This window comes from Leuresthes tenuis, unplaced genomic scaffold (genome assembly GCF_036924035.1).
Source record: "Leuresthes tenuis unplaced genomic scaffold, fLeuTen1.0.hap1 SCAF_22, whole genome shotgun sequence".
Taxonomy (NCBI): Eukaryota; Metazoa; Chordata; class Actinopteri; order Atheriniformes; family Atherinopsidae; genus Leuresthes; species Leuresthes tenuis.
This window is the reverse complement of record NW_027325376.1, coordinates 19,934,180-20,078,358: the sequence shown is the minus strand read 5'-3', so window position 1 is coordinate 20,078,358 and position 144,179 is coordinate 19,934,180. Positions and strand designations below refer to the sequence as shown.

General features: G+C 40.1%; 1 protein-coding gene across 1 annotated transcript; it reads left to right on the top strand.

Moving 5' to 3' along the window:
• Positions 1-30,677: 30,677 nt before the first annotated feature.
• On the top strand, positions 30,678-143,156 carry ablim2 (actin binding LIM protein family, member 2). The gene is made up of 20 exons (XM_072376984.1): positions 30,678-30,758; positions 51,954-52,121; positions 79,180-79,363; positions 87,175-87,287; positions 87,523-87,649; positions 88,148-88,241; positions 98,842-98,929; positions 99,950-100,008; positions 104,772-104,849; positions 104,993-105,136; positions 107,512-107,629; positions 113,722-113,829; positions 116,050-116,103; positions 119,489-119,526; positions 119,724-119,832; positions 119,917-119,975; positions 121,241-121,301; positions 135,736-135,743; positions 135,846-135,926; positions 141,135-143,156. The coding sequence occupies exons 1-20, from the start codon at positions 30,743-30,745 to the stop codon at positions 141,246-141,248; spliced, it is 1,821 nt and encodes a 606-aa protein (XP_072233085.1). The 5' UTR covers positions 30,678-30,742; the 3' UTR covers positions 141,249-143,156.
• Positions 143,157-144,179: the final 1,023 nt, after the last annotated feature.

The following is a 144,179-nucleotide window of genomic DNA, read 5'->3' as shown; positions in this document are numbered from 1 at the left end:
CCCAAATAAAATAAATTGGCCCAACAGAATTGCTTAATGCTGAAAAAAAGCCTTTTAATCACATGGAAATACTTTCCATGATTTAATTAAGGTCATTCAAAGAATACAGTTTGAGTGTTAACACTTTAAGGTTTGCAGTGAATAGTTACTGTAAGTTTCAACAAAGTCTACAGACTACTTGGTGTCAAGGGTAGAAAGAAACATAAGACGGTAGATATTGCCATAAAATTGTATTTTCCAAATTAGTCAATGACTAACAATGCACTGGTAGGAACACAAATGGAATGTTTTACACAAGCAACAACACAAAAATTGTTTCTGACAAACTGGACTCTACGTAAATGAATGTGAAGTGCATTCCCTGTCTTAAACATACATGGGCACTTTGTGTGTGGGCATGGGTAGTGTTGCCTAGTAGCTCAAATCTACCAGATAGAGATACATTACACTCCTTCAAACTCCACATCTCCTCACCTAAAGACATTCACTTTCCACAACAGAGAAAGAGTTCAATTCAATTCAATTTTATTTATATAGCGCCAGATTACAACAATTGTCATCTCAAGGCACTTAAGTAATATAGTCCAATTCAAGCCAATTGGAATTCAATTCATTGTAATCATAATCCAATTCATTCATATAGAGCCAATTCAAAAAATAATATCCTAGCTAAGGAGCTAAGGAGTCTTCAGTCCAATCTCCCGTCCTGAGCGTGCCTGCGGCGACTGTGGAAAGGAACGACTCCCTTTTAACAGGAAGAAACCTCTGGCAGAACCAGACTCAGGAAGGGTGGCCATCCGCCTCGACCAGCTGGGGTTTGAGAAGACAGAAAATAGGGAAAAGAGGGGGGAAAAACACCATAACGCTATTCAAAGGATACCTGTTGGAACAGGGAAACACAAGTTAATAACCACAATAATGTCACATGTACATAATATCATTTGAGAAAGTAAACAGGGGGAAAAAGAGCAAAGTGAGGAAAGGTGTGACAGATGAGGTCCCCCAGCTGTCTAAGCCTATAGCAGCTTAACTATGGGATGTTTCAGGATTACCAGAGCCAGCCCTAAGCTTTATAAGCTTAGGGCCTATAAGCTTTATCAAAAAGGAAAGTTTTAAGCCGAATTTTAAAAGTGGAAAGGGTGTCTGCTTCCCGGACATTTACTGGCAGCTTATTCCACAAGAGAGGGGCCTGATAACTGAAGGCTCTACCTCCCATTCTATTTTTAGAAACTCTGGGAACAATAAGTAAACCTGCAGTTTGGGAGTGAAGTGCTCTGTTAGGAAAAAATCTTACAATGAGATCTTTAAGATATGATGGAGCTCGGTCATTAAGAGCTTTATATGTGAGGAGAAGAATCTTAAATTCTATTCTGAATTTAACAGGGAGCCAATGAAGAGAAGCTAAAACTGGAGAAACATGATCTCTCCTGTTAGTTCTCATCAGAACTCTGGCTGCAGCATTTTGGATCAGCTGGAGGCTTTTCAGAGAATATGTGGGACAGCCCAATAATAAGGAATTACAGTTGTCCAATCTTGAAGTAACAAATGCATGAACTAGTTTCTCTGCATCACCCTGAGACAGATTGTTCCTGATTTTAGCAATATTACAAAGGTGAAAGAAGGCAGTCCTAGAAACCAGTTTTATATGTGCGTCAAATGATAAATTCTGGTCAAAAATAACTCCAAGGTTCCTCACTGTAGAACTAGAAGCCAAGGAAATACCATCTAGAGTAACTATATAACTAGACAATTTCTCCCTGAAGCGCTCAGGTCCAAAGAGAACAACTTCAGTTTTGTCTGAATTTACAAGCAGACAGTTCTGAGTCATCCAGGTCTTTATGTCTTTAAGACAGGCTTGTAGTCTGACCAACCTATTGGTTTAATCTGGTTTCATAGACAGGTACAGCTGAGTATCATCAGCATAACAATGGAAATGTATGCCATACTGTCTAATAATGTTACCTAATGGAGGCATGTATAAAGTAAAAAGAATCGGTCCAAACACCGAACCCTGAGGAACTCCATGAATTACTCCAATGTGTGAGGAAGATTCTTCATTTACAAGAACAAACTGGAATCTATCAGATAAATATGACTTAAACCAGCCTAATGCAGTTCCTTTAATCCCAATAATATGTTCAAGTCTCTGTAACAGAATGCTATGATCGATTTTATCAAATGCAGCACTGAGATCCAACAGGACAAGCACAGAAACAAGTCTGCTATCAGAGGCTAAGAGGAGATCATTGGTAGCTTTCACCAGTGCTGTTTCTGTGCTATGATGCACTCTGAATCCTGACTGAAACTCTTCAAATAGATTATTTCTATGTAAATGATCACAAAGTTGAACTGCAACTATTTTTTCAAGAACTTTAGACAAAAAAGGGAGATTGGATTTAGGTAGATAATTAGCCAACACTTCTGAATCTAGAGTAGGTTTTTTAAGTAAAGGTTTAATTACAGCAACCTTAAAAGTCTGAGGTACATATCCTGTCAACAAAGACCGATTGATCAAATCCAATATGGAAGTATTGATTAAGGGGAAAACCTCCTTGAACAGTCTGGTTGGGATTGGGTCTAACATACAAGTTGATGGTTTAGAAGAGACTATTGCTGTTGGTAGCTCAGAAAGATCAACTGGGCAGAAGCCGTCTAAATACAAATCAGGTTTGAAAGATACTTCTAAAGCTGCTCTACTTGATGATACATCAGTGATAATAGTGGGAAGGATTCCATTAATCTTCTCTCTGATAGAAACAATTTTATTGATGAAGAATCTCATGAAATCATCACTGCTGAGAGTTAAAGGAATACATGGCTCAACAGAGCTCGGACTCTTTGTCAGCCTGGCAACAGTGCTGAAAAGAAACCTGGGATTATTCTTATTCTCTTCTATCAATAATGAATAATAAGCAGTTCTAGCTTTACAAAGTGCTTTCTTATACGTTATTAAACTATCTTTCCAGACTAATTGAGACTCTTCTAAATTAGAGGAACGCCACTGTGTCTCCAGCTTTCTTGCAGTCTGCTTTAACGCACGCAGCTGTGAATTATACCAAAGAGCCAACCTCTTCTGACTGATTACCTTCCTTTTCAGAGGGGCAACATTGTCCAGTGTTGAAGCTATAGTGCTGTCAACAAGAGAGTCAAGTTCTACTGGAGTAAAATTTAGGTAGCCGTCCTCTGTCATATCGGCACATGGCAGTGAAGAAAAGGATGATGAAATCAACTCTTTAAATCTGGTTACAGCATTCTCTGACAGACCCCTTCTATATGTAAAATTCTTCTCAGAAACCGTATAGTCAAGTAATGTAAATTCAAAAGTTATTAAAAAATGGTCAGACAAGACAGGGTTATGAGGGAACACTGTTAACTGTTCACTCTCAATGCCATGAGTCAGCACAAGGTCAAGGGTATGATTAAGGCAGTGAGTAGGTCTGTGAACACTTGAGAAAATCCAATAGAGTCTAATATAGAATAAAAGTTAATATTTAGGCTGTCATTTTCAATCTACATGGATATTAAAGTCACCCACTACAATGACTTTATATGTACTCAGCACTAACTGTGATAAAAACTCTGAGAATTCAGATAGAAACTCAGAATAAGGGCCAGGTGGACAATACACAACAACAAACACAAGAGATTTTTGTGATTTCCACTTTGGGTGGGAAAAACTAATCTTGGGTCTAGGACTGATTAGTAACCCTGATCTGAAGATAGCTGCCACTCCTGTTTCTGTTTCTTTTACTTTGCTTTCTCACATAAGACACAAAATCAATGTCAAACATTTATAAGTTAACCACGCCTCCGCAGATAATCAGTTCATTGAGAACTGCTGGGACCGCTGGAGAGGTGAGCACCTGAATAGCTGCAACACACTCCCGGCCGATGAGAGTCTAATTGTATATATATTATTATGTGTAGCCTAATTGGGAAAACACGGGCAGAAGCTTAGTAACCTTGATAGTTTTTTTTTTTTTTCGTTTTTATGTTCCACATTGGAACAAGCTCTCTGAAAACCATAAGCCTGCTGCAACTCACAGTTTCCTTAAATCAGGGATAAAGACTTTTCTGTTTGCTGCTGCCTTTGATTAAATCAAATCTGAGCCTTCTTCTCACGCTGCACTGTGTGGTGTATAAGGGATGGTCGCCTTAAAACAGTTGATGTGTAGATGGTACAGGAAGAACTCTGCTGACACAGACTTGGTCGAACACCGAGGTATTTTATCGGTCACCAGGTCCGTATCAGAATTACAGATAGATGCATCAAATCTAGAGAGATCCTTGAAACCAAAAAGTCTGTGTCATCTCTCCCTCACTGGGGGTTCTTTTCTTCTTATATTGGGTAAAACCTTTCCCTATGGGGTTGAGCCTGGGTGGGCTCAATAGTTGGGCTGAAAGATATATGTATATCTATATATCCCTGGTGTGGCTGTCCTGGACATTCTTAACTGTGGGAATTTAGCACGGGGTTTTTCTCAAGATGTTCATGTTTACCATTCTTCATCTCCTGTTTAGACACACCAAACACACGAACCGGATGCCCTCCTGAACCTCTGTTAAGTGTCAGACACTACATATTTTCCCCCTTCTGGACTACTTAGAGTCCCGAATGTCATGATCTGACCTGGTTTGGAGGTGTGTTGTGAGTTTCAGGCTGGGTGAGCAGGTTTCCTTGGTTACCTGGGCAGAGTCTGGTGGCTGCCTGCTGACACACCTGTGGCGCATCTACCAACATCAAGAGCCCTTCTTAAGGAACAGCAGGAGCATCAGTCTTCGCCAGATCGTTTTGCCATCTCTGTGGTAACTCGGCCAGCTCAGTTCCGAGTATTTTGCTCTGAGGTATTTATTGTTAACCTTGTCTTGTCTCCTCGTCTCAGTCCCAGTTCTGCCTCGTCCTCCCGAGTCTTACGGATTTCCTGGTTCTCTTCGCATTCTTCGTGTCTCTCGGCCTTCTGGATCTGTCTCACCTCTTGCCTGCTCACCCACCGCTACTCTGGATTACACCCTCCAGCCAGTCAGTTGCCAGCTCTCCCTCCTGCCGCTGCTTCCTCAGATCAGAGTAAGACAACCTCACCATACTGTTCGGGACTGTCTTCCACTTGGACTTTTCCTACTCATTTAACCTGTCGTCACTCAGTGCTCCAGCTGCCCCGGACCATTGTGATCCCTGTTTTCTCCAGCGTTTCCCCAGGACACAAATTCAGCACCTTTTCTAGCCTCCCTTTTGTGCATAATAAAATCTCTCTGAATCCGAATCTGCTGTTGAGTCCTATCTGTGTTTTGGCAGTCACCCTGTGACACCGAAAAAAGAGTATCACCAATATATGTCTTATCAAATGATTAACCCCTATCCGTGGTCCTGTGCCAACAAAATATTAATTTTTCATCACCTAGAGCTAAACCTCCTGATTATATATAAATCCTCAATTTTAAAGTCCACTAATTAACTAACATCCTATTTATGGCCCTATGTGAACATTATTTTAACTATTTTAGACTAGGTAAGCTAAATCTATAGAATAATTAGACCAAATTCAGCTACAGTAAAACCAGCCTCCAGGTCTCCTTCCGGCCACACAGCTCATTACTCTCCTAACATGGCTAAACATCCATGTTCCTCTCACCTATGAATCCTGTGTGATCCTGTCGGGAACCTGCAGGTCATATTACCATATATTGTAACTTAACAGCTCCCCTCACTATGTAATTGTAACCCGATGTGTCCAAACTCTGCTGCCAGAGTCCAAATAACTGCACATGTATCTGCTATTTAATAATCCCCTTTTTATTTCTATATCAGTGTGTATGTGCCATGTGTATGTCTTACCCGCAAACTCCATACTCGCTATTTCCCCTCTTATGTCTGAAACTCCAATACAGAGTTGGGACACCTCGGTGTCCGGCAACGCCACTGCAATAGTAAATCATTCAGCAAACCAGCGGATTAAGAATTCAGGAAATATACTAAAGTAATGGCAGCTCAAATTAAGCTAAATCCAAGATAAGAACAAACCCTCATACAATGAAACAATAGAACGTATGCAATTTTAACAGGACTAAATACTTTCAAAAATAAGTAATCAAAATATATGCAACAATGTCATGCTTAGAATAGAGGAAGCCTAACTAAAACATGTATGAGACAAAGCTTTTCTCTATTTCAGCTGGACAGCTGCACAAAAGATACAAGTCGAAAAATAACTGATTGATGTTGAAATAAGACCTTCCAATAAGTCGTAGTAACAGAGTGGACCACGGCCAAAATAACAAACAAAACAGGTCTATCTTGTATATGGGCAACTTTCCTAACCAAAAGAATGCTAACCAAAAATACAATCATCTTACCTCCCTAAGATTACATAAACAGGAGAAAACAGGGTTAACAAAAAATGGCAGTCCACTCCTACTGCACGATGTTTATGAGAATGCTGTTAAGCTTTGACCTTTTTTATGAGTACTGTTCATCTCTGTGTTGAAATGCTCTGCAGCTCACTTTCCCACTTTTACAATTCAATTTAAGGTTCCAATTACGCTGGCATATCCATTCCATTTTACCCTTTTAAAATAATTTTCCACCTATTTTCATTCTGCTTGAAATCTTTGTTATTTTTAACCCTTTTGCTTTTCTGTGCTGACACTTCTGCCATTTATTGTTTAACTGAGAATCAGAATTGTTTTCTGCCTTTTCCAATCAGCTTCAAATCGTTTCACTTGTTTCGTTTTATCTTTGAATTCCTTCTACCGAGACTTCAGCAACAGGTTTTTAATTTAACCTTTTCTTTTCTTTTAGCATGGTCAGCTATCCCATTTCAACTTCATCGGCATTCTCACTGCTGTTTCGCAGGAACAGCTTCTCTAGTTTAAACTGCAACTTCAAACCTATACACCATCAGCCGCCAATCGGCCGGTTTGGATCATGATCCTAACTAAAACAATATATTCAAAGTGGATACATGTCAATGATATCATCCTCTGCTCGCCATTCCTTTGTGTCTTTATCACTTATTCTCTTAATTTATATAATCATCTGCTCTGTCTTTTTGCTGCTCAAGATCAGATGATTCTCTGCCTGTTTCTTCACCAATGCTAACAATACCTGATGGCACCACATCCTTCTCCTCCAAGCTTGGTGATTGAGTAGATTGTATCGTGATACTCCCAAAAATATCAGTACTGTTTGAAGTAATGGTCATTGTTGTCACAGTTCCCAGAAATGTTTTAATCGTAGAAGATTCTATGTTCGCCCCCTCACTTGAGGCTTTGGCCCTCACTGAAGTGATAACTTGTGTAGTACCTGCTTTTGATATATTTGTTTGCTCTGTTGTTCCCCATCTGGATGTGGGGGTTAGTGGCGGAGATGATGTTGAGATGTTTAATGGTGGTATTTCTTTAAAAAGTCCCAGCTCTGTATCAGAGCTTACGACTAACAACACCATTTCAACTTTGGTTTCAACTCTAACCACCCAGGTTGGGAGTCACAATATATTCGCTTATAGAGACTATAAAGACTGGAGTCTCCTTCCTGTTTCACTCTCCTAACCTCATTAAGTAGTACATAATTGGCCAGGGAGGAGGTTTGAGAAATCTATCAGTCTTCTGTAGGTGTCTTTCCACTGCACTCGAAGAAGTCTGTCAAGATTCCATACTGTGCACTGGCATGGAAGCCTAACTGACTTACCCAGGGTTACTTCAACTCTGATTCTCGTAACGCTTGGGCTTGGTTTTTTGGGAACTGACCTTGGTCTCCTTGGCACAACTGGCTCTCTTGTCCTTCTCAAAGTGTCGTCGTCGAGTCTTTGGTGGATCGCCTTCCGGAGGGAAGGCCACCGTTGTTCCTGACACGTGTTGCAAATCGATGACACTGAATCGTCTTCTCTCTTCATTGACTGGTAACTTCTGGCTGGCATCATCAGGAACATGTACACTAGCATCATAAGTGTTTGCTGCATCATTAGCCTCTTCTTCGGGATCTTGATCTTGTACATTCTTTCGTGTCTCTAATCTGTCAGTCTTCTCTCTTGATCCACCGGAGTCTTCGTCCTTCTGTTCTCTAATTTGGATTTCTTCTTCTGTTGGTGCCTAGACACAGTGTGACAAGTGATACCCCGTGGGCGATCCTTTAACTTGGACTGCTGTCCCTGTGCTGTGAACAACTTCAAATGGTCTTTCACGGCGTTCGTTAAACCACTTTCTCCTAAACACCTTCACAAGCACTTTGTCCCTGATTTTCATTTTGCTCTAAAATGCTGTTCTGCATGTCTAAACCAATCCATTAAATTAGATAACTTGGCAGTATGGTGATATATCATGTGCTTGGTCACAAAGCTGCTCATCTGTGGTAAACAGCTCTTCAGAAAGGCATTCTTCAATTGATTTCACTAATTTTGTGTATACTTCTACACTGGAGATTTCCAACAAAACTACACTTCTTTTCCCATCTCTCTAAGTATTCAATATTATCTGGATCCTGTTAAAACATGTATTTTCCCATCTTATTCCCTGTTTGCTTTAAAAGAAGTATTCCCCATTTTCTATCCTTTCAGTAGCCAACCAGTTTGTGTGAAGTCCCCTCGAGCAACTGGTCCGATCAGTGGAATACTGCTTTTGTTGTCACTCCGTCTTTTGTTTCACTGAGACACTACTGAATAACTACAACCCGAAACAGTTTATACACATAACAACACAAACAATCAACCAATTATTCATTGCAATTTCTCCTCTATTTTTAACGTACACACAGTTATTTATTCCTGTAGTCTTCTCACCGACTATGGACTGATTATTTTTTTTTAACTTCACTGTTTTGCAGATCCGAATTAAATATTACACATTGACATTGAACTTTAGTGGATGAGCAGGTCTTCGATGCATTCAGCGGCCTATATGTGAGCGTCTATGTGTAAGCTGATCGTCTCTGCCTTTATCAGCAGCAAGCAAATCTTCATTGCACATGCATATGAAACTAGTAAAACAATTCTAATGCGTTAGCTAAACCTTCTATGTCAGGAGTGTCCATCATGATGCTGGGAACAGAACCTCTTCCCAGAATAGTTCAACCTTCATTACTCAAGTTTTTGCTCATAACTCCGCAATGAGCACATTTCCAAAATATCAGGCCTCTACCTGTATACAAGGATTATATGTTGAATTAATGTTTAATATTTCTTATATTTCTTGATATCGTTCTGGGTGTATGTGGCCTAAATCCAATCTCTGTGTGGCGATATTACTTAAAACTAATTTAACTCTGCCTCTGATCATTTAAAAGAGGTGTGTACAAATATCAATCTTTCTCAGGTAATTACTGATCCTAGAAGACCGAACCTAAAATCTCCTTCAAAGTCATCCCTGATTGGCTCAATCTTAACAAATCAAAGGTGGAAAATCTCTGGCTCCACAGTATTTGAACTTGGTGTTAGTGATCATTGCCAATAGCCTGTATCAGAACTGCAAAAATGTAAAAATTAGGATATCCAGACAGAACCTGAAACATCTCAATGATCTGTTGAATAATTGTACTCATGACACTGTTAAAATCCCAGATGAAGATCTAACTCTTGACCATTTTTGTAAATCTTTTAATTCCATAGTTGATAAACACGCCCCTTTTAAAAAGTATAAAACCCAGAACAGGTCTAGTCCCTGGCTTTCGGCAGAACTATCTTCTTTATTTAAAAAATAAATAAACCTTGGATGCTAGCTAGGCATATGAGGGACCCGGGTCATTGTCTTTTAGGCAGCTTAGAAATAAATGTACAGCAGAAATAAGAAAGGCCAAGTCTGATCATTATCTAAATTTGATTCCCAGAGCTTACTCAAATCTAACAAAATTCTGGAGGGCAGTAAACTCTATTAACCGTAAATCTTTTGCTTCACTTCCTACTGCTCCTGTTTTTAATTTGACTTCTATGTTTTCGCAGTCTATCTTTGTCACTTCTGTTAAGCTTATTGTATGTTCTTAATGTTGTGTCTTAATTGTGTCTTCAGATGTTTTTGTGGGTTTTTTTGTCTTTTTTTTGTGTCTTAGCTATATTGTAAATGTGGTTGTTTCCTCAATATATCTCAGAGTTTGAATAAAGGTTATAAGTAGTGTGGTACCTGCTATGCCAAGGGGACTATGGTGGTACTCTGTCCTGCATCATCTTTTTTTCTGTTAATCCATGCTTCATACCATATAATTGGGACTGCTATAATAAAAGTAATAATTAACAATACACTGCTGATTACTCTTAACCTGCAAAATCCTGGTAATCTGAATGGATGCTGTAGCGTACTCGTGATGACCAGTAAAAGGGGGGGAGACCCAAAGAAACCCTTTTTCTTTGATCTGTTAGGAGTGGTTTCAAAATAACAAACCCCCTAATTTACAATCATGAGAAACAGAGTGAAAAAACATTCTAAACAAGGACCTTCCACCAATCTACAAGCGTCCGCTTGGGGACTCGCTCATCCAAATTCTGGGGATTCTGCTCAAAGTAAAGTCCACCCTTGTCTACCTCTCAAGGAACCTCGGCTGTGGTTTGGTAATAAATAGGGCCGAGTTAAAATAACCAAGTTTTCATTCACGCAGTAAGTGAGAGAATTCCCCTTTGTAGTCAGACTTTTGCCTCAGAGAACGATGGTGGGTAACTGATCTTCCCCTTCTTCTGAAGGTCGTGGCCTTACTAGTTTACAGTGTGATAAGTGAATCCAGGAACCTGAACCAGCTTTTTTTTTCCTTTTTCATTATTACTTTGATGAGGATCCAGTGTCCGGGTTTTACTGTCTTCAGAGACTCCTCCACAGGTTCACCTGGAACAGACTATACAGAAGATATCTCTCTGCTTGCTAACATTTGTATTCTGATAAGGTTTCTTCTCTTTTTTTTTCATCGTGTCTGTTTAATGGTTTTAACCATCTTCCATACATTATCTCAAATGAAGTTAATCTTGCACTAGTTGGAGTAATATGCATGTTTAGGATGGTAAACAGTAACTCAATTTTTCCCATTTCTTCCATGATTTTCTTCAGTCTTGACTTAATTATTCCATTGTGTCTTTCCACCCATCCTGCTGACTGTGGATGATATGCACAGTGGTTTCTAAGGTCTATTTGAATTATTTGCAATCAGGCAGATGACATTGTTTACAAAGTTTGTCCAATTATCATCTTTTCAGGAATTCCAAATCTAAGAATTATTTCTTTTATCAGTGCTTTTGCTACTGAGAGTGCATCTGCTTCCGCACATGGAAATACTTCATTACTTCATACCCATTTGGTAAAAACCTCTATTATCACTCAGCAAAATCGTTTCCCTTTAACATTAATTTATTTCAATGAAATCTACACAATAATGAAATCCATACAAATGTGTTGAAAAGGGTACACTAGTTTAGGGAATTATCCTCGTTTTGGTCTTAGATTGCCCTGTGGATTATGCTTTGCACATATTTGACTTGTTAGACAAAAATGTATTCATTTATTTATCATTGTTTTTTTAGTTATTAGTAAAACCATATGTTGTAAAAAAACTTTCATTATTGCTACCATCCTTCCTGTTGAGACATGACAAAGTCCATGGCTCAGTACTGCAACATACTTCAACAGTCTGACTGTGCATTGTAAATGGCACCTTTATTCTGCCATATCCGTCTTCTGTTTGTGGAGCTGTTTTTTTTTGTGTATCACATAACACTTGATGGTTTATTTCAATGTGAGGTTCTTCCTCCCTCTTTTTTTAATTTATTTTTTATTCTTTTAACTTATTCTTCTGTTCCTCTATTACTGTTTGAGACAGAGTCAGTGTTTTTGTATGTGCAGCCCATTTATAAATTGCAATTTTAGCTGGCAATTGAATAATATCTAATAATGCTAAAATCAAGTCTTTATGATTTATAAATTTACCTGTGCATGTAAACATACCTTCTTTTGCATTGCTGTGCAAACACATGTACAGTTGGGAGCACATACTGACTGTTAGTGTAAATGTTAACAACCTTTTCGTCCTTTAATTTACAAGCTTCAGTTAAAGCTGCCAATTTCAGCTGCTTGAGCAGAGTAATTTTTTGGTAGTGGTCTTTTTAAGAGAACTTCAGCTTCTGTTACTAAAGCAAATCCTGTAGCATTTGTGCCATCAGGGTTTTCCTGCTTGACCTGTCAAGTTATTTCTGCGTTTTCATTCATTAAGTCTGGTCTTGGTAAAACACTGATTTCTGACATGCCATCATGAGGCTCTCTATCTGTGGGGCAGCAGCAGTGTGGATAAGTGAAACACATCTCTCTGCAACAAGTTGTGGCAGTGAAAGGAGAACAGTTATGCAGGAGAGATGCCTGGAAGGAGGCAGATTAAATATTCTGTTAAGTAACAATATCACAGCCACTGCATGAGATACCTTAAGTGTTAATGGGTGAAATAACACTATAATTGTTGATGCCTGCACTGCCAATGTATCAGGGTTTCTGGCTATTGATTTAAAAATACGATCTTGTCACTTTTTCCCCCCTTCAGTGGAACTGGCCCCTGATTTCAGCAATGCAGCTGGGGGTCTTTCGTTAGGAGTCCTTGACTCCCCCGTGCACGGTTTTAGCTCCGGAAAAATGTTGAGATGCGGTTTGAAGGAATCAGTTGTTAAGAAAATTCTCCCAATGAGACTCAGAGTTGCTGGAGTCAGTTAACACAAAGATTTACTCTTACTTGCAGTAAGCGCAAGAATGTCTGTGCGTGTGTGTGTCTGAGTGTATGTTTATATGTTTAAAGAACTTGTGGATAAATCACACTGGCCTGTTTATTCAGCAGGTTTAAAATCTGATGGGTTCAGTCAGTCATTTATCTGTTTGGAACTTGGGCGTAGAACTCGGGCGTAGCCCCTCTATCTGTTTGGACTCTCATATACATTCAGTTAACCATAAAAAACAAGAACAAAATTTTTTAACCCCTTATATTCATGAAACAGACTACAAGGTACAGTTATTTCCATCCTAGAAAATAAGATTAGAAATAAGAGTAATCCCCACCATCCTATCAATGCTAGATATTCGAACAATCTAAATCTTTTTTAATTGTTCAATGAAGCCCTTTGCTGCTCTGTTAGCTGATCTTAAACCAAGTTTTGCTCTTGAACCAAGCTTTTAAAACTGTTCACCTTTTTCTTTTCTCAGTTAGTATTCACTTTAAAGCCAATGAAAAGAAAAAAAAATAAATGAATGTCTATCAACAAATGTAGGATCTAAACTCCTAAAGTGATTCCTCTAAAATCATTTCCTTTCTCAACTTATGAATGTGTGTGTAAGCAGCCAAAATGCCTTTTTCTCTCTTTTCTCCACAATCTGCACTGTGAGCACACACACCAAATCAGAAACACTTTTCCCCTCTCTTTTCTACATTGTGTACTGTGGGGACACACACCCTTTTTTTTTTAGTTGGTGTGTCAGGGTGTTGTCCCACTTATTAGATTATGCTTAAGATAGGTCACTGTGACTTTAACTGTCAATAGCGTGCATCTACGCTTAAAACTTCAACAAGTCTTTATTTCAAAATCTTGAACTTGTACTCGTTTACCGAAGCTGCTTCCAGCTCCATAGGCCTAATACAGATTCCCTTGGATCTCAGCTCAGCCCCTATGTACACTGACTGATATTACATGACGTAACCTGTAAACACCACAATTTATATTGCAGGGGTTTGAGACATTTTGATACGACCCAGGTCACTGTGACTTTAGCTCTCACTATAAACCAGCATGCACATCTGCCATGCTCAGAAACTTCAACTCTGCATTTTACTATTACTCAGTAAACCTTAGAACAGCAACTCACAGTTCTGTTAACTTATTCTTCATTAACTTAAATTCCTTAAAAACAACACAATACCTCAAAGCCCCTGACTCATACCACATGGCAGACGACCGTCTGGACAGGTAATTTTAGCCTGCCCAATTGTAAAACAGAATTCACCAAAACTCCTCCAGTAAGGCTCCTGCTCTCATGAGCAGATGGGAAAAACTCACCCTTTTGATTAGCTGGCCTCAGAGAACACAGGCCCCACTGGAAGGTCAGGCAAAATCGAATAGCAGAGCATAAACTTCTCAGTTTGTGACGCCAAGTTTGTGGTGTATAAGGGATGGTTGCCTTCAAACAGCCGATGTGTAGTTGGTACAGGAAGAACTCTGCTGACACAGACTTAGTCGAACACCGAGGTATTTTATTGGTCACCAGGTCCGTATCAGAATTACAGATAGATGCATCAAATCTGGAGAGATCCTTGAAACCAAAAAGTCTGTGTCATCTCTCCCTCACTGGGGGTTCTTTTCCCCTTATATTGGGTAAAACTTTTCCCTATGGGGTTGAGCCTGGGTGGGCTCAATAGTTGGGCTGAAAGATATATGTATATCTATATATCCCTGGTGTGGCTGTCCTGGACATTCTTAACTGTGGGAATTAAGCATGGGGTGTTTATACAACTGTAACTTTTATTCTGTTCTATCTGCCTTGTTTAGTTTTTATATCTGTCTTTTTATAACCCTAACCCCGCGCACAGGGGTGGCAGGGGTTACGGTTGTCCCCCTTTTGGCCCAATTGTTCAAAAACGCATGCTAAAGTGCCGTTTTGGGAGCCAAAACATGTGCTAAATTGCCCTCAAGTGCCCTCTTAGGTGCCAAAACGTCTGCTTAAGTGCCCCCTTGGGAGCCAAAACGTGTGGTAAACTGCCCTCAAGTGTCCTCTTGGAAGCCAGAACACGTGCTAAAGTGCCCTCTTGGGAGACAAAATGTGTGCTATAATTGCCCTCTATAGTGGTGAGGATGCTCTATACATGCCCTTTTTTTTCTTTCCGCCCCCGTCCTTCAAAAAGTCTGTGCATGTCGCTGTCTGTCTCCTATCCCATACACTTAATTGTAGGTACATTAATGTGATTGTCTTTTTATGATGCCTATTGCTTTTACTTGCTGTATATTTTATGTAACTTTGAATTGCCTTGTTGTTGAAATGTACTGTACAAATAAACTTGTCTTGCCTAGTGAGCTTTACCATAATTTATTCAGTCAAATATTTTATTTAAAAAAGGCTGATATTGAAGTAAATACAGTAGGCTTCAGACCTGATATGACGAGAGAAGTGCCTGACTGCTAAGAACTGCATGCCCATCACGGTGCACAACTAACCAAAAGAAAAAAAAAAAAACTGTTTTAAGGTTACTAAGTTTCTGCCCGTGTCTTCCCAATTAGGCTACATCTAATAATATATATACAATTAGACTCTCGACGGCTGGGAGTGTGTTGCAGCTATTCAGATGCACAAACCTAACGCAACTCTCCAGCGGTCCCAGCAGTTCTCAATGAACTGATTATCTGTGGCGGCGTGGTTAACTTAGGCGTGTCATTGATTTTGTGTCTTACCTGAGAAAGCATAGTAAACGACACAGAAACAGAACTCTTTCTCTGTCCTCATTGGACAAATGAATCATGTCATGCAAAAGCCTATATGTCTGCATCTCCTATTGGATAGATTTTACCTTCATCTACTGGATGAAAATTGTACTACATAAATTTGATAAAAAAATCAATTAATAAATTAAAAACAATGTACCTGATATTCCCTGTACCCTCCAAAATGACAGAAACACACTATAAAGTTATGAATAACATTTATCCCTCGAAGGAATTGCTTAGATTACGATTATGATGTAACTTTTGGTATGATTCTGGGGAAACAAAATTGATGAACTCTGTTGCAATGTGATCCTATGCTTAGCAACAAGAATAGAACACCGAAATAATCTCCCAAATATGAAATCTCTAAAACTTGTAACAACAATAAAGGTGCAAAATTTATATGATATCTTAAAGAATTTCCCTACTGAATTGGATAGATAAAATCAGGCTGAATTCCCCCTTATCGAAGCTGTTTATTTTATTTTACACTAGATTATTTACTTATTTATTTAATTTATTTTTCTTCTTTTCATTGTGTCTAATTATTATTTATTTTATTCAGTCTGCTCTGGCACTTTATGTTGATGCATTTTGAGATATGTTGCTTTAATAAAAAAAAAAACAAGAGCAACTACAGACGTGTTCATGTACATGGAATGGTGCCCACGCTACAAATCAACTTCCGGTCGCAAAGCATCAGAATATGCGAATGCACGTGTGTTAACGCGTATCAACAGTAACAGACAGACGTGCGCCTGCCGCTTCATACGTACACAGCTTCTAGTTATGTGTGAAATACAATCTGCACATAACAACGCATGCAAGCACTCATAACAAAATAATCATGCGTGCACACACACGTTCCTATATATCTCTATGGTTGTTTTGACATTGATATCACCTCATACAGACACACACTCATCGGGGACACACCATCACGTATGAAACTTGTTACCGCAAAATAAATGACACAAAGAGCTCCGCGTTTTCCTCTCCGGTGCGAGGCTTCAAACACGTGACCACTGGACACAAGCGAATTGACCGGACCTCGGCGCACCACACATTCGCGTCACTTCAACTGCCACTTTTAATAATTTCCTTCTTCTTTTCCAACTTTAACAGTTTCCTCATTCCCTTTAGCTTTATTTGCTGCAGCTTAAGCAAACCTACACACTGAAGACGTGTCAGACGGCAGCCTGACCGGCTGCTGTCCCAGCAGTGTCATAATTATGCGGCGGTGGTAGATGTTCAAAAAGTACAGATAAGAGTGTTGGTCCAGAATCTTAACGGTATCCTGGTACTGACCCAAGTAGGTACCGGGACCAAAAAATACTGGTCCTCGGTTTACATCCCTCGCTAAGATCCAAAAGAAAGTAAAGAACTTCTTTCCCACCAGCAGCTCAACTGTGTGATTAGCTGGCGGGCGGCTGGCCTGCTTGCACTGTGACAGCTGGGCAGCAAACAAACACAAATGCTCACTTGTAAAATACACTAAACAATGTGCACACAATTCCACTGCAAACCACACTTCCCGGCAATTAACCTCAATTGTTATTCCTCAGAGTTTTCCAATTTGTAATCATCAACACCGCCATGATAGTGAAGAGGCACATGGTGACATCGGCTATTTGGTCTAATAACAAAAAATAACAAACAATCATTGTGACCAAATATCGCTGAAAATTATGGACTAACTGCTGATGACATTTATGCATAGTATTTTGTTTGAATTTAGATGGACGATAGTGGATTTCTGCTTACCTTTTGCATGCCAAAGGACTATGAAGATCTTCCCAAGTCTCCTTGCGATGTTGCTTTGCTTTTCCCGCCTACCTGTAGAAACTCAATTGCCTTACTTTCTGGCAACGTGAATGAATCTAATGAATGCTTAGTTGTTTGATTTCATGCAAACCCAACATGATTTAAGCATGTTCACCTTTGAAACATGAAATTATAGCTTACATAACACATTACACATTAGTTAAGGTAACAGCCAACCAGTTTCCTTTTTTTGAGTGTGGAAAAAAAAACAATTAAAAAAAATAGCCTTGGTAAGGAAGCCAACAGATTGCACAGAAATTTCTCTTTGATCCAATCCCCTGTCGTGAGTGTGCATGAAGCGACTGTGGAAAGAAAAAAACTCCCTTTTAACAGGAAGATACCTTTGGCAGAAGTAGACTAAGGAAGGGTGGCCATTTGCCTTGACCAGCTGGGGTTTGAGAGGACAGAAAGGGGGTCCACAGTGGAGTTGGGAGGCAGGTAGCTACGGCAGGTAGGTGAGGCTGGAGGCTGGTGCCGTGTGCATGAAATTCGAAGTCTTGGAAGCCAGAGCAAGGGAAACGACAGACAGGATGACTGGAGACACAAGGAGGCAGGGTAAGCAATGTTCGTAAGTGAAGCAAGAGATCTTTTCACAAGGAAAACACAGGTGAGCGCTGGAACCACAGTGTGAAGTGAGACAATCTCGCAAAGTTTGGTTGCTTCTGCAGGTCCTTAAGAGGAAGCCTCGATGAGTGCAGATGAAGGACAGGTGTGTAAGCAGGAGCTGACCAGACTCTGTCCCAAACTTCCTGGAACCCTTCTCCACCTCACCTAGGGCTCAGAAACCAAAACAAACACCACAGCAAAAAGGATCGTGACAGAATTTGACAGGGAGCCATTTAAGACGAACTAAACCTGGAGAAATATGATAATAAGTGCCTTGAAATTACATCTGTTGTGATTTGGTGCCATATAAATTAAATTAATTGAATCTCTCCTGCTAGTTCTCATCAGAACTCTGGCTGCAGCAATTTGGATCAGCTGGAGGCTTTTCAGAGAATTTTCTGGCAGCTCAACAACAAAGAATAACAGTAGCCCAATCTTGAAGTGCTGAAAAAAAACCTGGAATTGTTCTCTTCTATCAATGATGAATAGTAAGCAGTTCTAACTTTACAAAGAGCTTTCTTATATATTATTAGACTGTCTTTACAGACTAATTGAGACTAATTGGTGTTCCTCTAATTGAGACTCAAAATTAGTGGAACACCATATTCTTTCCAACTTTCTTACAGTCTGCTTTAAAGCAAGCAGCTGTGAATTATACCTGGGAGCCAGCTTCTTCTGACTGATGGCCCTCTTTTTCAGAGGGGCATTGTCTGAGCCCATGTTGTTTGCTGGACACCACCTAAACAGCCAGAAGTTGAAGTATGACATGGCTCAACATGTCATTGCTGGTCAGATTTGGCAGGGACCCAGAGAAAACTACAGAGTCTGGGATTATCTACACTAGGTGGCTCCACAGTGGTTACAGGGGAATGGCTAGCTGCTGGGTGGTTTTCAAAGGTGCAGAGAAGAGATTACAGTTGGAATAATCTTGCCTCCAAAACTATAAAAAGACCATATTTGTTATATGTACCGTTATTGTAAAGGAGGCAGAGGAGTAACTAAACATATGACACGCGGAACAAGAGAGGGTAGAAGATGGAGGAAGAGAGCTGGTAGCCATGCTAAGCTAGAGAACTGGACACACCACTAGAAGAGTAAAACATGTCAAAATACCAAAGAGAAGAAAGAACTTTCAAAGAACACCAACAAGATTACAGGAAGTGATGTAATATGTCTTACCACGAAACATCACCACATCCAACACTTCCAACCAGTTGGAGCCAACCAGTCCAAGGCTTCATTGAATCTCTGTGCAAAAGAATATATATTGTATACATACATGCATATATATGCTATATCATCCCCCAGTGGGGGGAATTAAAAATGAGTCAAGTAGCTCAAAAATCTTTCTTTTTTTAAAAAGAAAATATTTACAATGATTGTATATGAGAACAATGACAACAATAATAATAATTATAAATGAATACGTAAATAAATAGATTTGAGAAAAACATAAAAGTCAGCAATCACTGTTTAAAAGCCTTGTGGTTGTAGGGACAAAAGACCTGAACCTCTTAGTCCTGTAGCACAGTGAGATGAGCCTCTCACTGCAGCTGCTCCCCTGTCCTGTCAGGATGCTGTGGAGAGGATGTTTATTGTTCTCCAAAACAGAATATAATTTCCTCCTCATCCGTTGTTCCACCACAGCACTGAAAGGGTCTAGATTTAGTAGCTGCCTACAACAGAACCAGCCTTTTTCACCAGTTTGTCCAGGCACCCACAGTTTTTGTCTGTAGTGCAATTCCCCCAGCAAACAACAGCATAGAACAGTGCACTCTCAATGATAATTTGGTAAAACATGCACATCATGTCACTGCAGACATTGAAGGATCTGAGCCGTCTCAGTAAGAAGAGATAGCTCTGCCCCCTCCTGTACACTGCTTCTATGTTGGCAGACTACTCCAGTTTATTATCCAGTATCACCCCCAGGTATTTGTATGTCTGAACAGTCTCTATCTCCCCTCCATCAATGCACTGACTGATATGGAGTTTTAGATCTCCTGAAGTCCACCACCAGCTCTTGGTAGTGTTCAGGAGCAAACAGTTCTTTTCGGTCCAGTCATTGAAGGACTCCACAAGGTCCCTGTTCTCCTTATCCTGTCCAACCCGCACACATGTCATGACAGCCATATCATCAGAATACTTCTGTATGTGCTAGGACTCAGAATTGTACCTGAAGTCTGATGTGTACAGGGTGAAAAGAAAATTTGCCAAAACAGTACCCTGTGGAGGCCCAGTACTGCATTCCAGTGTTCCAGAAACACATATCCCCATCCTGATATACTGTGGTCTGACAGTCACATAGTCTATAATGCACAATGTCAGGGAGGGGGCCGCACCTATACCTAGAAGTTTGTCTTTCAGTATGGGAAGCCGTATGGTGTTGAAGGCACTGGAGAAGTCATCTCATGCGATGAACAAGGAGTCTCTCCAAGGTCTTCATGATATGAGATGTCAAAGCCACCAGTCATTCAGCTTCACCGGTTGCCCTAATATTAGACAAGAAGTTTTCCACAGCACTGGGACTTTTTCCATCTTAAGGCTCATGCAGGTGCAGTGAAAGCTGCTAAAACCAACTATTTTTCAAACCTTGTCACTTATAATTTAAATAGGCCCAGCTTTTTGTTTCATGTTTGGGATTCTCTTGTAAACCCTTGCAATACTGATCCAATTGTGCCGACACCTGCTCTCTGTAATGACTTTCTAAACTTTTTTGCCCAGAAAATCTCTGCTCTGCGGGCAGCTCTGCCTGCTGGTGCTCCTCACCCTGCTCTTGAGCCCCCTATGCGCTCTGCTGTTTTTAATCAGTTTGAGCCAATGTCACTGTCAGAGTTGTCTGATATTGTAAATAAGCTTCAGCCTACTAATTGCCCGACAGACAGTGTCCCCTCTCGCCTTTTCAAAGAGGTTTTTAATTCCACTGGCTCTTTTATTCTTTTGTTTGTCCATGCCTGTTTTAGCTTCCAGTGCTTTCCAACTCTTCTTAAACATGCTATAGTGCAGCCGTTTATCAAAAAGTCGAACCTAGATCCCTCTGTCCTTTCCCATTTTCAGTCCATCTCCAAACCACCATTTTTAGAAATGGAGAGAAATTGTATTTTTGAGAAATTTCAGTCTGAATTTCAGAAACTTCAGGCCCCACCACAGTACTAAATCTGCGTTTCTGAGAGTTCTTAATGATTTTATTTTAATTGTTGACTCAGGATTTACTGCTAAGTTAGTGACCCTAGATTTGACTGAAGCATTTGAAACTGTTGATCACAGGACCCTGTTGTCACGCCTGGATCAGTAGGCCGATATCAGGGGTGCAGCCCTTAAGCTGCTCCAGTCCTACTTAACCAATAGGAGCTTCTCTGTAAAGTTGGGCGAATTCTCCTCCAGTATGTCTCCTCTCACCTGTGGGGTCCCACAGGGATCTATTTTAGGTCCATTGCTATTTTCTTTATATGTGCTATCCTTGGGCTCAGTTTTCTGTAGGCACAATATGTCATTTCACTGTTATGCAGATGACATACAGATTTACCTCCCCTTACGTACAAACTGCAAAGACTCACCCTTGGTGTAACTTCGGACATTGATCTTAATCTAAAAAGACAAATTGGCTTGGTGATTAAAAGTTCCTTTCACCGGCTTCGGCTCTTGGCAAAAGTGAAGCCATTTTGATGACTTGGAAAGAGTCATTCATGTGTTCATTTTCTCTCGGCTTGACTATTGCAACTTTTTATACATTGGTCTTGATCGGTGCTCCCTCCATCGCCTGCAGATAGTTTATTTATAGAGCACAATTCGTACACAAGGCAATTCAAAGAAGAAGCGGGACCACATCACTCCTGTTCTGGTCTCCTTGCACTTGCTTCCCGTTTTATTGTTTGTTTTTAACATTTCAAGTGGTATGGCCCCTCAGTATCTTGCAGAACTACTTCAAGTTCACAATCCAGTCGGAGCCCTCAGATCATCAAATGAGCTGCTGCTTGAGGTCCCAAGATCCAGGCTTAAAACTAAAGGCGAACGAGCGTTCTCCTTGGCTGCTCCAAAGCTATGGAATAGCTTGCCACTTCATATCAGACATGTATCGTTGGAGTAATTTAAGTCGTCATTAAAAACAAATTTTTTCTCCTTGTCCTTTGGTCCTCTTGGTCCTGCTGTGAGCCAGACTTGATCATTCCTGGTGATTCCTGTATTGTGTTATGTGTGACGGTTTTGCATACTGTTGTATTTATTTGACTGTTCTTGTTTTATGGTACTTTTATTCTTATTTTATAATATTTATTATTTATTATTATTTTATTGATATTTGTGTAAAGCACTTTGGTATACTTCGGTTTTTTAAATGTGCTATATAATTAAATGTGACTTTGACCTTGACCTTGACCTCATATTGAAGATCCTCTGAAGAGGGACAGATAGTTGACCAGCACAGTCCCTCAGAAGCCTTAGACAGACTCCATCTGGGCCTGCAGCCCTCCCCAACTGAAGTCTCTTGAGCTCAGCTTCAACCTCCTAGACACCGAGGTTGTAGCAGAGGGATATATATATATGTATATATGTATACATGAATATATATGTATATATATATATATACAAAATATTTAGCATGGGGGAAGTCCATCCTTTCTCTCTCATTGTCTCTTTCAGACCATCCCCTATCCCCCCACAGGAACTTAGTACAGCATGTGCAGGATGACAGATTGAGCTGACCACAGAATACTGCATCGTGCACAAATCTAACCTAACCCCTGCAAAATGCTCTGCAGGAAGGAGGGAGAAAGGTTTAGAGGAAAGAGGGATCTCAGTGTGACCGTGAAGTCTTTTAAACTAAATTTATGTCAATGCAGATATCTGTCTCATTCCTTTTCAGTGGTTTATCTTGGCCAAGCTCTGAAAGGCAGCACAGGCTGAGCTGTTTCTTTCTCAGTTTTCTTGCATTGTTACTGCATTTGATCTCTACCAGATGCTGCCTTTTTTAGATTTTGTTTCAGGGCCTTGCCAGACATGATCCTCGAGTGAGCTTTGCAGCTAGTTTTTGCAAGATTATTGCAAAACAAAGCTAAACCAAGAATGCTATTGACTGAACTCAGAGAGAGGCATCTAGACATTGCTTTTTTACTTAATCCAAAGGCTGCGAAAATTATATTTGACATTTTGCTACTCTGAAATGTTATCACTTGGCCACTTTTCTGTTCTTGCATCTTTATTTTGGCTTAATTGAAAGACACAGCTCTCTGCTTTGGTCCCGATTTTGAGTGTGTTGTGCATGCTCTGGTGTTGAATGATTTGCTATGCAGATCTGTTTCTTGTGTCTTTTATTCACTCACAAACACACATACACAGAATCACCTGGTGCCTGCTGCTGAGTCACATGTCACAATCCACCGGTAAAGCATCCTACCATTTACTTAGCATTTCCTTTGGTTAATGTTCCAGTGATGATCCGTCACAACTTTGGACAACAGAGAATAAAAGAAAAGAGATAATGACGATATGTGCGGAAAAAAAGAGGAGCAGTGTGATGATAAAGTAAGACTATGCTGTATGTCCAGTCCAGAATTATTTCTTTGCTCACTGAGAGTCATCTTATTACAAAGTCCTGTGTTACATCCTTTATGTTTTGAAGGGTTACATGCTGCCATTCCGACATCTCGCCATTCCGACATTGGCCTCCAATTGTCGGAATGGGTGTTGTCACCCGTTTTGAAGCTTTGAATGCAGCTTGTGCTATGCCAGATTCAAGGGACATTCTTTGTTTGTTGACCAATCCTCAAATGTTAACAGCTGATGGTCAGGAGGATAATGAGAATACTAATCTACAGCCTGGCGTGAGATGTAATAAGGATTAGGCCCCAAAGCTAACATGCAAATGAGATGTTCAGCATATACATTGTACAATCTTAGCATGTTAGCATACTAGCATTTGCTAATTTGCAGTGGTTACATGCTGCCATTCCGACATCGGCCTCCAATTGTCGGAATGGCGACACTTAATTTTTTATTAAACGTCCCGCCATTCCGACACTTTTTTCCTCCTATGGTCGGAATAGCGGTATGTTTTTTTTTTTTTTTTAACATACCGCCATTCCGACAGTTCCTTTTAATAGCCTATGTTTTACCCAAAACATTTTACACTAATGAAGGCTGATATGCCGGCGCGCGTATTTGCGCCGGCATATCAGCCTCGCAAACAAACTTTAATAATCTATTATCAAAATCCCCTGAAATGTCAAATATAAAAATACAGATATTAATGTAACTCTGGCGAGACCGAAACTGATTAAGCAGAAATACAGTGTCAGTGAGCTGTCACAGCAGACAGCTGGAGCAGAGCTCTCCACGGAGCCCATGCATCTTTTGCTCGCTGTCATCATATGCAAAAGTAATAATTGCAATTACAGATATCACGGCTACTGCACAGGACACAGTTGCGAGCACTCTGCCTTGCCTTGCCAATAGGAGAGGAGAGAAATGACAGCATAGAACGTATAAAACACAACAAAATGCAGTAAAAACGTTTATTCATGTAATTCAAGTGATTTATGAGTACTCGCTCCAATTATGGGAAGCGCGGATGGGCTTTGCGCATTTGGCACAAACACACAGCCGTTGCGCAAGGCTTTATACAGCCTGTTGATATCTTAAGGACCTAACTGGTCACACCTGGGAGTAAATGTCATGTAGAGATTGTTTTTACATGACATTACAGCTGAACATATAGCTTTCATCCACAAACCAACGTGGGAGAGCCCGAAGACGCATGTGCCAGACGCACATAGGCATGCGTAAAACCAATTTTGACCACTTCATGCTGCGTATTTGCTTTCTTTTAGTCAACTTTCGTTTCTTTTGGATTCTTGTGCGTGTTATGGAGCCGTTTCGGTCCATATTTGTAAGCCTTTTTTTCCTGGATTAAATTTTCGGAAGTTGAAACAAGTGGCATTGGAGTGTGTGATTGAAAACCACCGCGGTCTGCTTCTCCTCCTCCAGTTGCCGAGACTTTGTGTCTTTAATAACGCTTATCTGTAAACATGTGTTAAACATATAAATTGCATGAACAGAAAGAAGGGACTCGCCTGTTGAGTAACGCACATTTCCTTAAACTGAAAGCCTTGTCGGAATGGTGGGACGTTTGAATGTCGGAATAGCGGGATGTCGGAATGGTGGGATGTCGGAATGGTGGGACGTTTGCATGTCGGAATGGTGGGATGTCGGAATGGTGGGATGTCGGAATGGCGGGATGTCGGAATAGCGGGATGTCGGAATGGCGGTATTTCGGAATGGGTGTTGCCACCCATTTGCGGTACAGCTGAGGGTCATTGAAAGGCTATTGGTTTAGTAACTATGGGGTCATAAAGCAAAGTAACCTTAAATTGACGGAACATGGTGTGAAGCAAGAGTGAATTCATCTTCTGACAAGTATTAATATATATGTGGTGTTATTAGCTTATATTGAAGTAGAAGTACTATATTGCCAAAAGTATTTATTCACCCAATCCAAATGATTAAATTCAGGTGTTCCAATCACATCCATGACCAGAGTTGTATAAATTCAAGCACCTAGGCATGCAGACTGCTTCTACAAACATTTGTGAAAGAATGGGTTGCTCTTGGGTGCTCAGTGAATTACAGCAACTCAGCCATGTAGTGCTAGGCCACATAAAAATGACAGAGCAGGGTCAGCGGACCCACTGGACTCAATGGAGACGCATTGTCTGGACAGATTGTCACACTTCTCCATCTGGCAATCTGATGGACGAGTCTGGGTTTGGCGGTTGCCAGGAGAACAGTAATTGTCTGATTGTCTGGTGTGGGTTTTTTTTTTCAGGAGCTGGGCTTGGCCCCTTAGTTCCAGTGAAATGGATTCTGAATGCCTCCGCATACATTTTTCGGACAATTTCAAGCTATCAAATTTGGTGAAACAGTTTGGGGATATCCCCTTCTTGTTCCAACATGACCGCACATCAGTGCACAAAGCAAAGTTAATAAAGTCATCGATAAGTTCGGAAGAACTTGAATGGCCCACACAGAGTCCTGACCTAAACCCAACAGAACACCTTTGGGATGTATTAGAGTGAAGACTGCGAACCAGGCCATCTCGTTCAATATCAGTGTCTGACCTCACAAATGTGCTTCTGGAAGAATAGTCAAAAATTTCCATAAACACTCCTGAACCTTGTGGAAAGCTTGTCCAGAGGAGTTGAAGCTGTTATAGCTGCAAAGGGTGGCCCAACATCATATGAAACCCTATGGATTAAGAATGGGATGTCACTTAAGTTCATATGTGTGTAAAGGTAGATGAGCGAATACTTTTGGTAATATGTGTGGATCAAATTCAGTTAATTCACTTGTTGTTGTCATTTTTCAAATGTTAACTTGTTTACTTGATAAAAAGTCCAGAATTCACAGTGTCAGTCAAGTGCTTTGTATGTAAACCATGAATAGCTTCAGCATATATGATGAAAAACTATGTGGTAGATATAGAAATGTGTGCTAGTTCTGGGAGACCAGATGATAAGTGAAGGTCTCAATAAAGTTCTGGGGATTTTTATGCTGAGTAAGCAGTGTATTGTAGCAAATCTCAGGACAACGCATTCAAGAGTTTTTTAGATATTTCAGTCTGTGCCAGAGTAGTGGACCAACTAATTCTTATTCCTGTACATCGAACAACACCACTAGCATATCTTAAAAAGAAAGTCACATAGGAAGACCAAACATAAGAACAGTTATGATGATTCTGGCACAGTTCCCCCTCAGGTCAGCTGGTTCAGTCACACTTTCATTGCCTGGCTCAGGGCCTAATGAGTCTGGGTGGTTACTTAATCACTATGGAAGTGGTCATTGTTCTGTTGGGGGCTTGAACATGGAGGACGTCCAATAATATTACCCTTAACCGAAGGTGACACTTGACCAGCTGAATGAAGAATGGAATGATTGTTTACCTATACTTTTCATACAGTATTCTCTCACATAATGCAACCATATGTAGTATTCTTTGGCCATTGAAACTATCATGAAATGTCCAATTAGTATGTTTAGTCACCCTTACATATTATATTACATATAAAGCAACCGTTTTTCCTCATTTAAAAAGTATCTGAAGTAAAAACAGAATCCAAATACCAAGAAGCACACTGAAGCTTCATATGAAATCACCTCGAAGATAAATCGGAAAACTAGACCAGTTTCAATAGAACTCCACACAGCTGTACTGTATGTGTATAATGACTTCAGAGTAACACAAGTCTTGTTTGTAAAACAAAATGTTACTGCCACGTTACATATTTTCTAACAATGAAGGGATCTTATCTCTAAATGAAATAAGTCTGTTCTGTTGGCTATCTGCACTAGTTGAGAGTCACCGACTATGTTTGTTTCTGCTTGAAAGTAAGCTAATGAAAACGGTTTGATAGTCAGGAAATTAAACAAAAGGAAAAACTGGTATAGGTAATAAAAGTTAGGTCTTTCTCAACTTTAGTATTACTCAGTGTTCCAATTTCCAATGAAATCCATCTTCAGCCTTGCTAAAAAACAGTTTTCTAAATGTTTTAGTCATGGACCATGAGGACAGAGGACACAGGTGCAGGCTCTTTTCGAAGCAAGAGTGTTTTTTCACTAAATAAGTCGAGGATCTCCAAACAGAGCAATGCAAGGGGCTATGAAATTCCTGAGGCACTCTCTTCAATAACTAAGTTTGAGGATGGTGCAGCTATGAAAATGATCAAAACAAAAACTCTCTCCACTCCAGGATGAAAACAGAAAAGGCTATGAACGATTACAAATGAACTCTCACGCTCTCTGAGGCGGACTGAAACAAAAAACGCTCACCCGATAAACGGGGCACAATCAAGATTAAACAGAAATTGCTCCACGAAGGGAGGTTCTATAAAACTTAACGATTAACACTAAGAACTCCTTTAATGGAGGCACAACAGGATCACTGAAAATCAAAACACAAAATCACTCCACTAGCGGAGGAACTATGAAACTTTAAACAATTACACAATGAAACGCTTCTCTAACGGAGGTATCTATGAAATAGTTACAAATCAAAATCACTCCAAAAACGGAGGAACAAAACAGACTATGAAAATTTAGGATGCTAGAGTGAGGAATGTGCCAAGTTGCAACACACTGGCACAAGACAAGGGAGAGGCAGACTATTTGAATACACGAGGAGCCATGGGGAACAGGTGGAAACACTTTGGAATCAGGGAAGACAATCAGACGCTTGACACAAGAGGAAGGGCAAGGTACCTGAAATGAGAGGGGCAGTTAGTATTTCAAAATAAAACAGGAAATGATGAGACAAGACATGAATCAAAACACAAAACGTGACAGTTTTTGATGATATACACATTACATTACAATACATTATGTCAACAAATCATATTTGTATCCTGCTTAATGCCAATCTTTTTCATCTGTATGTTATACTCCTTCTCTCTGTGCTCAAATTTGCTTTCTATTAATACAGCTAAATTCTCAAGAAAGTTCCTGTTATTAAAATTTTTTTGTTTTTTCCATTGTTCAACTGTTAAACAACTTTGAAATGTGACTGTAGATTGGCCATTTGATACTACATGTTTACTATAAATGTATTTTGTGGGCACTGCTCCACTGCAGAGATAATGCGGCTGCTTTTTCTCCTGCTTGCTGAGTAAAGTGGAAAAGTGACTAAATCTAAATGCTCTTTCAGTTAGCTGTAGCTAATCTAGCTAAATATTGGGTAACATAATACACTGCTAAAAAAATAAGGGGAACACCTAAACCTAAACAACACAATGTAACTTGAAGTCAATCACACTTGTCCAGTACCAAAACCTGTCCAGTTAGGAAGCAACACTGATTGTGAATCAATTTCACCTGCTGTTGTGCAAATGGAACAGATAAAAGGTGGAAATGAGAGGCAATTGGCAAGACACCCCTATAAAGGAGTCGTTCTGCAGATGGTGACCACAGATCATTTCTCTGTTTTCATCCTTTCTGGCTGATGTTTTGGTCACTTTTACATTTTGTCAGTGCTCTCACCGCTTGAGGTAGCATGAGGCGGTGTCTACAACCCACAGAAGTTGCTCACGTAGTGCAACTCATCCAAGGTGGCACATCAATGTGAGCTGTGGCAAGAAGGTTTACTGTTTCTCTCAGCACAGTGTCCAGAGCATGGGGGAGATTTCAGGAGACAGGCCAGTACACCAGGAGACGTGGAGGGGGCTGTAGAAGGGCAACAACCCAGCAGCAGGACTGCTACCTCCTCCTTTGTGCAAGGAGGAACAGGAAGAGCACTGCCAGAGCACTGCAAAATGACCTCCAGCAGGCCATTAATATGCATGTTTCTGCTCAAACTGTCAGAAGCAGACTCCATGAGGATGAGGGCCCAACATCCACAAGTGGGACTTGTGCTTACAGCCCAACATTGGCGATTGGCATTTGCCAGAGAACACCAAGATTGGCAGATCCGCCCTTGGTGCCCTGTGCTCTTCACAGATGAGAGCTTGTTCACACTAAGCACATGTGACAGACGTCACAGAGTCTGGAGATGCCGTGGAGAACATTCTGCTCCCTGCAACATCCTCCAGCATGACCGGTTTGGCGGTGGGTCAGTAATGGCGTGAGAAAGCATTTTTTGGAGGGCCGTACAGCCTTCCATGTGCTTGCGATGCCATGGTACCCTGACTGCCATTAGGTACCGGGATGAGATCCTCAGACCCATTGTGAGACCATATACTGGTGCATGGTACCCTGACTGCCATTAGGTACCGGGATGAGATCCTCAGACCCATTGTGAGACCATATACTGGTGCAGTGGGCCCTGGGTTCCTTCTGATGCATGACAATTCTAGGTCTCATGTGGCTGAAGTGTGTCAGCAGTTACTGCATGATGAAGGCATTGATGCTATGGACTGGCCTGGCCGTTCCCCAGACCTGAATCCAATTGAGCACATCATGTCTTGTTCCATCTACCAACACAGTTGCACCACAGATTGTCCAGGAGTTGATTTATGCTTTAATCCAGGTCTGGGAGGAGATCCCTCAGGAGAACATCCACTGCCTCACCAGGAGCATGCCCAGGTGTTGTAGGGAGGTCATACAGGCATGTGGAGGCCACACACTACTGAGCCTCATTTTGATTTCCACTGAAGTTGGATCAGCCTTTAATGTGATTTTCCACTTTTATTTTGTATGATTGAGTATGAGTATGATTCCAAATCCAGACCTCTATGGGATAATGATTTTGATTTACATTGATCATTTTTATGTCATTTTGTTCTCAACACATTCCACAATGTAATGAATAATGATTTTCACCTGGAATATTTCATTCATTGAGATCTCGGAACTGTTATTTTAGTGTTCCCTTTATTTTTTTTGAGCAGTCGTAATTAGGGTGATGCAGTACTTACCAAGTAGTAAGTACTGCATCTTAGTACCTGTACTTTGTGCAATGACAATAAAGTTGAATCTAATCTAATCTACAGCTTGATGATTTTAAAATGGTAATGAAAGTAAAATTAGATTAACACAAAAGAATGAGCTATGTAACATTTTAATCTTTAAACCAAGCAAGTAAGTGTCAAACACACTGAAAACCACTTAGGTTATCACGGAGCTGTCAAGGTTGAGCGTGGTGTAGATCTGTGACACACCCACTGACAGATTACCAGGAGGAGGTGTCATTCTCTTTGAGCTCCACATGCTTCTATTTATAAAAGATTGTTGCAATAACTCAGAGAGGTGGGAAAGAGAGAGAGACATAGGGGGACATATGACCTGCAGCTCATTCCAGAGATAGTAATGGAAAGAGTGCTCACTCTGTGCTCTGTACTCTGAGAAGATTTCTGGGACACTGTCTGTAATTCTTATCATCCAAGGACACAACAATATATCTTATTAGGTCTGACAACTGAACAAAAATGCCAGAGGAAAAAGGTAATAATGTTTTTTAATAAGCTTCCATTAACTGTTTATGATGTGTTCACCTGCAAGGACAGAAGATAGTTTGCAGCAAAATGTTTCTATATAATTTTTCTTCTTCATCACTCATATTGCTATACATAGAAATTAATTTACATAACTCAGAAAAAGACAAAAGACAAAAGTTTGTGTGTTTTTCTGTATAAATTGTACTTCAGCTACAGTTTAACAGACCCCCTGTTATGTAATCCCTGACTGAAGCTTAGGGCACTTTTTGTGTGAATGTGAACGGGAACAACAAGGTTGTGGTAGAAAGCTGGGTGCTTACACTGTAGGTTGATATGCAACAACAGTGTTTCCTTGGTCCTCTGCCTGAACACTGAAAGCTCAGCCATTTTGGCTGCTTATGCGGGATGATGGCCAGTTGCTAATACATAATCATGATATGATATCCTTATAGTTATTCCCAGTGTCACGAGTATTGCATAACAAAGTGACCTTTTAAAACTAGTACTGTGACTCTTTTGATTGTTACAGCATGTGCTGTACAAGCCTGTACTTCCCATAATATCTCCTTGGTGAGTGCAAAAAGCTTCCTAAACGTACCAAATTGTCAAAACAAATATGATTTCTCAATAAGACTGTTTATTATCATGTTTAATGTCGCTGGATTTTGATTGACTTTAAAAATATGCTCTACAGCAGAGTATAGTATCCTAAACAAGCCTTCACTATTTGAATTGAAGCACTTTTCACCACTGACCTCTAACCAGTGGGCTTTGAAAAGAAACCTTACTGCTCATCCTCATAGACAAACCATAAATATTTCATTATCTTCTCCTCTGTTTTGTTTTCAGCACTTGTAAGCCTCCTTCTTTGTGTTGCTTTCTAAACACAGGAAGATAACTTTGTTTTGTGTAGAGCAGGGAGGTGTGTACACTACTATCTCAATGCAACAAAGCTTGTTAAGTTTCTTGGTAAGGAGACACAGGTAACACACCCACACTTACTCACTGCCATGTGCTTCGACACGCAAGCATTCATAAAGTATTGGGACATCCAGGGAAGATGCTACAAGCTGTACCATATTAGTATTTAACCTTAATCCAATCAAATATAAATTTTGCATGTTGCTCTGCGTTGAATGCACAGGCTTATACATGTGTATGAAAGCTACAAACTTAGCCAATAAGCTAACACAGCAGTTCAGACTGCCCCTGCCAAGGAGAGTGTATCCTGGGTGTGTGATGTAATGGCTGGCTGGTTGTCAGCCGTCACAACGACGCCCAGCGCTATTCCAAACCTGCCAGTAAACAAACTATCTATGTGTCTATCTATCTATCTATCTGTTTGCCTTTATCACACATGGCTACATATCATATTAAAGGATTATTCATTTCATTATTAGAGGATTATTATTTATAAATAAAGCACTTTTTCATGTGCTTGAGAGAATGTGTGTGGGTGTCTTAAGTGATGACCCACCTTTGAAGAAATCATGGTCTGAAAATATTTAATTCATTGAGACATTCGAATTTGCAGGCTGAAAACAGGCTGTTTGAATCACACTGCTGTTGTATTCTCTCTCTGAGGTGCTAAACTGGCTTGTCATATTATGGCAGTGTTTTGCACAAGCTCTGCTCAATCAGCTGACACAACGCTTTCTACAGAGAGCCTCTATTAAGTCTTGCTGTTTCCCTGTTTGTTGAAATACGCAGCCTGCAAAACTTATGCCACTCCAGCCCCTCACCGACTTTTTACAACAACTCTTTAATTCCTGCTTGCACTGCCCTTTGTGTAGTCCCTAATCAGCTCTCTTGCTTTTCAGGACAGCAGAGCATCCTACACCACACATTTACAAAGACAAAGTTTTCTGCAGCATCCTACTGGGGCTGTTCTTCCCTAAACTGTTGCTGTAAAGCCAAAAAGCACAATATTACTGATTATCATTGAAAAGATTTCTTTTCATTTAAACTTAGGTGTCTGTACCTAAAACAAATTATATTTAAGCATTGTGGGCATAAAAGATAATGTTGGATCCTGTCTGAGGTTTAAATCAGCATGAATCTGTTAACAAGCAGGTATCACATCAGGAAGTTTCTAATATTTCCAATAAACTGATTGGACCTTGTTCCATTTTCTTTTTCTGAGGTAAACACATGGAACTGTTCTGATAGAGCCAGCTGCACCAACACGTGGGACCAATCTCCCATCATGAGTATGCATGAGGTGACTGAGAAACAACTCATTTTTAACATGAAGAAGCCTCTGGCAGAACCAGATTTAGGAAGGGTGGCCATCCGCCTCGACGAGCTGAGGCTTGAGTGGACAGAAAAGGGGACAACAAACACCCTAACATCAAAGGATACCTGTTGAGACAGGGAAACACAAGTTAATGACAACAATAATGCCCAACATACATAATGTCAATTAAGCCTAATCTTAAAGTTAGAGAGGGCGCCTGCTTCCCAGACATATATAGGCAGCTGGTTGCACAGGAGAGGGGCCTGATAACTGAAGGCTCTCCCTCCCAATCGACTTTTAGAAACTCTGGGAACCACAAGTAAACTTGCAGTTTGAGAGCAAAGTGCTCTGTTGGGAAAATATTTTACAATGAGATCTTTAAGATATGATGGAGCTTGGTCATTAAGAGCTTTATATATGAGGAGAAGAATCTTAAATTCTATTTAGAATTTTTAAATTTCACTCTCCTCCTCTTAGTCTCCTGTTAATTGATGTCAGAATCGAACTTTTTGATTAAACAAAGTATTTTGTATCCAAAAAAGAAAAACAAATATTTTCAAATCTTTCAAATCAGTAGAAAAGTCAGTGAATTATGATGATTTTAATTGTGAATGGATCTCCACAGACGTGAGAGGGAGAAGTGGTTACTCTGTTTTAACTATGAGCTGATGGAGCAAACAAAGTGCTGATTAAGGTCCGATTATAATTTTTTGTTATATATTAATGTTTGCAAAGTAGCTTCTTCCTCATGCTCTGAAGGAGAGCTGCTGCATTTTAAGCTGCATTCACTGAACAGGGGTATTGCAATCAGAACAAATCAAAGAAAATGGCACAAGACGTTAGGTTTCTGAATCTCAAGGTTTGTGAATCTTGATTTCTGCAATATTTTTTTTATTCCACAAAAATGCAGGTTACTATGCATACATGAAATATTTAATTTCTACTTGTATGTAAATACTTAATTTACATTGTGAAGCAATTTTCAAAACTTTAAACCAAGCTTAGCTTTAAACCAAGGCAAACAGATCCTAGATGAGGGACCAGACAAAGAACAGCTGGCAGATCGGGGTGGTGGTCCCCCTCTTTAAAAAGGGGGACCGGAGGGTGTGTTCCAACTATAGGGGTATCACATTCCTCAGCCTCCCTGGTAAGGTCTATTCGGGGGTACTAGAGAGGAGGATCCGTCGGATAGTCTAGCCTCGGATTCAGGAGGTGCAGTGTGGCTTTTGTCCTGGCCGTGGACCAGCTCTATACCCTCGGCAGGATCCTGGAGGGAGTTCGCATGGGAGTTCGACCAACCAGTCTACATGTGTTTTGTGGACTTGGAGAAAGCGTTCGACCGTGTCTCTCGTGGAGTTCTGTGGGGGGTGATCCGGGAATATGGAGTGCCGGACCCCTCGATAGGGGCGTTTGTATGACTGGTGTCAGAGTTTGGTCCGCATTGCCGGCAGTAAGTCGGAAATGTTTCCAGTGAGGGTTGGACTCCGTCAGGGCTGCCCTTTGTCACCGATTCTGTTCCTAACTTTTATGGACAGAATTTCTAGGCGGAGCCAGGGCGTTGAGGGTGTCTGATTTAGCGAACACAGAATCGGGTCTCTGCTTTTTGCGGATGATGTGGTTCTGTCGTCAGGGCGTGACCTTCAGCTGTCACTGGAGCGATTCGCAGCCGAGTGTGAAGCGGCTGGGATGAGAATCAGCGCCTCCAAATATGAGACTATGGTTCTCAGCCGGAAGAGGGTGGAATGCTCTCTCCGGGTCGGGAATGAGATCCTTCCCCAAGTGGAGGAGTTCAAGTATCTCGGGGTCTTGTTCACGAGTGAGGGACGAATGGAACGTGAAATTGACGGGCGGATCGGTGCGGCGTCTGCAGTGTTGCGGGCTCTGCACCGACCTGTCGTTGTGAAGAAGGAGCTGAACCAGAAGGCGAAGCTATCTTTTTACTGGTCAATCTACGTTCCCATCCTCACCTATGGTCACGAGTTGTGGGTAGTGACCGAAAGAACGAGATCTCGAATACAAGCGGCCGAAATGGGTTTCCTCCGCAGGGGGGGGTTTCCTCCGACTGAGGGGAAGCTCAGTCATCTGGGAGGGGCTCGGAGTGGAACCGCTGCTCCTCCGCATTGAGAGGAGTCAGATGAGGTGGCTCGGGTATCTGGTTAGGATGCCCCCTGGACGCCTCCCTGGTGAGGTGTTCCGGGCACATCCCACTAGGAGGAGACCCCGGGGAAGACCCAGGACACGTTGAAGATGGCCTGGGAACACCTTGGGGTCCCCCCGGAAGAGCTGGAGGAAGTGGGACAGGGACGTCTGGGTTTCTCTGTTAAAGCTGCTGCCCCTGCGACCCGACCCTCGGATAAGCGGCAGATGATGGATGGATGGATGGAAACTGGAATCTGTCAGATAAATATGACTTAAACCAGCCTAATGCAGTTCCTTTAATCCCAATAACATATTCAAGTCTCTGTAACAGAGTGCTGTGATTGATCGTATCAAATGCAGCACCGAGATCCAACAGGACAAGCACAGAAACAAGTCCGCTATCAGAGGCTAAGAGGAGATCATTGGTAACTTTCACCAGTGCTGTTTCTGTGCTATGATGCACTAATCAAACAGATTATTTATGTGTAAATGATCACAAAGTTGAGCTGCAACTATTTTTTCAAGAACTTTAGACAAAAAAGGGAGATTGGATATAGGTTGATAATTAGCCAACACTTTTGAATCAAGAGTAGGTTTTTTTAAGTAAAGGTTTAATTACAGCAACCTTAAAAGTCTGAGGTATATATCCTGTCAACAAAGACAGATTGATCAAAACCAATATGGAAGTGTCAATTAAGGGGAAAACCTCTTTGACCAGTATGGTTGGGATTGGGTCTAAAATACAAGTTTATGGTTTAGAAGAGACTATTGCTGTTGTTAGCTCAGAGAGATCAACTGGGTAGAAGCCATCTAAATACAAATAAGGTTCTAAAGATACTTCTACAGCTGCCCTACTTGATGATACATCAGTGATAATAGTGGGAAGGGTTCCATTAATCTTCTCTCTGATAGAAACAATTTTATTGATAAAGAATCTCATGAAATCATCACTACTGAGAGTTAAAGGAATACATGGCTCAACAGAGCTCGGACTCTTTGTCAGCCTGGCAACAGTGCTGAAAAGAAACCTGGGATTATTCTTATTCTCTTCTATCTTCAATGGTGAATAATAAGCAATTTTAGCTTTATGAAGGGCTTTCTTATACATTATCAAACTATCTTTCCAGACTAATTGAGACTCTTCTAAATTAGAGGAACGCCACTGTCTCTCCAGCTTTCTTCCAATCAAATATCTTGTCTTACTGTTTTAAGGCCTCCGAGGGATATTGAGGGGAGCCATAGATTGTATTTGATGGGTGCTGGAGATGTAGGAGGGTGTGCAGACAGGTAGGTAGTTTAGTTATCCATAGGAAGAATTTCGTTGACACTAATTTGCATGAAGGAGACTGGTAAGGAGCAGAGGAGAATAAGCCCCTTCTTGACCACCAGCAACACACTAAAAGGCATAGAAGAAAATTGGTGAGCACGAGAGGAAACATTACTTTGAGAAAAGTCATGAAGAGACCTGATTACCATGAAAACACTGTATTATTGAATATCAAATATTAAGTATTTAAATATTGCACAGTATGTGGATAGAAGACGTCCGGGGGTTGAGGGGGTCTGACTGAGAAATCAGTGCATGTGTGAGTTCAGAGTGGTTATGGCTTACGGGAAGAAGCTGTTCTTCAGTCTGTTCATCTTTGTTCTCCTCCCTGAGGGCAACAGGTCAAACAGATCAAAGCTAGGGTGGGTCTTTTGTGATGGTTTTTGCTCCGCTGAGGCAGCGAGAGGTGTAAATGTCCATCAGGGAGGGAAGAGGGCAACCAATGATCCTCTGCGCTGTCTTCACTGCTCTCTGAAGCCTCTCCCTGTCTGCCTTGGTGCAGCTGCCATACCATACTGTGATACAGCACGTTAGCAGGCTCTCAATGGATGAGTGGTAGAAGGTCAGCAGCAGGTTTGAGTCCAGATTGTGCTTCCCGGGGACTCTCAGGGAGTGTAGCCAACAGAGTTGTTAAGACCAACAACAATAGCAAGACCGCAAGAGGGCTCATATCTATCGCTGTGGTAGATATGAGCGGCGACTTAAAAATCGCCAGTAGCCTAATATGTTTGTGAATTTGTGACAATTCCAACAGGGACGGCTAATGTTAGCTCATGACAAAGGCTAACATAACCATCTCACATTCAGCGTAAGTAAGAGTCAAAACGTTATTAGGTTATTACCTGTCTCCTAGAACGTAATCGCCGTCCACTCAAAACCTGTCGATCAACACAAATGTATTGGATCTGCCATTTTCTGATCCCAGTGATGCACCATAAAGCCAGAAGCAGCAGCTGTACAAATGCGAAGTCATCCATTATAGTTGTTGTTGTTGTTGTTGCTGCTTCTTCTTCTTCTTCGATGCTTGCGCTAAGGTGTATGCAAACGCAGTGACATAACTGATGTATAGAGTGACGTAATGACGTGGCTCCCCTTAGCTATGGAAAAGCAAACGGATTCTCAGCTGGTTCGCAATTTGAACGAGTTGTGAACCAGCACAAGCCCCAAACCAGCCCTGATTTGGTGGAAAACGGGTAACAGAACATCTGGACATAGCTCTGCTGCTGTTCCAGGTGGCTCAGCACAGAGTGGAGAGCTATGACGATGGCGTCCTCTGTGGATCTGTTGGTGCGGTATGCAAACTAGTGGGGGTCGAAGTCTGGGGGGAGATAGTCCTTGATGTGCTGAAGAACCAGTTTCTCAAATCACTTCATGATTACCAGAGTGAGGGCTATGGGACGATAATCATTTAGGCTGGTAGTGGGAGACTTCTTCGGTACTGGGATGACTGTGGTTGATTTTAGGCAGGACGGGATGACTGCCTTCGCCAGGGAGAGGTTTGAGGTCTGAGCACCTTACCAGGAACTCCATCTGGGCCGGCGGCCTTCTTAGAGTTCACTGCCAGGAGCACCCGTCTGACATCGTGCTCCTATACAGTGAGTGGAGTGGTGCAGAGACTGGGTGGAGGCAGAGTTGGTGTGGAGCAGGAGCCAGGTTGAGGTGGGGGAGGGCTAGGGCAGGTGAGTGCTGCACTGATGTTTCAAAGCAGTCAAAGAAGCAGTTAAGCTCCTCTGCCAGCAGCGCTTTCAGGTCTCTTGTTGCTGCATCACAGCCTCTGATGTTTGTGATGTCTTGTATGCCCCACCACACTTCCCGTGTGTTGTTGCTGGACAGGTGGGACTCAATGCTCCTCTTGTGGTCCGCCTTGGCTTTTTTTAATTCCTCTCCTCAGCTCGGCTCGAGCAGCCTCGTACACAACCCTGTTGCCTGACGTGAAAGTGGCGTTGTGGGCTCTGAGGAGAGTGCGGACCTGGCTGGTCATTCAGGGTTTCTAGTTTGGGAAAACCCGAAAATTTTTGTCCACAGTCATATTTCCGATGCAGAACTTGATATAATCCAATATCGTTCCTGTGAAAGTTTCCAGCTATTGGTGTTCAAATAAGTCCCAGTCTGTCTGATTGAAGAAGTTCTGTAGTTTGGAAAGTGCATCAGCAGGCCAGGTTGTAACAGTCTTTGTGATGGGCCTGGCACTGCGTCTGAGGGGGTGTAGACTGGGGAGAGCGGAGGGAAAGATGGTCTGACTGGCTGAGGTGGGGGAGGGGTATGACTCTGTATGCATGTTTAATTTTGGAGTACACATGATCCAGAGTGTTCTCTCCTCTAGTAGAACACTTTACATGCTGATAAAACTGCGGAAGTACAGTCTTCAAGTTGCTCTTATTAAAGTCACCTGGAATTACGTGAACACCGTCGGGGTGGACCCGTTGCTGTTTGTTTATGGTGTCCAGCAGGAGAGAGAGCTCCGTGTTTAGATTGGCGTCGGGTGGAATAAACAGAGCGGTGATGATTACCACTGTTAGCTCTCTCAGTAGAAAAAAAAGGCCGGCATCTTACAGACATACGCCAGGTTTCGGGAATAGTGTAGTGATGTGTCGTTCGCGAACGATTCGTTCGATATTAACTAATCTTTTATATGACTCGGGAGTAACGAGTAGTCTCAGTGAGTGATTCGTTCGTTTTCACGCAGTACCCTTCCTCCCCATATGACAGGCGGCTGCTGCATAAACTGAGTCAGCACGACAGGAAACAGAAATGATTAATTAATTTCCATGCAGTACCCTCTCTCGCCACATGGCAGGCGGTAGCTGCATAAGCTCAGTCAGCAGGACAGGAAACAGTTTTGATTCGTTCACGAGTCAACTCCTCGGGTTACGGCTCCTTGCACAGGAAACAGTTTTGATTCGTTCACGAGTCAACTCCTCGGGTTACGGCTCCTTGCACAGGAAACAGTTTTGATTCGTTCACGAGTCAACTCCTCGGGTTACGGGTCCTCGCACAGGAAACAGTTTTGATTCGTTCACGAGTCAACTCCTCGGGTTATGGCTCCTTGCACAGGAAACAGTTTTGATTCGTTCACGAGTCAACTCCTCGGGTTATGGCTCCTCGCACAGGAAACAGTTTTGATTCGTTCACAACTCAACTGCTGGCGGCTAAAAGCACTGTGAGATCGGGATGTAGCCTAGCGACAGGATGTCAATAAATGATGTGGAAAGGAAGCTCAAAGAAGGTCTTTACAGCACAAAGACAAAGCAAGGCAAGTGTGATATTTGGAGAAGTTTCTCAATTGTCCGTGAATCTCTTTATTAATAGCCTATAAAATGACGTGTTTTCTCCTGCGGGACGGGAGAAGACACAAAATCAATGCATTTCTATTATTGTGTGGGCATAAATTCTCAAAGTTTTGCGGCTGCGGGCGGGAGTGTAACACACACATTGTGGGTGGTAATGGTCAGAAATTCAGCGGGAGCGGGGTGAAGAAAACAGTCCCGCGCAGGGCTCTACTGTGGACTGAGAAACGAAGGAGGAAATGAATGATGTCTGATTTGTGATGTTCATTCATTTGTCATGAAATCATAATTAATTAGTGGTCTTCGGTTCTTGTAGATATGTATAGTGTTGTTGTGTATATAATGCGTGAAGTGTTTAAATAGATAAATGATAATGTAATAATGTGAATAGATACTTTTGAAAATTATATCAACATATTGATTTTGTGTTATACTCTACCATAAAATAATATACTACTAATAATAATAATAATAATGATGATAAGACACAATAAATGCACTATGTAACATTTTAGGGAACTTATTGTTACTTTTTTTCTCACTTAATTGTGTTACTAATTGTCAAAATGAATGTGAGTTTTACATTCCCTTGTTCTCTACCAGCTGTCACGTGACAGGGCTGAACGGATCGTTCTCGTTCGTTAATTTGTCACGTGACAGCTACTGAGTCGGTGTCGGGCTTTAAACAACAATGGCAGGGAGGATACAGACACAAGTCATCTTATTGTGTATTTGCTTTCCCAGGTTTTCACATGGTTTGAACTGTTTGTGGCATTTTTTGTTTTGTACTTTGTCAGCTCAGCTGAAGCAAACTATGTTTCCTTCAGTGTTAAGTGTTTAGAACCGTGGCCATTTGGTGCAGCGCCCACAGTAGGGCTACAGCGCCACCTGCTGGAAAAATTAACGAAATGATTCGTTCAAAGATTCGTTCAATTTACTGTTGGAGAGTAAATGATCCGATTCAGCCAAAAGACTCAAAGTTCCCAACACTAGAATAATGCTGATCTATAATTGTCCCGTTGCACGTAAATACAGCCCCTCCCCTCTGCTTTTACCGGAGTCCTCAGTCCTGTCCAGAGCAAAGTGCGACCTGCGAGCTGCGGTGTTGATGACGTCACAATGTCGTGCTGGTCATATATAGTGGCGCGAGTAGATGCACCAGTAGTTTCAATCTTTTCCATTACAGAGGTGTCGCCGCTAACTACTCTTCAACGACGAAAGTGGAGAAGGATACAAGAGCCCCGTCAAGAGCAGGAGGAGTTGCACTGTCATCAATGATCAGCATTCTAAACTCTGCTTACATAATAGCTGATGAGCCTGCAGAAGTTGAAATTTCAATTGGTGTGTTATCACCATTATAGTCTGATATAGTACTTACAATATTGTTATAGGACATTAAGTATGTTGTGTTACATTTTATGTGTTTGTTTGTTATGAAATAGTGTGCTTCAATGGACACACTTGGGAATTATCATTGCCTTTCAGGTTTTTACGTATCTGTCCGTAGCTTCCTCCACGCACTCTTACAGAACTCTCTCTCTCTCTTTCCCCAAAGTTCTACCAATCTACTAATTAAAAAAAATAAAATTGTGCACTGTTATCTCGTGATAACGAATTAATTATTTTGTTATCTGATTTGACAAAGATCGTTTTCTCGTGATAACGATGTGTTCGTCTTGATTTCAACCTACAAGACTGCTTCCGTAGCCATTGGTTGTAGCTGTAGCCTACCATTAAGTTACACTTTATGTTAGTTTGTTTACTTGACTGGGTTTGTTATGGGGCTACCAGTTAGCAAACGAGATGCTGACAAAGTCGTATATATCCAGCTAAGGTAACAATTAATTTATTATCACAAGAAAAAAAACTTTGTTATATCAAGATAAGAAGATAATAAGTCATTATCACGAAATAACAGTGCATAAAAAAGCCGTTCTTGGCTTCCATACAAAAAAGATAAACAAAGACGACAAAAAAGAGCACTGAAACAGAGAGCCGTGAGCCGCTCCAACCATGCGCACCGCCATCTAGAGCAGCAGGCTAGTTTAAACTCTTCACCTGTTATTAATTATGTCATACTTACTACAATGGCCATACAGTCAATACATGTTTCCAGTCTTTGATTTTGTTCAGTCATCTCTAAATTTTTGCAAATTTTTTGGTTTGTTGCTTCCTTTTCAAGGTTTTGGAAAGCAAGATAAAATGTTAACATATTCAACAAAAAAAAAACCAAACAGGATAGTTTGCAACTTCTTTTAAATGATCTTCCTATATAACTATGTTACAACAGCAACTATGCAATGGAGGACACCTCATTTTAGGTAAATGTTTTCCACTAAAGCAATGAGTAAATGTTCTTTCGCAACTGTCAGAGATGTGAGTTTATCAGTAATATGTTCACTGGCACTCTTTTACTACCAGAACATCCAGTTTTAACTATCCACATCAAAGCCATTAAGAAATATGCTGCCTTATCTATTGAGAATATGTTGCCCCTTAACATAGTCACCATTTCCTTGAAAGTAAAAGCAACGTAAAATTGCCATTTTCTGGAATATGTTCATGTGCTCACTCATAAGGGACTGAAAGTCGCCAAGGTCAAAAGTGCAGCCACTACACAAAGTAGTCCTGCCGTGGTAATGTGAGTGTCCACTGCCCACCCATGCCTCCTCTGCAGATGGTTTGCACTCGGAATGCTGAAGAGCACCATAGTATCTCTGTGAGTTGAGTGAACATTCTATTTTTAGGAAGTATGGGAGCTTGGCCTCTTGAAAAGGTATGATATATAGCTGCTGGTATGTACTGGTCTGTGTTATAAATGTACAGAATTTTCTCCATGATGATGTATCACAGAGAGCTAGTTTGGTTTTGTTGTTTAGCTCAACTGCTTGGGCAGTTCTGTTGTGTATGTGTGCAGGAGGTGCAAAAGCGGCGAAGGCTCTGTTAATAGTTATTGTGCATGGTTTGAGGCGTCCAGTGGTGTGACTGTATGCAGTGCAGACATGTAGTATTGCATTCCTGTGATGTCTGCCCGGCTGCGACTTTTGGGACAATCAGTCATGGCTGTTAGCCAGCACAGACAGCAGAGAGGTTGATAGATGATATGAACAACTGGTCACATGGCACTAGTAGTTGTAGGGGTGCATCACCCACATCCCAATAAATTATTTTGTACTATTCCATACTTCCTTACTTATAACTGCATCCTGTGATGGAAAGTCATTGATACAAAGTATGCTTTTGAAATGTATTTTACGATAGGACGTTTGCAACAAATCAATTAAAAAACTGTTTTATTAGGTGATTAAAGTCATCCCTGGACATGCATTTGTACCAGTGTTCCAAACAGCCCATGTCTACCATCCAGCTGGAAGAGTGCAGCGCAAACAGAGGTTGGGGGGGACACGACAGACAGTCCAAATACGACAATAGAAAATGATAAATGTTGCCCTGATAGACCTGTTTTTCTTAAAAAAAAGAAAAGAAAAAAATAAACGACCAAGACTGAACACAGATCGAGCAAAAAAAAAATTGCGTTTTTATGTTAACAGCAAACTGTTTGGTACTCTCCTACCATTTTCATAGACCACTACAACTGCCTTTGCTTCTGGTAGCCAGAATGTCTGGAACAAGTTGCTGGATTTTACATCTGGCCCCCTCTCTTATTGGTGTTTGAAGAGGAAGCAGTGACACTGGATCACTCCCAACAGGTGCAGGAGTTCAGCAATGCATGCCAGGTCAGATAAGGATTCAGAACCTCTCCTGGCTTTGACTGTGTGGACCAATCCCTGCTTTCTATCCTTACACGTTTTTGGTCTGTTGTATTTTCCAGATGGTTGCAATCAACTCGGTCTTAAACCTTTTTTTACGAGAACTTAGGACTTTACCCTCCTAAATTCTTGTTGTTATTGGTTGCCTCGCCCTCATGTACACTCAACACGGGTAGCTTTTTGGGAGAGCCCCAACTCCTCTTGAGAAAAGACAAAGTGGATAAGATTGTCTGGAATCCCTTCTCTTGTCTTGATTCAATTTGAAACAGCACATTTTCAAGTCAGATCTAATTGAAATGTAGATATGTGACCTGAATGAAAGCAGCTCTTTGGAGTTCAGCAAAAGTTGCTGAAGAACGTGTTGTTGTAAGACTGCATAGTGTCTCTTTTCACTCCCCAGTCAAGTATCCCCTTACATAGCAAGTTTTTAAATGACCTTTTTATTATTTTTTTAAAGGTGAAATACATCTGTGTTTGTACAGGGATAGGATAGAAAAAGAGATCTAAGACAAAGCTTACATTTTTTTACATGTAACTGGCTTTAGTAATATACAACCCTATATCCTTGACTAATTTTCCAATGGGCACATTTGTAAAGCATCAAGGTGTCTGAAGATGGTACTACAGCAAGACAGAGATAGGCGGTGAGGTAGCTCTGTTGCATGGAACTATCAATTTTGTAGTTTGTGTTGCCAGACTTTAATTGATTAGATAAAATATACTTTCTTAGCCTAGGGTCATATTTCTTGTAACTTTGCAGGAAGCCTCCAAAAGATTTATTTGCAGCCAGCAACAATCCAGGTTACTCCCTCAAACGGTTTGTACATGAATGTGCCCATCAGAGTTATGACTTTCTTGAAGTGTGTAACTCCATGATGATTATTCCAGCTTTCATCACTCCTCTTTCATTTCAGTTATTGACAAAAAAACATATTCAACTTTAAAACATAAAACTTACATAAAGAATGAAATGTTTAAAAAAAACAACTCCAAGAACTGTGATTCTTAATATTACAAAAAAATAAAAAAATCAATGAAACAAGGAGCAGCAACAATGAACAAACATTCCAAGTGAGGTTCAGTCCTCCAATATTCCAATCACGTATCTGTTACCTGACCTCCTGGGTTATCCAGTTGACATGTGGCAAATAAAAACCCCATGGTCTTATGCAGCTCAATTTAGTTATTTATAGTTATTTATTCTTCCTCTGGGGCAGACGTCATGCATACCGGTGCTACCGATGCTCCTTTTTTCATATCACTCTTTTTCATCACAGAGCCTATGTAGTTTTATATTTCACATTTTTTATGACACATTTTAGACGTTTAAACTATGTCTTTGTGTTGAAGACCTGTTTCACCTTCTGATGTCAGGGTTTGAGGCAGAGCTCAGGCAGGTTGAGGATTCAAATGGACAACCCGTAGGCAGAACTCTGGTTAGCAACAAAATTTAAATAAAATCATCCAAATGGGGAAACAGAAAATCACAGACTGAGCTGGATAAAACTGAGCATCAAAATAAGCCGCTGCATAAAATAGTAGGAAAAACCAACTAGCCAAAAAAGCAGGAATGAAACAAACAGAGAAACAAACCTGAAACAAATGCATCATAGCGGATGAAATTCACAATGTTCATGACAGTGTCAATGGTGTTTTTCAGATCACTGCTCAACTTTGAACACAACACAGACTGATGAATGATGCAGTGTAAAAACTGCATGTGTGGAGCTCTGGTTGATAGTCTCGCTGTCAGCCTTGTAATCTACCAATCATGGCTGGAGCGCCATCAGTAACCAAAAGGCAAACTTTCTGTATATCCAGTTCACGCTCGTTAAAAAATGTGACAATCTTTTGAAACATCGCCTCACCTGCGGTGTGTCCCTCCATCAGAATAAGCCCCAAAATTTCTTCTCTAAAGCGCACTGCTTTGTGAAATCTGACATAAATACATAGCTGAGCCATTTCAGTACAGTCAGTTGATTCATCCACAGTGATGCTCATAACATCAGTTTTTTTTAGGTTATCCAAAAGCTTCCTTGAGACATCCTTTGCGAGTAATTCCACTCTGTGAAGAGTTGCTGTGTCCGAGAGAGGCACTTTTTTAATGGATGAGGAGACGCTTTCCTTCACTTTTTCATTAACAACCACTTCATCAATGACGGCGAGCATACAATCTTTAACTGTCTCCGCCTCGGTAAAAGGCCTCTTCTGTCTCGTTAGTGTCCAGGCTACATGAAGGGATGCTGTCATAGCCCTCTCTTGGTCCTTGCAAAAGCAACCAAGGGTGGCCTGACTCTGTTGAAATGATGCTCGCAGATGCTGTACTTTGCTTCGCCGTTCATCCGAGCCCTCTGGAAAACGGGCCGAAGACGAGGTTTGAAGCTGTTCCGCTTCAAGTTGTATTCTTTCATCACAGATATGCATTCATTGCACAGTAAACAGACCAGTTTAGTACTGGTCACGGCAGGCAAAAAGAAAAAAAAATTGTCCACCCATTCGCTCTGGAACTGGAGGTTTTCCAAGTCAATTTTCTGTTTCTTGGGTTTTGAGAGCACCATGCTGGTGCTGACCTCTCTCACCCATGAGCCCAGGCAATTGAAGAGCAGCGCTGGGATTGGTGCAATTGGCGGTATTTGGCTGCATGATTGGCTACACATCACGCGTCTATGTCACACGTGTGACATAGATATTTACAAGTTAGATCCACATCAAAACTGTTGCTGACGTAATCATTTTTCTACATCACGCACTGTTATTTACTGGCAGTCTCGCAGGCCACAAAAATGTTCAAGCGGGCCACTAGTCGAATTGGCCTGCTTTACAGCATTTCACAACTAGAAAAAGCTGTTCCTGCGAAACAGCAGTGAGAATGCAGAAAAGCTGAACGGGGATAGCTAACCATGCTAAAAAAAGCCAAAAATAGTGACAATTTTGCAGAAGTCAAGTGAGTAATAGTTTAAAGGGCTGCAGTGTAATACGTAGCAGAAGAGAGACGTCATCACAGGGACAGGAATGTTTGTCAACAGCTGCGGCTTAACGAACTCCCTACCAGTGGAACGAGCAGAAATGGCCGAATGGATTCTATGACCTCCTGTGAGAAAACTGTAAGAGCGAAGAAAATAATTTGAAGACCGTATGAACCAGAAGGGTTAGAGGAACGCGGTAATGTAGTTTTTATTTCAATGGAGTGAATGATTTTGAAACGGCAGCGAGTTGAACACAGTTGAACCTGTCTTTGGTGTCATACCAAAAATTCCATTGTTTCCACAGTTTCCACAAGACAGGGACAGTGCACAATAAAACTTTAATCTTGTACAACAAGAGAATATGCATTGTCCTAGCAGATTACTATTTTCCACCTGTAGTCCCTGAGCAGGTTGATGATACATAGAAAATTAGTATAGGAAGAAAATGAGAAAATAAAATAAATTATTAAGTAAAATAACAGAGCAAGGCCAATTATGATAAAGAGACAATATATTAAATAGATAAATAGAAACATGGAAGTAGATTCAACAAGACAAGTCAGGCTGCCCCCAACACACACACACACACACACACACACACAAACACTGTCACAAATTTAGCAATTCATAAATGTGTACACTCTTGTCTTAACAGTAGCCAACACTATGCAATATGTGAGAAGGCATGGGGACTTCCACAAATAATCTACAATTAATGTCTGTTGGCAGAGTATTCCATTGAGTCATGGCAGTGCAAGAAAATGATGACTTCCCAAATGCAGTTTTGCATTGGGGTTTACTACATTCACTCCTTGTAACAGATCTTGTTGTTCTTGTTGACTTCTCAGAGCAGAGTGCAACATATTTTTTCAAGGGGGGAGCTGTGAATAATTTTAAAAAGTAAGCAGACATTTGAGTGCTTTATCAGATTCTCAAAGTTAAAATTTCATATTTATTGAGAATGTGACAATGATGGTAGCGCCATGGCTTTTTATCATGGATTTTGCGGGCACTTTTGTATCATGATTCAAGTGGTATTAGAACTGTTTCGTTTGACTGGGACCTGCTTGTAAAACAATATAAAAATGTGATATAAACACAAAGCATTCAGATACATACTGGAAGCCTCAACTGTGAGTGAATTTCTGAAGTTAGCGAGGTTAAATTTCAGTGTGTTTTTCATTTTTTTGATATGGTATTTAAAGCTAAGAGTTTGGTCAAGGGTAACTCCAAAGTACTTGAATTTATCCACATTGTGGAGTGTTTGACATTGGAGAGAGACATTGGGGTATTCTTTCAGTGTGAGCCTGTTGGTGAAAAACATGGTTACAGTTTTTTCAAATTTTAGGGTAAGGCAATCAAGAGCAACCTTTTGCATTGCCTTTGTTAATGTCTTGGCAACCTCTATAGATAGTGCTCTTACCATGAGTGTATATGACAGTGTTGTCTGCATACATTATTACGCTGACATCATCACACATGGAAGGCAGGTCATTTATATAGATGCTAAAAAGTAATAGCCCCAAGATTGATCCTTGCAATACACCCTGTGTGCAGGCTTTAAGTGGAGAGAGTGTATTGCTTACACGCACACACACTGATGACAGTCACTCGGGTATGATTTGATCCAGTTTTGAGTGTGTAATGAAAGATTATAATCACCAAGTTTGTGCAACAGTTTGTTATGATTGACAGTATCAAAGGCTTTGTGTAGGTCTAGAAAGACAGAACCAACCACTCCTCCTTTGTTTAAGTTGGTTTTAATTTCAACTGAAGTAGCGGCAGGCCGTGTCAGTGGAGTGTTTTTTATTAAATCCAAACTGCAGAGGGTGTAAAAGAGCCTTGGATTCAAGGTGGGCAATGAGTTGTTCTGCCACTGCCTTTTCCAAGACCTATGAGGCTGCTGGGAGTACCTTAATGGGGAGGTAGTTACTGACCTCTTGATCGTCACCAGATTGATGGACTGGAGTTACTATAGTGTTTTTAAAAGTACTGGGAAAGATGCCTTCATTTATAGATTTGTTTATTATTGTGGTAAGTGACGAAATTACAGACTCTTTATGTAGCTTTAAAAATGCAGTGTCCAGGCAGTGTATATCCTTGGCCTTGCTGTTTGACAAGTTTGATAAAATTGTATCCACTTTAGCCTCATTTATTGTGTTTAGGTTAAATACAGGCCCTTCACAAGTAAATGGTTGCGGAGGGTCTGTTACCGGAAATGTGTGACTAAGTTGCTGCACAGAAATGAAAAAATAATCATTGAAATGAATAGCAATAGCATGGCTATCATTTTGGATAGAGCCATTTACCTTGAGCTGAATGCTTTGATGTGTGTGTTTTTCCTTCCCAAGTAATTTATTGATGCTATTCCATCATTTTTTTACTGTTCCCTTTGGTATCCCTGTAAGATTCAGAAAAAAAGTTGCCCTAGCCTTTCTAAGTTGCTGTGTAACCCTTTTTCTTAAACTTTTAAAGATTAGATGATCAGTACTTAATGTTGACCTTAAAAACTTTCTAAGAGCAGTATCTCTCTTTTCATTATGCCCCATAGATGGCTATCAAACCAAGGCAGGTTGCGTTTTGTTTTTTAGACCTTGTTTTTGTATATCTCAACACAATAGCCTTAAAAGTCATCATTAGATCATTGCTTGCTTGTTCACAGGATTTGTTATCAGAAATGTCAGTCCATCTTGTTTCCTTTATTTCTTTTCCAATGACTGCCGAGTCTTGCTTTGGGATGAAAGATATATTGGGATGGTTTTTCGTTGTATGTTGATTCAGATAACGTGAATTGGTCAGCTTTCTAGCGGTCAGTGTAAGATTATGATCTGACAGACCAGTGATCAGGTTGTAGGTTTTGGTGATCCTGTCTGGTTTATTTGTAAAGATGAGGTCTAGTAGTGTTTGAGAAGATTTTGTTATGCTTGTGGGTTTACTTATCATTTGTGTCATCTGCAACATTTTGATAATGTCCTTGAGCGTTTTCCTACATACTTTATCAAGCCAGTTTAAATTAAAATCTCCCATAAGTATCACTTCACTCCCTGCATAATGTTTGAGGACATCAGCTAAAAAATTTTAAAAGTCATTTGTAGCGACAGGAAGCCGATAAACATTTGAGGGGATAGTGTAATTCTTACTCGTGCCTTGTAAATACTGAGCCAGGACTAGTGGCCATCAGAACCAAACATTCAGCTACCTGTGAGCAGAGCGTTTTATCCAATAAAGAAAGTGTTTGGGGAATGTTATGCCTGTTGTTGTTCTGCTTGCAGAGTAAGCATGCAGTGCTAACTTTCTACATCACATCTGTTGCTTGTAAATCAGTTTAAAGACTCTGCATGTGCAACTAGCTAAAAACAAGCTAACAACGGACTAAAACGATGGTTACCATCAAATGGAAGCCTTGCCCTGTGAAGACAGTAGTCATGTTTCCACCAAAAGTGATTTGAATCATTGGGAAATGCTCATTTAAAGAAATTTGAATCATGTGTGTTTCCATCAAAAGTACAACTTTGGTGAGTTTTTCAACTCACACGACTTTTCCGCAGGTTGGTATGACAACCAGCCTGTAAACGTTTTACTGGCTTACTGACCCGGAGTGTATCACCATGGAGAGAGGACTTGAACCCCAGTTAGTCCTGGCGATTAGAGGGGCTGTCATGAGGGGAAAGTGGCAAGAGGTGTTATTTAATGCTCTTAATTGCCCAAGCAGAGATCGGGGTGAAAGTGGGGTGAAAGTGCGCTATGTCAGACTTGATGCGAACACAGCTGTTTCCATCCCTTTCGAATCGACCAGAACCTGGCGCTAGCGAGCATATTTTCATTTGTACGAATCAGGGGATTTTAATTCAAATTATGGAGTCTCCATCATAATTTTTCGATGCAATACTTCTCGATGCGCATCTAAACAGGCTGATGGACACGCACCTAGTATGTCACTGCAAATTGCAAATAAAACAATCGTCAACCTCAGAGAGGATATCCGACGACTCTCAGACGAGCTCCGGAAAAAAGGCGAGTTGTTATCCAACTTCATAGACATGGCGACCAAGCACTGCATTAAGTTGTCCCCCCTCAGTGGAATCAGGGATTCCCACTCCTGCCAGCAGCCCTCCTGCTCAACTCCTAAACATGAAGCTCCATGGACAGAAGTTGATCCGAGGAAGAACACCCCCCCCCCCCCCCCCTCCACTTTTCAGCAGCACTGTAAACTGGTGACATCCCGGACCACCTCGCTGATGTCCCTGCATCAACAACCCATCCCACCTTGAACTCAAAATGGCTCCATCTGACTCCACTGACTCCCCTCCGTCACCAGCAGTGAGTGTCCCGACGCCCCGATGTGCTAAAAGCCTACCCAACCGCCTCCCTGCTCATTGACATCTGCTAACCGGCGCAGGATACTGATGATGAAAGGAATGTTTCAGGTTTTTGAAGAAAAATAACGAGATTTGCCATTTTTGTATTCTTGTCTGAAGTGACATTTGTGATGAGAAGTGATCCCTTGGATATTAATTGATCAAATAAATGTTTTATGATAAAAATGTAATATGAAGAAGCAGAAAACTGGCATTTAAAGAGTTTAATGATGCAGAAATTGGGGATGCACCGATCCTATATTTGGATCGGACATCAGTACACATGTCGAAAAAAAATCGAGATCAGGTATCGGTGACAATGGGCCGAGCCATATCGGCTGATTTTTTTTTCTATTAAATTTCCCCCTTGTCCTGTCTAGCATTGGCATTCATCCAAGGGCCTTCTGCCCCCTCTAGTGGTGGAAAAAATTGCTAAGTTGGGAGTGCCTCATTTATTTTTTGTTTGTTTGTTTTCACCAAGCTAGAGAAGCTATTGTTTTGTTCAGATGCTTTTGTAATGGATGTTTAATTCCCATTTGTACTAAACAAAAAAAGAGCTGATTGCTATTTATTTTTAAAGTCTGCCAACCAAGCTTTTGTTATTTTTTTCTCAATTTCAGCCCCTTTATTATTTAATATTTTGTTTTATATTTTGACTGAACCAGTTACACTTGTTGTATTTCTATGGTTAAGATTTTTTTTACTGATGCACAATTACTAAATAAGTAATTCTCATCACAGTAATTCAGTAATTAAGTAATTTATATCTGTTTATTTGTTTTTTAAAAAAATAGGAAAGAAATGTTTAAGTCAAGTCTGATGTTGCCTTGCACAAAAGAATGATCCCAGGCTTTTCTGCACAATGAAACTTATCGTTTATTGCCATAATTCTGCACTGTTTTTCTGTATTAGTATCGGATCTGTATCGGCCGATACTAAACTTCTGATATCGGTATCGGTATTGGAGGTGAAAAAAGCGGATTGGTGCATCCCTAAATGAAATTGCTGCTAATTTCTGTAGCTCACGGTTTGGAGTGGTCACCTGAACATAGAGTTCATAAGGCCCCATGTGTGCTGGAAAGATGTAAAAATTGTCTCTGTCTCTTTTGTCTCGTGCAGTCTTTCAGCAGCAGGCTGTCCACAGCCCTCTTGAGCAGCAGAAGTCAAAGCCGAAGCAGGGTGGAGGAGGAGGACTTATTGCCTGTCAGAATTGTAAGAAGCCCTGTAAAGGCGAGGCTCTCCGAGTTCAGAACAAACACTTCCACATCAAGTGTTTTGTCTGCAAAGGTATGTAACATCCAGATTATACCTCTCTCCTTTACACCATTATCCAACGTCTCAGAACAAGCCTGAACTTAGTATTTGACTCTGGGGCTATTGTTGTAAAGCGCAAAGTTGTGCCATGTAAGCTAAATCAGACAAAAGCCAGCTCTCTGGCTATAAAGTGTCAGGAATGGACAAGATTTGCCCTGAGATGCTGAAGGCTCTAGATGTTGTATAGTTGTCTTGGCTGACATGCTCCTTCAGTATTATAGTGAGGTCTGGGACAGTTGCGTTGGTGGTCCCCATTTTATAAAAGGAGATACCACCAGGGCTCCCCCTTGTCACCGATCCTGCTTGTGGTGTTCATGAACAGGATCTGGAGGCATTGTTGGAGATAGGAGGGTGTCTGATTTGGGAACCTCAGAGGATTGCATCTCTGCTTTTTGTGAAAGATATAGTTCTGTTGGCTCCTTCAGGACATGACCTCATGCGTTCGCTGCTGAGTGTGAAAGTCTTTCTCAAAGTCTAAGGCCATGGTTCTCCACTAGAAAAAGGTGGAGGGCTACGACCAGGTCAGGGGTGGGTCTTTCTCTCAAGAGGATGAGTTTAAGCATCTGGGGATCTTTTTCACGACTGATGGTAGGATGGAGCAAGAGAAAGATGGACAGATTGTAGCTTCACCAGCAGAAATAAGGGTACTGCATTAGTTTGTTGTGGCAAAGAGGGAGCCGAGCCAAAAATCAGTGCTTTCGTTGTACGTCTTTGTTCCAACCCTCACCCATGGTCACGAGATCTGGGTAGTGACTGAAAGAATGATATCACAGATCTAAGTGGATGAAATGAGTTTCCTTTAGAGGGTGTCTGGGCTCAGCCTTATAGATAAGGGGAGGAGCTTGAGCAGAGGGAACCTGAAGAACAGCCGCTGCTCCTCTGAATCGAAAGGTGAATCAGCTGAGGTGGTTCCGCCATCTGATTTGAATGCCTCCTTTTGGAGGTCTTTGGATGCGTCAACTGGGAAGAGACCGCGGTGTAGTCCCAGAAGTCACTGGAGGGAACGCCTTGGGATCCCCCAGAGGGAGCTTGAGAATGTCAATGGGAAGAGGGATGTCTGGGTTTCCCCTCTGGACCTGTTACTTTTGTATCTTGATCTTGCAGAAATAGAAGAAAATGGATGGATTAATGGATGTCATGAAGCTTTTACAGTAGATGGTAATCAAGTACCGGACCCAGCCTAAAGGCCGCCGTCAGACAAAATACAGGTGTGGGCTTTGTGTGGTACCATGCAATGAAAGGTATAACACCATAAATAACTACAAACAGTGTCAGCTGGATGAATACGCATAGGGCTATTTTGACCTCTGCAGGCAAACGTGAGGTTATCGCTCATGTGCATTTTTTTGGCCATTTATTAGAAATTATTTACAGTGTTGGTTTACTCTTTGCTATTTCCCTGAACATTTTGCATTGTCTAGCCCATTGAATATAGAATATTGAATATAGCACAGAGATTAATAGGGGCATATTTGGGGAAAAAGGCTGCATTTCATAATTGAAACATGAAAATTTCATAAAAATTCTATAATCCAAGATGGCCGCCAACCCATGATGTCATAATATGCAAATTAGGTTAATTAAGTTTGCTTCCTTCATAAACTTTGGGTCATCCTTAACATTTCTCTAATTTACAGAAAGTCTCTATCTCTTATCAGTTTTAAGATATAGCCTTTTGAAATTTCTTTGTCAAAATCAAGGATTTTAGAAAAAAACCTCTGGCGCCTAAAGGGTTAATACTAATATCATCAGACACTTTTTCTTATCTCATCAAATCAAATTTCTGTTGGCGAATTTTCATTCAGTCACAAATAAATTATGAAGCATCTGAAAAAAAAAAAGCTTTTTTTCTCCTTTTGCATGTGACTCATGTTTGTGCCCTTCCCAGCCCTGACTCTCACTGTAAGCCTTATGTCAGACTGCTGTTGTTTTCAAAACACACTGTGGTAGCTAAGTGACCAACAGGGTTGCTACGGTGTCGACAGCTTCCTGGAATTTGTCGCCTTTAATCTTACACACATCAGCAGACTCACTGTCTGTGCAGCCACATCCCACCTCCTCCTCCATCTTTGACTCCATGAGCAAGGGAGCAGCATGTGCATTCCCATGATGCATTTGTGATGAAGAGAAACGTAAACTGCAATTAGTGATCAGTGTACGTAAGTGGGACCAGGGGTCGTGTTAAATGAATATTTTCCGTCGTTGACTGTTTTTTTAAAACGGTTACAGAAAAATCTGAGGACCATCTGTCAATTTGACAGATTGCAATTCACACCCCTGACCACTTGGTGGTGAATGAGCATATTATTTAGCTATTGTCTCTCTTGATGTATGACCTTGTTGGCTTCACCTGAAGTGGGGCTTGTAATTCCAGTCTCCAGTGTGGCAGTAGAGCTCGGATTCAGCCTCCAGAACAACAGAAAAATAGCCATGAGAAATCGTTTGTCTGAGGTAAAGGTCCAAAACCTCATGACATTTGATTACGCACATGCGGCACGCAATGCAAGTCAATGCGGACCAGGAGGAAGGTGTGAGACTGTGTGTTCAGGCTACAGCAGGTGAACTGTTCATATTTTAAGTGCAGTCGTTCAATTCCATTGTTCATATGTAGCCACAGTCAGTGATTTTGTCAAGTGTGGGGAGAAGTCACTTTGTTTGCCAGCATATATGCAACAACTGTAAAACTACTTATAGGATACATACATACATACATACATACATACATACAAAGATATCCTACATACAGACATGGGTGAGTTCAGATGTTCCAATAACTTACATGACCACAGGTGTATAGATTCAAGCACCTAGGCATGCAGACTGCTTCTACGAACTTTTGTGAAATAATGGGTTGCTCTCAGGAGCTCAGTGAATTCCAGTGTGGTACCGTGATAGGATGCCACCTGTGCAACAAGTTCAGTCGTGAAATTTCCTTGCTATTTCCCCGGTATTATAACATAGTGGAAGCGATTGGGAACGACAGCAACTCAGCCACGAAGTGGTAGGCCATGTAAAATGACAGAGCTGGGTCAGCGGATGCTGAGGCGTATAGTGTGCAGAGGTCGCTTTCTCACTCAGTCAATCACTACAGACCTCTAAACTTCATGTGAGCCTTAGATTAGCTCAAGAACAGTGCGTAGAGAGCTTCATGGAATCAGTTTCCATGGCCGAGCAGTTGCATCCAAGCCATACATCACTGAGTGCAATGCAAAACGTTGGATGCAGTGGTCTAACTGCATTGTGCCAAGTGTGGAGGAGAGATTATGGTGTGGTGTTGTGTCAGGAGCTCGGCTTGGCCTCTTAGTTTCATTGAAAGGAAGTCTGAATGCTTCAGCATACCAAGAGATTTTTTGGACAATTTTATGCTTCCAACTTTGTGAAAACAGTTTGGGGATGGCCCCTTCCTGTTCAAACATGACTGCGCACCAGTGCACAAAGCAAGGTCGACAAAGACATGGATGAGTGATTTTGGTGTGGAAGAACTTGACTGGCCTGCACAGAGTCCTGACCTCAACCCGATAGAACACTGGGATGAATTAGAGCGGAGACTGTGAGCCAGGCCTTCTCGCCCAACATCGGTGTCTGACCTCACAAAAATTCCCATAAATACAATCCTAAACCTTGTGGGAAGCTTGCCCAGAAGAGTTGAAGCCGTTATAGTTGCAAAGGGTGGGCTGTCGTCATATTAAAACCTATGGATTAAGAATGGGATGTCACTTAATTTCATATGCGAGTAAAGGTAGATGAACGAATACTTTTGGCAATATAGTGTATTTTCAGCCATTATATATTGCCAAGAGCTACATCTCAGACACTACAGACCTCAGGTATCATGTTAAATAAAAAGTTCATAACAGTACATTCAGAAAAATACTGAACAAGTATGGTTTGTTTGGAAGGGTTGCAGGAGAAAGCCTATTTTCTCTAAAAAGAACATGGCATCATAACTTAGGTTTGTAAAGTTACATCTGAACAAACCACATGACTTCTGTAACAATGTCCTTTGAACACCTCCTGAATACCAACTGTCAAGCATGGTGTTAGAAGGCTGATGATTTGATTTTGTTCTGAAAAGAAAAGAATCAAGGTGTTGTAATAGTCCAGTCAAAGTCCAGACCTCAACCTAACTGAAATGCGAAAAATCAATATTTAACAAAAAAATAAAATAAGTTGAGATATCATTTTATAGCCAAAGTTACAAAATTTGAAAAAAATAATTACATAATATATGCTCATTTGGAGCAGTACATATCCTAAAGAGAGTGTAGGAGATAGCTCAGGTAGGCATATTTCCAATTTTCTTTAAAAATATGCTCTACTAAGTGGTAGAGCGGGAAATTAAAGGATTAAGAGAGCTATGTACAAGAATATTGCTAATGATTTCAAACTACTGAATATGGTGGAAGGGAAGTAGAGTTCATTTTGAAATATACAGTCAATCAGCTGGTTTATACCAACAGTGGACAAAACTACTAAGTTTTTTCTGATGTACCTGTACTTCTATCTTATGGTGTGATAGTTAGTCGGGAGTGCTTTGGTATAAGAAATAAATTATACTTTTTGACTAATGTCAAAAAGCCATGGTGTTCTATCTCTTACTTTCTGAGTAAAATTAAATACTTTGACAACAAGACCAAAAGATGTTTTGAGGCCCACATTATCTGAACTGCATTCACTCTTACTGTCAGTCCATGCATACATAGATTCATAGACTATTCATTACCCTAGCGCAGCATTGCAATAATTCCCCAACCCTTTATCCATTTGCACACACGCTTTCCCCCTCCCCTCAACTTCTCAGCTTGCATCTTAGTATGTTCTAATCTTACAGTATTTATCAAATTTTGTTGATAAACTTGCACACTTATACTCAAGTTGTGTTAAGAATGCGTTTGAGCTTTTAAGTGGCCTAAAAAAATGTTTTGGTAGACAGCTATGCAATCTGCTACTTAACATAATATTTCACAAAAGAAATATCTTTTTTGTTAAATTGTTGTTTCTCAATAAAGAAACCTGATTAGTCAAGAAGGAATTTAACCAGAGTGGGATGTGGTTTATTATTGTGAAGCTAACTAATAGAGCTGAGTTTGTTCCTTCGTAAAGAGCTTTCATGTTTGAGGAAATTTAAATTATTACACGCCTCAGGTCACACTTACTAATAACTCAGAGAACTTCATCAGATGTTAATACTTGAGAGGCATTATAGCACTGTTACTAAAGGTCATAATTACAAGGACAGGGAGCATGTTTTCCTTACTGGATTAAGTTATTCAGATCCCTTTCAGAAAGGCTTAATTAGGAAGCATGGGTTTGGCTAATTCAATACCAGTCATTTGTAGGAGTTCAGCAATTAGTTCAGTTATTATTGAAATAGTAAAAAGTTAAGTGAGAAACTGTGAGTGAGAGGGAAGCATATAAGTAAAATAACTGTGTAAAACGTGGTGTCAGTGACAGACTCGTGATGTTATGCATGGAAGTCCAACTTATACCTTCCAACACCTCCTCTTTCTTCTATGTAAGTATTTGTGGCCAACCCATCAGTGTTGAATCATCATGTAGCAAGACGTTGACTCTAGACATGATAATGGACCAAGACATTGACTATCAATGTCATAACATAGCGAGACTTAGCACTTCAGTATGTATTGAGACATAAGCTGTGTGTCTGTAGGGAGATTGCAAGAGTTCAGGTTGACAGCAAAGTACTCTGTTCAACATGACTGGATTAGCCTCCAGGAGGAACCTAGAACAAGAAGGTAAAGGCCCAAGTTATCCATTATTATGGGAAAGACACATTCTGAAATGTTGAATACACCATGTAAGTCCCCCTCTACATTGAGGGTGTGTTAGTTGTTAAGCAAACTTCACCAGATGAGTAGGTAAAAGTATTTTGGGGTCAGTGGACCCATACCAGCTGAAAGGGTAGTGGAAGGATATTAATTATGGTCAGATCTCATTCATAGTACATATACTTGCGTGTTCCCTTTTGGTGGGTCAACAGGCATATTTTTTTCTTGCATTTTATGCTTTTAAAACTCTAAACGAATGATTGTCTTCAGCTACTTCATGAGGCTGTATATTTTTATGAGCCCTAGAGCATCCCATACACCCATCTTCCTGCTGCAATATTGAAGACAAGTAGTTGCCATTCTTTGCTATGATGGCTTTGAAGCTCTGGAACAACCTGGCCAAGGAGGCCAGACTCACTCAGTGCGATTACATGTGGGCAATCGGATCGGATTGATGGCTAAATTACAATAAAACTGAGTTATTCAGCTCATGTAACAAGCTTAATCCGACAAGAAATTTAATCAGATCGGGTTACTTGCGATCGAATTAAGACCCCGGGATAACTCGATCCGATTGCCCACTTAACGTGCCTGGAGACGACAGTGGATAGGATTGAGCGTTCTGCGCATGCTCAAGATTTTTTCCCGCAATCGTCACCCAGAAGTCGAAGGAGACGATATTACTATTGTTGTCGCCGCCGTCAGAAACAAACAAACAACGCGATGGAGAATGCACCGTTGTTTGTACCATAACCATGCTCATCACAAATGTAGAGGGACATAGCTTCATCTTGCTCTTTGTTCGCCATCTTTCTCGAATGCCTTAGTTGTTGTTGGTGGTCAACCGGAAGTGGCTCTATTAGCGATAGTTGAAATGGGTACAGCACCACTTATCTACTGTAGTATTGCATGCTTTGTGCCAGTGATTCGATTCATTCACCGCCATGTAACAAAGCATAATTACCCTTGCTCAGATAAGGAGCATAACCCAACTATAGCTACAATCGAGTTAATCTCATCATGTAAACCCACTGACTGATATGGTTTTAGTAGATTACTTGCAGGCCCGTTATCTTTTTTCTGATTTTACTTGTTTGTTAATCAGGTCTGCTGATGAGCTGGAGTGTATCCCAGCTGTCATTAATAAATAAACTGACACTAACTAACTAACTGAATTACTGTGTTCCTTTTACTCTGATCAGTTCCAAATAAAATAATGAGACTAAGTTTTAGTCACCTTGTCTTTTAGACCGGAAGTGTCTGCGACTAATCAGTTAGTGAGACATACCACAAGGCATATTTACAGGTCTGGCAGAGTCAGTGGATAAAAGCTACTTTGGCATCATGCCAACAGAATATCAGGCATGGAAGGCTGTAATCACTTGGTTCACATAGTAAAAATTAAGCTAAATTTTCATCTCAGGCATGTGGAGACAAATTACAGCAAATAGTTAATCAAATTATTTCTCCTAAGGATGTGATTTCTTGATCAACTGTTAGGGTCTGATTAGATATTATGTAACGTCTGCTTTTCTAAACATTTCATACATCTCTTTGCAAATAAGACAGAAGATGAAGAAGAACAAGGCAATCAAAGCTAAATATAAACAAGAAGGTTAAGACTCTTTCAATAAAAATCAAGGCCTGTTAGTTGCAAATACAAGCACTTCTACTTTGTCATGGTTGATTGCCCTGTTATGTTTCATTGTCAAGAAGTCCTCACATCCTTGCAACCAAGTCTTTTGTTCATAACCTTAATAATGATCCACTTGAATATTGTTTCATTTGTGTAGCACCCCTAAAAACAGCAAGAGGTATATCTCAATGCTAAACAATCATATAGGATGTGGGTTACTTTTTCAAATGCAAATCTGCAGAATCAGCATTTCATTATCGCATGTTTCTATTATAAAGAAGCAAAGTTCTCTAGGGGAGACAGGGGGTATATGGCTCCATTGAGCATAGCACTTTAAATAATGGAACACCACTTTGAGACCATCCTTTGTAAACAAACAATCTTTATACGGTTGTCTCATTTAATTTATTTGTTTGTTTATTTAATTATTTGTTGAATATGCTGTAGGAAAGACAAAAGCCTCATAAAATATATTTAGTAGAGGGGCAAATGTAGCTGAGGTAGAAGAACAGTCATCTGCCAGTTGGGAGGGCGGTGATTTGCTTCTCGCTTTCCCAGACCACACGTTGAAGTGTGCTAGACATTGAACCCCACATTGCCTACTGATGCATCCATCGATGTTAATGTCTATGGTAGTGAAAAAACTATTGTGTTGCCTGTAAAATTATATTGACTAAGACGTGTTGTGTGTGTGAATGAGTAAATGCGGCTTGTAGTGTAAAAGCACTTTGAGTTGTCAACTAAACTAGAAACTTGCAACTTTTGTTTTAAGTTATCTATAACATGACTGGCACAAAACCTAAAACCTTTATGATCCCTTTTGTCAGACAGATCTTAATCTGGAGAGCTGTTGTCATAAAAATACTACAGTATCAAATTTGAGCTCTTCTGTGATGCTGCCAAACGCCCATCCCATTTTTTTAACACAGGCTTGTGTAAAATGTAAATTAACTTTGATTGTTTGGTCTTAATTAGTTTATCCTGAAAGTCCATATTTGTGTGTTGTGGTCTGGGTCAGGTTTTGTTGATGTATATAAACTCTATATAAACTGTCCAATTCCTCCCTATGTTCAGCTGTAATTCATCAGGCGTACGTCAAACAAAAACAACTCAAAGCTCCAATTATAGCTTGTTCCAAAGTTTACCACTATATCCCTCAATGTTTATCGATAGGTTTTTTAATGCAACTGTCAAACCCAAAAAATCAAACTCAGCTCTTTAAACCAACATAGATGAAGTTCCTAGGCAATTAACATAGATGATAATAGATGATTATTATAATAAAATTCAGCTACCTTTGTCCACTGAATGTGATGTGAGACATAATTGGGCATCATGACTCCTTAGAAGCTGGATGAGAAGTTAAGATGACTTTCAAGTTCTAGAGAAAACTATCAAACTGTCTGCTCTCCACCAGACATCTATCTTTGAATGTCAGTTACGACAGCTCCAGTAGTGATACAGTCATGTTGTGTGTTTTGGGAAATTACAGCTTAGTCTCAGTGAGTTTTGACAGATTTATTGGCTGCATTGTTTGTGTTGGTATAACTACCTAGTGCGCTTTTCCCTGGAATTCAATAAATGCTGCTTTCCTTATGTTGAGGTCCTGGCAGCTGGATCAGTTGTGTTACAATAGCAGATGGTTGTGATGTTCTCAGTGGGGTGTTGGCTGTTGGACTGTCTCCTTCTTGGAAGCCGGCTACCCAGAACACAGCCAAGGGGAATTTGCATGTTTGTCATTTGGTTGGGGGAGCTGACCTCATACTCTCATGTGTAGGGGGATGTGAGGGAGTTGGGCTGCACCTACTTCAGAATGAAAAGGAATGGAGGGACATTCTCATAGACAAGCTGTTCTGTGTGTATATGCTGTCCTGCATATGTATTTGCTGTCCTTGATGTGGCATTTTTAACAAGTTTAGTTGCTCATTTTGGCCTGATGAGGTTTTACAGACCAAAAGCTTATTGTAGAACGGACTTAATATGTGTGATAAAAAAAGTGATAAAAGTTTTTCAGCAGAGGGGGATTGAGTTTGTTCCCCCTCTGCGTTCTCAGAAAAAATAGACACTGCTGGGCATTTTTAATAATGTGGGTGGTGTTCACAGTCCAGCCCAGGTCTCTGAAATGTGCAGTGTGAGAAACTTAAAGTTTGTGACCCACTTAAAACATATTTAGTGGGATAATTTTCATTACCCCAAATTAGATGGTTGAATATTCTGATTTGTGGGCTCAATCAATTAGCAGTACAATAAATAGGGTAAATCTAGTCCCTTCTTCTCAGTGCATGTGAGTGAGACAATAGCCAGACCTCCCCTGCCTGTTGTTCAATACAGTTGGCTACTTGCAGTTTAAACCTGTTCAGATATGGATACATTCACCTCAGATTGATCAGCCTTTTTTTTTTTTTTGTAAATTCCCGTTACCTGGTCAAATCAATGCCTGTAGAAGCCCAAGAACAAGCTGGAGAAATCTTAAGTTAAACAAAGTATTTATTAGTGGTCACATGTGAAGTATATGGCAGCGCTGGACTCGGAGTGACAGAGCTCTCGCAGGAAATGCATCAGGCCGAGCACCAATATCCAGAAACATTTCATATTTATATTCAGCTTTATCTCACAGAGGTGATCACAGAGATCAACAGACAACAGACTTACACAGAGTATAATTGTCCAGTTTTTAGTGGCATGAGCAGGCCAATCACTATCCTCGTTGTGTTCTTTGGATGTGATAAGCAATGTGTGTGTATGTGTGAGTGTTGTTGTAGGCATATACCAGTCTGTCTGACAAGACAGAGAAGCTTCATCTGACCCAGTTATTTAGTCTAGTTATGCTTATCTTAAAGTCTTGGACCATTTAAGGTCATCTATTGTGTAGTATGAGCAGAGTGGAAAAGTACAACCTAGGAACATCCGTCAGAATATGACATTATGTCAAAGAACAAAGCCAAATGTAACACTAACCACCACACGACACATATAAACATGGATGGTGAGCCATGGAAAAAAAGAGTTGCAGTCAAGGTCGCACATTTATAGATGAAGCCAAATAGCACACAAAGCCTATATTTAACCTTGCTTATGCTCACACACACACAAATGCTCACACACAGTGAGCGTCATTGAGAAACACAAGGTAGAGGAAAGGTCAACCTCAGAGCAGAATACTGTTTATATTGATATCATGTCAGTAAATAGAATTTCTAATTTTGTAGTGTGTTGTACAGACACATCTTCTCAGTCTTCCCCAATGTTCCGACATGTACACACACACACACAGGACTGCCTTGTTCAGATGTGTCCAAGTAGGCTACTTTAATTCTCTGCTCAGCATTGCTGAATTGAATCAGACCAAATTACATCTGTCTTACATGACAGAGAGATTTACTTTAACTGCAGAATTAGTCTTTCCGAGATGGTCATTCAAACTTATTTAAAATTAATTATAATGTAGCTTTAAATATTGATGAAAGCAGTGCCATAGCTCGAGGGTTAGAGTGGGTCGTCTAATAATGGCGGTTCGATTCCCACTCTCATCACTCAAAGGTTTCTAATTAACAGCTGACAGCTGGAAGGGTGGCAGTCCACCTCCTTGCCACGGCCAAGGTGCCCTTGAGCAAGCCCCTGTACCCCCATGCTCCTCGGGCTCTATATTTAGTGTATATGGCATCTGTTTCCATGAGTGTGTGACCCTGTGCATGTGCGTTCAACAGGTTCCAACCTGGATGGGTTAAATGCAGAGGAGTAATTTTGTGTATTTACATGACAATAAAGTCTAAATCGTTGACCATAGAGTGATATATAGGTGTTAGTTTGTTAGTCAACATCAGTTCAACTTCTCCAAATCTTTGATTCTATCTTTTTTTTCCTCTTTTTGTTTGTACATGAGTAAAAAAAAGATGATTAATGCTTTATTTATATATCACAACAGGGCAGATTTGTTGCACATCCATGCGTTCAAGCATCTAACGTTCTCACTCATATCACTTGTTGAATTCAAGGAAAAACAGATCATGCTTGGTTCTGAAATTTTACAGTAGATTCTGTCAAGGCCTCGGGACACAGATGCAGAGTCAGTTCTGAGTAGAGAATGTTTATTTATAATAAACAGCAGGAGGATCTCCAAACAGAGCAAATAAAGAGGCTGTGTAACTCATGAAGCACTCTCAATTCAATTTATTTATATAGCGCCAGATTACAACAATTGTCATCTCAAGGCACTTAAATGATATAGTCCAATTCAAGCCAATTGGAATTCAATTCATTGTAATCATAATCCAATTAATTCATATGGAGCCAATTCAAAAATAATATCCAATATCCCGTCCTGAGCATGCCTGTGGCGACTGTGGAAAGGAACGACTCCCTTATAACAGGAAGAAACCTCTGGCAGAACCAGACTCAGGAAGGGTGGCCATCCGCCTCGACCAGCTGGGGTTTGAGAAGACAGAAAAGAGGGGGGAAAAAACACCATAACACCATTCAAAGGATACCTGTTGGAACAGGGAAACACAAGTTAATAACCACAATGTCACATGTACATAAAATCATTTGAGAAATTAAACAGGGGAAAAAAAAGAGCAAAGTGAGGAAAGGTGTGACAGATGAGGTCCCCCAGCAGTCTAAGCCTATAGTAGCTTGTTGTAGATGTTTCAGGATTACCTGAGCCATCCCTAACTATAAGCTTTATCAAAAAGGAAAGTTTTAAGCCTAATCTTAAAAGTGGAAAAGGTGTCTGCTTCCCGGACATTTACTGGCAGCTTATTCCACAAGAGAGGGGCCTGATAACTGAAGGCTCTGCCTCCCATTCTACTTTTAGAATCTCTGGGAACAACAAGTAAACCTGCAGTTTGGGAACGAAGTGCTCTGTTAGGAAAATATCTTACAATGAGATCTTTAAGATATGATGGAGCTTGGTCATTAAGAGCTTTATATGTTTATGTTTATGTATTTAGCAGATGCTTTTATCCAAAGCAACTTACAAATGAAGATTTAACAAGCTATATAAAGCTAACAATAAACTACATAGAAGGAACCCACTAGTCTGACTATGTCAGAGGTGACAGAGTAGAGATAGGGTGTAGGCATAGAAAGAAGTGCAGAAAGATAAAGTGCAGAGATAGAGGGGGTAGGGAAGTACAAGGTAAGTGCAAGGATGGGAGATGCTCTCTGAAGAGCTGGGTTTTCAAGAGCTTCTTGAAGATAGACAGGGACGCCCCTGTTCTGGTAGCGCTTGGTAGGTCATTCCACCATCGTGGGACGACACATGAAAAGAGTTTGGATTGTCTTAGGCGTGGTGTAGGCACTGCTAGACGACAATCCTGGGACGAACGGAGGGACCGAGTTGTGACATAAGCCTTTGCAAGAGCATTCAAGTAGATGGGAGCCGTTCCATTAAGCACTTTGTAGGCTAACATCAGTGACTTGAATTTGATGCGGGCGGCTAAGGGTAGCCAGTGGAGTTCAATGAACAGAGGGGTGACGTGTGTTCTTTTAGGCTGATTGAAGACCAGACGCGCCGCCGCGTTCTGGATCATCTGCAGAGGTTTCACAGCACAGGCTGGGAGACCAGTTAGGAGAGCGTTGCAGTAGTCAAGGCGGGAGATGACGATGGCCTGCACCAGGAGCTGGGTGGTATGTTGGGTCAGGTATGGTCTGATCTTTCTTATGTTTAGTAATGCAAAGCGGCATGAACGAGCAACCGAGGTAACGTGATCTTTGAAGGTTAGTTGGTCATCAATCATGACACCCAAGTTTCTAGCAACCTTTGATGGAGCAAGAGATAGGGATTCGGTTTGGATGCAGATGCTGTGTTGTATGGTTGGTTTGGCTGGAAAGACCAGCAGTTCATTTTTGGGAGGTTAAGTTGGAGATGATGGGCTTTCATCCATGCTGATATGTCAGAGAGACAGTCTGAGATTCGTGCTGAGACCGTGTAGTCATCAGGTGGGAATGACAGATAGAGCTGGGTATCATCAGCATAACATTGGTATGAGAAGCCATGTGATCGGATGATCTGTCCCAGTGAGTTGGTGTATATGGCAAAGAGAAGAGGTCCCAGTACTGAGCCTTGGGGGACCCCTGTGGCGAGGTGGTGTGCTGCAGAAGTGTGACCAAGCCAGGATACTTTGAAGGACCGACCAGTGAGGTACGATTCAAACCAGGAGTGTGCTCTCCCTGTGATGCCCATGCTCGAGAGCATGGACAAAAGAATACTGTGGTTGACAGTGTCAAATGCAGCTGATAAGTCCAGCAGGATAAGTACAGAGGACTTAGCTGTCGCTCTCGCTTCTTTTAAGGCTTCTGTCACAGCTAACAGAGCCGTCTCGGTGGAGTGTCCACTTTTAAACCCAGATTGGTTTGGGTCAAGGAGGTTGTTATGAGAGAGGTAATCATTGACCTGCTTAAAGACCGCCCTTTCAATGATTTTAGACAGAAACGGGAGGAGAGAGACCGGCCGATAATTCTTCACATGAGTTGGAGGGAGGGAAGGTTTCTTGAGCAGTGGTGTAACCTGAGCTTGTTTGAAAGTGGTAGGAAATGTGCCCGATGTCAGTGAAGCATCAATCACATGCGTGACTGCTGCAGTATGTGAGGAGAAGAATCTTAAATTCTATTTTGAATTTAAAGGGAGCCAGTGAAGAGAAGTTAAAACTGGAGAAACATGATCTTTCCTGTCAGTTCTCATCAGAACTCTGGCTGCAGCATTTTGGATCAGCTTGAGGCTTTACAGTTGTCCAATCTTGAAGTAACAAATGCATGGACTAGTTTCTCTGCATCACCCTGAGACAGGATGTTCCTGATTTTAGCAATGTTACGAATGTGAAAGAAGGCAGTCCTAGAAACCAGTTTTATATGTGAGTCAAATGATAAATTCTGGTAAAAAATAACTCCAATGTTCCTCACTGTAGAACTAGAAGCCAAGGAAATACCATCTAGAGTAACTATATAACTAGACAATTTCTTCCTGAAGCGCTCAGGTCCAAAGAGAACAACTTCAGTTTTGTCTGAATTTAAAAGCAGACAGTTCTGAGTCATCCAGGTCTTTATGTCATTAAGACAGGCTTGTAGTCTGACCAACATATTGGTTTCATCTGGTTTCATAGATAAGTACAGCTGAGTATCATCAGCATAACAATGGAAATGTATGCCATGCTGTCTTATAATGTTACCTAATGGAAGCATGTACAAAGTAAAAAGAATTGGTCCAAGCACAGAACCCTGAGGAACTCCATGACTTACTCCAATGTGTGAGGAAGATTCTTCATTTACAAGAACAAACTGGAATCTATCAGATAAATAGGACTTAAACCAGCCTAATGCAGTTCCTTTAATCCCAATAACATGTTCAAGTCTCTGTAACAGAATGCTGTGATCAATCGTATCAAATGCAGCACTGAGATCCAACAGAACAAGCACAGAAACAAGTCCGCTATCAAAGGCTAAGAGGAGATCATTGGTAACTTTAACCAGTGCTGTTTCTGTGCTATGATGCACTCTGAATCCTGACTGAAACTCCTCAAACAGTTTACTTCTACGTAAATGATCACAAAGTTGAACTGCAACTATTTTTTCAAGAACTTTAGACAAAAAAAGGGTAGATTGGATATAGGTCGATAATTAGCCAACACTTCTGAATCAAGAGTAGGTTTTTTAAGTAAAGGTTTAATTACAGCAACCTTAAAAGTCTGAGGTACATATCCTGTCAACAAAGACCGATTGATCAAATCCAATATGGAAGTGTCAGTTAAGGGGAAAACCTCCTTGAACAGTCTGGTTGGGATTGGGTCTAACATACAAGTTGATGGTTTAGAAGAGACTATTGCTGTTGTTAGCGCAGAAAGATCAACTGGGCAGAAGCCGTCTAAATACAAATCAGGATCGAAAGATACTTCCAAAGCTGCTCCACCCGACGACACACCAGTGACAACAGTGGGAAGGATTCCATTAATCTTCTCTCTGATAGAAACAATTTTATTGATAAAGAATCTCATGAAATCGTCACTGCTGAGAGTTAAAGGAATGCATGACTCAACAGAGCTCGGACTCTTTGTCAGCCTGGCAACAGTGCTGAAAAGAAACCTGGGATTATTCTTATTCTCTTCTATCAATAATGAATAATAAGCAGTTCTAGCTTTACGAAGTGCTTTCTTATACGTTATTAAACTATCTTTCCAGACTAATTGAGACTATTCTAAATTAGAGGAACGCCACTGTCTCTCCAGCTTTCTTGCAGTCTGCTTTAACGCACGCAGCTGTGAATTATACCAAAGAGCCAACCTCTTCTGACTGATTACCTTCCTTTTCAGAGGGGCAACATTGTCCAGTGTTGAAGCTGTAGTGCTGTCAACAAGAGAGTCAAGTTCTACTGGAGTAAAATTTATGTAGCCGTCCTCTGTCATATCTGCACATGGCAGTGAAGAAAAGGATGATGAAATCAACTCTTTAAATCTGGTTACAGCATTCTCTGACAGACCCCTTCTATATGTAAAATTCTTCTCAGAAACCGTATAGTCAAGTAATGTAAATTCAAAAGTTATTAAAAAATGGTCAGACAAGACAGGGTTATGAGGGAACACTGTTAACTGTTCACTCTCAATGCCATGAGTCAGCACAAGGTCAAGGGTATGATTAAGGCAGTGAGTAGGTCTGTGAAGACTTGAGAAAATCCAATAGAGTCTAATATAGAATAAAAGTTAATATTTAGGCTGTCATTTTCAATATCTACATGGATATTAAAGTCACCCACTACAATGACTTTATATGTACTCAGCACTAACTGTGATAAAAACTCTGAGAATTCAGATAGAAACTCAGAATAAGGGCCAGGTGGACAATACACAACAACAAACACAAGAGGTTTTTGTGATTTCCACTTTGGGTGGGAAAAACTGAGACTCGGAGATTCAAAAGAGGCAAAACTAATCTTGGGTCTAGGACTGATGTCTCTTTCGTCCTCCTCCTCCTCGTCCTCGAGGGGGGGGGGGGGGGGGGGGGGGGGGGGGCAGCGTCAGGTGGGAAGCCACAGAGAAGTGTGTAAGACTACAACTCTGCATCCTGGTCTCAACCCTGGGTTGTCATGTTTTTGGATGACTAATAAATTCGTCCATATTTCTAGAAATGAGAGCCGCTCCTTCCAAAGTGGGATGGATGCCGTCTCTCCTCATCAGACCAGGTTTTCTCCAGAAAGATTGCCAATTATCTATGTAGCCCACGTTGTTTGCTGGACACCATCTAGACAACCAGCGATTTAATGAGGACATGCGGCTAAACATCACTGTTCAGATTTGGCAGGGGTCCAGAGAAAACTATGGTGTCCAACATTGTTTTGGCAAAATTACACACCGATGCAACATTAATTTTAGTGACCTCCGATTGGCGTAACCGGGTGTCATTACTGCCGACGTGAATAACTATTTTACTGTATTTACGCTTATCCTTAGCCAGCAGTTTTAAATAGGATTCTATGTCGCCCACTCTGGCCCCTGGAATACATTTGACTATGGTCGCTGGTGTCGCTAATGCCACGTTTCTGACTATAGAGCTGCCAATTACCAGCGTTATGTCCTCAGTGGGTGTGTCGCTGAGTGAGGAAAATCTATTTGAAACGTGGACAGGTTGATGGTGAACCACGGGCTTGACTTTAGGACTATGACTCCTCTTCCTGACAGTCACCCAGCCACTCTTAAGTCCCGGCTGCTCGGGATCTGCTAGGGGACAACTAACACAGCGAGCTACGCTAGGTGGCTCCGCACTGACTAAAGGGTCCTTGCTCGCTATCGGGTGGTTTTCAGTGCAGAGCCGAGCTTCCAATTCAGATAACCTTGCCTCCAAAACTACAAAAAGACTACATTTGTTACATGTACCATTATCACTAAAGGAGACAGAGGAGTAACTAAACATCTGACACACGGAGCAGGTACTGGTAGCCATGCTAAACTAGAGAACCCGACACACCGCTAAAAAGTGAAAAATAAAGACTAAAGATCTGTAAGAGTGAGCGTTAGAATATAACAAGTATGCGATAGAGTTAACTATGCAAGATGTGTAAATTATAGGGAGACATAAGGTGATTATTAGTAGTTCAAGAGGAGTGAGAAACGTCACAGTGCACACACAAAGCAACAGGAAGTGATGCAATACGTCTTACCACAAAGCAAAGCCATCACCAACGGATCCTCCTCAATAACAATGGTGAAGGAGAGTGCCGCTATGAAAATGATCCAAATCAAAACCTATCCACTCTAGGAGGAAAACAAAGAGCTACTAAAGATTACAAATAAACTCATGCTCTCACACTGAGGCAGACTTAAACAAAAGAAGCTCTCTCAAAAACAGAGGCACTATGAAAAGGTTACAAATAAAAATCTCTCCAAAGGAACAAAACCAGGCTGTGAAACTTACCGTGGTGCAAACTAAAGCTATGGCTTAAAGAATAAATTACAACAAAAGGATGTGCTCTGCAGGAGGATTGCTCACTGCAGGCTCGAGGATTCTGTGGCTGTGGAAACTGTGGAACAAGAAACGAGTAATGAAGCTCATAACAGAGACAACACACTGGCACAAGACAAGGGAGACGCAGACTGTTTGAGCACAAGAGGAGGGAACAGGTGGAAACACTTTGGGAATCAGGGAAGACAATCAGACACTTGACACAGGAGGAAGGGCAAGGTACCTGAAACGAGAAGGAAGCTAGTGCTTTCAAAATAAAACAGGAAATGACGAGACAAGACATGAATCAAAACCTAAATCGTTACAAGATTCAACAACACACTGGAGCCTCAGAGAGCCGCAGAGTACTTTCCCATTATGTAAGTGGCTTCTTAGTACATGAGATAAGCCTTCAGAGATATAAGATATTGGTTTCCTGTAAAGTAATCTGCCTTTTATTATTTTGTAATCATGCTTCTACTGCAGTTCAACCTTTATACTTACTTCTTGCTGGCAACCTGATGGATGGCTAGTATCTCCTCAGTTGTTAATCCCAATTATGTTAAGGTAATGTTTTGTCACTCTTGACTTTTCTGGTTTTGAAGTCACATTTTGATGCTTCTAGCTTGGAGTGAATTGGAAAATCTTACCAAATACTCTTTTTAAAGTATCAAACAAACAACAACATATATTGGTACACACATACCCAACAGCACACTCAAAAGAGTTCAAAAGGTTAAACTGCCTGAGTTGGAGTTTTATCTCACTGCAGATATGTAGTTTTGACACATTGTGTTGTACTCAGCTGAGTCTTGGGAAAAACTGTTGAACTAACTGCATTATGATCTCTTCCACTGAGGCCTGAAACTTCAGTATTTGTATTATGAAGAAAAGTATTCTGCACTTTTGCCATACAACTTCCCCTCCATTTTGCAGGGATAAACTGCCCCATTTCTTTTGGGGATAAAAAAAATAAATTATAGGGGACCATTTGGACAGTTACATGATCCCTGATACCCAAAACAAAAATGGGACATTTTTGAAGCAAGGAGGGTTAGAGTCAAGGAGGAAAATTGTGATTGGTTAAAAGTCTTAACACAGCCAGTTCCCAGTCCATTTTCAACTTTTAAATCAGAGCATTTTAAAGAGACCTTTAGGACCTTTCCATGGGTGCATTCACTCATCCATTCATCCATCCATCCATCTATCGAAGCTTTCCCATCTGCTGGTGTTTACCCCGCCTTCCCTGAGCATTATCTCATTTTGGACAGGTTGCCAGACATCTGAACGGGATGTAAGGGAACCGGCAGCAGCCACTGGAAAGTATGTCATCCACTTCCTGAGAAAGCATTCCTGCTCATATTGTTATTGTTGTTTTAATAGCATGCCGAAACCCCTGGTGATAACAAAAAGTGAAACAGTGCTGGAAAAAGCTTGTTCAACATGTCATATAAAGTTTATACAGAGAGATGAAGGGTGGGAATGTTGGAGTCTTTAACATGTAGTAGGAGAATGTGAATTGTATGTTCATTCTGGTGCATGGGGCAGAAGAACATTGTTAATCCTGTTTTGTCAACAGTGAACAGTGTTCATGAGTTAAATTCCAATAATCCCTGAAGGTATTGGCTTGATTCCATTTATACATTTTTCAGTCATGCAACATCTGCACCATTAAGGAATATGTCAAGCTACAAAATCCACACAGCTTATCATAAAAAATAAAAAAAAACTCCAGACTGGAGCTGTTTTATTTTTTACAAATGAAACTCAGACTAAAAGTTACTTAAAGAGAAATTAAAATGAAATTATTTTTTTTTTCTTTTTTGTCATTTTGCTGAACCTGATGGGATGAGAATAAAATGGTGCTAATGACAACGTATGAGGCAAACAGGCCTAGATTTTGTGGATGGAACTTTGGGTGGGTTTGTGGTGCTGATTGTGTTTGTAGGTAGCAAAAGCATATATATAGATACATTTGTTCCTGCAAGTATGTACATATTCGATTGTTTGTGTGTGTGTGTGTGTGTGTGTGCGTGTGCGTGTGTATGTGAGACACCTCATACCTTCAGATGTCTCAGCAGATTTGAGACAGTATGCGTTAGTGTATGCATGTGCTACTGTGCAGAACTCGGGAAACATACTAGTTCTGCAAATATCATTTATCTTTTCTGATGTTCTTTCCATAAACTAAATGCTAAAGCAGCAGAAAAAAAAAATAGTAGCCGTGGTTACCAAGTGTAATCATTGTGAGTTCTTGCCATGTTTTGTTTAAAGACAGACAGACACAGTATTAACACGTGCACACATACATGCTAATACCTTTCTGGTGGGTCTTGAAGCAGGTTGAGAAAAAAACTGATCACCACAATGATTTCTTTTTACATTACTACCTGAATATCAGTCTGTTTTGTGACTGTGAAAAAGGTAGTCACAATCAGTAGCTGAAATGTCCTACAAATCATTACAGTGTAGAGTAAACTATCATCAAGGCTATGAAATAATGCACATAGAGCTATGTTGCAAAAATTACTTAGCCGTGCAATGACTAGTACAATGACAGTATTTAGTTACTCCCAATTCAATATTTTTACAATACCACAAATTCTTAAGAATTCATTTGTTTTTTTAAAAGAACTGACCTGGTGGAAAAAATTTAACCACCCATTTCTGGAGTTTTTTTTTCAATTATACAAATCCAAAGTTCATGAGCTTCACATCAAGTATGTTTACATGATGCTAGAAAAAACAATTGTTATGTTACTCCAACTATGTTGGACTTTTAGCTGCATGAACCAAACATGAAATCGTACAAAATTGAGCTTCTCTAAACTGAGATAATGCAGCTGGGCATCAAATCACTCCTTCATATTTACAGTCAATATCAAATCAACTGAGGAGGTCTGCACTTGCCCCATAGTTCCTTTGTTTGCAGTAAATAAGTAAGTAAGCAGTAACCAGTAAGCCCTGCTCTGATAAAATCATAAGTTTATAGCAAAAGCATAATCTGACTAAATCACTGTTCAAATAACTTAAAGACAACGTCTGTGTAGTGAATTTAATTATACTGTTGGAAAAATTTATAAGAATCCATAGGAAAAACTGTCATAAATTTAAAAGCATAGGACATATAATCATATTGCAAGAACGGGACATCTACATACAGAGGCTGTGATGCAAAGCTTTCATAGGGTAGAAAGACAGATGCTTCCCTAATTTGGATAATTTGGAGGCTGTGGACATTAGCCGCATTCGGACAGAGACGTTCTAAGAATGCAGTTCTAAGAACTGTCCACCTCGAATTTTGTTATAAGAACTGCCCTTCCCCAGGGGAACTTTACGAGATCAAAGTCGTTATTAAATATGGCGGCTGCCGTCATCCTTGCTCCCGACGTTAGTTTATATCTAGTTGTTTTACGCGTTATTGTGAACTTTTAAGTGCTCCTGTGCTAGGTCGTAACACAACTTAAGGCCAACTTAATTTAGGAGCACAGTACTCAAACTGTGTCCCTATGAACTTAAAACTGGGCCTTGCTGACATTCTACTGGTTGCCCACAACAACAACAACAATGGAGGCACAGGCCGCATGTCATGGAGCAGGCCCCGAGGGAAACGAGCCGGCGTTAGGAACAGACTGAGACATAGAGCACACCATTCACCTCTACCCAGAATTCTATTCACCAATGTCCAGTCACTGGAAAACAAGTTTGGTGAGCTCAGGGCTTGTAACAGATGGTGTTACGTGACTGTAACACCATCTCCATCACTAAGAAATGGCTAACCCCCCTCACCCGGACCACGCCGTTCAACCAGCAGAGTTCCTCACAGTTCACCGCAGTGACAGGACGAGTGAGTCTGGTAAATCAAGAGGAGTGTGTCTTGTGGTGAACAACAACTGGTGTGACAACAGAAACGTCTCTCAGACATTCCTGTTCCCCTGACCTGGAGCTCTTGACCATCCAGTGCCGTCCTTTCTACCTGCCCCGTGTGTTTACCTCGATCATCATCAGCGGGACATCCCACCTCAGGTGAACACGGACACTGCCCTCACCGAGCTACATGAGGCTATCTCCACCTATCAGGCTATCCAGCCTAATGCAGGCCTCATCGTGGCCAGGGACTTTAATTGTGCTAACCTGAGGAAGGTGATACCTGAGTTTAAACACATTGACTGACCCACCAGATAAATGGTAAATTGACTATACTTGTATAGCGCTTTTCCAGTCCAGCTGACCACTCAAAGCGCTTCTAACACTACATGCCATTTTCACCCATATACAGCATGTATTAAAATCTATACATAACTACGTGCTTTCTAAGCACACATTCATACACCGATGGATAGATCGGTAGGCAACGTGGGGTTCAGTGTCTTGCCCAAGGGGAAGCCGGCGTCGAACCACCGACCTTCCGATTGATGGGTGACTGCTACTTCCTCCTGAGCTCCAGCCACCCTGGCCGCCTGGACCAGAGGAGATAGGACTCTGGACCACTGCTACTCTCCTTTCAAGGATGGTTACAAGGCCAAGTCTCTGCCTCCGTTTGACCTTTCGGACCACAGTGCCGTCTTTTTCATATAAACAATGGCTGAAGCAGAAATCTCCTGCTGTTAGAGAGGTGATCAATCAGAAGCCACTCTGCGGGTTGCACTGGATTCAGCGAACTGGGAAATGTTTCGGTGCAGTTCAGGTGGTGATTTCAACAAGTTCACGGAAGCAGTTGTGGGATTTATTGGGAAAATGGCAGAAGATTTGTCAATAGGCTGTAATCTGTTCTTGTTTCAGAATCAGGATTATACACCATGTTTCACCCTCCTAATTCAAGTGTATAGGTGAGATCTTGAAGGCTTGATTGTAGGTTTCCAACAATTCTTGTTTTAAATTATGTGAAATGAAAGAAACTTATTGCCTTTTCCAGTTGAATATCCCCAGCATGCTGTCACTTTCAGATTTAAGGCATGTTGTTGTCCCTGCTTTCTTGGCTTTTTGCCTTGTTTTCTCATAATTCACTGTAGGAAAAGGTGAGAGGGAAGGAGACATCTTAAATTTTTTTTAAAAATATACTGGTCTTTTTCTATTAAGCATGAATTAAATTTTTTTGGAGCTTTAGCTGAGAGCCAGATGTTACTGTGGATGTCTGGTATGTCTATATTTAAGTAACAGATCTGACATTACCCAGGGTGCCAGTAACAGGCATCTTCTCCATTCATCCATATACTACTTAATACTTCCACTTCTTCCCGTCCCAAAAAAATCAACCAAGTGAAATAAATAGGGGAGCTCATCTGGTTGAATTAAAGAATAATAATTTTAAAAAGTAGGGGTTAAAACACTTAATATAATGGACACTGTATATAAATGGATTTAAATTAAGTCAAGTCACAATAATGTCAGGCTATGGTTTGTTCAATTGGTAAGGAAAGGCAGTCGGAATGTAGTCACACACAGGATTTAAAGCTAAATAGTCATTTGAATGGCATATGGCCAGGTGTAGTTTTTAGGCTTCAAAGAAAATTAATTGAAAAATATATATAACTTTTCTCTTTTCCAGTCTTAGGTGTGAAAGACCTTGCTGTGTGACCCAAAACCCATTTCTTACAGCTCAAAGTTTTGAAGTTAAAAATAAAAATAAAAACTAAACTACATTGCACATACAGTAATTGCATATTCTAATACAAATGCAACAATGGGGTTGCTACCCACCCAAAACCAAAAGGTAGAACATATTTGGCCTCTACACCTGATAACCTGTAAGCTTTGACTCTCTCGGAATACTTGAGAGACTTAATAAGAATCTAAAGTGGGCTGGTATGAAAATCAAACTTTTACAAAGTCTAGAATTATCTCAATAAGTAGAGGGAAATTAAGTGATAGAAATGATGTGATGGATGAAGAAAAAATTCCAAAAATTAGGGAAGAAGCAGTAAAGAGTTTAGGTAGGTGGTACCAGGCAGACTTAAATGATGGAGAGCAGGCAGTGCAGTTTCAGAAAGATGTTGCTGAGGGACTGATTAGAATAGATAAATCAGGGTTTCCAGGAAAGGTGAAGCTGTGGTGAATGCAGTTTGGATTGTTTCCTCAGTTGATGTGGCCACTGTCTGTGTATGAGATTCCATTATCTGTTGCAGAAAAAATGGAAGGATTTGTTTGCTTTTACATTAGGAAGTGTCTAGGTGTTCCTAGATGCTTAAGTACTGTGACACTGTATGGTAAAGGCATACTCCAGCTCCCAGTATCTAGTCTTGTAGAGGAGTTTAAATGTACTAAAGTTAGGACAGAGCTCCTGTTAGCTGGGAGTAAAGATGTGGTAGTTAGTAAGGTGGTTCCAAACCCAACTAAGTGAAGGAAAATGGAATTCATGAATGGCAGCTCAGGAGGCAGAAGCAACTCTTAGACATATAGAGATTGTGGGTAATGTTCAAATAGGCTGGGAGGCTTGGGGCTTGGCCCAAGGCAAACCGGTGTGGAGTAGAGCAGGTCCCAGGGAAAAAAGAAAAGCTAGTTGTTGAGCAGGTTCATAGACAGGAGGAAATGTTAAGGAGAACAAAGGCAGTGGCTCAGGCTAAGCAGGGACAGTGATTGAATTGGAAAGGTTTAGAGAAGAAAAAGCTTAGTTGAAAAGAGCTGTGGAGTATGAAGGAAAGGAGTATTAGATTTTTGATAGGGGCAACATATGATGTATTGCCAACTCCCCAGAACTAAAACTCTGGGTAAACAGAGGCCATTTATGTTCGTTATGTTCAGGTACTGCAACTCTAAGGCACATTTTGTCAGGTTGTAAGGTTATTCTGTCACAAGGCCAGTATACGTGGTGACATAACCAAGTATTAAGAAGCTTTTTGAGCTTAGGGTCTAAGGTGAAGAGAGTGGCAATTCAGTTTGTTCAAGTGGGGGAGAAAGTTAATAAGGCAATAAGGAGGCAAGGCAGTTTAGAGGATGCTTGTGATTGGGAGATGCAGGTAGATTTTGGAGGAAAGCTCGTTGTTCCCCAGGAAATAGCCTCTACAAATCTAAGGCCCGATATAGTCTCTTGGTCTAGGAGTAGAATGAGAGTATATTTCAAAGAGCTGACTGTTCCTTGTGAGGAATTAGTGATAGAAGCATATGAAAGGAAAAAGCTTAGGTATGTGGAGTTGGGGGCAGAAGCAGAGCAGCGAGGATGGAAAGTTAGAATATGTCCAGTGGAAGTAGGATGTAGAGGATTTGTTGCAAAGTCTCTTGTCTCATTGTTGAGGTAGTTGGGTGTAAGTCAGTGTTTCTCAATTCCGGTCCTCATGACCCACTGCCCTGCACGTTTTCGATGTTTCCCTCCTTCACCACACCTGATTCAAATGATCAGCTCTTCATCAAGCTCTGCAGTGGCCTGATAAGGAGCCATTCATTTGAATCAGATGAAGTGTCAGATGAGGCAAAAAAGTCCAGTCAGTGGATTTGGATTAGAAGAAGCAATAGTAGCTGGGGGCCCAGCAGGGGGAACACTTAGGGTAAACAGACTCTTGGAAGAAGCAAGGAAGAAACCCAGGATGTATTTAAGTGGAGGGTGTGGCTTATATGAGCCTTTTGAAACCAGGTGGACATTTTAGGTGAGTTGGCCTGTATCGCTTTGTTTTGCTGGTATTTTTAGTGATTGTAAGACTGTTTCGTTGAGTTTGTCTGCTGAATCTTCGAGTGTCTTGTACTGCCTCCACCTCTGGCACCCTCTATACTTTCATTACCCCCTACCCGAACCAGAGTTTGAATCCCATTCCTACTTTTCTTTACCTCTTCTATTTCTACCCAAACCAGGGTTTGTATCCCCACCCCGCTATGACTGGTGTGCAGTTGGTGAGAGGCTGGGCTAGCTTGTGGTTGTGGGAAAAGAAAAAAAAAAAAAAAAAGATAGTTTGTGAGGAGCAGTGATGGCTGGCATTAGGGGAGTGACTCTGGTATGCCAGTGATCACTGTCTAGCCTCCTGGAGGTGTCCAACTAGACGAAACACAGATGAAAGGTTCCCACCTGATGACCCCAATGACATGTTGGCCAGTGCTGCTCCCTGGTCTATATAGGGATTATAGGGAATTATTCACTGAGTATGGTGCATTTTTTTTCTTTAGCACAAGTTTCTTGTGTTTACCTTGATGACTGCTGCATTAAGTTCACAAGCAGTGTGGATGCCAATGTCATGCAAGTTAATAAGGTTTGTGTATCATGGAGCCAGATCCAAAAATCGTCTAAACAAAATGAATGTGCACTCTTTTGTGGCGTCATTCACACAGTTGTCCCCTTTCTTACATTTTATTGCAACATTTTTTAATTGATCACTTTTTTACTGTGAAGCTGAGGAAAGCTCTGACACTGAGGCGGCTGTAGCTCAGGAGGAAGAGCAGTTGCCCACCAATCGGAAGGTCGGTGGTTCGACTCTGGCTTCCCCAGTAAGTAGGCTGTCTGCTGCATTTAATGTCACTCCTGACTCTACCACCCACTGATGCAAATGAGACGAGCCATTAATATAACATTCAGAAGCATCACAAAAATCATCATCTTCCTCACTGCAGTTTCTGAGACAGTCGCTGAATCTGTCATGGTCATCATTATTGTCATAGTCACTGTCGGGTTTATTGCCATTGTTTGTGTCATTGTCATCGATATATTCTGTTACTGAGTGGGAGCCAAAAGTCATGTGTTCTATTTGAATTTCAGTGCTGACCTGGCTGAAGTCATGTGGTGGAGTTTGTAGGTCATGCAGAATTTTCTGGACTCTCCTCCATTTGGTCACAGAATTCAACCCTCCAAACTGTGCCATGTTATCTAGGAGTTGAAGCAGTACACAGATGCACACATAGTTATTGTCTATTCTATATATGAAAAAAGAATAATGTTATATATACACCATATTTTCCAGACTATAAGTCACTTTAGTCAAAAATTGCCTCATGAAGAGGGAAAAAAGTTTGCCCAATTTAATTCCCAAAGTCCAAGAACAGGCTTGGACCAAGGGCATTCAGAGAAGACATTCCTAATCTTTGTAATTTCTTGTCACATTTTGTTCAGAAAATAACTTTAAGGTAATTCATGTTTCTGTTTATGTATTTGTTCTCTGAATGTCTTTGATTATCAGCATTGTCTAATCCATTTCTCTTTCATTCTCTCCTTTTCCTGTCCTCTCCCCTCCTTGCCTCACCTTCTCACTCACCTCTCCCGCAGTTTGTGGTTGTGAACTTGCCCAGGGAGGCTTCTTTGTGCGGCAGGGTGAATATATCTGTACTTTGGATTACCAGCGGCTGTACGGGACTCGCTGCTTCAGCTGCCAGGACTTCATCGAGGGGGAGGTGGTTTCAGCTCTCGGGAAGACCTACCATCCCCGCTGCTTTGTCTGCTCCTTGTGCAAGTAAGATCCAGGATTATGGGAATCAGAATTGTTTTAGCTGTTTACCAATAGAAGTGGCTAGTTATCTTAAGTGCTTAAATTGAACCTGCTTGATTTCAGATTTCAGCACTGTGAATGAGCTAAAGCTGCCAGACAGAAGTGAATTTGATCAGTCTTCCATAATCTCATTATCCACCCTGTATTTGTGACACACATCACTTGTGGGTAAAACGGCAGCAAAGAGAGCCACGTGAATGTGTGCACATTATAATCTGAGATCCTTCACCAACCCTTTTTAGCAGTAGAAAGATAGAAGGGAGGAAGGGAGCTGCAGCTCAGTGGGATTTTATAAAACTTACATATTACTTTATGTAATCCATGCATTGGTCCATTCATCCAATAAAGAAGACAGCAAATCATCTGTCTGTCATCCTATTTTTCTCTGAGCTCTCCAACAGTCTGTTTACTCTTGTCCTGTGTCTTGCTCATCCTTACTTTTTTTTAGGTCTGTTTATTACAGCAAAATTGGCTTTTTGAAAAATTCAAACATTTTCTTTATTCACTTCTTCAATCTTCAATCACCCCTAATGCAGACCATAGTCTCATGTTTCAAAAAGTGTTAAACCATTATTATTATCATACAAGGTCTTGTAGGACATATTTAAATCGGATTTACCCCACATACAAGCAGATCGTCAGTATGGTGGGTTTTTTTTATTTTTTATGTGTGTGTTCAGATGTGTGTCCCTCCAATCATACTTTGGTGATCCTTTTGCTGAACCTGAGATCAGAATGTTCCAGTGTGGCATTTGTGGTTAGTAATGTGATCATATAACCCCTGTGCTTCTCTTGTAACAAATATTGCTTTTGTGGAGGCAAAACACTCGAGCTTATTGTGAGAAATATAAAAATAGGACTGAGACGGAGAGCAAATGCTGCTTGAGATGGGAAATCAGACTCAGCTGTGTGTGTGTGTTTGTGTGTCACTGTGACAGTGATCATCCATAATGCAGTAATCTGGCTGTTTTTCCAATGTCTGGATTCCTTAGTATTGTTTCTTCCGATGTGAATCATCTGTTAATTGAAAAGTACATTTTGGAAAAGTATACCGTATAACCAACATCTGATGTAAGGAGGTATGATGAAATCATGTGGCAGATACAGAGAAGAGGATGGAGGGTAACGTCAGGCAAAGCCACATGTAAGTGAAGCTTACATGAAAACATTATACATTAACTTCTCTGTTTATACATGACTAAACTATAATCTCAACCTCTCACAGCCTGTCTGCATGCATTCCTCTGGCTCTGACAGCATGGCTGCAGCTCTGATATCACATTTCTGAGCTGTACAGCACATGACAGCAAGGTAGAGTCCTGCTCTGCCAATTGATCATCATTCCTTCTGCAACTTTGTGTAAGTGTTACACTGTTGAAAATGATGGGCCCACTCATCTCCCGTGCAACATTTATTTTTGCAGAAACTGCAAAAACACAGAAAATAGCAGGATACAGGAGCGTACTCGGTGCATGGTCTACTTCATCACATACTGACTAACTTCTTCTGCCGTTTTACAATAACAGTAACACCATATACTTGTACTGTAAAAACCAATACCACAGTAGTACTGAAACAGTTCCTATAACCAATAGCATTACTTCCTCCATATCTATAAAGTTTTATATCCGCCTACATCACTTTCATGAACAAATACCCTAATGAACTTGGATAACAGTTTTCTAGTGCTTTTAACAACTGTTTTTAACCACTATTTTATTCTTTTTATCAAGTACTTATGAAATTTATTATAAAACTAAACCCTTTTTAAATAAATGCTTTTTAACATATTAAATCTTAATGAAATGAACAGAAAATATTTTACACTTCCTCTGATAACCCAGAATATATAGTGCTGTATGGTGCTGGTCTAACCCAAAAATACCTGTAAACGTAACTTGACTCAACACTTTGCTCAGTAATTCACTTTACACAAGGATTTATGACATGACACATTTACTCTGATGTGACAAAAAAAAATAACGTCCGAAGAAATTTGAAAAAACGTGTTTGTTGGGCCAATATTTTGATTTTGTTTCGGGCATTTTTGCAATTCAGCCTTTCATTAGGTAAAAAAAAGTAAACAGCCTTTGTGGAGCAGTGGACGCATGCCAAGAACTTCCCTGAAACAAAATTGCGAAAAAAAAAAAAAAAAGTCTGAAAAAATGAGAAAAAAAACATTTTACATGTAAAATTTGGCTACTTTAGCTAGCATTTTGCTAACAAGCTAAAGTCGTATAAAGCCTGCTGCCAAGCAGCAGGTGTATATTATGGCCCCGCTCTGATATATAAAAAAAAAATCACGGCCGAAAAAACATGAAAAAAGAAGGTGATTTATTAGTATCTAGAAAAGTTTCCCTTTTCTTTTTATTATTGTGAGAATGCTCCAAGCCTTCTGCTTCTTACGGTCTTCAAATTATTTTCCTCGCTCTTCCAGTTTTCTCACAGGAGGTCACAGTATCCAAAAAAGCAATTTCTGCAGGTTATACAGGGAGAGAGCTTGTTAAGCTGCAGCTGTTGACAAACATTGCTATCACTGATGACATCACTCTTCCACTCCCTGCTGTATATTACACTGAAGCCATTTTAACTATTACTCACTTGATTTCTGATCAATTTCCACTAGATTCAGCTATTTGTTCAGCATGTTCAACTAATCCATTCAACTTAAAAAGCATTCTCACAGCTGTTTCGCAGGAACAGCTTTTTTTCTAGTTATGGGCATGCCAAGAAATGGCATGACCATATTGCACCTCCCCACTAACTAACTACAAAAAAAGTAAATAAAAGTAAAAGTTTGACGAAAAACCAAAAGCTGACTCACCCGAAAGGGCCGTTTTGCACTATCGCCTATAAGTAGGTAAAAAAAATAAACACACCCTGCAGAGCAGTGGATGCATGACAAGAACTTCCCTGAAACAAAATTGCGAAAAAAAAAAAAAAGTCAGAAAAAATGAGAAAAAAAAACATTTTACATGTAAAATTTGGCTACTTTAGCTAGCATTTTGTTAACAAGCTAAAGTCGTAAAAAGCCCAATGCCAAACAGCAGGTGTATATTATGGCCCCGCTCTGATATATAAAAAAAAAAAACACGGAAAAACATGAAAAAAGAAGGCGATTTATTAGTGTCTAGAAAAGTTTCCCTTTTCTTTTTACTAATATTATTCCGCACGCTTTTTCGTCCGTTAATGCGGCTCGAACCGCAACGTGAAGCCACGCATGGCTTACATCAATACGTGCGTCTCCACGATGCCTCGATGGGCATTACTTTTATTGTCCAAAAGTGTTACCGTGGCAACGCCAGGTGCCGAAAACCGGAAAAAAGGTCGAAAATTTGCGCGCTTATCGCTCGGCTATACTTTATCGTAGAGACATCGTTCAAACTTTCAAAGACTCAAGCTGATGGGTACTAAGCGCCCGTACAACCTCATTATGCGAATTATTACGCTTTTTGAGATTTTGAACTTTGAATTTTTAAAAACCGTCATTTTGACTTTGGCCGCTTGTTGCTAGGCAACAGGTTGTCGTAGAGACATCATTAATATATTCCACGACTCGCCCTACTGTGGACTACAACATATTCAAATCTCATGAAGCTGTGATTAAATCTTTTTTTTTTTTTTTGAGTCATCCCAATGCATTTCTATGAGGATTTTGAACATTTTGTTACCACGAAAACGAAAAACATGTATCTGTTAATTCGGCCAGAACCGAAACTCGCAACCCACGTAATGCATACGTCATTACGTGCGTCTCCATCATGCCTCGATGGGCCAGGAAGCCAGGAAGCGAAGTAATTTGGACAGACATCATTCGTGCGTTCAAACACTTGGGTCGCTTCGTACTAAATGGTCATTAAGCCTGGTGTTCCGTTTTTTGCGATAGCCAAGTTTAAATTTTAAAAAAAGGTGTAAATTTGATTTTGGACGCTTGTTGCTAGGCAACAGGTCATTGTAGAAAAATCATTCAAATGTTCCCCATCCCGGGACGCGTTGTACTACAACATATTTCAGTCTCATTATGCTGGCTATTACGGTTTCTGAGAAATTTAACATTAAAATTTGCCCAACCGTTAACATCGGGCTCTTTACCGTGGCAACACAAATCCTATGCATTCTTAAGGTGGAGCCTCAGAGTGAATGCAATATAACCAGAGCCACCTCAGACATAACCAGAACCAACTTAGACAGAACCAGCAGATGCTAACATACTAGCATCATTAGCATTTTGCAGGGAAGCCTAAAATGCTAATGTTACATCACGTAGACATGCTCTATTAGCTGATGCTATGAGGTTATTATGCCGATTTTTGGAGGACTTTTGCTCGGCCGCACTATAACGTAGAGACATCGTTCAAATGTTCAAACACACGGGACGCCTTGGACTACAACATATTAGCGTCTCGTTATGCTGGCTACTACGATTTTTGAGATGTGACACTTTAAATTGGTCATAATTTTAATGCTAATGATTGACATGCTGATTTTGGAGAGGCTTTGCTTGGCCAAACTTTATCGTACAGACATTGTTCAAACTTTTAAAGACTCGGGAAGGTTTGGACTACAACATCCTAAAGTCTCATTGGGGTGGCATTTACAATTTTTGAGAATTTTCAACGTTAATTCTATCGTAACTTTAATGCTAATGAACACACATGCTGAATTCAGAAGCCTTTTGCTCGGCCATAGTTTATCGTACACACATCGTACAAACGTTTAAAGACTCTGGACGATTTGGACCACAACATTTTGTAACCTCATAAGCAAAGCAGCAAGGGGGCAGAAATGGGCATTAGGGCATGCCCATATCAAAATTTCCAGAAATTTTCTAGTTGTACTTAGACTAAGTACTTAGACTTAGACTAAAGGCATGATCCTTTAGTCTCAAAAGGGATTTTGACTGGTGAATAAAGCAAATGTCAAAGTGCTCTAAATTGCTCTTTTATCATTTCCCCAATATGTGGTTATGCTAAAAACTTAACTCTCAAAGCTCAGAATGACAACTCTATTGTAATTTTTTTTATTTTTTATTATTTCATTATTGTTAATTATCATATGTTCCTGTTTTGTATTTGTCTCTTGTACATTCAGTTAGTCTGTAACTTTGTGTTTTGCTACGGCCTACCTAAAAGAGGTCTCGCTTGCAAATGAGACCCTGGGTCTCAATGAGATTTTACCTGTATAAATAAAGGTGAGTAAAAATAAAATAAAAAAGGTTAACACCTCAGATATTAAATCAGAATGTCAGGATTCCTTCATAACCAAAGTGGTCTGCCTGTTGTTTAGGCAGTGAGACTTGGCTCTCAGTCCGTGTTCAAGTTCATCACAGATGTGTTGGATTGAGTTTAAGTCGGGGCTCACAGCCTCTTCTAAATCCTACTTGGAAATTAAATTATTTTTGGAACTGGCAATATACAGACTCAATAAGCTGTATTTCTATTGTCATTTGTGATTTGATTGTACAATATGCAATAAAGAAAAGGTGAATGGAAACAGCAAAAATCAAAAAATGTACATATCGAAGTGTAAAAAGAGGTTGTACACTTGCTTGGTTTGGTTTTTAACTGTTTCAAAGACTTGTTACACATTAAGGGGAATGAAAATAACTTTAAGTTGCATCCGCTGTTGCAAAGATCAATGACATGACTCGCCAGTTGTTTCCCTTCTGAGATGAAAAGCAAAACCAGTATGATATTGATATGACATAGTATCCCAGATATTCCCAATAAAGAAACTAATACTTGAAGAAGTGCTCTCTCCATTTCCCTTTAGTTGATGTCAACAGCAATTGTTTTTATTTCCTTGAAGTTAGTTCTTGTTAGAACGCTTACTACTTCTTCAGAATTATAATCACTAGCAACGTAGCTTATACCACCACCTTCTGAGGATATGACGCAACCTAGTTTATTAGCTCCAACCAAGTCAATGTCTGATTCACATTTTTGCATCTTTTCAAAAGATCTCTTCAGATTTGCTTTGCTAAATATTGGAAACTGGCCTATTGTTATGCTGAAACTGTCATGGCTAGGTGTCTAGCCGCCTCACAAAAATGGACCCCAGAGCAGACACGGGGCTCAGGGAGAATCAGACTTAGAACAGAGTTGGTTTACAAGTGGTAGATGTTGAAAGCCGAAGGGAGGATCCGGGTAGACGTGGAACTCTGAGAGATGAGGGAGATGATTAGTGAAGTTCCGAATAAGGAATTTGTTGCTGGCTGTGTTGCAGAGGTTCTGAGTTAGCAGTGGGGTGAGCAGGCAGGTATGTGGAACAGGCTGGCGGGAGGAGAGTAACGATAAATGCCTGTTCGGACATAGATATCCAATCCTTGGAGAGTGGACGAAGGAAACGGCGGTGAAGGAAACAAGAAGGCAAGCTCAGAGCTAGGAGTTTAACTTGCAATACAATACAGGATTCAGCCTAATTACCACTAGAGTAGTGAGACAATCTGGAGAAGACTAGTTGCCCCTGCAGCTCCGAAAACAGTGTCCTGATGAGGACAGATGAAGAACAAGTGTGGAAGCTGGAGCAATCAAGACTCTGCCAGTATAACCCAGCCCTACCTAAGACTCAGAAACCACAGCAAAACAACACAGCCAAGCATGATCGTGACAGAAACGGGAAATGACACAAAGCTAGATAAACACCACTGAAGCACTTTTGGCAACGATGTGTAGGCAACAAAAGCATTAGATAGCACACTTTTACCATTTAGACAATGTTTGATTTAGAAGTTGCACACTATACCATTATTCTTTCTGCATATAGCACTGTTAGTATTAAGTTTTCATTACTGAAGAAAAGAAGAATGAAATCAGTGGTTCTTAACTATTTTATCTCACTGCAGAATGTGTAACGGCTATGTTAGTCCAGAAAGTTGAAAATTTCACAATCGACTGCAAAAATGATACAATGACTGTTTTCCTTTTATCATTTATATTAAGAGACAACTTATGTCTTACTTCGTGATGACATGGCCATTCAGTATCTCACTACATCTTGATATATTTTGTTGCACGATAGGTCTATCATAACACTGATGTAGCTGGGATAGGCTCCAGTGCCCCCACAACCCTGAATTGGATTAAGTGGGTGTATAAAATGGATTGATAGATAACAATGATGTTGAATGTCTTTTAGCATAATGATCCGCTGCATAAGATTGACCCCCATTGTTTGGTCACAAATCGAGGAAGGAGGTATAGTGAAGGGTTGCAAGGCTTTAGTTGAGCCAATTCCCACAATGGAGAACCCAGTTCAAGAACCATCTTGCACATTTTCCAGTGACATTCTGCTTTTTGTAAACAAACGGTTATAAAAAAAATTTAATATATATGATAACGCAGATGAAAAAACTGTAAAAATAACACTATTAAATCGGAACATTTTACTCGAAGAACCAAACTTTGTCAGAAATTTGGTTTAATGACCTCAACACTTCTAAAATTTGGCTTTACATTTCTCAAAAGAGTAGTCACAAGATGGCCTTGAACTGAAAATGTTGAAAATAAATGTTTTTCTAAATAATTTTTATGATACAGTAAAGGCCTCTCCCTAACTGCTGATAGTCTATCAAACATTTATACTTTATGAAAAGAAAGTTTTGGTGTGAGAGGGTTTCTCTATCATGCAATTTATGCTGCAGAACCCACTTTACATTATTTTTTTTACTCTTTATTAAAACTTTCTCCCACTTGGTGGTGTCTTTTGGGAGTAGAATAATTGTACAGTACCTGTCAAATCTCTCATCTGATCTTCTATTTTCTGTTTATTTGCAGACAGCCATTCCCAGCTGGTGACCGGGTGACATTCAATGGAAAAGAGTGTATCTGCCAAAAGTGTACCCTGCCTCTCCCTGCCAACAGCCCTGCACCCATACAGGCTGTCCACAGTCCGTATTCTTTCTCTTTACAAACATATTTTATTGCCAGAATCAAACCTCAAACTGTTTGGTCCCTTAAACCAATATTTCTTTAAAATGTATTTGACTCTCAGAAAACCAATACACTCATTGTTACTTTTGTACTTGCATAAGAAAATCTCATCCATTTTGAGGGAGTCAAGTTTAGCATCATTCCCATTCAAATAGGAGGTAACCTCCCTTCACCTGTCTGTCTTCTGTGCAGACTGCTGCGGCTGTGGGAAGGAGTTTAAGAATGAACAGTCTCTTGTAGCTCTGGACAAGCACTGGCACCTGGGCTGCTTCAAGTGTAAAGTGTGCAACAAGGTGCTTAATGCCGAGTACATTAGCAAGTAAGTCACTCTGGTTATATTATGGAAGTAAATCTTTCAATAATGCTGATCCTTATCCTGCGTTTTAGCCTCTGGATCATTAATGTTGGATGCCAGGCTACGGAAGTTCTCACCATCCTTCTTCAGATATAGTCTTAGCACATCTTTCATTGATTCACATATAATGTCAAGCTTATCAATAAAAACGAAAAAAAAAGATTTTTTTGGAGGATGTATTGTTGGAGCAAAACTTCTCGGTGAAAGTCATCAAGATGTTCATATTCAACAAATGAAAACTACACTTTTATGAACATGTGGATGTTTGAAGATCAAATTCCAATGACTGAACTGTAAAATTGGTCCTGCTCTTTGCAGTTGAGTAGTTTCACCAAACCCCCGCTGAGTTATGTCATCTCAAACATGTTGCATGTGGGACTCTGATGCTCTGCTTTGTACTCTGTAGGATGTGAAGCATATCTGATGCCTTCTCTGCTCTTTTGTTCTGCGTTGTCTTAACAGGGATGGGATTCCCTACTGTGAGATGGATTACCATGCCATGTTTGGCATCCAGTGTGAGAGCTGTAAGAAATACATCACTGGGAAAGTCTTGGAGGTACATTATTGATAGTTGTAGCCTTTGGCTTGAAGCATCGTTACTGCGCTTAAATTAATAAACCTGTGAAATATGGGAAGATAACTGTTGAGGATCAATAATAGCAAATGATAGATGTAGGTAGAGATGAATGGATAGAATACTGAAGTACATTTTTAAATAATGGTAAATCATGAACACAAGCATTCTGCCTGCTTGTTCCCTAATTTGTTTCAGATGTTGTGTTTCTGTTTCATGTCAAATTCTTAGTACATGGTTGGTTAATACATTGAATAAATTAGCTCCTTCTGTAAACAGTTGATGAGATTACTGACGAAAACAGAATATCACTGAAATCAAGCAGATGGCCTAAATCAACTTGTAATAGAAGATTTCCTTTGGTGTGACTGTGCAAGTTGTTGATTAAGACTCAACTATGGAAACAGCTTACATTTTTAGTTTTTATTTGATGACAGGTGTTCTATACAGATACAATCACTGAGAACTGCATCAGGCAGCCAGTTATCAGCCAGTGGGAGTCTCTCACATAAAGGTGGATGATGTATGTATAGCCATAGATCTGGTTGGGAATCATTGCACACTTCACATTGCACATTCATGCATAATCACCCTCTATATTGTCTTGACTGTTAAAGAAGACTCATAGCATATAGGGACAGATAGCCGCTGATGTATTTTGGACACTATGTGTTGCATAAAAACCCTAACGCTGTCAGGGTTAAATCAGTCTGAGCTGATTTAAAGCATAAGTTTTTTGTTAAAAATGTGTTGTAATTATCATCGTTCTTCACAATACTACCAAACTTTCATGACATAAATATGTGCTCACTCTTTTTTTTTTTTTTCAAATATACTGTATTCACATACACAAGCACTGACTGCAGCTGTAACTGAATAATAATCTTCAATTTGATAGTTATGAATTACCCACAGAAATCAGTTAACATGTCAGAACAAAAAGTCAAAAGTCAGAGTAAAGTCAAATTTATTTGTATAGCACATTTCATGTACAAAACAATTCAAAGTACTTTACATAAAATAAAAACATTGCAGCTGGGAGCGGGAAGAAGCATTAAAAATATTTAAAGGAATAGAAATAAAATTATTTAAAATGAATCAAAACAAGCAACAGTCGATAAGTTAAAAGATACCGTGCAGATTTCATGCATAGACATGTGAGAAAAGAAATGTTTTTAACCTGGATTTAAAAATGTATGCCAGCGGGGAGATTAAACTGTCACCAAATGTAGTTTGTTCCATTTATTTGCAGCATAACAGCTAAATGCCGCTTCTCTGCCGTGTTTAGTCTGAACTCTGGACTGAACTAGCTGACCTGAGTCCTTGGATGTAAGAGCTCTGCTAGGTTTATATTCTCTGAACATATCACAGATGTATTTTGGGCCTAAACTGTTCTGGGATTCGCAAACCATCAGTAGGCTTTTAAAATCTATTGTGACTAACTGGAAGCCAGTGTAAAGATTTTAAAACTGGTGTGATGTGTTCAGATCTCTTAGTCCTGGTTAAAACACCATCAGCAGCGGTCTGGATGAGCTGCAGATGTTTAATGCTCTTTTTGGGAAGTCCAGTTAAAAGACCATTACAGTAATCGAGTCTACTGGAGATGAATGCATGGATGAGTTTCTCCTGGTCTTTTTGGGAGAGAAAATTTTAATTCTGTTGATGTTTCTGAGTTGATAAAAAGCTACCTTGGTGACATCTTTGATGTGGCTGATGAAAGTCATATCTGTGTCTATCAACACTCCAAGGTCACGAACTTGGTCAGTGATTGTAAGGGCCCGAGTCTCAAGATATTTACCAACGCTGACCCTCTTCTCTTTGCTATCAAAGATAATGATCTCAGTTTTGTCTTCATTTAATTGTAGAAAATTCTCTCTCATCCACGTTTATTTCCTCCAGACACTGACATAGTATGTCTACTGGGCTGCAGTCGTCTGGTGACGGAGACCCATAAAGTTGTATATCGTCTGCTTATCTGTGATAATTGATGTTAAAGTTATGCAATTCTGTTCCGTAAACAACAGCTTAACCATAACATTTTTAGGCTTAACATATTCATGCCCGCTTAATCCAATTTAGGGTCGCATGGGGCTGGAGCCAATCCCTGCTGTCATTGGGCAAGAGGCAAGGTACACCCTGGACAGGTCGCCAGTCCATCACAGGGCCACACAGAAATAAATGAGACGCACGACCATGCACGCTCACACTCACTCCTAGGGTAAATTTTGAGTCACCAATTAACCTAACATGCATGTTTTTGGATGGTGGGAGGAAGTTGAAATACCTGGAGAGAACCCACGCATACACAGGGAGAACATGCAAACTCCACACAGAAAGGCCCCAGCCGGGAATTAAAACTTGAACTCTCTTGTTAAGAGGTCATGTGGAAAAAGAGAAACTATGGTCAAAACTTATGCTTAGCAAGCATTCTCAGTGAGGAAAAAAATACATTACTGAGAAGCAGGACTTCAAAAATGATTAGTTATATGGGTCTATGTAGAGGGTTAGCATTTGAAACTTATGTTGTTCAGCCTTTTTGAGCTGTCTGCATAGTGGCAGACGGAAAGAGAGAGCTTAAGAGAGAGCCATGCTCGTGGCTGTACCCTATGCCAAGCTGGACCAAAATAGTCTGAACCAAAGGATTGCACGATGGATCCAAAAATGTGACACTGAGATGAGATTATTTAATGTTTTACAAAGTACTTTTCACTGACTGTAAGAGTTTGTCCTTCGATACACCTTCAACATTTTGGATAAACAAATTTTACCAGAGATGTGACATGCCAGTGGGCTGAGAGAGAGCTCTTTTGAGAGTAAATTAGAGGTTCACTGCTTTGTGCAAGGGTGGTTTGGTGTGAGCAATAAGTAAGAAATGGCTAGGTAATGAAAAAGAAGTAAGGGAAAGACAGGCAAGGGTGTAAAGGGCTATAGGAAGCTACAGTGGTAGAATATTGAAAGCATTTTCTAACTCCATACTTGCTGTGAATAATTTTGTTGGACATTTCTTACTATTCTCATGAAACATATTTTGCGTAATGTTTATTTTGGCTGAGATTTATTTGGATTACACAATAATTTTAGCTGCCCTTTTTTTTTCTTTTCTACCAGCACTGTTGCCAAATTATTTCTATAGAGTTTTAGTCTATGACTGGTCAGAATCCATATGGTGATGTTAATTGTAGTAGTTAGGACTGCAAAATATTAGAACATGCAATATGCAATGTCATAGACTATTGCAATGACAATATGACTTGTGATAAGAAATACTTAAATATATTCCTATTTCAAGTCGAAACTGCAATATTGCTATAGCCTTTGAAACTGACATTGTGCACGTTGATTTTGCAATAACAATAAATTGTTGCTATATTATGCAGCCCTGTTAGTAAGTCATCACATGCAATTTATATAGAAATAGAAAATTGAAATTGCAGATTATATTGTAAAGTATCTTTTACTCCAGTCACATATAGAGTGTGGGAGGAATCTGGGGAGACTATGGAGAAGGACTTTTGGTTGGCCTCAAGGATGTTCTGGCAAACAGTACTGGCCTTCACAGCTTGTGCTTGACCTGGATGGAGAACTGCTGACCCGACCTGAGGATATTGTTGGGCGATGGAAGGAGCACTTTGAGGATCTCCTTAATACAGCTAGCATGTCCTCCATTGAGGAGCCAGAGTCTGAGGACTTAGGGAAACACTTGTCCATCACCTTGGCCGAAGTCATTGAAGACCGCCTCTTCAATGTCACGTGGAGGTCTGGGTCAATGCTTGTGGAGTGGTAGATGGTGGTTCCCACGTTTAAGAAAGGGAGCCGTAGAGTGTGTTCCAACTACAAGGAAAGTACTCAGCCTCACAAAGAAAGTTTACTCCATGGTGTTGGAAAGGAGACTGATCAATTGTTGAACCTCGAATTCAGGAGGAGCAGTGTGGTTTTCGCCCAGGTCATGGAACAGTGGACCAGATCTTTACTCTTACAGAGTTACGGAGGGGACCATGGGAGTTTGACCATACAATCTACTTGTGTTCTGTAGAGTTGGAATAGGTTGTTCCCTAAGGGATTACGGGGTACTGGAGCTGCTTATACAAGCTATCCGATCCCTGTATTACCAAACTAAAACGTTCATTTTTTTGTACAATTGTTATCAAAACTGGATAGGGTAAAACATTAGACTGCGGTCTGATTGTATTTTCTTTTTTTTTTTTTCCCTCGTCCTGTCTAGCATCAAGGTAACAGAACTGTAATCTGAATACCATGTTATGCTAAACACAATTGCTTTGCCTCGGGAAGCTTTATCGATGTAAAGTTCCCCTTGATTCCCAAATACTGCTTATTTATTTATTTTTGTAACAATACTTTATAAATAATAATGCCAAACCTGACGGGGGAACAGGGATAGAGGGAGAGCAAAGAAAAGGTAAATGAGATAGATGGAAAGAAGTGATCGAAGAAGAACATTTAAAATGAGACAAAACCAGACAACTAGCTGCTATATCTGTAGAAACCAAACAGGAAACATCCTATGGCCTCTAATGGGAAACCAGGCGGTGAATCGTCAGGAGCACCTGCAAGTAGACGGAGAGGAGAAAACAAAAAAATGCAACAACGCCAGCAGCAAGTACATATACACATGTGGACAAAATTGTTGGTACCCCTCTGTTTGATATGCATATTTGACAATGAGTAGCAAAGCCATGTTGAACAGTGAATGCAGTGAAGTCATATGAGAACGTGTGTGTGTGCCTGCGTTCGTTAGAATGCTATTGTAAGCATATGCAGATTAAATGGTCCGTGAGTTCCCAGACCAAAGAAATGGTGGTGGTCTGCCATTTTTCTCCCGTGAGCATTAGCCGCTAGTAAGTGAAAGCTAACCACTTTGGTGACTGTGCAACGATAGACAGCTGCAGAAATGTCTAACGGTACAGGTTATGGATGGTTAAGGATAATGAGAAAAGTTATGAACTCTGGGAGTCGAGGTTCCTCACACTCACGGAGTTGCACGGCCTCAGAGAAGTCATCTTGGAGGGCCCACAGATGGATGAGGATGATGAAGCAGCTCTCGCGGAAGATGAGGCAAAGAACAGAGAGAAATATGCAGAGCTAGTGCAATGTCTAGACAACAAGAGTTTGTCATTGGTAATGAGGAATGCAAAACGTGATGGACGCACTGGAGTAGAGCACTGGAGTAGAGCCCTGCGCGGGACTGTTTTCTTCATCCCACTCCCACTAAATTTCTGACCATTATCGCCCGCTCCCACAATGTGTATGTCCACTTCCACCCGCACCCGCAAAACTTTGAGAATTTATGCCTGCACAATAATAGAAATGCATTGATTTTGTGTGTTCTCCCGTCCCGCAGGAGAAAACACGTAATTTTGTAGGCTATTAATAAAGAGATTCAAGGACAATTGAGAAACTTCTCCAAATGTCAGACTTGCCTTGCTTTGTCATTGTGCTGTAAAGACCTTCTTTGAGCTTCCTTTCCACATAATTTATTGACATCCTGTCACTAGGATACATCCCGACAGTGTTGCCAGGTTAGAAATGTAGTATTGTTGTACCAGAGACATAAAATGATCGTATTTTGAGGGAAATTATCCTATACCCGTCATAACCAAAATAACAAGTCTATTGATGCGCTATAGTCAGTCTAGTGTCGAATAGCGTCTAACAGACACTTGGCTTTGTATCAGCAGTTGCGTTAGGCTAAATGTCCCCGTAAACAATGACGAGTGGGAACTAATGAGCCAAATCATGAGGCCTTGAGGCCACCTACTGTTAGGAACTTCAAAGGCAAACACATGCACGTCACTCGTAGCTCACATAGAAAAGCACGATTGGCTTGAAACTTGTCTCATGGCATTCAGAATGCCTTCAGGGCTCACAAAAAAATCCGACAGACAGTTGCGACAGGCTGATTACAACCACACATTGACAGAATGGTCACATTATCATATGTGGCCTTTTTTGGGATTATTGATCTACACCGTACACAGGGCAAAATTATCATACAAATACGATAATTATCGTACACGTGACCTGGCAACACTGCATCCCGATCCCGCAGTTTTTTTATTTATTTTATTTTTTAAGCCGCCCGCAGCAAAGTTCATACAGCCCCCTCCCGCGAGATTTGAGTGAGATTTGACCCAATCCCAATGCAGCCCTCTACAGTGGAGATCCTTCATGAGCACTATGTGGGGAAAGGACAAACCCCGCCTTGTGAGTTTGTATTGTGAACTTTCCTCGCTCCATAAGGCTAGCAAGGAAACAGTCACTGACAGTGTTATTCAAGCAGAGACTCTATTCTCTTCATTGAGAAGAGCAGACGAGCATATTACTGACAGGCTTCAGATAGCTATGGTAGTAAAGGGGCTGCCTGATTCATACAAGCTAGTCATCGTGCACTTCGCCAAAACAAATGACATCGTAATGTTCAACGAGTTTAAAACAAAACTGAGAAGTTATGAGAGTATGGGAGGATTGATATGAATGTAGAAGAAGACGACATGATGAAGACTAGTGGGGCAACGAGGTCGCGTGGAAGAGGAACGGGAAAGAAAATGGACCTGGCTGATGTCGAGTGTAACACGTGCGGTAAAAAGCGACACATGGCTAGGACGTGTCCTGATGAATCCCAGGCGAGAACAAGGGTTCGAAAATGGGACACACCACAGTGTGGAAGGGTGCGAGGCCGAAAACAAGGCTGTGACCATGTGAATAAAACTGATGGCGAGATGGAGGCAGAGCCTAGATCTTTCTGTTTCTTCAAGTTGAGTGATTGTCCTACACAAAGAGGAAACAAGAAGGGTCTCATGCTTGACTGCGGTGCCACATTACACATGATCAACAATGTCACAAAGTTCAAAAGTTGACAAGAGCTTCAGACCCGAGGACCAAATGATCGAGCTGGAGATGCTGAAGTCTACTTGCTGGACAGTGAGAGACGATAAGTGAAAACAAGGCTCAAGCAAGTACTCATCCCATTGTTTCCACAAAATATTTTTCCAGTCAAAGCAGCAACAGCCAATGGAGCCAAGATCCATTTCAAGAATGATGGTGACTGGATGGTCCACAAGAATGGTACCAAGTTCAAATTGGATGTGTATGGTTGGCTGTATTACCTTAGCACAGTAGAAGATGAAAATGTTGATTGAGTGTATGGTTGTCATGACATTCAAATGTGGCATAGGATACTTGGTCATTGTAATTTCGATGTTGCAAAATTAGAAAAGGAGGTTTGAAGGGATGTCGATAAAAGGGAAACATGACAAGTTGGATCAAAACTGTGAAATATACATGCAGGGCAAATTTACACAAAGCAGAAACAGACAGACAGATGCTAAATCTACAACCATACTAGAGTGAGAACACACAGACATATGTGGTCCTATAGAACCAGCAGGTATAGATGGATATGGGTATGCAATAGCATTATTAAAGTGGGATGATTTTTTTTTCATACTTTATCAAAGTAAAGAGTGACATGACAAAAGCTTCTGAAAAATTCATAGCACACATGGCTCCATATGGAAAGTACAGAGTTTACTGTGCAGGAATTTCAGTCTTTACTCAGAAGTAACAGGATAAGGCAGTAGATGAGTGCACCCTACTCACCTCATCAGAACGGGACTGCCGAGAGAGGTTGGGGAACCTTATTTGAAATGTCACGATGCATGCTATTGGAGAGAGCAATCCCAAAGCAATTATGGACATTGTCACGTTGGATGGGTGGTGTTCTGTGCAGTGGTGAAGGGAGGACCCTGATGCAGATATTCCAAAACAAAGATTTGATTTATTCCAGACAATCAAACAAAAGGCACGGCTGAGCCGGTATACCAAAAAAACTAAACTGAACCTGAAAAACTTGACAAAACCTGAGAAAAAAAAAAAAAAAAAATTATCATGGGCACAAGGACAAACCTGAAACGGAGCATGAATGACTAAGGCCTAAGTGACGGTGAGGATCTGGCAGTGAACATGAGAAAACCTCATGGACTGACCATGACAAGACTTGTAAAGCTAGATATGTTGCAAAGGGGTATGGTCAAGTGAAGGGGATTGACTATAAAGAGTCCTTTTCACCGACCGCAAACATGACTGTCTGAGCATTGATGCAGGTTGCTGTAAAGGAGGATCTTACCCTACACTAAATGGTTGTGAAGACTGCTTATCTTCATGCTCCGATGGACTGTGAGGTGTATATATGGAAGGTTTTGAGATCAAATCAAAAACAGGAGAACATTTGGTGTGTAAACTCAACAAGTCAAGTACGGGTTAATACATGTTACTGCATGATCACCGTACAGGGAATGGTTTTGTACAAAATGATGCTGATCATTGTGTCTACAGCAGATAATCTGACGACGAGAAAGTGGTTCTGTTGGTATGGGTAGATTACTTAATCATAGTGGTAAGTAACAATGATGTAAAATAAGTGTTGAAGAGAAGGTTTAGGATAAAAGATATGGGTCCACATAAACACTTCCTGGGTATTGACTTCAGACAGAGTGAGGGAGAGATCAAAAGAGACACAGAGAAGATGTTAGTGAAATTTGCAATGTCCGAATGCAAACCAAGATTCACCCCATGTGAACAAAAGTTAAACTTTCACACTGAGGGTGAAGTTATTGACTCAACAGGATATTGAGAGATGATAGGTAGCTTGATATAAATTATGACATGTACAAGACCTGACCTGACCTGAGCTGGGTTGTTAGTAAGCTATCACTTCATCATCTAGGAGGACCAAAGCAACAGCATTGGGCTACAGCAAAACACCTATTGAGGTACTTACTATAGATCAAGAACTACACTACCAGAAATGTGAGAAAAGACTACAGCTTAAGCATCATTGTACCCCTTACAATGATGCTTATTGGGCAGCCGATAAAAATGATAGGAGGAGCACAACAGGATATGTTTCGGCTTAACTGAAAGTGGTCCAGTTATATCGTGGAAGAGTAGGCATTATCAGTTTTTCTGGTATCATTTCCTTTTGGGATGATATAGCAAAGTGGAGGGACCTCAGATGAATTGTACATAATCAGGCTGCTGTTAAAGCAAGATGTGATGTCTTTGGCATCCTTGAATCAACAGACTTCTTTGCAAGGCGACAAACAGAATGAGTTAATTGCAATACATATACATCTTGAGTTGTTCAGTTTGGTATAGAGACCAGATAATAAATGTTTTAAAACAAGAAAAGGTGCCAAGAGTGAGATAACCCTGCTTGAATTTGGCGATATATTGTGTTGTTTTTATGCAATGAAAACATGACATCATAAGGAACTAGTTTGGAGAAAATTAAAATCAACCATGTGGCAGACAAGAGGACTTAAATAAAATGGAGAAAAAAAAGTTTTTTGGGAGAAAGTTGAGTTGGACCAATAATGTTCAGGTTTTAATTAATTTAATTTAATCCAGTCTGAGAAATCTGGTCAGCAAAAGGATTCACTTCCTGTGAGTTGCCCTGGAGCATTGCACTAAACCCATCCAACATCTTTGTCTGTCCAGTTTTTTTGGGCCTAATCTGAAACTGAACTCTATAAATATCTGCTCAATTTAACATGCAAGATGCATGTATGAAAGAGAAAATAGTGTTTTCACTTGTCTCTAATAATTAAGATAGAGAACACCAATACTGGCAGCTACACATTAACTTAGTCCTCCAGGTGTTGGATATCAGCAACCCTGTGGACTCCATAAGACCCTGGTAACCCTGTGGCTTCACAGGTTCAGAAAATTTTGCACCACAACTTAAACACAATATTACAGACAGATCCATCTTCCCCTTGACAACACCCTTCCATCACACTGCCTTGAGGATTCTCCCTTGAGCTTTGGAGATGATATGCCATCCCCTCTAGGTTCTAATTGTAAAACAGCATTATAGCAACTCCATACTAAACACAAAAGTAAATGGGCAACCACTGCAGAATTACTGAAATACCTATGGAGAAATTTGTCAGAGGCTTATTACTTTCTGAGCTAACTGTAAAAGACTTGTCTGCCACTTTTTGACCCAGATTTGGAAAAACGTTTCATGAATATTTCATGAAAATGTATTCACTTACTTCTCTTTGTGTATTGAAAAACTTCAAGCTGATGATGTTATACTTTGATACTCGTGTTATTTTCATGCCATCCTGTAGTGAATGCAACTAAAGGGATCCTTCCAGGACACAATAGTTGTGACTAAGCAATAAAATAATACATATGTCTTATGACATAAGAGTCTTATGAGGGAATGAATAAATGATGGCACATTTCTAATTCCACTGTACCCTCTGATCAAAAAAAGAAAACATCTAAACACTTTATAGACTAATATTGGAAGGCATTATGATGAGATGCTATTGTATTGCATTAAAGGGAAGGCAGTACAAGTGTTTTGTATCTAACCCATATGTAGTTGGATGAGAAAAAAGCCAATATTTCTTTATGTCTATTGATTTAAATTAAATATAGCTTTTGCAAGTCTCCCAAATCAATGGAAGCACAATGCTTTGATTCGTTTTAGCAGTTAACTTAAAGTGTAATACCTCCTAATCTAAACCCAGTCTTATTTTTTGGTCAATAGGCTGGAGAGAAGCATTACCACCCCACATGTGCCCGCTGTGTCCGCTGTGAGCAAATGTTTGCAGAGGGAGAAGAAATGTATCTACAAGGTGAGGACAGCCCTCATATATAACAGAATGGGGGTGGCTTTTTCTTCCACACCACAAAGGATTCAATGCTAAAACACATCACTGGCTATCACTCAATGACAAAAAGTATTTTCTCGCAGTGATTTTTTTTGTTCACTTTATCCTGTTTCTTTTTCTTTTAACACCTGAAACCATTTCCATTGACCATATGCCATATAGGTCTGATTGTTCATAATAAGTTAGTGTAGCAATATGATTAATGAGTCATGCTCATGTGTGCCTTAATCACACCGACACTATCATAGAAGTGTTATTTATTGCTTCTGCCTGTAGCACTTACTCAAAGTAACAGCTGGTTTGCCTTGGGTGGCCATTTTGTGTCAGCTCAGTTGAAGTGCTACTTGTCTGTTTAGGCCGAAGTGATCTGGGGATGAGCCTTTTTTGGCACTGCTAATCTCATTGTACAGTGGGAGAAAAAATACATTGTTTAATAATTTTCACTTTCATATTTTTTTTACTTTGTTATGGCACAATGTAGATACATTTTAGCATCAGGAAAAATAAATTTAGAATGACCAAAATGAATAAATTTCAGAAACTAGAACATATGCCACCTGGTAAAAGCTAGTTGAAGTAGCCTAATGTTAGAAAACGGCTACAAAAAAGAAGAATGTACTAAATATGTTCAGATTTAACTAGATGTCCAATTTATAACATACAGACACATACCTAAAATATGTATGTACGCTCATACAAAACTAAGATTTATGGTACAACAGTCACGTTAGCAGCTCTTGACAATGCTCAACACTACTTTGAGCTAAATGTACTTACTAACATTTTACAACAAATTGCTGCTCAATTTAGCATGTACAATTTTGACTTTTTGATCATAGCATATCAGCAACAATAAGTCTGGAAATCAATAAGTCTGGACTAAACTTTCAGTGCTTACTGAGAAATGCCATTTCAGACCAAAGTTTTGAATGTACTTACTTTCAACAATATATGTTAGTAGCCTTTGTCTCTCTGTGTCTTCAGGATCTTCTATCTGGCATCCTCCATGCAGACAAGCAGCCAAACAGGAGGAGAAGAACAAGGTGGGCGATTAAAGAAAGTCAAGACATCCTAAATAGGAAAATAGATGAACTTCATAATACTAAAGCCCATACAAAACTAAATTTGATAGCAAAACAGTCTGCCATGTGTTTTTCATAGTGGTAATGGATAAAACAAAGTAGAGTTAATTTAATTAGTTTCAGTTCTTTACCAACTTATCATAGACTTCTTGTAATCTCACAATGAGCCCAAAACAGCCCTTTAAAAACATTCAACAGGAGACTGTGTAGCCAAATCTTGTCAACCAATGGGCTTAGATGTGTTCCTACTGGAACTGGTAAGTGGAGAAAGTTTAGCGATACACCCAATTGATTTTGGTATGATGTTTGATGCTGGACAGTCTGTGTACTGCAGTCTAAATTGAGGGGAAAAGGTGTCCTCTATGAACCTGGGGGAAAAAAAAGTTCCTCATTTTCACCTAAAAGTATAAATGCTTATTTTAGGTAGTTTTCAGCTCTTTTGAAATAAGTGGCATTTAACAGGAAATGGAAATGCATAAGGAAATAAGTTGTGACATACTGAGCATATTTTTCACATGGCTGATCACAAGAGGTATCACTTGTTTCTGCCTGCAGACAACAAACATGGACATAACTCCCATAAAAGAATTAAAACAACATACTCAGAACTCCTTTTATTGTACACTGCCAAGGCAACTAGTTTTGTTTGTGTCTTTTTTACTTCAAGTTTTTTTTTCCCCATTTAGTGACTATTTCTCCGTTTATTACAGCCATGCCTGGCTTAGCCTGACTAACCTGGGGCAAAAAAGACAAAACAGTGATCCAAAACAATTGTTTAGCTAGAAGGGTTGGTGATACTAGGTGGTAAATCAGGAATTCTTGTAGTTTTAGTCTTAAAGCTTAAATATCTGTTATTATTCTATATTTCAAAGTGTTATGCTTTTAAGGATTGATTGCATAATTTGAATGCCATCGTCATAGGTCTAAATGAAAGTTCAAAGGAGCACAATGCAACTCTGTGTAATAAGACACTGACAGAATAATTTAAATATAGCTACAAGCAGCGATGGGGGTCATAGCAGGCAAGCCTATTGCTGCTCAGGAAGGTGTCATGAGTCCATACACCAAGTTTGGCATTGATACATTAATGCATCACAGAGATATGACCTCACCTCCTGTTTGGTGTGTTGGCGCTGAGTTTGACTGGCTGCTACGGGCAAACGGAAGCGAATCGAAATAAAAAAATACACATAACTTTTATGAAGCTTGGTCTGAAGAATCTATGTTTCAAGTCCCGTGGAAAACAGACAATCTCCGTGACCTGAAATGCTTTTTGAAGGTTTTTGATACAATTCAAAATGACGGCGTAGGTTGCGATCACCTCGTCTACATCCAGGGATTCTAACGGTACCTCATTTGTGGAATTTGGACCAACAGGTCCAAAGATATGAGCAAAAATGCATTTTTGCTACATATTGCTTCGCTGCTAGGTCCCCAATAATAATAATAAATGTAATAATAGTCATCGCATAGAATCGAAGCTTCACTGCTAGGCCCCCAATGACAACTGAAAATTTACTTATTTACCTTTCTTAACTGGGATAGTTTTTGGTTAAACTCAAATTAAGTCAAAATATTAAATGTATTTGTAAAGAAATGTTGTGTAATATTGTATTTGATTGTGTAAGATCTCTTGTTGGATACAGTTTGTTCTCCAGCAGAAATCTCAAGATGTTCAAGACTTGACTAACCAATCACAATAACATGGACAGTACATAGATGCTGCATTAATGTCTTTTTGTCATCAGCAAAAACAAAAAAAGGCTGTTGAGACAAATGTGTTTTTAGTAGGGCTGGGCCTGGGAAATATTAAATCCTTTAATCCCATTAATCGCATGATTTCCTGTGATTAAACACGATTAATCGCATTGTTACGCAAAATCAAATAATTAATTCAAAAGTAGCATATAACGAACCTTTATTGGAACTGTATGCTGAAGGAACTGAAACACTTCGGTGATAAAGACCATTCAATGTTGCAGTGCTCACAAATAACTTTGGCTCTGTTGACTGCGCCGTCTGGAAGAAATTTGAAATGAAAATGGCCATAAAAAAAGTTCCGTAACCTTCTCCATGTTTGTTGAGCCCGCTTCATCCGCCATTCTTTTCTTTTCTGATAGTTTTCTGTGAGTGCCGCAGCAGTAAGCAACATACTAGGCTTTGCCACGATGGACTTTTGCAAAATAAAAGACAGTGAGCAACAGACCTTTACAATAAATATAATAAATAATAAAAACTGCGTTAATGGGAGACAAATTGTTGCCGATAATGAATTCATTAGTTCATGCAAAAATAACGCGTTAATGTGCCCAGCCCTAGTTTTTAGTTCAACCAGTCGTCCTGCCCTGTCTGCCTTTACTCCATTTCCATCATCATGTTCCCCCCTTCACAGAAGCAGGTCCGGATACAGCTCAATGACCTTCCTGAGCAGCAGGTCGGTGCTCCCGACCTTATTATGCATCCCCACAAGCCTCACCCCAAAACCCCACTCAACCCCCTTCCCATCACAACCAATTCTGCATGGTTTGATCTTAACAGTTTGGCACTTTACTGCTGTACGCACTGTTGTGTAAACCATGCTGCTGACATACAGTGCTACAGTCCAACTTGATTTTTGCTGCAATTCAGAGCTGACAGACGGTGATTGATAATAAACATATACAGCAACACTCACACAACCTGAACAAAGATAAATTGGATATACTCTGACTTGTTTCAAGACAATAAAGTAGGATCATAAAGATCAAACTGTAAACAGAAAATTAATTCTCTCTTTAGAGATTGTGTGCTTTCACAACGACTGTTGCTGAGGCCTTGTTGAGCAAAGCTTCACTAATAAAATTACTCTTGATGGGCTTGAAGTATTTAACTAGTGGTTCTCATACACAAAGATCCATCTGTCATGAACTACCTAATACCAGCCCCTCTGACCTCCATGTGAGTATTTGTTGCCAGATATTTGATACTTGTCGTGAAAAGTTGATGTTGTGACGAAGAAACCTCTAAGGAGATATCAAGGTACTGAAACGTTAAGTCCCTGGACAGCCATTATTAATCCATTTAAAAGCTGATCACTTGTTACTCAAAAATGTGAATTTAAAAGCTTTTGCCACAAAAACTTTTTTTTTTAAAGCAGACCTAGCTCTTGGCTCCTGGTCACCTAGTTCACAAACTCCAAGTCCTGTGCTTGGCTCGGAGGTCCTGGCTCATTTGACCACAAAATTCTAATTCTAATAGCTCCACCTTGCAAGTTTTCAATTCAATTCAGTTTTATTTATATAGCGCCAAATTACAACAATTGTCATCTCAAGGCACTTAAATAATATTGTCCAATTCAAGCTAATTGGAATTCAATTAATTGTAATCATAATCCAATGAAATCCAATTAATTCATGTCAAATAAATCCAATTAATTAATGTCAAATAAATCCAATTAATTCATATTGAGCCAATTCAAAAACAATATCCCAGCTAAGGAAACTAACAGATTGCACCGAAACTTGTCTTCAGTCCAATCTCCCGTCCTGAGCGTGCCTGAGGCGACTGTGGAAAGGAACGACTCCCTTTTAACAGGAAGAAACCTCTGGCAGAATCAGACTCAGGAAGGGTGGCCATCCGCTTCGACCAACTGGGGTTTGAGAAGACAGAAAAGAGGCGGGAAAAACACCATAACACTATTCAAAGGATACCTGTTGGAACAGGGAAACACAAGTTAATAACCACAATAATGTCACATGTACATAATATCATTTGAGAAATTAAACGGGGAAAAGAGAGCAAAGTGAATAAAGGTGTGACAGTTGAGGTCCCTCAGCAGTTTAAGCCTATAGCAGCTTAACTATGGGATGTTTCAGGCAGTTGTCAGTATTGGTTCCACAAAAATGATCTATATGGAACATATCGGCTGTCTGACCTTGAATTTCTTTGGCTAAGCACACACAAACTTATCTTCTTATTTTTAAATCAAGTTTACATGATACTACAAGGCAAAAAATCATTTATGTAGAAATCACTCTTCAAAAAGCAGTTTTAGAGTAATTTTTTAAACCCTCTTCTCCACTGTCGCCTGTCACCCCTTGATGCCTAGGACAGAGGCCTGAATCAAACTGAGCATTTGTTGGGCTCCCTGGATTCCTTAATTAGATAACATTTTGGTATTTCCTGAATACTCCTAGTCTGAATTAGACTGTATTGAATTGGACTAGTCTGGACTGAGTTGTTTACTTTTTCTTTCAAGTGCCCTGACATGACTTTAGCTGTGAATTGGCACATTGGCACTATATGAATAAACTATAGTGAAATTGATTGAAAATGTTACAATATTCCTTTGAGGAAAACATTTAAGCTGAGAGGGAAATTAAGCCTGAGTTTGATTTTATCTGTATATCCTTATTGTTTTAATCAACTTGAGGGCTAATAGTAAAACTGCCATGGACAACATTTAAGAAAAAGTTTGATTCTGGCACTCACTGAAAAAAAAAAAAAAAAAGTAAAAATGCTCTTTGTTTTACATTATTTTTACGTTTTTTTGGGGGGGTTGCTACACAGCATGGAGTTTAGGGAAATGAGAGTCCACCCATCCCTGCTATAACTCATTACTAAAGAGAAAAAAGCTTTCAATTGACAAAGTCTCCCAAAGCATGATCTTTAATGGTTGACAAGATTAACATAATCTTTCTCAATGCCACGTCTCTCAGTAACTTTGTTTGTTGTGTGTGTTTCAGGTGATCCGGACTTCCTCTGAGAGCATCACTTCAGTTCCAGCATCCAGCACTTCTGGTTCTCCCAGCAGGGTCATCTATGTAAGACTACATCACTTCTGCATGATACCAACATAGCTTTTATTTCTTCATATAGACAAATTATGTAATAATAATACATCTTAGTTCAAGAAAGCATGTTATGAATAAATAACTGCTTCTTTCTTCTGTTTTTCTGCCACCAGGCCAAACTGGGTGAGGAGATGCTAGACTACAAAGACCTGGCAGCTCTTCCAAAGACCAAGGCCATCTACAACATCGACAGGCCTGACATGCTGTCCTACTCTCCATACGTAAGCTACCCATCCGAGGAGAGGCACTACAGAGAGGTAGAGAAACCACTTTCAGGTCTTTGAGCTGTGGTTCTGGTCTTCGTCTCTGACTTAAATACCTCTTATACACAAGTGGGAAATGAACTAGGCTAATTTAATTCTGTACCTGCATGCTATTTTGATATCGTTACCTGTAAATATATTGTAATAGTGCTCTTAATGAAATTTTGTTCACACAAAAATGTGTAAAAAGTACCTCAAGATTAAACTAAAAGATGGCTGACCAGTTTTTGCACACAGTTGTATACAGAATGCCCACACAAAACAACATATTAATAAGATAATGCACTTGTGAATAATCAAGGTAGATGTACATCCGTGATTATCCATTATCAATTTTGTGGAAGTATACAAGTTCCCTTTTCCAGACTATGACCATGAAGATTATCATTGAGGTTACAGACTCCCAACTGATTCCCACATGATTTATCATGGACTCATTAACGCATGTGTGAAGAAGCAGCCAATGTCTAAAGAAAACTTTGAAAGACCTTCAGAAACCCTGGAGAACTATTGCTCAAGACCACTTTAAAAGATTACAGGACAGTCTGGCTGCTTGGAATCAAAATATGTGAGGGATAATGCCCGACGAGGTGTACATTATCAGAAATTAATGGATGACGCGTTGCTTCCGTTAAGTCCATTAATTTCAGACAACGGACACCTCGGAGGGCATTATCCCGCTTATACCATGGTCACTTACGAAAGAAAGACATTTTCAATCAATCATTAATCCTTTAATGTGTTTTAGAGTTAAAATCGTGAGGTTTTTTTTCTTTTTCTTTTTTTTTTTACAAGTTACAGCTGAGTGGACTATTTAATATCTCCCTATGCAGACGTTGCCAAGCAACGTGGCCAGAGCAACCGCAGCAGTTGATCAGTGAAGAGAAGTGAGCTGATGGCTTGACGTTACGTTAGAAAGCCAGTGCGCTACTTACCGCTTGTGTGTGTCCAGAGGATGATGCAAAATTTTGTTTCAAAGAAGCAAAGTCCACAGATAGTTTCCTAAATTGTTTTTATTACACCAAATATTATCAACCATTCACTCTGATCATCAAATGTGTGGAGAGGAAAGCAAGCAAGTAGCCTAAATACGCAAGACAGAAAGACAAAAGGTAACTGAACTGTTAACACACAATAAGCACAGTGTAGCCTGAAAAACTGTATAGACTAAGACGTGCTGAATGTGGCATGTAGTGTAAAAGCACTTTGAGTGGTTAGCTAGACTAAAACAATAAGTACAGTCAATTCAAGGTTTATTTATTATATAAAGTAAAACCATTTTAGAACCTCTTCATTTAAAAATAGCCTCTTAGTTTCAAAGAATTTTGATTGAAGTGTGCAAAAGACAAGAAATTTACAGTTTCTTGGCATATACTCCATCATTAATTCTAACAGGTTTGGTTGATGTGTTGATAATAATCCCTCACTCCATAGAAAAACTGCATATGATTTTAGGTCTTCTTTTTTTATGTGGTTGTGTTGCATCACTTCTTTTAGTTCAGCATCTCTGTGGTCACTTTTCATGTGTGGTTGTTTTACATATGTCTGTAAACACTGTATTGTTGTTTGCTAGGCTTTGGGTCAAGAAATGTAACCAATCACATCAGACTGGGGCTCTGACACAGGTGGTCCTTTCAAGCCTAAAAAAGAGACTGTTTAGATTTCTATTTAACATACATAATTGGTTCAAGATATTTTAAATCACTGCCTCCTTCCAGTAGTATTGATTGTGCCCGCTGACAGCCTCTTTATTATCTAGTCCGCTTTTCAGGCAGGTTGAGGAAGACGCTATCTAATATGTCACTAAAATATGTCACTCACTGCTGACTTATAACAGCATAATAATTTAGTTCCCTCTCCTAAGCAGAAAAATAAACATAATATCAGGCTGAATTAATTAATGAATGAATGACGTGAAGTTGTCTGCATATTCAGAGCCTAGCAGCACATGTATTGTAAATAGGGATGATGGCCAGAATGTGGCAGTATGTGTTTTCAGACATCAAGAAAAAAAAAAGACTTTGTTAAAATATCTTAGCCCTTATATATGTTTACTTGCAGGAACTGTACTATTTCCAAAGAGATGGTCTCGATTAAATTTGTTACAATTAGATGTGTATTGTCAGATAATTTGTGTTTTTTGTTATTTGGCAAAAGTAACTTCAATAATATATATAATAATATTTTAAATTATTTAAATTCTCTTCTATATATAGTACAATTTGTGAAGTTCTATGTGAAAGTATAAACCTGATTGTGTGTCATTGATATTTATCATCATTTCGATGATAAATGTCACATTAAGTCGATTTCTAACCTAACTAAAATGTAATTAAAAACTTCGTCTCTTTATACTTTTATGTATCCAGGGTGATGGGGAGAAGTCACCCCGTCAGCGAAGGCCCTCCAGCCCCAGCTCCAACAGCTCCCTGGGGGGCTACGGACGGTACACCCCTTCCCGCTCCCCTCAGAACTACAGTCGAGCAGGTATCAGCCACAACCCCTTAAACCTTGCACTGCTGTTTTCATGTGAAAACCTGAAAAGTTTAAGATTGAATTTCTGTAATGAAATTTAATAAGATTACATTACCCTGACATGGTGTTTCATTGCGTCGATGCTCCTTGCTGCTAGTGCCATTGTTTCCTCTCGGTGGTTAATAAGGATCAAGAGGGTTAGAAAAACAAGGCACAGGCTGACATAACCCACTGTTCAGGAGAGGGCATCTGCTGCAGATATCACAAATAATTCTCTATTGTTAAAACATCCCCATTTACCAAGCCAGAAACCAGAAATTAGATTATACGTTCCTCCCTCCTTATTCATAACACTAACAACATCACATCTAAGGATGATGGTAATCTGAAAACTGGGAAAATATGGGAAATAATTTGCTGCTACATTGCTGCATTACAACACTGATACATTACAAAAATGATTGATTGTTGTATTCTTAAAAAGCAATGGACGAGTTTTAAATTTTAAAAGTGTCTTTTTATGTGTACACTTTCATTATTTAGCAATATACAGTATCACCTTATTTAGATTATATTAGCAAAAAAATGTTTAACAAGTTGAATAACTCAACATGTTTTTATGTGATCTGATTGGACATCCAGGACCAAGGGTACACCTTGCTGATAAACATTGCGGTCAAGCCCGCAATTCCACTTCTCTCCCTTCACCCCCAACCCACAGGGAGGGCCCCTCCATCTGGGCCAGGGATTTGTCCTCCCTCCCTGTGTACTATTCAAGTGGGGCTGAAGGGAGCAGTGGTGGCTGTACTGGCAAGTACTCACCTATACCATCAGGTGGCAGTGCTGGCTTGTCTTTACAGCTGAACCCCACCACCCTGGCCATGCTGCAGCAGCACAACTACATCCCTTACTTCAAAGGTATAAAAGCAAGTTTGAGACATATACAGACAATGGATGAGTTGCTGGGATCATTGATAGTGTCAAGTCAACGGTGTCAACAGTGGACAAAAGAAATACCAAAAAGCTAACATTTGAAAGTAGACTCAAAGCACATCACAGAAGTGTTTTGAGATGCTCCACAATCAGAAGGGAGGCATAATCCTTGAATTTTGGAACAGAACCATTCTATTCTTGAAAACATGTATTTTGACAGACATCAACACAGCAGCAACATACCAGTCCACTCTGTATTTGCCTTAGCTTGAAGGTCCTACAAATGGAGTGCTGTGATACGACCACTGAACTGACTTCCCGTGGCATGAGCTGTGGTTAAGCTCCAAATTAATCATGTTGGAAACTCTTACTGTGTGGGTCTCTCAGTTCGCCATAGACTCATGAGCCATAATGGGAAACAGAATGTCTCTCTTGGTATGCACTGCATTTGGGTCTGTAATCACTGTTTGATCCCTTGTGAATTTTTGTTTTCAATTGATACTTGAACTAAAGCCATGAAACTGCTAATAATATTTAACAATACATACATCACACACCGCTAAATACGACATCACAAAACAGTAATATAAACATTCCCTACAGACTCTGTAACTTTTATCCAATCAAGACCCCTTGCTTCATCTTCTCCCCGTTACTTGATCTCCCCCTTACCCTTCAGGGTTCAAACAGGACCCAATACCAGATCCTAAACCTAGGACATCCCTGCTTCTCATTTTACCTCGTCCTAACGGTAAAGACAACAGTCTCCTCTCTGTCTCCCCTCTCCCTAGTAGAATGGTTAACAGGTTTTGTGATGTTGTTGTCTGGTACTGTGGTGTTATCAGGTTTCATGGGATGCATTAAGGTACATTACACTCAGTTTTTTCATTCTATTTTCCCTATTCACTTGTGTCTGTGGACGTGGCTGTTGTTATGCATGGTTTAACTCCATGTAGATCCGAGTGTGTCCATGATACATTTGCCATTTTCCTTTCGTGTTTGGTTAAGGGTACTGTCACTGCTTGTCTGTTCAGATTGCTAACCCAGTTGTTTGCCTGCATTTCACATCTAATCTGCAAGGTTATTATTCCTGAATGATTCTTAGTTCCTTGTCTTAAGTCAGACTTAAATCCCTAGTTTTGTGTTAAGATGAATGATAAAAGGCATATGAAAACTATTGATTATTGTTGGAAATATCTTTTGTATTTAGTAGAAGCACATAATGCCAATTTTAGTACACAATGTCAAAGACTAACTTATCAGCAAAGGCATTCATCAGGAACTACTGCTCAGATCAAGACAAGGCTTTTTCTTTCTTTTTTTTTTAAAAACATAAGGCGGCAAAGCCAGGTTCTTCGGTCAGTTTTACAACTAAAGAGCTGTTGAGATCACACCATGACACTGTTTAACCTTTTCAACCCCAGAGCTCCTGGTAACGGGGTAGGAGGGGAACATCTGGTTTGATTTGCTAGCTTGTGTTAGCTAGAGTTTGTTATTGCTGGGAACTACTCAATTCATTTTGGGTATGCAATTTTCAAGCAGGAATCCTTGAAAGACTCATTGGGCTGAATAGGTTCAAGGAAACCACAGTTCACAACAGCTTGACTTTTGACTCCATATCTCCAGTTAGTATTTGAATAAAAGCAGTTTATACAGAGCTATTTTTTTCAAGGTCTCAAAATATGGCGCCAATACAATCAATTTAGATAAATTATCCCCCAAGCTATCTGATGTAAATCCCCATAGCTGTTTACCCAACCTACTCTAGCTCCAATCCCTTGTTATTTTTCTCTGGGATAAAAAGTTACCTTCCAATGAAGCAGCAAAGCTGTTAAAATAAAGAAATATGATTATCTGGCTTATTAGTCCAATGTTTTCAAATCAAATATGTGTTTTCGGTTCAATCTTTCTGCTATAGTAAGTGCAGTTTTAGGAGCAGAATAGCCTTTTATTGTCATTGCACTGTGGAGGTACAACAAAACTGAAGTTGATCTTGGATCTGATGAAGAAATTAATAAGCCAAGGTGAACAGTGGAGTCAGATATAAACGGATGTTTTGAATAGAGCTTCTTTATTACACCACAAGTGGAGCCCTGCAGTGTGTGAGCTGTCCTTGGTTTTCTCTGTGTTCTGAATAGAACATTACAAACTGAAATAACCTGCAATTTTTTGTAAATATTTAGGAATGCTAACAACAAAGTGTGTTCAATCAGAGGCTTCTTCAGCTCCCTTGTTTCACAAATGCAAAGGAGGCCATTCCTGCCCATTGCAATAACTCCACAATGACGGCTTTGTAATGACAAATAACTATTTTAGGATTAATGAAGAATAATTAATTTAAATTCAATAAGATTTGTGTACGTACTACAGCAAACTAACCCTACCCTATCCCTTACCTTGCAAATACTATTTAACTCAAATATTTTATTTCTATTTTAAGTACTAGTTGCTTTTAGGAGGTTAAGACGTGGCACAAAAGTTTTTATAAACTCTGAGAGTAACCAGATTTATTAGCAACATTAATATCTAGGTTTTGTTGATTGACATTACCTCATAGTGCTTGTTCATGCACGACCCTCATCAGACATCAACACACATCGGGTAGTGACAGTTCCAGCAAATAACTCGCCATTCATATTCTGAACAACTTGATTGTTGTCTCACCTAAATATACAAGCACATTACTGCAAGACAAATATATCTTTAAAACCAGCTCAGTCTCATTACAAAATGCATATGCTATATGCATATGCATTTATAATGCATCTATACGTTTATCCACGTGTCCAAAACGCTGTAGTAGAATAGAATATTTTCTATTTTATTAGTATCCCAATACATGAAACTTGAAGTTGTGAATACACAAAAATCCCAATGTACCTTCTCACAGTTGAATTTCTTGATCAGCCATGTAACATGGATGTAAGGTGTGCCACAGGTCAGCCGGTGCATGCCTGTTGTATAGTAAGTAAGAGTAAGTAAGACTTTATTTATATAGCAAATTTCATACAAGAGTTTCAGTTCAAAGTGTTTTACATAAAATCAATAAGGATATAATATTCCTAGAATATACGTCAGCATATTGAAGCGACAATATGATTTAGGTCAGTTCTATGGCACCCTTTGAAACACAAATAAAATTATAAAACAAGATGAAATTGATAAATAGTGCAAGATAAGAAAAACTAGAACATAAAATAAATGAAAGAAGAAAAAAAGAAGAAAACAAGTAAAAAGAAGATAAACCAATCTCTCATTTATACATCCTATCTGAACAGGCAAGATAAAACTAATAAAATGTTTTTGTGAAAAGGTAGGTTTTAAGATGCCTTTTGAAAGTTTCTGCTTCCCTAATATTTCTGGGTAGTGTGTTCCGTAATTTTGGGGCATAAATGACAAAGGCTGCATCACCAATCTTCTTACGACCGCTTCCAGTGACCTCTAATAGACTAGTATGTATACTATGCTAATATGTAAAAAATTATTTTAAAAAAACAACAAACACATCAACTAATCAAAAGTTTAATTGCAGTAGGAATGCACTCATGTGCATGCTTGGGCCTTGACATGACATGATTATTAAAATAAGGAGGTAAAGACTGAAAGAGTGTAAGCATCCACTCGAACATTTTCCACTGAAAATCCCAGACACGTGATCAAGGGTTTCTCCATGATGGGATGGACAAGCTGTGTCAGGAGTTCTTAAGTGGGGAATATGAAAGAAACAGAAATTAAACAGACCAAGTGGGCAGAGCTGCAATTTTGTCTGCTTGTGGCATGTAACACTGTGGTCTGGCAGTTCCAGTCTTTATCATCTTTTAATCAGGTTTTCCCAACTGATCTTACTATAGAATTACTGTTTGCAGATAAGAAAAGTATCTTGCAAGGGTGAATAATCCATGCTTTTCTCTCTCATTCCCTATTGATAATTGTGAAACTGTCTTTGTGTCTTCTTATTGATTTTGGATTCATGAATACCCTCAGCACTGTATAATCTGTTTAGATAAATTGTTAGGAATCTCCTCCCAAACTCCCTTAGCCTCCTTTCTTAGCTCTAAATGTTTGGAGGATCTGCCCAACATTTAGACCTACACTAACAATACTCTGATCTGTATGTGTGTGTGCGTTTCTGGGCATGTGTGTTATCGTGCAGAGGAGATCATTCGCACATGGGCGCCGTTGCTGTGTGTCAGTGATCTCATCAACTTGCATCCAGATCACTGATCATCATTCTATCTCTGATGAGAGGAGTGTCTGTTCAATCAGCTAACAAACACACTCTTAGTCTCTGTGTGTGTTTCTTCCTTAAATCTCTGAATGTAGAGTGTTTATCATTTATTATTACGAAGTCATTCAAATGTACATGTCTGTTACAGGTCATGCCTACAGTTTTCTAATTTTGTGTAGTGATGGCTAATAAGAGATTAAAGCAGTATTTTAAAGATCTTCCACCCCTCTCCAGATAAATGACAGTTATGGAGCTGTTGACACCATTAACAGGTTCAGTGATGAAATAGTTGCACAAGCTAAACATTGAGTTTCTGTTGGGGGATTGGAGACATAAGTGGCACAGTCTTGCTAGTCACATGGTGACACCTGGTGAGGAACCCTTGGTGTCATTTTTCAATTCCCAAGGTACCCCTTTCATTTTTGAACATGCAGGGTATTTTTCTCCTGGTGACCTCATTGTTGTCTGAGACACATCACTATTGGTAGCTTTCTATAATAAAGGAAATAGTGTTAGATCAGTTCCATGCATGTCATAAGACAATGCTAAAGGTTTACAAAGTGTTTCATTTATACGGTCCTTGGGATCCTGATTTAAAAAAAAAAAAAAAAAAAAAGTCCAGAGTGTGTGTATTAAAATACATTTTAATAAGGGACAGAATAATTCAACATCATCTGCACTAAAGAGATATCATTCAAAATTGTACATGATTTTTGCACCTGACATCTTCACAAATTCAAGATAGAGGTTTAATAAACCGTATAAAGTAAATGGCTGGGTTATCAAATCACTGGCATAATTATTACAGTTAGAGCTTTACATTTGACCTTTATAAAATACGCTTAACGCTGCCTTTTTGCCCCCGACATCCTTTGTTTTCTCCCAAACCCTTTCCCTTTTGTCTTTCATATCTAATGCCCGCCCACTTCCGTCCCCACTGGAGGTAGTGAAAGTGGTCGGAGTACACCCAGCTTATCCACCTATTCTGATGGCAAATCACCCTCATCTACTTCTACGTACGTGGCTGCTCCTCGACATTTCCACATACCAGGTAGGCCATAACTGCTCTGCTCTGCTTGCAGCTTAACTCCTAATTTTCTCCACACCTTTACATTTTCTGTTGCCCAGGCTGTCAGCTGATGTGATGAAATAAAAGGTGAGCTATGAGGTCATAATCAGACAAACTTTCATTAAATAATCGGTGCCAAATTTTTTAGCAAATGAAATTGTATTTGTTTATGTTTATGTTTATGTATTTAGCAGACGCTTTTATCCAAAACGACTTACAAATCAAGATATAACAAGCTATACAAAAAGCTAACAATAAACTACATAGAAGAAACCCACTAGTCCGACTCTGTCTGAGGTGACAGAGTAGAGATAGGGTGCAGGCATAGCAGGAAGTGCAGAAAGATAAAGTGCAAAGATAGAGGGGGTAGGGAAGTACAAGGTAAGTGCTAGGATAGGAGATGCTCTCTGAAGAGCTGGGTTTTCAAGAGCTTCTTGAAGATAGACAGGGACGCCCCTGTTCTGGTAGCGCTCGGTAGGTCATTCCACCATCGTGGGACGACACATGAAAAGAGTTTGGATTGTCTTAGGCGTGGTGTAGGCACTGCTAGACGACAATCCTGGGACGAACGGAGGGACCGAGTTGTGACATAAGCCTTTGCAAGAGCATTCAAGTAGATGGGAGCCGTTCCATTAAGCACTTTGTAGTCACTAACATCAGTGACTTGAATTTGATGCGGGCGGCTAAGGGTAGCCAGTGGAGTTCAATGAACAGAGGGGTGACGTGTGTTCTTTTAGGCTGATTGAAGACCAGACGCGCCGCCACGTTCTGGACCATCTGCAGAGGTTTCACAGCACAGGCTGGGAGACCAGTTAGGAGAGCATTGCAGTAGTCAAGGCGGGAGATGACCATGGCCTGCACCAGGAGTTGGGTGGCATGTTGGGTTAGGTATGGTCTGATCTTTCTTATGTTTAGTAATGCAAAGCGGCATGAACGAGCAACCGAGGTAACGTGTTCTTTGAAGGTTAGTTGGTCATCAATCATGACACCCAAGTTTCTAGCAACCTTTGATAGAGCAAGAGATAGGGATTCAGTTTGGATGCAGATGTTGTAGTGTATGGTTGGTTTGGCTGGGAAGACCAGCAGTTCAGTTTTTGGGAGGTTAAGTTGGAGGTGATGGGCTTTCATCCATGTTGATATGTCAGAGAGACAGTCTGAGATTCGTGCTGAGACCGTGCGGTCGTCAGGTGGGAATGACAGATAGAGCTGGGTATCATCAGCATAACATTGGTATGAGAAGCCATGTGATCGGATGATCTGTCCCAGTGAGTTGGTGGATATGGCAAAGAGAAGAGGTCCCAGTACTGAACCTTGGGGGACCCCTGTGGCGAGGTGGTGCGCTGCAGAAGTGTGACCAAGCCAGGATACTTTGAAAGAGCGACCAGTGAGGTATGATTCAAACCAGGAGTATGGACAAAAGGATACTGTGGTTGACAGTGTCAAATGCAGCTGATAAGTCGAGCAGGATAAGTACAGAGGACTTAGCTGTTGCTCTGGCTTCTTTTAAGGCTTCTGTCACAGCCAACAGAGCCCTTTTGGTGGAGTGTCCACTTTTAAACCCAGATTGGTTTGGGTCAAGGAGGTTGTTATGTGAGAGGTAATCGGTGACCTGCTTAAAGACCGCCCTTTCAATGATTTTAGACAGAAACGGGAGGAGAGAGACCGGCCGATAATTCTCCACGAGTTGGAGGGAGGGAATTTACAATAATGATTTTGTAATATTGTAGTAATATACCAACAAATTCAAGAGATAGATTTGGTTTTACTGCCTCCACCATAGCAATCCATCAAAACAATTAATTTAAACCCTCAGTTACTTGAGTTCAGTCACTGCAACATGATGGATGGTCGGTTCTTCTGAATCTCTGAAAGACTTGCTTAAGCCACGTGTGATTTCCAGTATCATTGTTTGAGTGTCGTTGAATTGTACTGCGTCAAAATAATGACCAATACACTGATATATTTTGAATATGTTGCATGATTATTTAAAAAACTGATGTTTTTGATGTGCTTTAATAAAAATTATAATTGTCTGGGTTCAATTGAACTATACTGTGTCTGCTGTTTGCCTCCCTAAAATATCCCATCTTTCAATAACTGCTAACTCATGCTTATTTTTCTCCATTTTTTTCTCTTTCTTTCTCTCCCCCTGCCTATGTTGCTTCTTTAATTTCCTTTTGTATGCTCTGATCCCATCTCCAGAGACTATGGTCAAAGATAATATCTATAGAAAACCCCCCATCTACAGACAGCATGGTACAGTTAACTTCCTTTTTAACACGTCCCTCTCTGGTCTGGTCTCTGCACGATGTGTTGCTTGTCACTTGTCAGTCATCTTCTGTATCCCAGTTGTTTTCCTTTGTTTTCTAAGGCCTGCACTCGCTCAGTAGACTGTACGTTTACATGCATAGAGATGTTGTTTGAGTGGGCGTATTCTAAGTTAGAAAAATTAACACACTGGACAAGTATATATACTAAAACAATATTTTGACAGTTGGTAATATTATGAAAAATGTCCAAAAAGAAAATTTGCAACACAAAAATTTTGATGGAAGAAAGAGATGGTACCCACTCGATGATCCTTCTCTGAGAACAGATGTCCTCTCCTGAAATAAAGTAACACAGCTATTGTTATAAGCCTAACTAGGCCTATAGACTAAACGGCTGGTCCTCTAGTATGGCTTTGTCAATAAGTCGTCAAATCAAAATGTTAATACCTGTAAATACGGCCGACTGGGCTGTTCTTTACACTATTAACCCTGCAAAGTAATAGGAGGGAAATACAACTCATATGAGCATTTCCACTCTGGATGGAAAGTTCAGTATGTCAACTATTTTTAACTTCAGGGTTACATTCAATCAATAGCACAATGCTTTACCAAAACTCTAGTCACTTCCTGTTTGGATTTTGGCAAATAACAACCCAAATTTGAAAAAGTTGTGGGGGTATGTGAAATTGTAAATTAAAACAGAATGCAGTGATTTGCAAATATTATAAAATTGCTTATTCTAAATAGACCATAGAAATGATCTTTAGTTCAGAGAGACTCTGCCTCTCTAAGGTGCTCTTTTATGCCCAATCATGTAAATGACCTGGGGTCAATTATAACCCAGTTAGTTGCAACATGTTCCTCCAGCTGTTTCTTTTTAGTACCACTTACTTTTACAGCACTTTATTGAACCCATTCCAACGTTTGAGATGTGTTGCAGACATTATTTTAAAAAGGGGCTAATATTTTTCATGAAATGGTAAAGTGTCTCCCTTTTAACATTTGATATGTTTTCTATGTTCTATCGTTGATAAAATATTGGTTTATGAGATTTGCAAATAATTGCCTTCTGTTTTCATTTCCATTTTACACAGCATCACAACTTTTTTGAATAAGAGTTAAATATCTATAAATAGCTAATGTAGGTTAGCAGTAGGGAGGAAGAACTCCCTTTTAAGAAGAAGAGCACCCATTTACCTCAACCAGTTGAGAGACTCAAATAAAGATAGGACAGAAATATAAACAAAGACAAAAAAACTATCATCATCTCATCATCAGTGGGTTCCAAAATCATCTGCTGCACTTCTGCTGATTTAAAAAGGTGTTCGGCAATACTATAGCAGGTTAACATTTTCACTCAAGACAGGAGGAAGGTCTTAGATCTGGCTCAAGAGGTAACATCTTGTTTTCCTGACTTTGGGTTTACTCATCATAAACATGCCCAAAATTAGATACAGTGATATACTGATAGTCTGTTTTGATTATCCAGCCTATTTGGGACTGAATCTGATTGGGATAGGGCCCCTATTGCTCTCCCCGGTCATGCATGTCTGCACTCATCTCACCATCTCATTCGTTGGTTTAGTGTTGATCTTGTCACTGTGTGCTCTCTGTGAATGGTCAGGCACATAAATCACTTTGTATGGTGGCATTAGTGTTGTGTTGATCACTGTTTCAATCGCTGTGTCTCTCTCTCTCCTAATCTGTGTGTCTGAATAAGATGTTTCAGTTTTCCCTCTATTTGCCCTGGAGCTATATGTTGCCTATTTTGAGAAAATATAGTCTTCCACTAGACAGAAGCAACCAAAATGCATGTATACTCAACTCCAAAACGTTTTTCTTACTCCTATAACTCAAGGAACTATTCAACTTTATCAAATGTCACAAGTAAATAGGCTGCATATGACCTAGTTGCACAGTTTTATGAGCTGACTATTATCATCTTGATTGTATGTATTCAAGCAGACATTAGGTCACTGATGCGCTCCTTCCTTCCAAGAAAAGAGATGTTGAGTAGGATGCATCTCTGTGGGTATTTGCTCTGATAAAACATGCATTTTACAAATAGAAATGTACTAATATTCAGTAATAGGCAGCATTTTAACGATGTATTTGCTGCATTATTAAACATACAGATTTACTTGTTTTTTTCTGGGACACCTAAAATAGAATCCTTTTGCCCCAAAAGTTTTGCTAAAGAAGACAGGCCATTAAATGTTCATCAAATTATTGTAAACTTTTAGCTGATTTTGGTCCCACAGTTAGAGAGTAAGTTACAAAATCATAAGGAAGCACACATAGCTTCACAGTTGATATCATGATCATCTATCAAAGAGAAATTCAATTCAATTCAAAAATATATAGCGCCAAATTACAACAATTGTCATCTCAAGGCACTTAAATAATATAGTCCAATTCAAGCCAATTGGAATTCAATTAATTGTAATCATAATCCAATTAATTCACATAGAGCCAATTAAAAAAATAATATCCTAGCTAAAGGAAACCAACAGATTGCATCGAAACTTGTCTTCAGTCCAATCTCCCGTCCTGAGCATGCCTGTGGCGACTGTGGAAAGGAACGACTCCCTTTTAACAGGAAGAAACGTCTAGCAGAACCAGACTCAGGAAGGCTGGCCATCCGCCTCGACCAGCTGGGGTTTGAGAAGACAGAAAAGAGGGAAAAGAGGGGGGAAAAACACCATAACACCATTCAAAGGATAGTCAGATGTCAGTTAAGAGAAAGTGATCATACACTGAGGCCCTGTCCCAATTCCTTCCATTCGCCACAGCACTTGTTCCTACCTCTCCATTTTACAGAGATATGATGCCCCCTTTTTTTGTAAATCAATGAGTTTGGGTCACCTATCCCCTGAACTAGGGCATTGATAGCCATTTAGTTGGCTAGATTACCACTACTACTTGATCCTTAGGGGAAAAGGAGCACCTACCATACCTGCAAGAAGGAAAAATGTAGGGTTTGGACCAAGGGGAGGAATTGGGATTCAGCCTAAATTTAAGTGTGTTAGACCATCTGAAATCACCCTAACAGTAGGAAAAATTAAACAAAAATTAAATCACCCTAATGGGACCATAAATATCCATATCAACATCTACTTTAACCTAGACTGTAGATGCTATAGATGTTTTCCTTGAGTGACCAACAGGTCAAACTCCCAGTGGTAATCGAAATGCTATTAACCTTTTCTATGCTGTGCATGTGGAGCTCCTTCTATATGCTGTCTGCAGCTGATGATGTCATGCTCCAGGTGTGATTTATACTAGAGTTAATAGTGCAGTGCAGTGGAGCTAAGAGACAGATAATCCAGCACATTACCTGTGAGATCCTATAACGTCTGACTGTTTTACAGCTTCTAGAACATCCTGGCAGGATGGTGAGGAAAGCAAGGTGGGTCTGTGTGTACAGTTTATGTGTGCCTTTATATATCTGTTGAGGTCTGTCTTTTCAAGTCACTTTCTGAAACTTTACAAATACTGTTCATCCATTTACTAATTCACTAACTCATACTTTGCTATCATCGATCACTTCTTTCGTGCTTTCCGTCCTTCTCTCTCTTCTGTCTCTTTCTCCCATACTTTTTGTAGAGGACCAGTTGGATGATCTTGAAGAGTGAGATTGATTGTCAGATGGGTCCAGAAGACCTGAACCCCCGCAAATCAACCTGCAGTCTGCCCACTGACATATCCCAGCCAAGTGAGTAGCCATTCACAAGCTCAGCCAGACATTGAGTAAGGGCTAAAGCATAAGATGAAAAATTATATCTTGTTATCTCTGCAGATTTCCCCTACAATAAATCTGCATCTTTACCTGGTTATGGAAGGAATGGCATCTACAAGGTGAGCTACCAACTTTTTCAACTGGTTGCAATCTGCATTTTCACCCTCAGGTGTCAGTGACATCACCACAAGAGCCCATACATGTCTGGAGTCCGAATCTGAGACCTTTGTTTTAGACAATTAAGTGATCTTATTCAGGGTCAGGGTGTTACGGTAGTCAAATAACCTTTAAGCACCACAGGACTACACCCTCGCACTCTCTATTAATCATCACAGTAAACCTCAGAGCACTATCTAGTGCCATTTAAATGTTTTCCTCCATCATAAAAACCTTTTGGTATCAGACTACAGATGGGTCAGTCAGTACCTTACACTCCACACAGGGATGCCTCTGTTTATTATGAGGATGCTCGGGGGTGTTTAGTCTATCATCTACTGATATGATATTGCTGTTCTACTTCTGTATTTGTTGATAGATGGTGGACAAGCAGACAAAACAAAACAGAGGAGGAAATTAAAGTTCATGTCGTATTCATGGCACAATATATTCAATTATTTTTCATTTGCTGACATTACAAAAGTTAATGTTGCCGACAGTAGATTTAGTGTGTTGGCAGTCGAGTGAACATGTTCTAATAAAGTAAATATGACGCTATAAAATGGAAAAAGACACTTTAGATATATAGATATTTTTGTGGAAGTATATTGTGGACATAATGATCATTCACTGTGTATTAGAATCAAAATGGAATTAAACTTGAATGATGCTGTCAAGTAGCCAAATAAAAATTGACATGACCTCACACAGTGGTGCAATACTGAGATTTTGGGCACTTACTAATCATCATTGTTGCTTGTTGAGCTGGTTAACAACTGTTTTGGCTTCTGCAAAATTCTGAATATTGCACTGCATTGTAGGATTATTAGCAGAAAAGAGTCCTGCCGCTAATACTACTTTTTCATTTAATTGTAGAATTTCAAGGCCTCTGTAACACATATATATATCCTAATGTATGTGATGTGTGTGATGTGTTCTAATACTCAGAATTCATACACTCCATAAATTTTACTCGATTATTAAACAAACAAGTACATTACTCCCTACCCACTATTTTTTTGATATTTCCAAATTAAATTATACAAGTTTGCTATCAAAAGAATGTGTCATATTCACCTTCCATCGGTCTGCTTCATAGAATGTGAGCAAATCAAGGGCAAAAGCATAAATTAAGACTTTGAGATGAACCATTGCTTGGAGAAAGGACACAAGTGTTTATGACACAGAACATCTGAATGATGGTCTAAGAGTTTGTGTTTTCCTACAGGCTGCTGATATGGCGGAGGATGAAGTAGACCCAGACTCCCAAAGCTGGGGAGGCATGAGAGGTGAGACTGAACTTTAAGTCAAGCTGGTTATCTTCAGCTCTTGTCTTTATTTTAACAAGTAAACCAATGAAATGCCAGTTATGCAGAACAAATAATGCGGTGCAGTCTGTGGGTGTGTAGCCCCTTATTTTTATCTATAAATTAAAAAATGTTGGACCATTCGGTGATGACAAATTTAAACAGGAAGATTTAAGGGCAAGCAGAAGAATGGCAGTCCTCTAAAGTGAATCCGGCTGACCAGCTTACAGCTAAAGTCCTCTCAACATAAATTGACCACAATTCAGGGATAGCCACGACAGAAGATACCAAGGAGTTAGGCCTTTTGCATGAGACTCCCACCAAAAATTTAATACACGTGATAAGTTTTCCTTCTCCTGTTTTGTTTACCATTAAATTAAGCAACCAGAGTTATTCGATAAAAAAAATCTGCATATGCTATTTTGTCAGTTGTTACATTACCTAGATCCTGTTCAAGAACACATGCAGCAATTTCCCTTTTGACATTTGATCTGCTGGTCAGATGAAACAAGTACTCAGAATAAGTCATCTAGGTCCTGGACAATCTTACTGGCATTTTTTTGTGATTTTCTTTTTTTCTTTTTTCAATTATCGTTTTACTTATTTTGTAGCAAACTCAAGTGTGGAATTTAATACCAACTTAAGACTTTAAATGACTGCAGAAAATTGAGTTGGTGATTCTAGTAGTTGTTATTGTTGAAATTAAGGTGACAATTTTTGGAACTCGGAATTTGGCTTGTTATTGATAAATACCCGCTATTTTTTAATATTCTTTATTGCATTTGAATTAATTGTTTGGAATAAAACAATATCACCTTTGCTATTTGGAAACATTACTTGAAACAATTTATAAAAAAAATTGTCAGGTGGCTAAAAAATGTGTTTCTTTTACCAAAATCAGACTACCTTAACAGGAACTGATTATAAGACACTAAGGCTTAAAGAAACATCAGCCAAGAGCGTGTATGTTCCCTTTTGTGTTAGCATTAATGTTTTTCCTCTTTTTACCATAACTGGTAATGATAAGCTTCTACATGAAATGCATCCTTCTATTTTAAGTAAAATAACACAGTCGTGTTTATTTTAACATCTGTCCTTAATTGTTTCCACGGTATACAAATACAAAAGGAAAATTGAATTGAAGGTGAACAATCTTGTTTCCGAACTGATTAACCAAACCACCTTCACAACCATTTTCCCTGTTCCAAGCTCAAACCTGAACTCAGAAAGACCATTCTGTGAGTCAAGTGGAAACAGGATGTTGGACTTACCAGAAAATATGATCCTGAGTTATAACATGAAGACAAGGGGCATCAAAACCCCTGGAACTGAATCAATCAGTTTAAAGCCATTAGCTGAGACAAAAGCTAAAATGGCCAAAGAAGAATCTCTGACCAAGAGATTAAGTAGCTTAGCCGTGGCACACCAAGTGATGGAACAAGCCACCGACAAACTTAAAGCTCGGTCACAGGAAATGTCACAGTTACAGGAGGAAACCAAATTCCTCCAACACAGACTTGAAGTCACTGAGAGGGCATCTAGCCAAGCTACTGCCCAGGTAACAGAGTTAACAACACAGGTTGAGAACTCAAACCAAGAAATCATTCAACTGAATGAAAACAACAAAAGGCTTGAACAGCCACTTCAGAGCTGCCAACAGCAGTTATTTTCAATCCAAAGCCAACTGGAAAAGGTGGACCGAGTACAGAAAGAGTCCCAGCAATCCCTCCAGGTGGTCCTGCAGAAAGTGCAGGATTTAGTCACCAAAGTTCCAGCTTATGATGAGCATCTCGATGTTAAGCAGGAACAAAAGCAGCCGTTGAAAGGACAGTTAGGCAAAACTAAAGATGAACAAAACACAGTACATCAACAGCTGGAACACCTATCAGATAAATCAAAGGTGTTAAGAGAGGCCTACTTCAGTCCTTTGACACAGGACGTGAGCAAAAAACACATGGTTTCCCCCAGGGAGACAGAAGGAACCATTTTCCTGACAAGAAAGGGACCTACAAGAGCCCAACTGTTTTACCCCCGTCTTCAACGATAACAAATGCTTTCAGATCTGAAAAGATCACTTTTGATCCAGGTAAATCGGATCAACCATTTCCTACTTTAGCGCCCCACATTCCACAAGCTCCCTCGGACGAAGAGCTCGACAAGATTGCTCGTAATGTGCACAGGTTTGAACCCACTCCTGGGATACCACATGACACCCGAGCATATTTGAATGACATTGATTTCTATCTGCGAAGGTTCCCAAATGCATCCGTTCAGGACAAATTCTACTTGATTAAGGTTACATCCAGCCACAAGGTCAGTAGATTCATTGAACGTGAACCTGATTACATACACAGTGACTATCAACTCTGCCAAACTCTTGAATGAGAGATTTCAGATGAGTTGACCCATTCTGGCTTAAGCGCTGCTATGATGGTTAAACAGGGACGGAATGAGCTGCCTCAGCAGTACTATTATCACCTCCTCAAGGCCTATTTTGGTTTCCGCAACGAGGTAGGAATGGAGGAAGACATGAGTTATAAAACTCTTTTCATTCAAAACCTCCACCTGGCTACCAGCTATCACTTAGGAGTTTTAGCTAACCCTCACACTGCTACAACTCAGCAGCTATGTGAATGGGCCACTCAAGGTTTCCAGAAACATAGACAGGCCAAACGGCCAGAACACATCACCGCACTGACCCAGAACACAGGTTCTTGGTCCCCAGAGATTGAAGACAGACAAAGTGGCAGACCTCCAGAAGAAGTCCCCCACTGGTCACGATCACAGCGGCCTAAGAAAGACTTCAAACCTAACTACTCCAAACCATCATGGCCCCACCATGAACCGACTTACTGCCATACTGAATACCACAGTGTTCAGTCAAACTCCCAGAGAGGCATGTCTTTTCACAACAGACATGACCAGCAGTCTGCTAAAAACCGCAACTGCCATTATAGACATCATTCTCGCTATAAAACATCACGTACCGTGTGGTCGCAACCATCACCAAATCAGAAGGCAACTGAGATGAACAGGTTCACTGATGAGGACCACACAGAACCTCAGCAATGGTAGAGAGAAATAAGTGCCCTCAGTCAAGATGATAGCGATACCCTGAAAAATCTGCTGTTAAAAGGGAAGAAAAGAACAAAACTTGAGAACCCTGCAATGGCCAACCATGCTAACAGAGACTTATAAATGCTAGCCTGTTCCTGGAGGTAGGACCATACACCCCAACCAACAGTCTAGTAGCACCAAGCAACAAACCTTTAACCATAGCTATCTTCTGAAAGGAAGCAAAGAAGCTTCCACTCAAAATATCACTTACCTAATCTTGATAAAACTACTCCATAGTATCATAATGCCCCACGATTGAATCAAGGACACCTCAGTGTTCAAAATCGCAATGTTCAGTCTATCATCATCTGGTATCACACTCAGACTTACCTTATTTCACCCATGTGACAGCTACAAATGGGGGAAACTGGTCTACTTCGGAATTAAAAGCCAATTAGTAGTGAAATACTGACAACAGCTTCCACCATGGATTTCTTTTTCTGTTAGGATGTCACTCGTTACTGCTGTACAGTGGAGTTCTGTTCGGGACTGCCACCGTGACAAGTATGTTACACATTACTGTCCGTACAAAGTCCTGCGAATATGCTCATACTCAGGTAGTAAACATGCTCATATCATAACTATCGAAAATACCACATCCTAAGTCGAGACTCTAGCAATGAGTAATACTCTCCCCTAACGTTGATTTTTCTTTCTCAGATTTTTTTACTAGGACGTTTCCATTTGAAATTATTTAGGCTTAGAAACCTTTATTTATGAACATTCTCTTTAGATATTAGACATTCTTCGCATAGGTTAACTAACTTAACCAAATGTACTTATAACCTTTTTGTCTTATAGCCTTTGTAGTGTCAGAATTGTATTAAGCTGTCTCGAGACACCCACTGTAACCGTCTTGAAAGTTCCAGCTCCCACCCAACCCAGACACACTGGAGTTCTACACCTGCGATTCGGAGCTGCCAAAAGTCCAGATCTGATTCGAATGGGGGATATATATAGAGTTTTAAGATTGATGGAATGAGAGTCTGGCGGAGAGTATTTGAAAATGGCAAGAGAGGAAGATGAGATGGAAGAAGAGGGTCCAAAGAAAACAGAAAGAGAATAATGTAGTAGAAAGATACATTTTGCGTTTTTCTTTGTCCATCATTCTGTCTCTGTATAGCACGTTTTAAACTCTACTGCTGCAGCATCCTCACCTATTTTTGATCACCAAAAGGAGCCAGTGTTAACCTTGTCAACCTTTTTGTCAATCTTTGGTGAATTTAAGTTCACCTCATCAGAGTTGGTCAGGAACCAAAACCAACTCGACCCTTGGACAATTTTATCATTATTTGCTGTGAATTCCGACACACCACCCCGTTTATCTTCGGAGCTACCAAAAGCACTCCGGCGCATGAAAGCGAAAGGGACCCGCTGGCGATTACCTGTGGTTCGGAGCTGACCTAATAGTAAGATCTGCCCTGTTCTTACATTTCAGATGGTATGCGGTGGGTGTCAAGAGAATTTGCAGTTAAAAAGACAAATTAACCCAAGTTGTCAACTTTTAAATTCAAATAGTAACAAACCTAGACTATATGAATGATTCCGGTATCCATCCATCCCCTCCCCTTAGTTCTTTTCAATTCACTAAGTGTTTCTTATATAATCGTCCACATTCAAAGCATTACTCCTGTTGATTCATATCTTTGGTCATGTCATTTTAATAAATGGTTCATATATATACATATTTAAAATCAACCGGTTTTTGTGTATGTGTTCTTTACGTATGTGTGAGTCCAACAAAATGAGAATTCTCGAGTTGGCAGACTATACGAGACTGGAATTTATTAATTATTAATTTAACATACCAGAATTGTAAGATTCTGTTTTTTTCCTTCGATTGAAGGTGGTGCCCTAAAACTAGCTAAAATAAGGCTTATTCAGATAGTGAGAACTTGTGTACACTATAAATATATATTGTTGGTGCCTCCTGTGCCGGCTATGTATGATTTGGCTACAATTTTCAACATTTCAGTAACGTAACAGACAATAACAGAAAAGAAAAGAAAAGAAAAAAAAGAAGCTGCAAAACAGTACAAAAAAAAAACAAGCAACAACAACTGCAACAAAAATATAGCAAATTAAATCAAATCAGTCCATGGTCACGGTTCACAGTTCATCCTTTGTGAATGTTATGTAAGCATGCCAAATCCTATTGTGATATGGTAGTGTCAGAGGTCCATAAACAGGCCCCATGTCCTCCGGAAGTCATTCCCCTTTAGGGGCGTATGTGTCTTAAAGTTTCATTTAGGATTTGTTTAAACAGATTAAATGATGGGGGTCTTTGTTGATTCCAATTGAGAAAGATGCATTTCTTTGCTATATAGGACATTATGATAGTCCTCTGATTCTGATTATCTTCCCGTGTGTGGTGTCCAATTCTGTACCATAAAGGTACAGTGTTGGTGTGATGTCCATCGGGGCTTCTACAACCTTAACAGTTAGGTCATGTACCGCCTTCCAGAAATTTAATTTTAATTTCCTGCATTACCAGAAAATATACGTAAGTGACCCTTTTACAATGATGACATCTGGGGGATGAGTTAGGAAACATTTTGCTTAAGTGGAGCGGAGTAAGATACATCCTGTGCATGAATTTCTTTTTTTTTTTTATACAATATAATACAGGACAGTGAGGAAAAAACATTTTGACGTATAGTATCCCACTGATCTTTATCAAATATCCATATCCTTCTGCCATATTTTCCTAAGTGGGGTCAAGGAAGAGTACAACAGAGTACTATGAATTACAGAAATTTTTCCTTTTAATGATGTAGATTTCACCAAAATCTCCTCAAGATTTGTCAGCCCCAAAGACAGGCGTCTTTCCCCTTTCAGGGTGTTTATTAAATGGCAAATTGGCTGACGTGGTGGGAAAGGTTCCCCTCTCCAACAATACTGTTGCCAGGAGAATTTATGATATTTCTGGGGATATTGAGGGACAATTGCTGGACAGAATAAAAACCTCCGTGGTACGCAATACAAGTGGACAAATCTACTGACATAGAAAATAAGGCAATAATGTTGGTGTACGTCCGATATGTGCATCAGGATGAAGTGCATGAAGATCTCTGTGGTCTTTCACTTCCGAGCTCAACCACCGGCGCAGAAATATTCAGAGTTGAAGGAATATGCTGCAGACAGACTGGACTGGTCGTTTTGTGTTGGGGTCTGTACTGATGGGGCTGCCGCAATGACGGGGCGGTTGTCGGGTTTACTGCCAAACTGAAAGAAGTGGCGCCGGAATGCGAGGCAACTCATTGCATGATTCACCACGAGATGTTGGCAAGCAAGAAAATGTCCCCTGAACTCCATACAGTCCTGAACAACACAATACGGGTCATTAACCACATCACAGCCAATGCCCTGAATTTGCGGCTGTTTGAATTATTGTGCGAGGACATGGATGCTGATTATAAGCGCCGCCTTCTACATAGAGAAGTTAGGTGGCTGTCAAAAGGAAAAGCGTTAACCAGAGTGTTCCAGTTAAGGGAGCAATTACAGAAATTCCTCTCCGACAGACAGTCACCATTAGCAGAGCACTTTAGTGCCAAAAGGTAGCTCTCAAAACTTGCATATCTGAGCAAAAGGTTCATGTCTTTGAATTAATTAAATCTGACGATGCAGGGGAGGATGGCTGATACATTCAGGCTGGCAGACAAAATCGCTGGATTCAAAGCTAAATTGACCACCTGGGCACGGCGCATCAACCGGGGTGTTTTTGACATGTTCATCAACTTGTCCAGCTTTTCGGAAGAGCCAGCAGAAGTTGGCAAGTTGATACACAGCCACCTGACATCACTATCTTATGTGCTATTTCCCATCTTCAAAGGACCTGTGGAAAGGCAAAGGATGGATGCGCAATCCATTTCAAAATGACGATGGTCGAGACCGGCTCCCATCAAAACAAGACGACCAGCTGATTGAGCACAGAAATGACGGAGAACTGAAAACACTATTTGATTCAACATCATTGTCATCATTATGACCTACCAACCGGTTTACAGTACAAACCAGATCTCATGGCATTACCTTTCACAGCAAAGAATGAAAAATTACTTTTGATTGTATTTGGCCATTATAACATCATTTTACGAACAGAATTTTTCGACTTTGTGGCTAAGACTAAGAAGTCCCGGGCATTCACAGTATTATGTGGTGAAACCAGCCTCAAAACAACCAAAAAGTCTTTCCTATTTAACTAAATTGACTTAAGTAACTACTCTGATTGTTGTTAGTTGCTTTGCTAACTTTTCTCAAACTATGTAGATTTCCCAAAGATAAAGAGCTGAGAGAAAGCAATGGTGCGGTCAATGAGGAAATGCAGTGGATCTTCAGACCTGGAGCAACAGGTGAACAAGCAGAGTGGATCCTCTCAAGCTAACCTAAAGGGCAACCAAGCAAATAAACCTTGGCTTCAAACCGAACAGTACTTTGGCGGATGGACTTCCAACTCCCACTGTACCAGTAAATTTGTTGCGAATTGAGGCACAAGCTCATGATTTCTGTGCTCACACTGATCCTCAGGTACGACCTGAGTGCTCACACTGGCATTAAACAGGAACGTTTGCAAAATCGTACATCCATCCATCCATCATCTGCCGCTTATCCGGGGGTCGGGTCGCGGGGGCAGCAGCTACCCAGCTCACATCGCACCCGACCCCCTTGGCCCCTCCCACGGGTGGTGAGCCCGTCGGAAGGGGGACCCACGTCATCATTTCGGGCTATGCCCGACCGAGCCCCATGGGCACAGACCCGGCCACCAGGCGCCCGCTGCCGGGCCCCACCCCCGGGCCTGGCTCCGAGGGGAGGCCCCGGTGTCCCATATCTGGGCAAGGGATCACGAGGTCCAAATTTTTTGTTCATCATGGGGGGTCTTTTGAGCTGTTCTTTGTCTGGTCCCTCATCTAGGATCTGTTTGCCTTGGGTGACCCTACCAGGGGCTTAAAGCCCTGGGCAACATAGCTCCCAGACTCATTGGGGCACGCAAACTCCCCCACCACGATAAGGTGACAGCTCAGGGGGGAGGCAAAATCGTACAGTTTTATTTATTCCAGGCTTTAGAATCGCTCCCCTTCCAGGCAATCATCTGAAAGTGAAATATAAGCTTAGCCATATTAAGATGATATATGTTCGTCAATGCCCCCCGTGTAGATATATGTATGTATGTTCATGAATGTGAATATAAAAAACGATGAATCAAAATCAGTTATATGTAAATGTTAGTGCTCTTTATTCAGAAAACCCTCATGTCACATCTACATTTCAGGATCTGGTTATTATAGACATAGATTAAATGTTAAATATAAATATTTCGATATTTATCATGGTAACAGTGTTACACACATAAAACATTAGAAAAATACATATGTTGGTTTGGTGCTTACCTATACCCTAAAAATAGGGAGTAAACATTTATAATCATCACTTTAAAAGTTAAAAGTCCCGAAGGAGACTATGTCTCTCGGCTGGCCTGGGAACGCCTCGGGGTCCCCCCGGAAGAGCTGGAGGAAGTGGCCGGGGACAGAGACGTCTGGGTTTCTCTGCTCAAGCTGCTGCCCCCGCGACCCGACCCCCGGATAAGCGGCAGATGATGGATGGATGGATGGATGGATGGATGGATGGATGGATGGATGGATGGATGGATGGATGGATGGACTTTAAAAGTTAAAAGTTTTTGGTACCTATTTGTTTCCCAAATATGTTAGTGTGTCTGTGTGAATTGGTGAATAGGAGGCATTAACTTAAAGCACTTTGTAGAAAGGCACTTTATGAAGTTCAGTCCATTTCCTTTTATTAGTTTATGGGGAAGATCTACCACATCCAATATGGCGGACACGCTCACGTATCGCAGTAACGGACCAACCTGCTCAATGAGGCGTCTATGTATATATGTCTATGGCCATGACCACCACTACCACTGAGACCAGACTTAGAAGCAGACTGAAAGTGAATAGTACCCTGCGTGTCTCACTGTCTCCCATCATGCCCCGGTATGATGTTCTTGTGGCCAGCAAACAGGCCCAGGGGTCTCAATGATACTGATTTCAGTAAGTTGATGACATCATTTGTGGTCCTATTTTTTGTTTAGTTTTATTGTATCCTGGTTTTGAACTGTATCTTTTGCATGCATATTGTTAATGAAACCACAGGAAGTACAGCTGACAAGTCTTCTGTACAGCTAAAGAGGAATATACATGTTATGATCATGTACAAATTGTTCTGTTCTTGTTGGTCTGGTCAGGTATTTTCTTGTGTGGTTTGGTCTAAGATTTGACTAAATTTGTAAAGCCTTTACATTTAGCAACTTTTAGAAATGATAGGCTGAAATAACTGTGTGAGTTTCCTATTGCCTATACGTTAATGTCTTTCGCAATGTATATTAATGTTGAGAAATTCTATCGAACGCTTTTTCTGCATCAAGCGAAAGTAGTAGGGCTGTTCTGTTGTGTAGGGCCGAGTGGTCATTTATATTTAATAGCCTCCGGATGCATAGCGTGCCTTCACACAGTCGGACTGGTCACGATTAATAATCTGGGGCAACAGGTCTTCCAGTCTGCGTGCAATTAATTTTGACAATATCTTAAAGTCGATTGGAAGTATTGAAATTAGGCGAAATGATGCGCACTCAACAGCATCTTTGTCCTTCTTCTGTATTAATGATATTATTGCTGTCTTCGTAGTGTCAGGAAGAACCCCATTTTCAAAAAATTTGCAACCATGGGCATAAAAAGTGGCTCGATTTGCCACCAGAAAGCCTTGTAGAATTCTACCGAATAACCATCTAAACCTGGAGTTTTTCCAGAGGACATTAACTTGATTGCTTGTAGCCCTCCTATGAGGTGAATGGAGCACTCAATTGCTCCTTTTCGTCCTCTGAAATAGAGAGTGGGAAATACTCTTTCCAAAAATCTATAGACATTCGTTTCGGGAGGGTTTTCTGACGCGTAAAACTGTGTATAAAAATCAAGAAATGAGAACTTAATTGATTGTGTATCATATTTCAACTGTCCTGCTGCATTACGTGTACACTTTGTGTTTTCGAGAAACACACGTTCTGCACGTTCTTTTTTTAATTGATAGGCTAGAAGTCTACTTGGCTTAATACCATATTCGTGATATTGCTGTCTGGTAGGGATGTAATGATATGGAAAATTTGATATCTCGATTATAGTGACCAAATTATCACGGTTAATGATATTATCACCATATTCTCAATTGCTGTACAAATGTCCAAAAGACACATACATTGAAATAATTTCACAAAATCTCGTAATTTTCTTGTCATACTAAAACAAACGTTTAGTAGCCCCTAAATGTCTCAAAATTAAAACAGAAAACATTGTTGTTTTTCAAGAGGATAGATGATGCTCGAAACTTTGCTATACATCATTGACAAGTTATCAACAAGTTACACAATCTTTCTAAAGCCGATGTCCCTCACATGATGTATTTGAACTGACGTTCACTTACCTTGCATTGGCTGTTAGGCTTGTTTGTTGCTCAACGATACTTGGACGAGGCTGTTATTACATATCCGGATAATCCACGAGATAATGAGATTAATTCAAACATAAATGATAATCTTTAGTGCGTAAATTTGACCGCGATTTACTGTAATACCCGTAAACATTACATCCCTACTGTCTGGTAAAGAACAGAAGTTTTTTTTATATGCAAAAATAATAAATCTAATCGGGAGTGTGGTCGTAGGATTAAGTTCTCTCCAGACATCAACCAAATCAATATATATTTATGAAAAAGACACCAGAGTGAGCATCAAATTAGCAGTTGATGGTTGACTCTTCTATTATCCTGATCATAAGTTTAACTCAGATACCACTGATTGAGAAAGAAATAAGATTTATAATACTTTATCCTCCATAAAACATAAACACACTATTTTCAAGTATATAAACACCAAAGTGTCCAACCATTAGTATTATTCAAAACATTAATAACAAGGTTAATAAAGCCTGTACACCTGCTATTCGCATCCCATCTTAATACCATTGCTCTCCTCTATTTACCGTGCTAAAAAAAAAGTATCACATGTCCAAAATAAAGTGACAATCATATACAGAGGCTGCAAGGATCCACGGAGAATAAATAAATAAAATAGAGTAAGATAAAAAATAAAACAGAAGTTTTGCTGTTTAATAATAACCAGTATGTGTCTGCTGTTAATTGTTCATATTTCCCACTGTTGTAGAGCAAATTGGCTTAAGTGGTCACCACCAAGCCCGGTGAGGAGTGTGTTTCCCTGCACAAAAGTTAGTGCACTCATCCCTCTCCATGTATGAGAAAAGCTCCAAACCCGGTTATGTGTAGGCTATTCGGCTGAGATATTGTAGAATTTCTCAGTTTCCAGTGGGGAAGAAAACATCTGGATCTTCCCGCTGTGTAGCGCTCTAAGAAATCCTCGGAAAGTCTCCATATCAACAAATAGCTTTTTTACAGCAACTCCCGTCTTCATCGGATAGTCTGCAATGAGAAATCCTGGATGAATGCGAGTTTGACTCCGTCGTGTGTGATGTCCCGTCGTCTTGTGGAGCGTAGGACGAATTCTTTATCTTGGTAGTTAAGAAAGTGAAGGAGGACCGCTCGGCTCTGGTTGGGAACTACCAGAGCCAGGGTATAGTAGGCTCTTTCCAGTGTGAATGATCTGTCGGGTTCGGTGCCCAGCTATTGGTGTAGCATATCGTTTATAAAGTCCAAAAGAGGAAGCTTGCGCTCATCTTAAGACCAAACAGCCGGATATTCTTCCTCCTCCTGTGGTTTTCCAAGCCCTCGCCTTTTCTGACAGGTATGTGAACCGCTTTGTCGCTACAGCCCGAGCCCTCTCGGTCTTGTCCAACGGTTACATGCTGCCATTCCGACATCTCGCCATTCCGACATTGGCCTCCAATTGTCGGAATGGCGACACTTAATTGTTCATCAAACGTCCAGTCATTCCGACACTTTTTTCCACCTACGGTCGGAATGGCGTAACATACCGCCATTACGACAGTTCCTTTTAATAGCCTATATTTTACCCAAAACATTTTGCACTAGTGATATGCCGGCGCAAATACGCCCTAAAGTTTGTCGCACAAACTCTGCACATACAGAGGCCACAGCCTCGCAAACAAACTTTAATAATCTATTATCAAAATCCCCTGAATTTCAAATATAAAAATACAGATATTAATGTAACTCTGGCGAGATTGAAACTGATTAAGCAGAAATACAGTGTCAGTGAGCTGTCACAGCAGCCAGCTGGAGCGGAGCTCTCCACAGAGCCCATGCGTCTTTTGCACGCTGTCATCGTATGCAAAAGTAATAATTGCAATTACACATATCACGGCTACTGCACAGGACACAGTTGCGAGCACTCTGCCTTGCCTTGCCAATAGGAGAGGAGAGAAATGACAGCATAGAACGTATAAAACACAACAAAATGCAGTAAAAACGTTTATTCATGTTATTCACGTGATTTATGAGTACTCGCTCCAATTATGGGAAGCGCGGATGGGCTTTGCGCATTTGGCACAAACACACAGCCGTTGCGCAAGGCTTTATACAGCCTGTTGATATCTTAAGGACTTAACTGTTCACACCTGGGAGTAGATGTCATGTAGAGATTGTTTTTACATGGCATTACAACTGAACATATAGCTTTCATCCACAAACCAACGTGGGAGAGCCCGAAGACGCATGTGCCAGACGCACATAGGCATGCGTAAAACCAATTTTGACCAGTTCATGCTGTTTATTTGCTTTCTTTTAGTTATCTTTCGTTTCTTTTGGATTCTTGTGTGTGTTATGGAGCCGTTTCGGTCCATGTTTGTAAGCCCTTTTTTCCTGGATTAAATTTTCGGAAGTTGAAACAAGTGGCATTGGAGTGTGTGATTGAAAACCACCACGGTCTGCTTCTCCTCCTCCAGTTGCCGAGACTTTTTGTTTTTAATAACACTTATCTGTAAACATGTGTTAAACATATAAATTGCATAAACAGAAAGAAGGGACTCACGTATTGAGTAACGCACATTTCCTTATATGGAAAGCCTTGTCGAAATGGTGGGATGTCGGAATAGCGGGATGTCGGAATGGCGGGATTTCGGAATGGGTGTTGCCACCCTTGTCGAACGCGTCCTCTGTGGCGGCTATGCGGGCTTCAGCCTCCGTAATTCGTTGTTCATTAGCTGTTACAGCTTGTTTTATTTCACCTAAATTATTCTCCATCACCGAGATAGAGTTTGTCTAAATTCGGTTGTTTATTCCGCCCACCTTCAAGCTGAACTTGGAGCGAGTGATTTAAGCTCAGTTAGCATGTCTGCTATGTTAGCCATGTTGCTCGCTTCGATGTTCTTGAACGGAGATGTTGTTTTCGCGCTTCATAAGCTTGTATTGCGAGTGTTCGAGAAAATCACACACTCCTTTGCTGCTGGGGGTTTAGGCATAGTTTGTATTATGTAGTTGACCATGTTTGGAGCTGTTTTATGTGCGAGGTTGTAGGGGGCTATCCCACTATGCTGCTATGTTGTGCCTGTGTAGAAATACCCCTGTTAGCTCTCCTATAGCCGCAAGTTGCAACATAACAGCTCCTATGAGGTAACAGAGTTATAGTACACGTTCATTCATTCATTTGTCTTAAAGTATTGGTGAAATAAAGACACATAATGCCTTTTTTAGAGGTTGAATGACCCTGCCCTGTTCACTCTGTTATATGAATATACGCCGATCGCAAGTTTCCTAAATAGCTTCCGAAGGTTCCCCTTTAAGTTTTCTTACTTTGAAGCTCTATTGTTGCCAGAGTTCACTTACTTGGTGCTGAATACAGAACCCTTCCCTCAGATAATAGATTCAGCTAATTCTTAAGATATAAGTACCATATAGTCTTTCGTCAAAGTGTAGCTCCAAGGTCTGTTTATTATCCCTGATTACATTACATTTACATTATGACCAAACATGCAGAGCCCTGCTGTTCTGGCTGCAAATCAGTTACTGGAGGAAACAGTGTAGAGAGGCGATGTCATTTTCCAACTGCAGAATTAGTGCTGTGTTTATAGTGCAAATGTGTACAGTCCTGGCTGCATCTGTCGAGGAGCCAGCGTGCGTGTGTGTGTGTGCGTGCGTGCGTGTATGTGTTCAAGGCAAATGCTTCTGGACACCTTTGAAAGTTAATGTTGTGGAGGGGATTTGGGTCCATAAGGTGTATGGATATGTATATTATGCTAGTTGTAATGCTAGGTCTGCTGTTCAAATAAAACCAGTTGTTTCTCCAGACTAACACTCTGTCTTTTCTTTTCTTCCCCAGAATACAAGGTAAGAGTATGTTCTTACTTTACAAAAAAGTTTCAATGTTCTTAGCAGATTTGTTTGAACATTAATAGATATATTAAACAACGCTTATTCTGTGTGCTCCAGGTTTACCCCTATGACATGTTGGCAGTGACACATAGAGTGAAAGTTAAGCTTCCCAGAGACGTTGATCGTACAAGACTGGAGGTGAGCTCAGATCAGGTCATCAAGCCTGAAAAAAAATTGTTACGCTAAGAATTAATCAGGATTCTGTGGTTTGGGTTAAATAGCTTGGGAGGCTAAGCTTGGCGGGATAAAAGTATCAGCCAAAGCTTAGGCAAGGGACATCTTTAGTTATTTTTAAATGTGTTTCTTTTTTTTTTCACTATTCAATGATCAAAAGTATGTGGACATGAATTGCTGTCAAGACAGAGTCAAGTCCAACTCTAGAAGCCTCTGAGTTGAGACTTAAGCTGCACAGGGTGAAGTTCAAATTAACAGAATGTGTCTTAAAAATCACTTATGAGTTATGTCTTAGACAGTTTTCTCTCAGTTTGAAAAATATGGGGAGATTGCTGACTGAAGCTAAACACTGTTCAGAAAAGGGACATTAGAAGAGCAAATTTTCACAGACTAAAACTACTCGAACAACTCCCTAACAAACAACTCCTAAACTGTAGGCTGTGTTGCAACATGGTAGATGACACTAACTACTCATACGTATGTCACATAACCCAAGTAGAAAAGAGATAAGAGTATCCCTTTTAGCCAAATTTTGACTAAATTCTATTAGAAACCAGGATGAAATGGCCAAATCTGCCACCGGTTCTGCAAATCCTACAGGGTGGCTTTTTGGCCTGACTTTTTATCCTTTTAATAAATTCTTAAGTGGAATTTTTTTGGAATGCCGGTCTTCCTAAAATCCCAGTCCCATCTGAGTCTTTCCATAGATAATTCAGTTAATCTCCAAATTTACAAACACACACTAAAGTTGGAATAACATTTCGGTGTAGTGGGCAACATTTTTTCTTAAACTCTTTTTTTGTTTTTTTGTCCATACAATCTGATTAATGGCATGTTTGTTGGAAATGTGTACTTCTCAACTATGACAGCTCTTCAGTCCTCCTTTGTTAATTGCTGTAATTCTCAAGCAAATCATCATAAGTGCAACAGCTGATTCGTCATCGTATAAAATGTTCGTTGATTCTGTGCATCAGTATTCCCTGAAACCCAAGTAAATATATTCAGATTTCTTTAAGTTGTTTGAACACCAAGCCAAATGATCTGTATTCAAGGTAAACACAAGAAACTTGTGCTAAACAAAAAATGGACCAGACTCTGAATAATTCTCTATATATAGACCAGTGAGCAGTGCTGACCAACAAGTCATTGGGGTCATCGGGTGGGAACCTCCTTTCATCAGTGTTTCATCTAGTTGGGCCCAGGACACCTCCAGAAGGGTAGTCAGTGATCACTGGCGTCCCAGAGTCACTCCCCTAATGCCAGCCATCACTGCTCCTCACACTAGCAGTGATGGCTACCTACCCCAGTCTCTCACCAACTGCACACCAGTCATAGCAGGGTGGGGATGCAAACCCTGGTTTGGGTAGTGGGTAGAAATAGAAGAGGTAAAGATAAGTAGGAATGGGACTCAAACCCTGGTTCGGGTAAGGGGTAATGAAAGTATAGAGGGTGCCATAGGTGGAGGCAGGACAAGACAATAGAATATTCAGCAGATAAACTCACCTAAACAGTCCTACAATCACTAAAAATGCCAGCAAAAAGAAGGCCATACAGGTCAACTCACCTAAAATGGCCTCCTGGTTTCAAAAGGCTCACATGGGCCACACCCTCCACTAAAATATATCCTGGACTTCTTCCTTGCTTCTTCCAAGAGTCTGTTAACACTAAGTGCTTCCCCTGCTGGGCCCCCAGTGACTATTGCTTCTTCTAATCCAAATCCACTGACTGGACTTTACTGCCTCATCTGACACTTCCTCACACTCTGTCCACTTACACCCAATTCACTCAACAATGAGACAAGAGACTTTGCAACAAGTCCTCTACATCCTACTTCCACTGAAGATATCCTAACTTTCCATCCTCGCTGCTCTGCTTCTGCTCCCAACTCCACATACCTAAGCTTTTTCCTTTCATATGCTTCTGCTACTAATTCCTCTCAAGGAACAGTCAGCCCTATGAAATAGACTCTCATCCAACTCCTAGACCACAAGACTATATCAGGCCTTAGATTTGTAGAGGCTATTTCCTGGGGAACAACAAGCTTTCCTCCAAAATCTACCTGCATCTCCCAATCACAAGCAACATCTAAGCTGCCTTGCCTCTTTATTGTCTTATTAACTTTCTCCCCCTCTTGAACAAACTGAATTGCCACTCTCTTCACCTTAGACACGCCTAAATTTAAATCTGTGATGAAAACTGATTGGTTTGTAGATGCCTGAGGAAACAGTAAAACCTAGCTAACCTTATCTATATCTCCCTAACCCACTAACAATGTCTAATAGCTTTGGAATGAAAGTCTTAATGAGCAGATTTTGAGTCAACTTTATAGTAATTCTGAAAGCTATAGTAGTTTCTATTATTTGTTTTACATTAAATCAATTTTATTTCAAAATACAAGTAACAGTATTTTGTAAGGTTCTACAGTCAACAGATTAATTTGGTGTCAGGTGAGGGTGTCAGGAGTGGATGTAAAAGGAGCTTCCATCAAAGATGTAGTCTTTCCAAACAAGGATGGGTTGTTGTGACTCACCTCTTTGTGCCAACCACCATCAGAAAATCATCAATCTTTTTAAAGAAAATATTTCTAAGTGTGTAACAACAAAGGTCTTTGCTCTTTCAACATAAAAAAAGCATAATTTTGTGAGAATATGCAAAAAGTCTGGAGAAATCTCAGTGTGTGGTCACCATGTGACTGAAGAACCCTCTGGCAGTACTGCATAATAAACCGTTCTACCAATGTGATCAATACAGCCATATGGGCTCAGGAGTACCTTGGAAAAAAAATTTCATTCAATACAGTCCACCACTGCATCCAGAAATAAAACCTGAAACTGTCAATGTCAAATATCAACTGCAAAGTTCTCTGGACACAAGCTCATCTCATACTGACAGAAAGACTATGGACGCATGTTCTCTGGTCAGATTAGTTTATATTCAAACTGCTTTTAGGCAAAACTTTCAACTAGTTCTACATGCCTAAGTTCTACATGATAGAACACAATGGTAAACATGTCTCTATCAAACTTCGAATTCTAATCGAATTCTATATTTGTTTATATTTTCTAAAGACATTGAACTTGAAATCATCATTAAGTTGTCATATTTAAGGGTTTTTATTGAGAAATGTAAGACTGGCAGCAATGTCACTTGTTCTTTCCCTCAATCATTTCAAGTTTAACCCATATGCATGTCTTATAAAACAGGGTAAATATAATTATGCTTAATGTTCCATAATAACAAATTTCCTGCTTTCCTCCTGATATTTTTACAGTACTCATTTACAGCTTTAGAACTTTTATTAAGATTGTGCAGCTAAAAACTGTAAATGTTTTAGTCATTGAAATAACCCATTTGAATACATCAGAATGTGGTTAGGCTTGTGATACAGAGCTGATGGTTCTCTTGTCCTCAGTAGAGTTTTTCTACTGACTTTACTAGTAAACCTTCAATAGCCCTAACATGAGAACTCTGTGAGTCTTTGGGTTATGGGAATATTGTTCCTATAGGAGTCGGGATATGGAGGCAAGTCTGATGCAAGATATCCCCTCCATGGTTGGAAATGCTACACTGGACTTGTATTATCAATAGTGTCTATGAGTATATATCAGAGAAAAGCTATTTTACTTCTCTTTCACTTACCACTAATCTTTATTCTTACACCCCAAACCTCTGTAGGTTTACCCAAACTAATCAGCAGTAAAAGCCCTGCTAAACTCTAAGCCTAGATGGAGACACTTTTTTACATGAATCACTACAGCCAAATGTGATATGACACTGTTTTGACAGATATTTAAACACATTCATAACACTGTGTTGTTTCATAAAGTAAATGGTGTCGGCTGTCAAATATGGGTTTGACATGAAAAAACTTTTCACTTATCAGTAAATACTGACGACAGTATTGTCGTTCACATTGTCATTGTCATTTTTTGTTCTGTGGTACTGCAGTCCTCAGTGTAGATGTTCTTTAAAAGTTTGTTGTGTACAAATATCTCATTTCTTTTTGCATTTTGCATATGTGGCAGTGAGATGTCCAAGCAGATGTTTATGCTGTGACAGCTGACACCAGTTGTCACAATATTTGTTGGAATGAGACCAAAGTCTGTTGCCAAAGGAGGAGTATATGATTAGTTTTAGTAATGATAACATGATTGTATCAGATTAGCAGATTTGACAAGAGAAAAAGAAAAAAATGTGTCTGTTTTGTAATCACCCGACTATCATACTGTCAGCATGGCAGGAGAAAAATTAAACGACCAAATATTTGTGCACCAGAGTTAAAACCAGTCATTATACGTTTTTATCTCTGTTGGTTAATATAGAAAGGAGACTGGCTGTTTTACAGAGTGTATAGTTTTCATCCCCTTCAATGCAGATTTCTCACACTTGCCCTGAAGGTTTGTGGTTGCCCAACACTTTACCATGAAGGTCCTTCCAACAAATCCTACCCTATGTGTTTTTTGTTTATGCAAGCATGTATTTCATGCAAAGACTAAAAAGGGTGTCCATTCAGGAGACGGTCGTGTGGAACAATGGGGATATTTTAGACCTAACCATGATGTTTTGTATTCACACCGTTGTATTTTTGATTTCTAACCTAAAAAAGTCACGTCATTGTCTAAACCAAACAAGGAAGTGACCAAGTTTTGGGTTATTATGTTATTGTGTCTACGTGTAGCAAAGGATACAAGAAAAAGGTGCCAATGAGAGCAACACTTTCTAACCCTAACAAAGGATTGTAATTGCCTAAGCCCAATCAGAAAGGGCCAACAGAGTAAAGTATTGTTGTGTTATTGATGGAACATATCTCAGAAGTGAAGAAACAGTTGTCTTATGTAGGATTTAAACACACATACCATACTTGCATCATCCACCCCCTTCTTCCTCCTTATGAGGACTTTGTAGTTTCTTAAAGGAAATTACATTTGCTCTACATTGTTTTAGCAATGCTTATGAGTTTATTTTCCCTCCTGCCACTTGTAAGGACAGTCATTTAAGGGACTTTTTTATTGGTCATATTAAGCATTATGAACAACCTATTTGATTGTTTGAATTGGAGGGTATTATTGCTCCATGGCACTTTTCGGTTTTTCATGCATCATCCATGTGAAGGTGTTGACAGCCATTACACTGCAAGTAAGAATTTTTCTCTGCCTTGTTTTCCATTTCCAGAAACACCTATCTCCTGAAGACTTCCAGCAGGTTTTCGGAATGACTCTAGAGCAGTTTGACCGTCTGGCTCTCTGGAAGAGGAACGACATGAAGAAGAAGGCCCGTCTTTTTTAGACAAATTTTTTTTTTTTTAAATCTCTATATCTCAACAACAATCTGGAAGGATGCAGAAAACAAAAACAACTCATGTGAAATATTCGTATGCACTGCCATGATACCCCTACTTTTCACATGTGAAATGCTATGCTGTCTACCTGTGAAGCCATGGGGAGGCAGAGTATGGGTACATTTTCACAACATTGGGGCAACACCTACAGCTTTTTATAAGCAGTGCAGTCTGAATGTTTGACTGAAAACTTTACAGATGAGGATGAGGAGCTGCGTTTGCATGGCCTGTGTTTATACTCCTTGCGTCCCATGAGGTTCTCCATCTGTCCCCCTTCATCCCCATGCTTACATAAAACTTGATAATTTAAAAAAAAAATCCTTTTTCTAATTCCTGTGCAGGCCTTCCTCCAGATCTCTGTGGCTCTGTTTGTTTTATGTCCATCTTCGCCAACTCTTTCAATCTTAACCTGTCTCCCTTTCTGTCTCAAGTTTGTTTGCCATTGCAAGGCTTCATGGTTTTATGCATCTCAGCGTATCATATGTTTGCTGTGCTGCCATTTCTTTTTCACTGTGTCCTTTGCCTGCACCAGATGACTGTTACATAGTTAAGCCTGTTAATTTGTACACCCTTGCCAATACTTTAGGAGACCGTAGACTTGTACACATTAAATGTTCAAGCATGTTGAGCCCAAAGACATGGATAAGAAAGTACTTCTTCTCTGATATTGTACTTCAAGAACTGTGGAAAAGCACCTTATCACATGCATTAGTTTTTGGATTTTCCCTAATTCTTTTCAACCAAAGAAGCTGGTTTGTTGTTTGTTCCCCCCCCCCCCCCCCCATGTCCTGTCCAGCATTATGGCAGCAGAATTGTAATCACATAAAGCTGGTTAGTTTTGATGCATGCCGTGAAATGTCTAAATATGGTTCTATGTCTTAAAAAAGCCTGTCATAAATCAACATAGATTGCTAAAGAGTGGCAGGATGGCAACCACAGCACAGCAGAGAGTCACAGATAGGCTGAGGGAGTGAGTAAAAGAAGGATAGGTTGCGTATTAATTAAATGGTGTGCAAAGGTGTCAAACAAACCAGAGTGACATGCACTCGCATCAAGAAAAAATATTTTTATAAGCTATTTTTGACTTCTTGAAAGGATCATTGAAGCAATTATGAAATGCAGGTGATGGAAATCATAGTCTTTTTACAAAGGAAATAAGCCCTTGCCAAACTTTGTTCAGCTTCAGACATGCAGTGGCACAAAAGTATAATTAGTGGAGTCTTGCTTGATTTTAAAAACTCAATAATCATATCTTCTCACCTAGAGATTAATTCAACATTTTCGTCGTTTGAAAGCCTTGTTGCTTACAGTGAAAGCTACACATTTAAGCTGATCCCCATCAGCTTTGCTTAATGTTCTGGACCATTAACTGATCAACTTGCCAACATATACTGGATGTATGTTAACATATACTGGACATATAACAGATCTATCTGTCTGTATACAAGCCGTGGTGTATAACTTTTTAGGCATGCATGAAGATGGGAAAATGGGGTTTGTTCTCTGACCTCATAGTAGAAATGTATGAAAACATCATCAGCAATGTTATTTGAGTGACTGATTGTTTTTTGGTCAAGTGAAAGGCCTGGGTCGGCTTCTTACATTTGCTTGTGTTATGTATTTATTTAAATGCAATATTAAGGAAAGGATTTTATCTTTAAACCGTAAGGGTAGTAGTGTCAAATGCATAGCCATCACAGAGAAAAGTGTGGTTGAAGAGAAACATATCACATTTTGAGTTTAATCTGAGTGTTGGATGAAATGTTGCTCCTATAAGTAACACACTAACTGTTGTCATAAATCTTTATGTCCTCTTTCTAATATTCATCAACTATTAAAGTGCTTTATTCAGACTATGTCACTATGTGTTGGGGGTGCTTGAGTTTGTGAAATGGAAGTTAAAACCTTTTATCTATGAATGCCTTCAAGTAAAGTTTAAAACATATAGGTGAGTCAGGTGTGTTTGTTTTTGTTATGCGTTTTGTTTAGTGTTGAATCAAAAAGACTGCAACTGTGGCAGCAATTGCTCAAATTTGTTCTTTGAAAGGGAAAAATTGTTAGAATTACACCCAACCTGTCAACCATTTCTAAGATGCCATTTATGTCCACTAATTTGTGATATGCTAAGGTAAAGAAATGACACATAGATTGACACATAAATGACACTATATTTCAGTGACAAAAGTGGTTTATATTTTCTCATAGTGAGGTTTCATTACCATTGAAACCTAATTGATAAGGAGATGAGGCGACGTGGTTATAATAGGAGCTTGAGTGGTCGCTCTCTGCGCTCAGAGGTGATTTGAGAGAAAAACCGTGAGACTAAGCACAATGACGTTGATTTTGGGTGGAAGAGGACAAAAATTCCTACATTTTGCAGTAAAATTTGTCTAGGTGAGGCAGACATTTTGGAGGTGAGAGACATTTGTTCGAGTAATTTTGGTATTCATTTCAAGCTGGTCAAAATAGAGGACAGGAATCTGAGAGGAGTCCTGATTTTTCCTAAATCTTAAACTGCCATTGTGTCGAAGCTATAAAATATACCAACAAATCCTTTGGTTCAGTTAAATGTGAGTCTTTCCTGCCCCGTTTAAACTTAGAATGATGTCTCTGTGATGCCATATCGCTGAGTTATTAGGCCTCCAAATAGGGCTATTTTTGTCCCATTACTTATGAATTTTAATGCATTTACGTAGGGCCAAAATTCCCAGTTATTCCCAATTTTCCAGGATTCTGTTCGAGTAATGAGAGAGTAAAATAGAAGTACACTATTCCCGATCGCTGGACACCCGGGTGCTTCTTATCCCAGTTGGACCAAACGGTGCGGAACACGCTGAAATTTCAGCACTGAAACTGAAAAATAACTAGAAAAAGCTGTT

What these genes read in the sequence shown, in the direction of transcription:
- ablim2 (XM_072376984.1), top strand. An exon ending in AATGCCGAGTACATTAGCAA is followed by an intron (nt 87,650 to 88,147) that starts GTAAGTCACTCT and finishes TTGTCTTAACAG; the next exon opens with GGATGGGATTCCCTACTGTG. An exon ending in GAAGGAATGGCATCTACAAG is followed by an intron (nt 119,976 to 121,240) that starts GTGAGCTACCAA and finishes GTTTTCCTACAG; the next exon opens with GCTGCTGATATGGCGGAGGA.